Raw genomic sequence first — 139,045 nt, 5'->3', positions numbered from 1 at the left:
CAATGGTCAAATAATCACATTCAGAGGGATAGTAACAAGTTTGTATATCCCAGGGAGGTGATGTTGTTTAGTACAATCTAATTAATTATACTGATACTATGGGGGACATTTAGTAGGATGAGAGATCGGAAAAATGTGAGAGATTTGGTAAGAAAACTCCAGTTATTTTAAAGCGGCAATCATTTACACTGCAAAACCAGTTTGATTTTGCAGTGTAAATGATTGCCACTTTAAAAAAAAACTATTGATTTCTTACCATATCTCTCACTTTCTAAATCTCTCATCCTATTACATTTCACCCCTATGTATCACTTAGGGCAGTATTCAATGAGGCTGATTCGCCATGTTCTATGGCGATTTTGTGCTATTTTCGTGCTGTAAGGCGATTTTTTGACTAAAACGGTGAATCACCCTAATCAATGACCAGATGGCGAATACATTTCAAGGTTATTATCGCCATGCTTCACCGAGTAGCAATCACTATCTTTTTATGGTGAAGTGGAATGTGAACTTTTAAAATAAAGTGTTTTGTTTTTTACATTTGGTGTCAAAAAATCAGAAATTTTATTCTGAGAAGGGGCATGCTATTTGTATTCATGTGCTTACAGTACATGAATATATTGGGAATATATTGTCAGGTAACGCAAGAGTTATAATGGCGTCAGTGTCCGTCTTATTACCTGACAGCAGCTTTTATATAACCAAACGAAGTAATAGCAAAGCGCTGGAAATTGTTTGTCCCTGCTGCTGTCTAGAGGGGATACTCAACCCCTCTTTAGAAGTAAATACAAGGTAGACGACGCGAAGGGACACTGGATACTTGGTTTGATAAAAATCAATATAATTTTGATTACTAATACAAAAAAAATTTTAAACACTTTTAAAAAGTGAGAACACCGGCCGGTGAAATTTACATAAAACAAAATAAATCACATAAAAAAAGCATTTGTATTCAACATACTATTCACTATTCTTAGTGTGCTTTTGGTGTTTTCAGCACAAGCAGGTATTTTTCAGGTGGTTCATATCCACACTCCATCTATCTTTTACATTCAGAATGCAGATAGAAAGCAAAGACAAATATATTGCAGGCTTTTGGCTTGGTTAGGCATGCATGGGGTTAACTTCTGCAAAGCAGGGATTAACGGCAGTCTGGTACTTATGTAATATCACGGCTCCCGTTTTTCTTATGAGACCGCTGCGCTCGCCATGCTTCGGGCACGGTGGCTCGCTGCGCTCTCCACACTGTATAAACTCAACTCCATGCGTAGTTGGATAGTAGGGGTATGAAAAAATGGGGTGCATTTAACATGGGAGCCCAGATAATACATAAGTACCGGCAGTCTTTTGTGAGACAATATTAGTCTGTATTTATAAATGTTAGATCTCTCCAAAATCACACTCCAATGCACTAGTTTCCAGCCAGATGTTAATGCTTAGTCACTTAGCCATAAAAATAGGCTTTTAGTTGTTAGTGAACTTTAGAAATATAAATGTGAAGAAAGTAAGAGTTATACTTATGCTCCGTGGCTATTCATTTTGTAATCCACTTTAGGGGAGTTTTTGATCAATTGCCCACGCCGTGAGCGGGGTTCCCCGCTGCTCCGTTTGTCTTATCAGTCTTGATTCTGAGATAGGACGGTTGTCTGAAAGTGCGCTTAAGCAGAACTTGATCGCCTAAAGTTGGACACTTCCTGGGGAGGACTGACAGACTGCCGTCATATACTGAGGGATGCTTCGAAATATATGGGAGAACATTGGAGACCACTGTACCCGTAGTGGTGATATGCCATTTTTATATGTTTTTATGTGAGTGCAATTTTATAATAAATATAATTGTTGCGAATATGGAGTTGTCCTGCGTATATTTGCTTTGTTTCCCACAGGGTGCAAGAAATAAACATGAGGGATGAGCCAGAGCTTTGTAATTGGTCCTATATACGACCTCAAAGCTGTTTGCTTTGAACAGAATGTGAGTGCAGCTAGAGGAATTAAAGACCTTTCAAAATCTTATTGTGCAGAGAAAAAGCACAGTACACCACCTTTCAAGTATTGTTACAAGGAAAGTACTATTATTGTATAAAGAGGTGGTGGGATAACTATCAGCAGCGCCACTGTGACGCACAACTGTTTGTTTGCGGTCTTCATATCTAAAAGCAAAAACAGAATATCCTCTATCTGTGATAACTTGATCTGTTCTTAATCTATTTTTGAGTTTTACATCAAGTTTTACATCAAGAAAACTTAAAATCAATTTAAGACCCAACATATCCTTTTATATCATTACTGATTGGCATTATGGTTGTGTAAATATGTCTATAACTGTTATAATTTAAAACACTTATTTTCCTGCTGATATGTAGAACAAGTCTTTCTGCTGAAACTCTGCCCAAACAATAAATAAAAAAGGTCCAATTAATCTAATTAGAATACAAGGTGTTAACCTGCCAGCGTGTAATTAGCATTTCCTATTGTAGTAAGTGACTTTAGGAATATATACACCTCATTTACAAGACAAGGAGCTGGGCAGGAGGAGCTGCTGTGGTGAATGACTGTATACTAATGTTATGTGACCCTAATTTACATGTCACCTCTCAGTGTGAGAATTCCTGCAGGGCATCCAGGGAACTACTGGGGAGAGATGGGGAGGAGTGACTATAAATAGGCTGTATCAGGCCACTGGGAGCTGAAGGAGGAGCTGCTGGATCAGTTACTGGTTGGAGAGCTGGGAGGACGGAGGAGTAAGAGAGAGACAGAGGAAGGATCCCCAGAGTAAGGTAATTATATTATACATGATAATATACTGATAAATATACAATCATTTTTAGATATTATTTTAGAGATATCATCTTATCAGTAAGTCAAGATTTATTTGACAAATATATAAATTGTTATTATTACTATATGATAGAATTTTATTTAAAAGGTGCATTACTGTGAACGTTGGACCTAATTCAACATGGGTCACTATTTATTGAAATTGCAATCCTACCGATTATTGAATAACTGCAATTTGTGAATAAATATCCATATACATAGGCATCACAGATTGATTGAAAGGAAGGCAATGTTTAGGAGTGGAAACATGGGGTTCTCTAGTTGTGCTTGTGAATATGCTGGGGTGCCAATGTGATTCCGGGGAGGGTCTCTGATGTTAGCGATGACCACTTCCAGCCTGGCTCTTTATCAGATTATTGGAAGCTTTGGGCAACCCATACAATAGGGCAATATCACATACAATCCTTTGATTTTGATCGCATCTGTGCGATAAATCGAAGGACAGTATGCAAAATTATGAGTCCCCTGATGCGATGCGTTGGCCCGCCTATTGTATGTAGCATCGAAACATATTATGTCCTGCACATAATATTTCTCGAAATGCATGAACGATGGCATGTGGTTTTTAACAAACATAGCCTTACCTCTGGCCCAGAGGAGATACCGGAGGCCAGGGCTAGTTGTCCTGTGTGGTCAGGTTTTGTGTCCCTCTTCTTTTCTTCTCATGTATTAGTCCCAGAGGAGATACCGGAGGCCAGGGCTAGTTGTCCTGTGTGGTCAGGTTTTGTGTCCCTCTTCTTTTCTTCTCATGTATTAGTTCATAATATTTTTCAGGATAGCGATACTGTTATTATCACAGCAAAGGTTCTTGGAGGTTTTGTCAATAAGTTAAGTCATTCCCCATTAATGACAAACTGCATGCTTTTTATTTGGTAAATAGGTGGAATGACATTACTGACTCTTATATTGCACTGTTACTTGACTACTGTATTTGCTATGATATACCATTAAGATATTTACCTATTGTCCTGCATATATTTCCCTCTTGCATGTATAGAATAATGTACCATTACAATGGAGTTTAATTTAAAAAAGTATTAAATCTACCCTAGTAATCTTTATAATTAATAAGTTGACTTTTTCTTGTTACAGGACAATTAAAATACAGGATATTAGAATACATTGTTGAATGGACAATCTCTGATAAATCCAACCACAGACGTAATTTCTACTTACACCGCTGGAGGATTCACTAAAGTTACTCTCATATTCTGCCTATTTGTATCTCATATAATACATGATGAGTCTGACAGAAGAGAGACCACATCTGTGCTCGGAGTGTGACAAACGCTTTACATATAAATCACAGCTTCTCATCCACCAGAGGAGTCACACAGGAGAGAGACCACATCTGTGCTCGGAGTGTGACAAATGCTTTACATGTAAATCACAGCTTCTCAGACATCAGAGAAGTCACACAATAGAGAGACAACATCTGTGCTCTGAGTGTGACAAATGCTTTACACAAAAATCATATCTTCTCATCTATCAGAGGAGTCACACAGGAGAGAAACCGTATCTGTGCTCTGAGTGTGACAAACGCTTTACATGTAAATCAGATCTTCACAGACATCAGAGGAGTCACACAGGAGAGAGACCACATCTGTGCTCTGAGTGTGGCAAACGCTTTACACGTAAATCATATCTTCTCATCCATCAGATGAGTCATACAGGAGAGAGACCACATCTGTGCTCTGAGTGTGGCAAACGCTTTACACGTAAATCATATCTTCTCATCCATCAGATGAGTCATACAGGAGTGCAACCATTTACATGTTCTGAGTGTAGCAAATGTTTTTCTCAGAAGTCACATCTTGTCACACATCAGAGGACTCACACAGGGGAGAAACCATTTACATGCTCTGAATGTAGCAAATGTTTTACTTCCAAGCGAGATCTTGTTCGACATCACGGGACTCACACAGGAGAGAAACCATTTACATGCTCTGAATGTAGCAAATGTTTTACCTCCAGTCAAGATCTTGTTCGACATCAGAGGATTCACACAGGAGAGAAACCATTTACATGCTCTGAATGTAGCAAGTGTTTTTCCCAGATGTCATATCTTGTTATACATCAGATGAGTCACACAGGAGAGAAACCATTTACATGTTCTGATTGTAACAAGTGTTTTATCACCAAACTAGAACTTGTTCGACACCAGATGAGTCACACAGGAGAGAGACCACATATGTGCTGAGTGTGAAAAAAGCTTTACATGTAAATCTAATCTTCTCAGACATCAGATGAGTCACGCAGGAGAGAAAACATTCATATGTTCTGATTGTAACAAGTGTTTTATCACCAAACCAGAACTTGTTCGACCTCAGAGGAAGTAAGACAAGACATTTTCATGGTCTCCCAAAAACTAATTTCTTCCGCTACCTCCAACTGAGATCTGCATTAGGGACGCTTTTTAGAGATATTACTCCGCAATTCAACGAGTCGGAGATTAAAAAATTAATTAAATCCCCCAATAATAAAATAGTATCCAAGGGATATGGAATATTAATGAAGAACAAAAATAGGGAGGGTTTAATAAAGTTAAAAGAAAAATGGGAGAATAATGTCGGAGAGTTAAGTAACTTGGAGTGGTCTAGTGCTAAGAAGGAGGTGATAAATGCAACTAACTCAATTCGAGTGCAGCAAACCCAATTATTCATCCTACACAGGTCTTATATGTCGGCAAGCAGATTGGAAAAATTCGGGGGAAGAGCATCAGCAAATTGTCCAAAATGTGGCAGTTTACCAGGGACATTCATACACTTAATATGGGAATGTGAAGTAGTAGCAGAATTTTGGGAAAATGTTAAGTTAAATATAATAAATACAGGGATACCTCCTGAAACCCTGACCCCGAAAGGTTGTTTATTGGGTATAATATCAGAAGATACAGATAGGAATATTAAGAAGTATGTGATTAATCTTGTAGCAATTGCTAAAATCTTGGTGGGAAGTAAGTGGATGTCTAACACTGCACCGAATATAGAAGCTTGGAAAGCACGAGTTAATTTCATTGTAGAACAAGAGAGAAATCTAGCACGAGCACGAAATTCAAAAAAAACTTTTTATTCAATATGGAATTATTGGATCCAGTCATCCCTATATAGAAAAAGTACACAGGTTTAAACCTTAAAATCATTCACTGTTGGTACTAGGCACTTTATTAATATGGTGGTTTAAGTCTATGTAAATGGCAGAAATTCTGTGTAAAAACAGTCGTAACAATATAATAATTTAGTATTAGTTTAGAATACACTACCCCCCCCCCCCCCTCTCTCTTCATCTTTTTTTTTTTTTGGAAGTATTGGATCTTGTCATCCCTATATAGGAAAAGTACACAGGTTTAAACCTTAAAATCACTCACTGTTGGTATTAGACACTTTATTAATATGATGGTTTAAGTCTACGTAAATGGTAGAAATTCTGAGGAAAAATAGTCGTAACATACATAATAATTTAGTATTAGCTTAAGAATACACTCCCCCCCCCTTTTTTTTTTTTTTTTTTTCCTTCCCTCCACTTACTTAGACCTCACCAAGAGAACAAAGCAAATCCAGGGGCAGAGTAACTGCATAAAAAAGTTACATGATAGAAACCTCTAAGAGGAGACAGCACTATCTGAACTTAAAGTATTAAGCCATGAATTGACACCGATGTAACCATATCTCTTCTCTCGAGAAAAATTTTAAATGTATATGTATATGATACCTAAATGTTGAATGTATGTTTGTAATATGTAATAATGTTTGTAAATGTCTCAAGGATGTAACGTCCTTCTTTTTTAAAATGATAATAAAGAATATAAAAAAAAAAAAACAGAACTTGGAAGTAAGACAAGACATTTTTTCCTCCAGCACACAGAGTGGTATTAGTAACCAATCTTGAACACTACATGATAATAAAATTCAGAGATATTGGTTACATATATACCTGCGCAGGTGTATGATATGCCCCCAAGCCACATCAAGGCTTCTCTGTATATTGGGGGTCATAAGCTAGGAAGCCCAGTGCAGCACGCCAGTAAGATACTATAGTGTTAATAAATATTAGTGATAGGAAGCCAAAGCTATATATAGAGAGAGATAAAATAAAAAAAATGAAATGTAATTAAAATAGAAGAGAGATAGTGTTAGTGAGTGAAAAGACCCCACAATCTGGTAGAGATGGGACCCGACCGCCTGATCCTATATACCACTGCAACCACCCGCCGATGGTGGGCATAGGGTGGAACATATGATCTCTTATACACTGGGATGTAATATGTGTAAATAAGCGAGCGCTTTATATATAAAGATCTGCTGAGCAGCACACACCTGGCGATTTCCGCCTGCTGCCCTGAATCCAACCTCACCACTGTGCTGGTCCAGTAATAGGATTGATACGCTACACAGTGAATACCACTAGTATTGCCGCATATCAGAGATTGTTATAAACACACCCCAGTAACTCTGTGACAACTAGTTCACTCGCTACTTATATAATTGAAAATTTAAATTGATACAGCTTTCTTCTGGATGTGAGCCAATTTGATACTCAAGCAAGACACTGACAGGCAGCCACTGTTTGGTATATGAATATAACGTCCCCCGAGTGTGATATAGGCAATACAGCCAACACGCAGGGAAGAGACTCTTTAATAATAAAAGTTCAATAAAGAATAAAAGTGCTAAGGGATGCAGCATGAGCCCAAGTATTTAAATTGCACTTATCCTTATTTTTTAAACATTTGACCCAATAAAAGGTATATTTTAAGACTTGTAATTTACCTAAGGTGCACCACTACTGAGACAAACTTTGCTTCCTCTCCATTTCTTGCCCTCTCAATTATTAGGTGGGAGCAACTTGTCTGAATATTTAGCAGTTCTGACAGTGTGTTATGAAGAAAATGGTTAAGTGAGGGTCCCTCTAGAGACTCAGGTAGACCTGTTAGCCTTAGGTTATTCCTTCTGGACCAGTTATCTATGGTTATGGTATAAAACATCTACAGTGTCTAGGTCTACTAATGGTCGACAGTCACAAGGTCGTCAAGGTCAAAAGGTGGACAGGGTCTAAAGGTCGATATTGAAAAGGTCGACAGGGTCAAAAGATCGACAGTCAAAAGGTTGACAGGGTCCAAAGGTCAGCAGGGAAAAGGTCAACAGAGTTAAAAGGTCAACATCAAAAAGGTTGACATGAGCAGGGCTAGGGAATCTAGCAAGGCAAGATGACACCCAAATGGAATACTTGTGGGTTCGGAGCAGGGGGGAAGGTGAGGAGCAGAGGGAGACCCGGCCAAGCAGCGGGAATGGTAGTGCAGCGGTGTCCGGCACCCACATGGTCCATCGCCACATACAGCAGCCTCGGGGGGTCCAGTGTTCTCTGGTAAAGGAAGAGGGTGAGGTAGGTGTGCTCACCCCCTGTGAGGGATGTGAAGTCTTGCTGGATGGATGCCGTTAAGGGACTGGATATGAAGATCCAAGAACAATCCTATTCCATACGGCACCTGTAATATGGCGCTGGTTTTCGCGCCATGCTCTGGTGGTCATGCAGGCCGTCTATACTGAGGGCCAGACTCCAGTGGTAATCCCGTTTTTCGGCTCCAAAATGACCCTCCCGCAATCCCCAGGTCCTGATGCACCGGGGTAGGTGGGGTAGGTGCGGGGATAAAGCGTTTGGGAGGCAATATCTGTAGGTTTCCCCAGGGTCGATGAGAAGCTCCTCTAAAATGCGGCCGCTCTAGGCGCCCCGCCCACCGGAAGTTGCGCATTGCATATTTAATTAGTAGGACTGCTCATTAGATATGCGCATATGTAATGAGCATATGCACATATGTAATGAGCGATCCCGCTAATTAAATATGCACTGTGCTGGTTCCAATAGTGCTCACTGCTGCCTGGGTACCGTTTTGGACCCATTCAGACAGCAAAAAAAATGGATCCGAAATAGGTAGGACCCTGCTTTTTTACCATTTTAAAATACCAGTTATTTTAAAACGGTAAATTCACTCTGGACCTTTCAGACCGCACATATCACCGTTTTGAAATGGTAAAAAAATGAAAAAATAGTGGGTAATAAGTGTGGTCTGAAGGGGGTATAAGAGTGCTGTATCTGTTTTAAGAAAAATGTAGTCAGGCGCTCACCTAATGTGTGTACGTGAATTTACATATTGGATGCGGATGCAGTTTGTAATGCAAATAATATTTATTGTGACAATTCAAGTGGATCAAGGTAAAAACAATAAAGGTGTCAATGCTCTGGGCAAATGTCCGTGACCTGGAAACGACTGTAGGTCGAAGTGGTTAAGTCAATTGCAATGAGCCCTGGTGGGGAATGGGGGTGTCAGCAGAACCTTTTCTACCATAAACCTCCTGCAGTTTATGTCTCAAAGTGGGTGCAAGGGTGGAGTGTGGTTTGCATGAGCCCTTGTGGGGAATGAGGGTGTCAGCAGAACCCTTTGTGACCATAAACCTCCTTTGCTTTATGTCTCATGCACTAGTCCTTATGGGTGTGTGGCCTTGGGGGGGCCTGATGAGTCACAAGTTAGTGCTGTATCTGAGTGCAGCGTCTTTGAGCACTGTCTTTCAGATTGCTGTCTATGTGAGTGCTGTCTCTGTGAGTGCTGCTCTCCTGAGCATTACCTCTGTGAAGTCTTCCTTTGAGAGCACTGTCTCTGTGAGTGCTTTCTCTTTGAGTACTTTTCCTTACTACTATCTCTCTGAGTACAGTTCCTGATAGAAACAGAATTACACAAAATATATAAACCATTTGGCCCATCTTCTCTGCCCCTTTTTTAACCATATTGTTACCTCACACCCTATTCAATGTTTGTTTCTTCTATGATCCACACGGCAGCCATCACTCTGGTATTTCCTCTTTTATCCAGAGCTTAGACAGGACGTTTTCATAGGGACCATCCACCTTAGATTTGTCACCCTGTTCCTCCCCTTCCTGTATGTCTTTTTCCCTATCTCCTTAGCTAGAGGTAGGACATTATTTTATTTTCTCTTGGGCATACCTCAAATCAGCAGGAGCTGATAGGGGTGGTTCCCCAGGAGGGAGAGGAGTATAGAGGAGTGTGACTTACATAGAATTCTACCTCTTATACTGAAGGTTTATTTACCTAGCAAGGGATTGTGGTCCCTTTGGGAGTCCTCTCTGCATGTCCCTAACCTTCTCACCTGGTTCAGTGACTCCTGCCAAACCCAGACACTTGTGGTGCTGTGGTCCTCAGAGTCTCAGAGTGGTTCAGAGTCTCCAGCAGGCTGACTCATAGGCCATGACTGAATATAGAGGTGGTGTTTTCTTGGTTGGATAGTGTAGGACACCACATGGCAGGAGCTCTCTGGCTTCGTCAGTCTGAATTGCTGCAACTGGAAGTGTGGCGATCACTAGTGTCTTTAGTGACGCAAGTTCGGGTGGAAGTGGTGTCCTCCAGAACATCCACCCTTCGTGGACTCTAGTGCAGCCTGAAATAGCATTCTGGGTGACGCATGTTTGAAAAGAACGGGGGTATCAGAACCTCTGCCTAATATGATTGCCTCCGGGCCTGGGCCCAATTACTGTTAACTTATAATGGCTTGCCTTCCAGAAGGGGTGTGGCACTAGTAGACTATTTGAGCTGGAAGACTATTTGAGCTGGAAGACTGTTTAACTATGCATTCTGCTCAGAAGATGTCATGGAAAATAATTTGCCCCGCCAGCAGGAAAAGACCCTAATGATGTAAGCTCTTTTTTTAGGACATCAGCTTTTTATTTTTGAGTCAGTATAGTGATTGGCTGTATTTCTTTATAGTGTGCCTACTTCTTCACCTCCTAAGAAGAGAAAAATTGAAAAAGAAAACTTCAACGAGGAGTCATGGGAGATAAAGAAGACAGTAGAATATTCAATTTGGAGCTAGTGGAGAGTTTGCTAAAGAATATATCTAAACTATTAAATATAAAGAGTTAGCAGATCCTTCTGGGGACAAGGATCTCCTATTAGAAGATTGCTCCAAGAAAGCAAGGTGTTTTCCTATTCAAAGAGTTATAAAAGATTTAATTTCTAAAGAATGCTATCTCTGGATTGTCTAGGGAAGTTGTCTAGATTGGAGAAGATGGATGAGAAAACAAAAATAGAGGGGTATGGTGGAGCACTATATAATACAAATTGTATTAATTAGGTATAATAATAACAATTAATTCATTCATAAAAATATATTTTTAAAATTTTTGCACTTTGAATATGTATCAAAAATATTACACTTAAAGGAATTCTATACTTAATATGAGTCGTGCTTGTTTTCTACATTGCTCAGTCCTTAGATGCCGAATGATACCCACTCAGGTCCACCATGGGAGTCCATGTATCTTACTTGGTTTGGATTAATGCTGGAGGATGTTATGCTCCAGGGATTTGGAAGCGACCTCTTGATGTTGCGGATGGAGTGATTCAAAGATGTAGCACTTACACCAAACCAACTCCAGTACATGGACTACCATGTTATTTGATTCCATTCACAGTGGACCCAAGTTGGGATCATTCTGCACAATGTTGGAGGTTGCTACTGGTGATAGCATTGAATTTCCACTGCCGTACATTCTGCTGGTGGGGGACTAGGTCCTAGGTGCAAAATGGTCCTCTGCTGTATCTTCCACATGTGTGGACCAGAGCAAATGGGTGAATACCTGCTGCAGGGTTGACAGTGACCTTGTTTTTTTTATTTGCTGCAGTTAGCCATCTCATCGGTGGCCATCAGAGCTCACCCCTCTCAGCCGTGCAACCAAGACTGGAAACCCGGTGGTTGCTGAAATTCTTACCAGGGCTGCGGGAACTGTCCACCAACGCCATTGGCGTTAATCCTGTAGCAGTGAAAAGGGGTGCTGTGGCTGGGTGTTTAGGTGGGGAGGCCGCCCTGTGGTCATGCCGTTAGCCACAGATGGTGAGTGCTTGGAGCCATTTCCTCCTTTCTTTCTATTGTTTACTCCACTCTCCCTCCACTCTCCTCCTAAACATCTTACATTCCTCATCTTTAAATAAAATATTTCAATATTTGTCATACACTTTTTAAACTTAAGCTTTGTTCATTCATTTTCTTATTGATCTTATAGTAATCCCTTATACTGTAGGTATTGAATAGGACAGTCACCTTTAATTTTTACATTTCACACTATAGTTGGGCATTAATACATCTATCACTCTGATTCCATGCTGTTCTATTTTAAATTATTTTTCTTACTTTGCAGTCATTTTCAGAGAGCACTTCTCTATTTTATATGCGTTTTCTCCAGTTCTTGAAAATTTGTGAGGTGGGAGGTTTAACTCTCGCCCTGCAATTTCAGAATCAGATTTATTGGCCAGGTATACTTTCGGATACTAGGAATTAGTTTTGGGTTACACAGGTAGGTTACAGGTAAACAGTGACAGTACAGATATATAACACACGTACAGATATACATTAGATGAACACTGGAGAGGGAGATGGACAAGGACAGGAGAGAGATGAGGGGGACATATTTTGGCTGAGCTGCTCAGCACCCAGACAGCCATCAGCTACGCCACTTGGTCATTGCAACAGGCCAGTAGATAACAGTAAACTGAGACAGTACAGATATATAACACATTTGGCAAAGCTGCACAGTTCCTAGGCAGCCATCAGCGGCACCATCTTGGTTGTTGCTACTTCCAGGGCTGCAGCAGGGCCCCCCAGTCTCCCTGCTGGTGGCTGGGAGTTTTATTGACTAAGGGTGGTAATAAGATTAGTTAGCAGTGCATCAGTAATTCAGGATTTTAGTTACTTTGATTACTACATTGTGGCATACAGTGGACAAGGCATTACTATTGACATTGAGAAATGGAAGCCCTCTTTTAAGGCTTTGTTATCTTGGGGAACTCCAGTTACACATAGGGGGAAATTTACTAAGATGTGTATTGTACTTCACATGTGATGTTGCTATGGGCCACCAATCAGATCCTGTCTATTATCTTCTAGAGGGTGCTAAATAAATAAGAAGTAGATTCTGATTGGTGGCCCATAGCAACATCACATGTACAGAAACATTAAAAAAGAGGTAATCCTGTAGTCAAGTGTACCTCTTTTTTAATGTTTCTGTATTTGTACTGTTTACAATTTATTTTCGTTTAATGTTCATTGTATGTGGACGTTTTATGATAAATAAAGATTCTATTCTATTCTATTCTATGTGAAGTAGAATACACATCTTAGTAAATTTCCCCCATAATATGAACTGAAAAACAACAGGAAAGATATAAAGCAGCGCTATATATTTAAAAAAATATATATAACAAGTGAATCAATAAGTAAACATTTTAATGGCACAATGAAATTGATAAAATTATAATTAAGAATCGCAAATTCAAGGACCAAGTGCAATCACAATAGTGGTTAGGACTGTATGGATAAATGAAGCCTGCACTGAAACGGGCTTGAAGTCCCTTTGGAGAAGTCCTGTAATGGATTTATAATCCTGGGTATCGCTGGAGGAAAAAAGTCCTTTGGATTTGGATGTGATAATTACCAGGTCTAGACAGCCTCAACCAGAATGTGGTTTGTATCCAGGTGTAAAAAGCAAGGTACTCCTCAGTAATGGGACATCCATTCAGATGAATCAGCAGGTGAATCAGCAGATCGGGGTGAAAGGTAAGTTCTTGGGGCACCAGCTCCTGAATAACACCAACGCGTTTCACTGAACACAGTCAGCTTTTGGTGTTGTGCCTGTCCTCATATTTATACCTAGACTTCCTGTTAATGTCTCATCCGGCCTATGAGCGTTTATTGGCGACATCCAGCAGTTGCTGGAGTGCTTACTGTCAACATCCAGCCTGATGTACAGCATCTCACGTACTTCCTATGAATGGAACGTGGATGTGTCACTGCTGTGGCTCTCCTTCCGCGTCCTAGCTATGGGGATTTGAATGGTGGAACTTTAATCCTCTATGTATTGATACAATGGTCTTTTTGCTCAAAGTACATCATACAATTCAATTTCCCCATGATTCTAAAACACATATAATAAACATTAATAAGCATTAATTATTTTTTTTTTTAAAGGAATCTTTTATAAGCATAAAACATTTCATAAGGGTTGTCCAGATGGTCACTCAGGTATTATTTTTTGCCCTCATTTAAAGGAACATTATATACCATCATACCGTCATACCATCATACCCCATGTGGCAGGTATGGAGGCTACACGTCAGCAGTTTGTTAAGCATCATCAAACGAGAACACCGACCGATTTCCTGATGTCATTAATTGAGTTGGTCTTGACATGGAATTTTTTCATGTACGGACCTGACTATTATTCTCAGGTCAACGGCACGGCAATGGGGTCGAACTTGGCCCCATGCTATGCCAAATTATACATGGATTGGTATGAACAAAAATATATATTGCCCAGGTTTCACAGTTTCACAGTTGATTTGTTACCTGCAATATATCGACGATGTCTTTCAGATTTGGTCCGGAGCACAGGACGTATTTTTATCAATGGTCAGTTGGCTCAATTCAGTGTCTGAGCCAATCCAGTTCCACCCACAGTCAACAATCGGTCGATTTCCTTGACGTTACTATTTTTTGTGTGGCTAACAAGTTGGGGTTTACACTCTTTAGGAAGAAAACAGACCGCAATACACAACTCGAAGCTACGAGTCAACATCCGATTCGGCTAAAAGAGAGCCTTCCTATTTCTAAGTTTTTGCGGGTCCTACATACCAATTCCTCCGGTTAAGCAGCTGAATCACAGATCGAAGAGATGAGTGACCGGTTTCAGGCCCGTGGCTATTCACAATCTACTATTAAGCAGTGTCTTGGCAAGGCTAGAAAAAGACATGCCACTCCAAAAGTTGAACAAGAGATAAGAACCAACATGTCGGCTCAGCTGGTGCGTGTGGGCAATTAGGATCACACTGCTTATATGACACAAGATCTATACAAAAAACATTGGCCACTTTTGGCTAGCGACCCTGCCCTGAAACTCCAAAAATCTAAACCGCAGATGAACTCTTACCGGCGTGGTCGAAACCTACAACAGATGTTAATGAGACCTACACTGTACACTGTAGGGAGTAACCAATCCACCAGGAGAATGAGAGGGAGTTGCTTCCGCTGTGCCAGATGCATAACCTGTAATGCCATGAACAGTGGCACAATGATCAGACATCCACACAATGGCAATAAGATTAATATCAAGCACAGGTTGACTTGCACTAGTACCTATGTGATTTATGTGCTCATCTGCCCGTGCACATTATATTATGTCGGCATGACAACGAGGTCCTTTCGCGAGCGCATGGCGAACCATCGCTATTCAATCAGGACAGCTTTGTCCTCTGGTGTCTCCGACAAACCAGTAGCTAAGCATTACCTGGCCATGGGGCATCAGACTTTGACTTTAAAGTGCATCCTGGTTGATGTACCTAAGCCCACCAGAGGGGGGGACAGAAATTTATTACTACGTCTACTTGAAACACGGTGGATACACCAACTTGACACTGTTGCCCCTCATGGACTCAATGAACACAATCCGCTTAATTGCTTTCTGTCATCATAACAAGCTTCTAACCGATTGTTTGCCGTGGGTTCACAAGCCTCCGATCAATTGTTTGCTGTGGGTAGTGCTGACCGAGAGATACTGACTGATGGCCCACCAGTATTTACCTTTTGAATATTTTGACTGACAATTGTACCTTTTTTCTATTTTTTCCTAAGTTTATATGTTTGTTTTGTATATTTGCTGTACTACATGTATGTAATTTGTGTGATATTGATATATCTGTCATCAATGTGTAGTGTTGATTAATGGTGTTTTTGGCATTTTGGTGTAGCCTGTCAGCGGCCCTATATTGGCCTTGGGTATGCACTCTTTGGTTCTGCCCTGATCTATTTACGTATTTATATATATCTTTATTGAGTCTGCTCATTTGGAACTTTCGCCTGATTAGCCATTTTTATGTTGTGACTATCTACTAGCCCCTGTGTTCCATTCTGTCAATATGGAACGCATTACATTATTCTTTAGTGATTATCTGTGAACCCAATGCGGAAGTGACTATCCGGTGGAACGCAATGCCATCACTTCCGGTTTTTGGAGATGATTTTGTGATTACCATATTATTGATTAGGCTGGGACATTGTACTTTATGGCGTCTAGATGCAATATATGGATATTCCATATATATTTTCAACCTACAGCGCCAGCATCGCCATCTGGCGGCTGCTGGAACGCATATTGCGGAAGTGACTGTTCGGTAGAACGCACCAACGTCACTTCTGGGACCCTGACCCTGTGTTACCCGGTGAGCTGTACAGCATGATATACACGCCGTCTTTATAGCAGAATGTGGCGATTCAGGTATGTGGAAGATTGAGACTCATAGGCTCTGATTACTTAATTGATTAACGCTAACACAGGTAATTAAGATTCTCTATATTAGTGACCTTTATAAGGGGCGCCCCAGGCTCAGTACATCACACTGCCCCCTGCACTGCTGCTAAGCTATCACCTTTGATGCTGCCTTGAAAAAGGACCTGATGGGGTCCGAAACATCGACCAAGTTCACACCAAAGTGGTGATGTATCAATACATCACTGCTGACTATTGGAGTGTGCTCTTTTGGCTGATTTATTGTCATCAGCCTCTAGAATATATATATATATATATATATATATATATATATATATATATATATATATATATATATATATATATATGCAAATTATTCAGGTGGCACTCACAGATTCCATAAACAACAAATTGATTTTAATCCAAGTCCAACATGTTTCGGGACCATCCTCAGGGAACAATTCACACTGTGCACATAACCAATTTTTATAAGAAAGCCCGCCCCCACACAGTCAATCAATTGCAAGCAACCGCTCACCTGAGCCGTCGGCCGTCTCCAGCATCCACCACCTGCGCGCCGCTCTGCACCTGACGTCATCCACACAGCCCTGCATTACTAAGAACACCCGGCCAGTGCCTGCTACGTCACCTGCTTCCGCTCTGCGCCACAGTGACATCGTTCTGGATGTCACTGTATAGCGGTTGCCATAGCAACATAAGGGAATCTGAAAATACAAAACAAAACGTGATTAAGAGGTTTTAAAATGTCATAAAACCATATAAGATACAACTTACCATCATGTGTAAAACTACAATTTAAAAAAGATTAAAAAAAAAGAACTTTAGCACTGCAGCAATTACCGTACGCTGGGGTGTATATATGATCATTTATACATCAATAAATATTATTTATTACATACCCCGACCCTGCTGGCATAAAGGGTTAAATAGAGATTATGGTATCTGCTTATTCTTAATCAATAAGTCACCATCCTCTGTATATCTATAGAAAATAATACAGACCATGTTGCTCATTTAACCCCTTCGGGGAAAGTGTATCCAGTTCGTGTATCCATCTGCACTCTGCCTGTAGGAGTTTTCTTTTTCTATTTCCTCCTCTACTGGAAATGGGAACATGGTCAATTATTTTAGATCTGAGGCTGGCCAAATTATGTTTTTTTTCTACGCAGTGGCGAGCCACTGGTTGTATCACTTTGGCCAGTGCTCAAGGCCTGTCGGATAGCCATTCATCTCTTGGAGTGTCAAGCACTCTCTGTCTGATCTGCAACAGGTCCTTTCTCTTATATCCCCTCTGTTCAAAACGATTCTGCATGAAGTCTAAATCTTTGACTACCGTTTCTTCATTACTTCTAATGCGCCTTACTCTCAACATCTGAGAGTAAGGCAATCTCTGTCACAGTGGAATGGGGTGACAGCTCTCATAGCGCTACAAGGTATTGCGGTCTGTTTCCTTAACAAAAATAGATGTCTCGATCTTATTGTTATTCAAGCAAATCTTCACATCCAAAAATTTCACCGCCTCACTGCTCATAGTGTAGGTGAACTTCTCTGTACTAGAGCTAGAATTGTATATGTCAAAAACATTACTTAAATCATCAGCTTTACCCCTCCAGAAGATGAGTATATTGTCTATAAAGCGTAAATAAAGCAATATTTTCCCTGCGTAGGGAGCTGGAATAAACAGTACATCATTCACATCATTCATAAAGGAATTGGCATAGGATGGGGCCACATTGGACCCCATTGCCATGCCCAGCAGCCGATGGCGATACATGGTCCCATTGAACAGAAAATAGTTCTTATTCAATACCATAGATAGTAAATCCATATACAATAAGACAGGTGGACCCCCATATACTGGACAAGAACAGAATAAGTAGATTGCTGCAGGTCCAATCCTTAAGATGTATAATAGGATGGCCAGCTAGAGATTTGAGTCTCATGTCCAGTAAATAATGGAGTCCGTTATCCTCAGGAGTATAGTGGTGTCAGGGTGTATCAGGTATTTAGGAAGCTCTACGCGTTTCTCTGTGATCTAATTAGGGATAGATCACAGCTGCTCCCAGCAGCACTCAGACTCTGAGCTGGGAGCAGCTGTGACCTATCCCTAATTAAGGTACTAGGGTATTTAAATGGACACTCTGAGAGACTTTTCATTCTGCTCCTGTGGAAGCTGGGAGACCTTTCCAAGAGAAACGCATAGAGCTTCCTAAATACCTGATACACCGTGACACCACTATACTCCTGAGGATAACAGACTCTTCCATTATTTACTGGACACGGGACTCAAATCTCTACCTGGCCATCCTAATATACATCTTAAGGATTGGACCTGCAGCGATCATCTTATTCATACCCAGGTTTACCGGATATCTACCAGAAAACAACTGTTATACAAAACTACTCATCTGGAATCGGCCACCTGGTAATATATTGCTGCTCCAAAATAGAGACTAACCCCATCCAGTTATTCAATATCCTAGATATAATAGTATCATCAGTGTCCATAAGGGTTTTTTATATATCCATTCATCAGTGTCTATGTATTAATAATTTTATTTATTTTATGTATGATACATATATTAAAATAATTTTTAACTTGTAAAAAAACGTTATATCTCAAGCCCGCGCTGGTATCTTTTTTTGTCTATTCTACATATTTTCAGGGACTGACAATCCCTTTACCAGCCGCAGTTAGCAGCGCACCTTATTACCAGTGATATTTTTACAACACAGACACCTTGAAAAAGCTGACTGTGTTCAGTGAAACGTGTTGGTGTTATTCTGGAGCTGGTGCCCCAAGAACTTACCTTTCACTCCGATCTGCTGATTCACCTGCTGATTAATCTGAATGGAAGTCTCATTACTGAGGAGTAGCTTGCTTTTAACACCTGGATACAAACCGCATTCTGGTTGAGGCTGTGTAGACGGGTGTGGTACATGGGTCAGACAGTCGGGATCCCAACAGTCATTAGCCCGATGTCGGGATCCCGACTGGCCAGACCCAGACATCATTATGAGCACAACTAAGCCCCTTGCGGGCTCCCTGTGCTCGCCATGCTGCGGGCACAGTGGCTCGCTATGCGAGCCACCTATTCTATTCTCACTCTATGGAGGTCGTGGACCCCCACGAGGGAGAATAGCAAGTGGCCATCAGGAACCCAGCTATCTGTGTTTTGATAGTCGGAATCCAGACATTGGGTAAATGCCTGTCAGGATCCCACCTGTCGGAACCCCGTCCGGCACCCGTCTAGACCTGGTAATTATCACACCCAAATCCACAGGACATTTCCTGCAGCGGTACCCCGGACTTTAAATCCATTACAGGACTTTTCCAAAGGGACTTCAAGCCCATTTCAGTGCAGGTTTTATTTATCCATATAGTTCTAACCACTATTGTGATTGCACTTGGTCCTTGATTTTGCGATTTTTCAATGTTCTTAATTATAATTTTATCAATTTCATTGTGCCATTAAAATGTTTACTTATTGATTCACTTGTTATATAATTTTTTAATGATATTTAGCGCTGCTTTATATCTTTCCTGTTGTTTTTTATTCATTTAGAGAGCCGACTACTCCCTCAAAGCAGCAGCTCTTGATTTAGTACACTCATATCAAGCACTCCATAACTGACTTTTTCTCAGTTTTTTTTTTTTCACTTTTGTGCATAATATGAACTGATTGGCCAAAAAATAGGGCATTTTGTGTGTGGCACTACTTACTGGCATTGTACGAAATAGGGAATTACTATATACTGCAACTATGGTCAAATCAAAGTGGCTGTCTGTAAACTGAGCCCTACAATGCCTACTGAGAACAAAATAAACCACAATGTATTAGAATGAACTGGAATGTACTACCTGGTGGCACACCGACAACGCACATATAGAACTGGGATGTACTACTTGGTGGGATAGAGAACTGTGATGCACTACCTGGTGACATACAAAGGAATGGTATGTTCTACTTTTTGGCATACTGGGATGTACTAGTTGGTGGTATAGAGAGAGAACTGGAATGCATCTGGTGGCATACAGAGAACTGAGATGTTCTACTTGTTTGTATACAGAGAACTGGTTGCACTACCTGGTGATATGCAAAGAACTTGGATGCACTACTTGGTGGAATACTGTAGATAGAATTGGGATGCACTATATGGTGGCATACAGGGAACGTAGATGCCCTATGATTTGACACAACATGACATTGTTCCCTTGGCCACTATACTTTGGCGTACTGTGCTCTGGCACCACTATAGTATGATACAATTACATAGCTCTATAATAATTATAAAAATAATCCCAATGCTATATTTTCTGATTTCATATATTGCAGATTATTTATCAATTGAGTTATCATCCTTGAAAACCCAATAAACGATAAACCACTTGGAATGCAGGATAACAGCTACTCTCTCTCCTGCTTGTTGTGTACTATTATACAGTATTAGGTTTCAGTAGTAGCACCCTCTTATGCCAGGGGAATGTGACAAATTATATTTACAAACAAAAAATGATTTCAGGCAATTTTGGGGGTTTCACCCAATACATTGTTTATTACATTACATTGGTTTATCCTCCACTTGTTAACACAATTGATTGATAGAAAATACAAGTTACATTCAGAAAATAAACATTTCTTCACTTTCAAACATATCAAAGTGATACAAGTTCAAGTGGCACATTCTTCGATCAGATCCCTGGAGTGACTCCTCATGTGACTTAGCAGTGTTATATTTGTAATAAAACACTTGCTGCATTCAGAACATGTAAACGGTTTCTCTCCTGTGTGATTCCTCTGATGTACAACAAGATTTGACTTTTGGATAAAACACTTGCTGCACTCAGAGCATTTATATGGTTTCTCTCCTGTGTGAATCCTCTGGTGTTTAATGAGTTGGTGCTTATCTGGAAAACACTTGCTACATTCTGGGCACTTAAATGGTCTCTCTCCTGTGTGACTCCTCTGATGTTTAACAAGATGATGCTTTTTGTTAAAACACTTGCTACAGTCAGAGCATATAAATGGTTTCTCCCCTGTGTGAATCATCTGATGACAGACAAGCTGTGATATTCGTGTAAAACACTTGCTGCATTCAGAACACTTATATGGTTTCTCTCCTGTGTGAATTCTCTGATGATTAACAAGTTGTTGCTTAGTTTTAAAACACTTGCTACATTCACAACATGTAAATGGCTTTTCTCCTGTGTGATTCCTCAAATGACTCGCAAGGTGGTGCTTGTTGGTAAAACACTTGTTGCATTCATAACATGTAAATGGTTTCTCTCCTGTGTGAATCCTCTGATGTACAACAAGATTCATCTTCTCTGTAAAACACTTGCTACATTCAGAGCATTTAAATGGCTTCTCTCCTGTGTGACTCATCTGATGTCTGACAAGTTGCTGCTTGTTAAAAAAACACATGCTGCATTCAGAACATGTAAATGGTTTCTCTCCTGTGTGAGTTCTCTGATGACTCAGAAATTGTTTCTTGTCTCTATAACATTTGCTACACTCGGAACATGTAAATGGTCTTTCTCCTGTGTGACTCCTCTGATGTCTGAGAAGATGCCGCTTCCCAATAAAACACTTGCTACATTCAGAACATGTAAATGGCTTCTCTCCTGTGTGAATCCTCTGATGGATGAGAAGCTCTGATTTACGTGTAAAGCATTTGTCACACTCAGAGCACAGATGTGGTCTCTCTCCTGTGTGACTCCTCTGATGGATTTGAAGCTCTGATTTACATGTAAAGCGTTTGTCACACTCAGAGCACGGATGTGGTCTCTCTCCTGTGTGACTCCTCTGATGGATGAGAAGATGTGATTTACGTATAAAGCGTTTGTCACACTCAGAGCACAGATGTGGTCTCTCTCCTGTCAGACTCATCATGTATTAGCTGAGATACAAATTAGTTGTAGAAGGTTTCTCATATGCAGAAAATAACAGCTTTTATGAATCCACCAGATGTGTCAGAAGAAATGACATCTGTACTTGACTTTATCAGAAATCAATGTCCATTTCCACAATGTCTTCTAATATGTCCTGTATGACAGAAAAAGATTATATTAAAAAATATAAAAGTTATGGAAGTACATAAACTTTGACAGTTATAGTGCTACTTTATAAACAGAACATAATAAATGTATGTATATTGTGGTAAGATGGGTCAATTCTCACTTGAATTTCCCACATTCCCATGGGATCATCTCCATCAAAGGGAGACTAAAGCAACATCCTGTGCATTTTTCTGGACCAGTGGAGGTTTGAAATGCCAGGTATTCCTAGTTGCACTGGACCAGCTGCTAATAACCACTGAATGTGAGGGTTTACAACTCTTATCCTTCTGTTGCTCTTGGCACTGATAACAAAAAGTGACCAGTGTGTAGGCTGGAACCATATGTAGGCTGAAACCATATTAGTGCCAGAGACAAGTGAATTAGCTGTACAATGAAGCATAGAGGATTGTGGCTGTGTTATACTGCAGCAGACTGAACAATAGCACTTGGTGCTGGAACATATCCTTAAACCTACATGTCTCATTATTATACCTGTTTGTCTAGGATTCTTTGCATGTGTGTGTTAAACAAAGTGTCGAAAAGCATTAAAAGACACTTTTTTCCATAGGAACATACCGAATGTGTGCACTAATTCCTATGACCCTGTTACTCTGGGTGTGGGGGTGTGCCACCAGTCAATAGTACTTACAAACCTGAAATTGCTGCCATAATCTCTTCTTTGACTCTGAACTATCCTGTGTTCCCCACATTCAATCTATTTCAAAATTATTTTACATGAATCTAAAAAAATATATCTGAAGTATGATAAGATCCTACATAAGACACTGCTATACAGTAATCCATTATTTATAAGCTTGTCTGTTATTAGCCAGCTCTAGTATGGTTGTTTGTAATGGAATATACAGTGTAAGATACTTTTTATAATAAATACATTATAATTACTCTGTGCAGCAGGTAAGTATATATAAAGGGGTATCTAGGTGTCAGCTCCATCATAGTATCTTACATATTACTCTGTGTATCAGGTTAGTATATATAAAGGGGTATCTAGTTGACAGCTCCATCATAGTATCTTACATATTACTCTGTGTATCAGGTTAGTATATATAAAGAGGTATCTAGGTGTCAGCTCCATCATAGTATCTTACATATTACTCTGTGTATCAGGTTAGTATATATAAAGGGGTATCTAGGTGGCAGCTGCATCATAGTATCTTACATATTACTCTGTACATCAGGTTAGTATATATAAAGGGGTATCTAGGTGGCAGCTCCATCATAGTATATTACATATTACTCTGTGCATCAGGTTAGTATATATATAAAGGGGTATCTAGGTGGCAGCTCCATCATAGGGTCTTACATATTACTCCGTGTATCAGGTTAGTATATATAAAGGGGTATCTAGGTGACAGCTCCATCATAGTATATTACATATTACTCTGTGTATCAGGTTAGTATATATATATAAAGGGGTATCTAGGTGGCAGCTCCATTATAGTATATTACATATTACTCTGTGTATCAGGTTAGTATATATAAAGGGGTATCTAGGTGACAGCTCCATCATAGTATCTTACATATTACTCTGTGCATCAGGTTAGTATATATAAAGGGGAACAAATGTGGAATATCTTTAATTCTATTTTGTTGTTTTGCAATACAATAACTATATAATACCAAACATAGAAAATAAAGTTTACAGTATCTCATACTATTATATATAGTTATATTGTTAGACAAACAAATTAACTAATGTTGGTGTAAATCTGTTTAAATATGAACAACAAGACAATTGCTCCAAAATTTTATCTATACCGATATCTTCATATATCAGTATAATCTTATGTATAATATAATTACCTTACTCTGGGGATCCTTCCTCTGTCTCTCTTTCTCCTCCGTCCTCCCAGCTCTCCAACCAGTAACTGATCCAGCAGCTCCTCCATCAGCTCCCAGTGGCCTGATACAGCCTATTTATAGTCACTCCTCCCCATCTCTCCCCAGTAGTTCCCAGGATGCCCTGCAGGAATTCTTACACTGAGAGGTGACATGTAAATTAGGGTCACATGACATTAGTATACAGTCATTCACCACAGCAGCTCCTCCTGCCCAGCTCCTTGTCTTGCAAATGAGGTGTAAATATTCCTACGGTCACTTACTACAATGGGAAATGCTAATTACACCCTGGCAGGGTAACACCTTGTATTGTAATTAGATCACAGCAGCCTCTGGCCTCCTGTTATGTCACCACAGGGACCTTTTGTTTAGGAGTCACCTATTGTCCAGGCAGAGAGTCAGCAGAAATTCCTGATCTACATATCAACAGGCGCATATCATTTATTCACTGCTAAGCTATAACATGATTATACAGATATAATTACTGTAACACTAGTGAAATGTTTGTACAAACCTGAATGACACGATGTTTCTCATGACCGTAGCATTTATAAAATGTAATCCTTTAGTCCAATAAAATGCAGAATTACAAATGTGAATTTTTTCCCCATTCCCCTACAGCAGTGGTAGCCAACCCTAGCCCTCGAGAGCTACCAACTGTTCACATTTTCCAGACAACCTAGCTGCTGCACAGCTGCACTCATTAATCACTGACACATTTTAAAAGCTACACAGATGGAGCTAATTAGCTCACATGTGATTCTGTGAGGAGACCTGCAAAACATGCACTGTTGGTAGCTCTCGAGGACCAGGGTTGGCTACTCCAGCCCTACAGTAATGCATATTCCAGGTATGGATCATGGGATTGACAAGCACTAGGTCTACAAGCATTAGATCGACATGCATGAAGGTTGACATGACTGAAGGTTGAGGTGCATTAAGGACGACATGATTGTCGGTAGACATGGGTTAGGTCAACAGGGACATCAGGATGACACAAGCATTAGGTCGACATAGTGAAGGTCCACATGGTGTTTTTCACTTTGTTGTCCTGAATGTCAGCACAGTCGCTCGCCAGGCTTCAGGACACTATTTTATTCTCCCACCATAACCTAGTGGATGGTAGGGCATGAACTACCACCTGTAGGCTTGACAAAAATGAAAATACCCATGTCGATCTTATGACTGTGGACCTACCCCATGTCGACCTAATGCTTGTGTCGACCTAATGATCCTGTTGACCTAACCTGCATCTACCATCAGTCATGGCAACGTTCATGCATGTCGACCTTTAGTCATGTCAACATTCTGTCATGTCGACATTCAGTGGTCGACTTAATGCTTGTTGACCTTCCCCTTGTCGACCTAGTGACTGTCTCCCCATATCCCAGTGCAAATTTTGTTCCCAATGTGGTGCCATTGATTGCAAAAATGTTTTTTTTTTTTTAAATAAAATATTATTATGAATTAGGTGACACAAGATTGTTTTATTAGAAATGTATTTTCTTGGAGGAACTGTGGGTGTGTTGGGACTATTTTGCATATTTTCTGGGACTGCCCAGTCCTGCGGCTGCTATGTAGTGAGGTATTCTCTCTCATTGGGATATCAATTCCTAGTGATCCTGTGGTGGCTCTGCTTCACCAAACCCCACTCCCTCTGCTTAGTTGTGATAAATACCTGCTGGGACATATCTTAATCTCCGCTAAGGCAGACATATGACAATTATGGAAATCCCACTCTGTACCTAATATAAAAACCATTATCAATAACATTCACAAACACTTCGTCTTTGAGACGGTCGGATGTAAATATTCCTCTTCGCCTTCCTCAATACATATAAAATGGTTCAAGTGGAGTAAATATCGGGAGAGGCAGGTACAATTTATTATTTACAGTGACCCAGTCGATATTTCAGTCCTTCACTCGCCTGAGTTTGGCGATTCACCTTAATTGGTTTAATTGTTAGTCTGTGGTGTGTGTTTCTATGCATCCCATGTCTTGTCTCCTTTCCTCCTGTGTCTGTTCGTCTTCATTATTTTATTTTTTATTTTTTTTCTCTCTCTTCTTTTTTTTTTCTTTTTCTTATATTACTGCTTTTTTCTTTTTTTTTGTCCTGGGACAGTTTCCTTTTTTTGTTTATAGCAAGCTATAATTCCGGTATCACCTTATGATTGGGTATCAGATACTTAGCTTCTGTATATGACTCCTGTCTCGGTACTTGTTTCCTAGCACGGCCACAATCGCGGGCATCGCGGGTCATTTTTAATGGTATGCGATGCGACCGACGCGATGCCCGTTATTTCCCGTTGAAATGCATTCAAAAGCTGAAAATCGCGTCGGTCGCATCGCATGCTGCCAAAAAAAGCATGCGATGCTACCGACGCGATGACCGCGATTTTACATAGGGAACAATGTAAAATTCCTCAATTGACCCAAATAAACATAGGGAACAATGTTAAATGGCCCACAGACCCCAAAAAAAAAAAAACCCCTGAAGTGTGAAATGGCCCCCCAAAAAATTGATAACGCCACTCCACGATCAACGTCAACCCGAAGCGTAGAGAGCGCGAGGGGCGGCGGTACGCGTCCTCCGACCTTTTCAAACCCCTAATATCCACGTCGGCATGGAGTTGAGAATAGAAAGTGTGGCGAGCGCAGGGAGCCACCGAGCCTGAAGCGTAGAGAGCGCGAGGGGCGGCGGTACGCGTCCTCCGACCTTTTCATACCCCTAATATCCACGTCGGCATGGAGTTGAGAATAGAAAGTGTGGCGAGCGCAGGGAGCCACCGAGCCCGAAGCGTGGCGAGCGCAGCGAGCCCCGCGAGGGAACGCGGATACCTGTGAAGTCAGCGAGGGAACGCGGATACCTGTGAAGGTATCCGCGTCCCCTCGCGGGGATCGCCACGCTTCGTGCTCGGTGGCTCGCTACGCTCGCCACACTTTCTATTCTCAACTCCACGCCGACGTGGATAGTGGGGGTATGAAAAGGTCGGAGGACGCGTACCGCTGCGCTCGCCACGCTTCGGGTTGACGTTGATCGTGGGGTGGCGTTAACAATTTTTTGGGGGCCCATTTCACACTTCAGGGTTTTTTGGGGGGGTCTGTGGGCCATTTAACATTGTTCCCTATGTTTATTTGGGTCAATTGAGTCATTTTACATTGTTCCCTATGTAAAATCGCGGGCATCGCGTCGGTCGCATCGCATGCGATTTTTGGCACGCATGCGATGCGACCGACGCAATTTTTTTACCTGCGATGCCCGAGATCCTAATCGTTGTGGCCGTGCTAGGAAACAAGTACCCCTGTCTCTGATTGTCTTAAATGTATATGCACACTTAAATTTGTCCTGCCAATAAAAATTTTAATATTTAAAAGAAATGTATTTTTGTGGCATCTTTTGCATGTGGTATAGCTGTATGTATCTTCTACTCAAGAGATAATAAAAGTTTAATAGAACCTGTAAATTTATAATTTGAAAGAAATACCATACTGTATTTTTTAATTAAATCAATTAAATGGGAAATGTGTACAAAGAAGTTACTCCAGCAAAAACATTTTTATGTATTTTTGAAACATAATACATCATTTGTATTACTGAGAATTTAGTGCAAAAACACAGATACAAAAAATTATACTGTATAATATATTTACTAATGATATAACCTTTTAGTTAGTTTTATATGTTTTGGATTACTTTGAAGTTTATTAGCTTTCAATGCAAAATCAGACCTATCTTGATTGATGCATCCTTGTCCACAACATTATCAGCCAGGTAGCAATCAACAGCTAATGCTTTAAAATCAGGTTTAAGTATGCTTTAACTTAATAATACAATATTTAAAATGTAACTGCTCTCTTATTGCTCTCTGTGATAGATATTTCTTATTTTTTAGAAAATGCTTTTGTTTGGTTCAAATTTTAAATATAGTTGTTGAAATCTATATAATAATCACATTGAACAAAGTTATTTTATATGTAATGAGTTCTTTTGATAAAAGTTTAAATAATCTTAATGGTTTCTGAACAGTGTTGGTCTGTGAGATAATATAGTGTTAATAAAAATTAGTGCTAGGTAGCCGAAGCTATATATAGAGAGAGAGAGATAAAAAAATTTAATTAAAATGAGAGAGATAGTGTTAGTGAGGGAAAAGTGTTAATAGAATGTAAGGGCGTGCAGCACTGAAGCCACCCAGCCCAATTAGTCCAGGGGCACCGCACCCCACACCACCGTTACCCTAAATTGGGTCTACGATTATTTGATATATCTGAACTAAGAGCTACCTACCTTGGAGCAACCCCAGACTACTCCACGTGGCATATCAGGACCTGCATCTCCTCCTAATACAAACTCCTCACTGCCTCTCACAACATACATACAGATAGTGGTAGATGTTCAAATTAGTTCAGTAATACCATTCAGGTGCATGCAAGGAAGGGGTTAATACTGAGTAAGTAAAGCAATACATTGGTTCCCCCAGCACACTGAATAGTATTAGTAACCAATCTTGAACACTACATGATAATAGAATTCAGAGATATTGGTTACATTTACCTACGCAGGTGTATGACATGCCCCCAAGCCGCGTCAAGGCTTCTCTGTATATTGGGGGTCCCTGGCGCTATATCTAGGTGCAGGGTGCGGCACCCCAAAAACTTTCATAAGCTAGGAAGCCCAGTGCAGCACGCCAGTGAGATAATATAGTGTTAATAAAAATTTGTGATAGGAAGCCGAAGCTATATATAGAGAGAGAGAAATAAAAAAATGAAATGTAATTAAAATGAGAGAGTTAGTGTTAGTGACAGAAAAGTGTTAATAGAATATAAGGGCGTGCCGCACTAAAGCCACCCAGCCCAACCAGTCCAGGGGCACTGCACCCCACACCACCGTTACCCTAAATTGGGTCTACGATTAACCAGCAAGTAGCCACATGATAATGGCTCCTTACTTGATATATCTGAACTAAGAGCTACCTACCTTGGAGCAACCCCAGACTACTCCATGTGGCATATCAGGACCTGCATCTCCTCCTAATACAAGCTCCTCACTGCCTCTAACAATGGCCCTTATTCAGAAATTTCGCAGTACAAATTTGTTCTCAAAATGGGCAAAACCATGTGCACTGCAGGTGGGGCAGATGCAACATATGCAGAGAGAGTTAGATTTATGTGAGTTATTTTGTTTCTGTGCAGGGTAAATACTGGCTGCATTATTTTTACACTGCAATTTAGATTTCAGTTTCAACACACCCCACTGGGAGGTGACATGTAAATTATGGTAACATAACATTAGTATTCAGTCATTCACCACAGCAGCTTCTCTTGCCCAGCTCCTTGTCTTGCAAATAAGGTGTAAATATTCCTAAAGTCACTTACTACAATGGGAAATGCTAATTACACACTGGCAGGGTAACACCTTGCATTGTAATTAGATCACAGCAGCCTCTGGCCTCCTGTTATGGGACCTTTTGTTTAGGAGTCACCTATTGTCCAGGCAGAGAGTCAGCAGAAAGTCCTGATCTACAGGCGCATATCATTTATTCACTGCTAAGCTATAACATAATTAGACATATATAATTACCGTAACAAAAGTGAAATTAGTATATATAAAGGGGTATCTAGGTGGCAGCTCCATCATAGTATCTTACATATTACTCTGTGTATCAGGTTAGTATATATAACGGGGTATCTAGGTGACAGTCCCATCATAGTATATTCCATATTACTCTATACATCAGGTTAGTGTATATATAAAGGGGTATCTAGGTGGCAGCTCCATCATAGTATATTACATATTACTCTGTGCATCAGATTAGTGTATATATAAAGGGGTATCTAGGTGGCAGCTCCATCATAGTATCTTACATATTACTCTGTGTATCAGGTTAGTATATATAAAGGGGTATCTAGGTGGCAGCTCCATCATAGTATATTACATATTACTCTGTGTATCAGGTTAGTATATATAAAGGGGTATCTAGGCGGCAGCTCCATCATAGTATTGTACATATTACTCTGTGTATCAGGTTAGTATATATACAGGGTATCTAGGTGGCAGCTCCATAGTATTACTAAGAATGCCCGGCCAGTGGCCGCTACATCAAGTTTTCTTTTTCTATTTCCTCCTCTACTGGTTGATCACTTTGGCCAGTGGTCAAGGCCTGTCGGATAGCCATTCCATGATTGGCCATATGTTCCTTGAATTGAGATTCTGTCTTGCCCACATAGTACAACCCACATGGGCAAGACAGAATGTATACCACGTATTTGGTGGAGCATGTCACTGAATGCCTAATTTTGATCTTATGACCCGTCTGCGGGTGACTGATCGTGTCTCCTGTGAGCATAGAGCTGCAGGTCGTACACCCTGTGCATTTAAAGCAGCCCTTAGGTCTTGACAAAAAGTCTGGTTTGTCTTTTCTCATGAGCTTAGTTACATCTACTTTTACAAGCAAATCAGTCAAATTTCATCCCCTTTTATAGGCAGACATAATTTTGGTGTTATGGAGACTTTTTAGATCTTTATCAGTGGCCACAATTGGCCACAAGGCTTTGACCCGTTTAGTTACCTCACTACTCCCATCCACATATTGTGTTACCCAGGGTATTCTATCTCCCAAAGAATTTTCTTTTTGTGCGCCCCTTAGGGCTTCATCTCTTGGAGTGTCAAGCACTCTCTGTCTGATCTGCAACAGGTCCTTTCTCTTATACCCCCTCTGTTCAAAACGATTCTGCATGAAGTCTAAATCTTTGACTACCGTTTCTTCTTTACTTCTAATGTGCCTTACTCTCAACATCTGAGAGTAAGGCAATCCCTGTAGCAGGGGAATGGGGTGACAGCTCTCATAACGCAACAAGGTATTGCGGTCTGTTTCCTTAACAAAAATAGATGTCTCGATCTTATTGTTATTCAAGCAAATCTTCACATCCAAAAATTTCACCGCCTCACTGCTCATAGAGTAGGTGAACTTCTCTGGACTAGAGCTAGAATTGTATATGTCAAAAACATTACTTAAATCATCAGCTTTACCCCTCCAGAAGATGAGCATATTCTCTATAAAGCGTAAATAAAGCAATATTTTCCCTGCGTAGGGAGCTGGAATAAACAGTACATCATTCACATCATTCATAAAGGAATTGGCATAGGATGGGGCCACATTGGACCCCATTGCCATGCCCAGCAGCCGATGGTGATACATGGTCCCATTGAACAGAAAATAGTTCTTATTCAATACCATAGATAGTAAATCCATATACAGTGAGACAGGTGGACCCCCATATACTGGACAAGAACAGAATAAGTAGATTGCTGCAGGTCCAATCCTTAAGATGTATAATAGGATGGCCAGCTAGAGATTTGAGTCTCATGTCCAGTAAATAATGGAGTCTGTTATCCTCAGGAGTATAGTGGTGTCAGGGTGTATCAGGTATTGAGGAATCTCTACACGTTTCTCTGTGATCTAATTAGGGATAGATCACAGCTGCTCCCAGCAGCACTCACACTCTGAGCTGGGAGCAGCTGTGACCTATCCCTAATTAAGGTACTAGGGTATTTATATGGACACTCTGAGAGACTTTTCATTCTGCTCCTGTGGAAGCTGGGAGACCTTTCCAAGAGAAACGCATAGAGCTTCCTAAATACCTGATACACCCTGACACCACTATACTCCTGAGGATAACAGACTCTTCCATTATTTACTGGACACGGGACTCAAATCTCTACCTGGCCATCCTAATATACATCTTAAGGATTGGACCTGCAGCGATCATCTTATTCATACCCAGGTTTACCAGATATCTACCAGAAAACAACTGTTATACAAAACTACTCAAATGGAATCGGCCACCTGGTAATATATATATATATATTGCTGCTCCAAAATAGAGAATAACCCCATCCAGTTATTCAATATCCTAGATATAGGAGTATCATCAGTGTCCATAAGGGTTTTTTATATATCCATTCATCAGTGTCTATTTATTAATAATTTTATTTATTTTGTGTATGATACATATATTAAAATAATTTTTAACTTGTAAGAAACCGTTATATCTCAAGCCCGCACTGGTATCTTTTTTTGTTTATTCTACATATTTTCAGGGAAGGCAATCCCTTTACCAGCCGCAGTTAGCAGCGCACCTTATTACCAGTTATATTTTTACAACACAGACACCTTGAAAAAGCTGACTGTGTTCAGTGAAACGTGTTGGTGTTATTCAGGAGCTGGTGCCCCAAGAACTTACCTTTCACCCCGATCTGCTGATTCACCTGCTGATTCATCTGAATGGAAGTCTCATTACTGAGGAGTAGCTTGCTTTTAACACCTGGATACAAACCGCATTCTGGTTGAGGCTGTGTAGACGGGTGTGGTACATGGGTCAGACAGTCGGGATCCCAACAGTCATTAGCCCGACGTCGGGATCCCGACTGGCCGGACCCAGACAGCATTATGAGCACAACTAAGCCCCTTGCGGGCTCGCTGCGCTCGCCATGCTGCGGGCACAGTGGCTCGCTATGCGAGCCACCTATTCTATTCTCCCTCTATGGAGGTCGTGGACCCCCACGAGGGAGAATAGCAGGTGGCCATCAGGAACCCAGCTGTCTGTGTTTTGACAGTCGGAATCCAGACATTGGGTAAATGCCTGTCGGGATCCCACCTGTCGGAACCCCGTCCAGCACCCATCTAGACCTGGTAATTATCACATCCAAATCCACAGGACATGTCCTGCAGCGGTACCCAGGACTTTAAATCCATTACAGGGCTTCTCCAAAGGGATTTCAAGCCCATTTCAGTGCAGGTTTCATTTATCCATATAGTTCTAACCACTATTGTGATTGCACTTGGTCCTTGAATTTGCGATTTTTCAATGTTCTTAATTATAATTTTATCAATTTCATTGTGCCATTAAAATGTTAACTTATTGATTCACCTGTTATATAATTTTTTTAAAGATATTTAGCGCTGCTTTATATCTTTCCTGTTGTTTTTTATTCATTTAGAGAGCCGACTACTCCCTCAAAGCAGCAGCTCGTGATTTAGTACACTTATATCAAGCGCTCCATAACTGACTTTTTTATCCGTTTTTTTTTTTTTCACTTTTGTGCATAACATGAACTGATTGGCCAAAAAATAGGGCATTTTGTGTGTGGCGATACTTACTGGCATTGAACAAAATAGGGAATTACTATATACTGCAACTATGGTCAAATCAAAGTGGCTGTCTGTGAACTGAGCCCTACAATGCATACTGAGAAATAAATAAACCACAATGTATTAGAATGAACTGGAATGTACTACCTGGTGGCACAACGACAATGCACATATAGAACTGGGATGTACTACTTGGTGGATAGAGAACTGTGATGCACTACCTGGTGACATACAAAGGACAGGTATGTTCTACTTTTTGGCATACTGGGATGTACTAGTTGGTGGTATAGAGAGAGAGAACTGGAATGGTTTTCTGCTCAGAATTGTGCAGAAGGTGGGAGTGGTTTTCTGCTCAGAATTGTGCAGAAGGTGGGAGTGGTTTTCTGCTCAGAATTGTGCAGAAGGTGGGAGTGGTTTTCTGCTCAGAATTGTGCAGAAGGTGGGAGTGGTTTTCTGCTCAGAATTGTGCAGAAGGTGGGAGTGGTTTTCTGCTCAGAATTGTGCAGAAGGTGGGAGTGGTTTTCTGCTCAGGTGGGTAGCTGATTAGTAGAGGAGTATAAGAACAGCAGGGGGTAAGTGAATGTAATGAACTTGTGAATTTTGAACTGCCATTTTAGCCTAAGTGCCATTTTTAATAAGTGCAGCGTTATATCCAAGAAGGGGTACAACCAGGTTGCAATAGGCTTCTGTCCCTTCTGTTTTTTTTTTTTTTCTTCTTCTTGCTTGAAGCCCAGGTGCCTGACCTGTTAAAGGGTCCACAAAGTGCAGATAGTGTGCTGCATGATCTGAGAGTGGGCCACTGAGGAAAACGTGCAACTGGAAGAAATTACAGAGGAAGCGGACAGATACAGAGTGGTGTGTCAGCAGACTGCAAGACAGCCAGTATCAGCAGGAGACCAGAGGACAAGATTAGAGCCCTACTGTCGCTGCTGCAGACACATCAGGTGTGAGGACACCAGGAGTGTGACACAGCTGCAGGAACAGATAAGTATCAACTTTCTTAAATTTTGATAGAAATTAACTTGTAGTGTGTAATTGCATTGTAATTTAACTCTCTATTGTATACTCGGGGGTTAGTCGCAGGGAGGTAGATAAAATGGGTGGGGCCCTGATTGAGAATCTCACTCAGTGCATGTTGTGCAAGATGTATGCGCACCTGGAGCAAGAGTCCCAGTGCGAATACATCTGCACAAGATGTGAGCGAACGTCCGCCCTGGAAGCCCAGGTCACTGATCTAGAGCGGACTGTTCAGCGACTGAGAGACATTTCCAATCTTGAGCAAAGCCTAAATAGAACGGTGGAGGAGTTGCAGATGGGGTCACTGGTAGAGGAGGAGGATCAGGCAGCCAGCTGGGTCACGGTTAGAAGAGGAAACAAGAGGGACAGGAGGAACAGGAACGACATCTCGGATCTATCACACCCAAACAAATTTGCCCGGTTGGACGAAGTTTCGGGGGAGGATAGAGACGAAATGACGGAGCTGGAGGATACGGCTCCCTCTAGCAACCGGAGGAGCGGTCCCTCTAGCTCAAACGGGATGACAGTTAGTGAGGTACCAAGGCAGATAGTGGTGGTAGGGGATTCCATCATTAGGAGAACAGACAGGGCAATCTGCTATCGGGACCGCGATCGCCGCATGGTCTGTTGCCTCCCGGGTGCTCGGGTACGGCACATCGCGGACCGAGTCGACAGATTGTTGGGAGGGGCTGGGAGCAACCCGGCGGTCTTGGTGCACATCGGCACCAACGACAAAGTCAATGGTAGGTGGGATGTCCTCAAGAAAGAGTATAGGGAATTAGGTAAGAAATTAAAGGCGAGGACATCTAGGGTAATTTTCTCGGAAATATTACCAGTGCCACGCGCTAGCTCAGGGAGGCAGAGGGAGATCAGGGAGGTAAATGTGTGGCTTAAGGATTGGTGTAGGAAAGAGGGATTCGTGTTCATGGAACACTGGGCGGACTTCTCGGTCAGGCGCCATCTTTTTTGCCGTGATGGATTGCACCTGAACGAGGAGGGGGCTGCGGTGCTGGGGGGAAGGATGGTTAGAGGGTTGGAGGAGATTTTAAACTAGGCGACGGGGGGTGGGGGCAGCAAGACATTATGGGACCATCAGGGAGAGAAGCCGGACTGGGATCAGGAATCATATGGGGGAAGGAGATGATGGGGGGGACGGAGACATAGACAATGTCCTGGGACATAACAAGGGTATAATCGGGGGTAACTCTCAGGGTGCATCAGGAATGTCATGTAATAAAATGTTATGTTGTAACAGTCACGTTACCCCACTACAGTTCTTAGGTACAGATGATCTTAGTATACGGGAAGGAGGGAAGGACAGAGGAAGAATTCCCAGAACTATAAAGAGGGCAGGCAGTGTGCATGGTGGGGAGGCCTGTAGAGAGTCTATTGAAGGGGAGAGGGGAAAGAGGAAGCTAGTAAAGAATTCAAATGGGTCCTGGGGTGAAACTAATCACAATTTTAGAGCCATATCTAAAAATAAACATAAATTAAAATGCTTACTCGCTAATGCAAGAAGCTTAGTGAGTAAAATCGGGGAGCTAGAAACGGTGATCAGTAGGGACGACTACGACATCATTGGTATTACAGAAACATGGTGTAATGAGTCGCATGACTGGGCATTAAACATGGAGGGATATACACTCTACAGGAAAGACAGGGAAAATAGAAGGGGCGGGGGTGTGTGCCTATATGTAAATAATAACTTAACATCATGTGAGAAAAATATGAGCACAGACCTGGAAGACGACAACTCGGAGACAGTGTGGGCAGAGATAACCGACAATAATAAAAAAACAAAAAACAAATTTATAATAGGGGTATGCTATAGACCACCAAATATAAACGAAAGGGAAGAGTCTCTTCTTTTAAACCAAATCAAACAAGCATCAAATCAGGGTCAGGTATTAATTATGGGGGATTTTAATTTACTCGACATTGATTGGGAAAACGAAACAGGTAAATCCGCAAAAAGCAATGGGTTCTTAAGCTTACTTAAAGACCAGTTTATTACACAAACGGTGGAAACTCCAACTCGTGATGAGGCACTCTTGGACTTAGTTTTAACAAATAACACAGACTTAGTTTCAAACACAAAAGTAATTGAACAATTAGGGAACAGTGATCACAATATGGTTTCACTGGAAATCAACTTCAGTAAATTACATCAAAAAGGATCTGCAAAAATACTAAACTTCAGAAAAGCGAACTTTGAATTATTCAGGGAAGCCCTAACAGGAATTGGGTGGAAAACGGTTATGGAGGGAAAAAATGCAGAGGAAATGTGGGATACTCTAAAAAAGGTGCTTGACTCACTAACTATTGAATACATTCCTAAAGTAACTAAAGGTAAATTCAACAAAAAAAAGCCACCATGGTTGGACAAAGAAGTAAGGTCAGCTATCAACAATAAAACCAGAGCCTTTAAATTCTATAAAAATAACTTGAATGAGGAGGCGTTCGCAAAATACAAAGAATCAAACAAAACTTGTAAAGGGGTAATCAAAGCAGCTAAAATATTATATGAAGAGTGCATAGCCACTGAAAGCAAAACCAACCCAAAGAAGTTTTTTAAATACATAAATAGTAAACGTTTAATTAAGGAAAACATAGGCCCACTAACTGATACTAGTGGAAAAAGTGTTACTGAGGACAAGGGAAAAGCAAAACTGTTAAATGAGTTCTTCTCATCAGTATTTACTAAGGGAGAGCAGACTGTGGAACGAACATTTACCACAAACGGGACAAATAAGCCAGATCTCATTGTGGATTTCACGCCGAAGGAAATAATACTGAGGCTAAGCAAACTCAAAACAAATAAATCACCAGGGCCAGATGGGATTCATCCAAGGGTATTAATGGAATTAAGGGATGAACTAGCTACCCCCCTACATTATATCTTTAGCAAGTCACTATCGTCAGGTATAGTACCAAAAGATTGGAGAATAGCAGAGGTAGTGCCAATATTCAAAAAAGGAAAAAAGGAAGATCCCGCTAATTACAGACCCGTTAGTTTAACATCAATTGTGGGTAAACTATTTGAAGGATTTTTAAGGGATGGTATCCAGAAATATTTAGATCATCACAGTCTACTCAGTGCTAACCAACATGGGTTCGTGAAAAATCGTTCATGCCAAACTAATCTACTAGGGTTCTATGAAGAGGTTAGTAAAAACCTCGATAATGGAAATGCTGTAGATGTGATTTTCCTAGATTTCGCTAAAGCATTTGATACTGTCCCACACAAGAGATTGATTAATAAAATGGAGAACTTAGGATTGGGTGAAAATATCTGCAGATGGGTAGGGAATTGGCTATGTAATAGAGAACAAAGAGTGGTTGTGAATGGTGCCGTATCAGATATGATACCGGTACTAAGTGGAGTGCCCCAGGGTTCGGTTTTAGGGCCCATTTTGTTTAACATTTTTATTAACGATATTGGGATAGGGTTACTCAGCAATGTATCCATCTTTGCGGACGATACAAAACTTAGCAAAGTCATCAAATCATCAGAAGATGTCACCATGCTTCAAAATGATCTTGCAATTCTAGATGAGTGGGCAAAAAAATGGAAGATGAGGTTCAATGTAGATAAATGTAAGGTTATGCACCTTGGGAGACACAACCAGTGTGCAAGTTACAACCTTAGCGGAGAGGAACTGGGTAATTCCATACTTGAAAAGGATCTAGGAGTCCAAATAGACAGCAAACTAGGATGTAGTGCCCATTGTAATGTAGCTACAAAAAAGGCCAACAAAATTCTGGCATGTATTAAGAGGGGAATGGAAACTAGGGACTTGAGGGTAATTATGCCACTATATAAAGCATTGGTGAGACCTCACCTAGAGTACGGAGTACAGTTCTGGGCCCCACACTATAAAAAGGACATCATAGAATTAGAAAAAGTCCAAAGGCGAGCAACAAAGCTTATTAGGGGAATGGAGAATTTAAGCTACGGGGAGAGATTAAGCAATTTGGGACTATTTACATTAGAAAAGAGACGTTTAAGGGGGGACATGCTCAACATGTACAAGTATATCAAGGGCCAATATAAGGAACTGTCACGTACCCTCTTTTCTACTAGAAAGGAATCTAGGACGCGAGGGCATGAGTATAGATTAGAAGAAAAAAGATTTCATTCAGCTAGTAGAAAGAATTTCTTTACGGTCAGAACAGTCAAACTCTGGAACTCTCTTCCCAGAGAGGTGGTAACGGCTGGCTCATTAAATGCATTCAAGGCAAAGTTGGACAAACATTTACTGGAGAAAAACATCCATGGGTACAAATAAGAAATATAATTTGTCTGTAAAATACCAGAACCTACCAAATCAGCAATGGATATCTATACCAGGTTGAACTAGATGGACGCAAGTCTTTTTTCAGCCTTACCTACTATGTAACTATGTAACTATGTAACATAGAAACATAGAATTTGACGGCAGATAAGAACCACTTGGCCCATCTAGTCTGCCCCTTTTTTAAACATGTTACCTCAAACCATATTTGATCCTTATTTTTTTGTAAGGATATCAATATGCCTATCCCAAGCATGTTTAAATTGTACTACTGTATTTGCCTCTACCACCTCTGATGGCAGGCTATTCCACTTATCTACTACTGTTTCTGTGAAGTAATTCTTCCTCAAATTTCCCCTGAATCTTCCTCCCTCTAGTTTCAGTGCATGTCCTCGTGTTCTGCTGCTCCTCTTCCTGTGAAGAATGTCTCCCACCTGTACCTTGTTAAAACCCTTGATATATTTGAAAGTTTCTATCATGTCCCCCCTTTCCCTTCTCTGCTCTAAAGTATACATATTAAGATCTTTTAGTTTTTCCTTGTACGTTTTGTGATGTAGGCCATGCACCATTTTAGTTACCCTTCTTTGTACAGTCTCTAATGTATTTATATCCTTCTGATGCTATGGCCTCCAGAACTGAACACAATACTCTAGATGAGGTCGTACCAATGACCTATACAGTGGCATTATTACTTCTTTCTTTCTACTGCTGATACCTCTCCCTATGCAACCAAGCATCTGACTTGCCTTCTTCATTGCTTTGTTACATTGCCTACCTGCCTTTAAGTCCCCTGAAATAGTGACACCTAGATCCCTCTCTTCCTCAGTAGTTTCCATTATAGTGCCATTTATACTATAATTAGTCTTTGGATTTTTGCAACCCAAGTGCATGATTTTGCATTTTTTGGCATTAAACTGTAGTTGCCATATACTTCGGCTTACTGTGCTCTGGCACCACTATAGTATGATACAATTACATAGCTCTATAATAATTATAAAAATAATCCCAATGCTATATTTTCTGATTTCATATATTGCAGATTATTTATCAATTGAGTTATCATCCTTGAAAACCCAATAAACGATATACCACTTGGAATGCAAGATAACAGCTACTCTCTCTCCTGCTTGTTGTGTACTATTATACAGTATTAGGTTTCAGTAGTAGCACCCTCTTATGCCAGGGGAATGTGACAAATTATATTTACAAACAAAAAATTATTTCAGGCAATTTTGGGGGGTTTCACCCTATACATTGTTTATTACATTACATTGGTTTATCCTCCACTTGTTAACACAATTGATTTATAGAAAATACAAGTTACATTCAGAAAATAAACATTTCTTCACTAAACATATCAACGTGATACAAGTTCAAGTGGCACATTCTTCGATCAGATCCCTGGAGTGACTCCTCATGTGATTTAGCAGTGTTATATTTGTAATAAAACACTTGCTGCATTCAGAACATGTAAATGGTTTCTCTCCTGTGTGATTCCTCTGATGTACAACAAGATTTGACTTTTGGATAAAACACTTGCTGCACTCAGAGCATTTATATGGTTTCTCTCCTGTGTGAATCCTCTGATGTACAACAAGATTTGACTTTTGGATAAAACACTTGCTGCACTCAGAGCATTTATATGGTTTCTCTCCTGTGTGAATCCTCTGATGTTTAATGAGTTGGTGCTTATCTGCAAAACACTTGCTACATTCTGGGCACTTAAATGGTCTCTCTCCTGTGTGACTCCTCTGATGTTTAACAAGATGATGCTTTTTGTTAAAACACTTGCTACAGTCAGAGCATATAAATGGTTTCTCCCCTGTGTGAATCATCTGATGACAGACAAGCTGTGATATTCGTGTAAAACACTTGCTGCATTCAGAACACTTATATGGTTTCTCTCCTGTGTGAATTCTCTGATGATTAACAAGTTGTTGCTTAGTTTTAAAACACTTGCTACATTCAGAGCATTTAAATGGCTTCTCTCCTGTGTGACTCACCTGATGTCTGACAAGTTGCTGCTTGTTAAAAAAACACATGCTGCATTCAGAACATGTAAATGGTTTCTCTCCTGTGTGAGTTCTCTGATGACTCAGAAATTGTTTCTTGTCTCTATAACATTTGCTACACTCGGAACATGTAAATGGTCTTTCTCCTGTGTGACTCCTCTGATGTCTGAGAAGATGCCGCTTCCCAATAAAACACTTGCTACATTCAGAACATAATACACTGGGGTTTTGGTCAGGAAAAGGCTGACAAAGACAGAAAAAACGCTTTTTGGGCGCACTCCTTTTTAAATTTGACTGGATTAAGTGATTGTTTTAAAACATAGCTTTTATTAGAGACTTTTATAAAATATATGGCACATTAAGAAAAATTAATTGTTTTGGATTTGTTTAGTATGTAGTGTGATCCTTAAACTATAATTGTTTAAGGGATAAAAATTATTATATCACACGTTAGTTTATCATTTATGCACTGTGTTCTCAAAGGTACGATTACCAGTGATCATAGGCAGAAAAATGATTCAGTTCCCCTTAGGAAATGACAACAATTTTGTGCTGGTATTGCACAATAGGTATACCAAAATGGTTACCATACAAAAAGGGCCTCAGACATAAATAGTACTCAATCTGGCAGTCATATATACAGCAGTTGGATTGAAGTGGCGATACAGCAACCACGCCCAACGCGTTTCGACTATGGTCTTCGTCAGGGTGTGACGAAGACCGTAGTCGAAACGCGTTGGGCGTGGTTGCTGTATCCTGAAGCTGTAGACGTCCTGGCTTTGGTCCGCTGTATCCTGTGGAAGTCGTGGCTGGTATTCGCTGTCCGGTGCTCCGTCTGCAACTGATCACTGCTGTCGGTTTTCCATCGACACCTGGTATTGCTGTACCGCCCTTCCATTTTGGTAAGTTTTTATTCCTTTATGTTACACCTTTGTTTGTCAGCTGTATATCAGTAAAATTGTACCTACCTGTTGCTGACTGGTGCGCTTCATTTTCTTCTCTTTTTGCAAGCATACTCCGTGGGAACCGTGGTTGGATCCCTATTTTGAAGCTGCACACATATGGGAAGATATTGGACTTAGCCTGACAATTTGGACACTTTGGGACTTATTTGCGCTGGGTATCGTTCTCCTATGTATAATATATTTACTAACGATATAACCTTTTAGTGTGTTTTATAAGTTTTGGATCACTTTGAAGTTTATTAGCTTTCAATGCAAAATCAGACCTATCTTGATTAATGCATCCTTGTCCACAACATTATCAGCCAGGTAGCAATCAACAGCTAATGCTTTGAAATCAGGTTTAAGTATGCTTTAACTTAATAATACAATATTTAAAATGTAACTGCTCTCTTATTACTCTCTGTGATAGATATTTTTTTTTTTTAGAAAATGCTTTTGTTTGGTTCAAATTTTAAATATAGCTGTTGAAATCTATATAATAATCACATTAAACAAAGTTATTTTATATGTAGTGAGTTCTTTTGATAAAAGTTTAAATATTCTTAATGGTTTCTGAACAGTGTTGGTCTGTGAGAAAATATAGTGTTAATAAAAATTAGGGCTAGGTAGCCGAAGCTATATATATATATATATAAAGAGAGATAAAAAAATGTAATTAAAATGAGAGAGATAATGTTAAGGTGCGTACACACAGGGGCGATTTTGTGCAGAATCGCAGCAAATATGGTCGCTGAGCGACCATATTGCCCGCAATGGGAGTGTGCACCGGCGATATATCGCCGGGTGCGCGCTCCCGTTTTTGCCCCTGTGGTGATCGCTGGTCGCAGGAACATGCTCCATCTCTGGTCGCTGATGTAAAGTAGAAACTGAGCAATATATTGCTCAGCAATATATGGCTGAGCAATATATCTCCCCCGTGTGTACACAGCATTAGTGAGGGAAAAGTGTTAATAGAATGTAAGGGCGTGCAGCACTGAAGCCACCCAGCCCAATTAGTCCAGGGGCACCGCACCCCACACCACCGTTACCCAAAATTGGGTCTACGATTATTTGATATATCTGAACTAAGAGCTACCTACCTTGGAGCAACCCCAGACTATTCCACGTGGCATATCAGGACCTGCATCTCCTCCTAATACAAACTCCTCTCTGCCTCTCACAACATACATACAGATAGTGGTAGATGTTCAAATTAGTTCAGTAATACCATTCAGGTGCATGCAAGGAAGGGGTTAATACTGAGTAAGTAAAGCAAGACATTGGTTCCCCCAGCACACTGAATAGTAATCTCTGAAAGCGCTTAATTAGAATGAAATATATTTTTAAGTTGTATCAAGCATGTAAATTGGACACACTGCTTCTTTATATCAAGTTATAATATTGTGTGATTATACAAATGTTTATATTTCCCTTAAATGTACTAGTATGTGTATATACTGCTTAATGAACTGGGCTAATGTAACGGAAAATACCAGCGAAACCCAGCAGGCATGGATGGAGGCCCAAGCTGCTTGGCTAGATATAGTAAAAGAGGAAAATCTAAAAATGATGGCCCATAAATCCCAGAACAACTACCAAAATGCCGATCGAGCGGGGAAATACCTAGCCTACATAGCACAAGCTGAACATCCCCCTAATAATATCAGCACCATTAGGAGTAGTGCGGGTAACTTAATCACCTCTTCCCCACAGATAGGAGAGGAATTTAAAAATAATTTTAGCCAAATATATGTCAGTAGGCTAGAACGGAACGCTCGACAAATAAAGAACTATTTGGATCAAATCGATCTCCCAACCCTAAGCGCATCAGACTGCTTGGCAATGGACGCCCCCATTGGTATTGAAGAGGTGAGAAACGCAATAAGAGTTCTCCCAGGGGGTAAAGTCCCCGGGATGGATGGAATACCATCCGAGGTCTATAAAAAATTTGAGGAAGTACTGGCCCCTACATTGCATGAGACTCTGAGACAATGCTTTGAGGGGAACAGTATCCCCAATTCGATGCTCGAGGCGAAAATTGTGGTCTTATTGAAGCAAGGTAAAGTAGCGGAAGAGCTAGACTCTTACCGACCCATTTCCCTACTCGCTACCGAAGCCAAAGTACTGGCCAAAATATTAGCTAATAGGTTGAATACGAACATCCTTAAAATCATACATCCAGATCAAATGGGCTTCATGCCCGGGAAAGCTACCTCTATAAACTTGCGCAGACTGTTTAGCCGCTTGCAGATGATCGACGCCGGTGATAAAGAACTAGTGGTAATATCACTAGATGCGATTAAGGCTTTCGATGCCGTAGAATGGCCCTTCTTATGGGCGGCACTTGAAGCCTTCGGGATAGGGCCGAATTTTATAAAATGGATAAAACTATTATATTCTAAACCGGTGGCGCGCGTATCTGTGAACGGATGGACCTCAGCACCTTTCGAACTTGCCAGGGGGACACGACAGGGCTGTCCCCTGTCCTGTTCGCCCTGGCAATCGAACCCCTAGCATGTCTTCTTAGACAGAATCCTAATATTATGGGGCTGGGGAGGAGAGATCGGGGGGACATCGTATCACTATACGCCGATGACGTGTTAATATATCTGGCTGATTACACCCAATCTCTACCATTAGTTATGGAGATTATTGAAGAATATGGGGACTATTCATGATTTAGAATTAATAAGGCGAAATCTTCCATCTTTTACGCCTCAGGGTTAGCTAACTGCTCTCCCCTCCCTTCCTTAACATTAAAATGGTCTGAATCCTTTAAATACCTGGGGATCTGGGTAAGTAGAGACCCTAAGGAGTATATTCAATTGAATATACAACCTGCGGTTAAATGGATGGAAGGTAAATTTAAATCCTGGGGTAGACTGCCAGTAACTGTTTCCGGCAGGGTAGAGCTGATAAAAATGATTGTCCTTCCAAAATTATTATATATAATACATCAATCTCCGATCTTCCTTCCCAGGGCTCTTTTCAGGAAATTGAACAGTATGATATCCTCTTTTGTCTGGCACAATGCCCGCCCGAAGATACAATTGAACAACTTAATGCAAGAAAAAGGAGAAGGGGGCTTAGGCTTGCCGGACCTCAGGGGATATTATATTGCTACGCAATTGGCTCAATTAAGACCATGGCTCATGGAGGAATGTGGTAGTGACCTAGCTAGAGCACTGGTGACTCATAGGACCATAGAAGGTTGCCCCTGGGGTAGAATACTGCAAGGTAATACCCGGGCGGCAGATCCACCCCTGGTTACTCAAGCCATCAAGGTGTGGCAAGAAGCACATAAAAGCATGGAAATAAGGTTTATTGATCTGGAGCATCCAATAGATGACTTTGTTACATTTAGCGAACTATCAGAGCTCCAGATTAAAGAAATCTGGGTACCCTACTCCGTCACGACCTTGAAACAATTATATGACAGCGATGGGTTAAAACCCTTCCAACAATTAGTGGAGGAGTTTGCAATCCCGTGGACATACTTTTACCGCTACCTACAAATTAGACAAGCCCTCGCGTTACAATTCCCAAATGCCCCCCCCCCCAGTATTTGGTGAGTCACCAATTAAAAAAATAATAAAAAAGGGCGATAAAAGCAAGCTAGTCTCCAGAATATATAAAAGTTTAGGGAAGATGAAACACCAGGACCAGTTGGAAGGGTTAAAGGGGAAGTGGGAGGTAGAGCTGGGCAATATCAGCGAGGAAGACTGGCGAGAAGCCATGTTAGCAATTCCCAGGGCCACCAACGGGATTCGTATACAACAAATCCAATTATTTATCTTTCATAGGTCCTACATGACCCTGACGAGGATGGTTAAATTCAAGGCCAGAACATCGGTTATCTGCCCGAAGTGCAGGCTAGACCCTGGGACATTTCTGCACCTCATATGGGAGTGCAAATTGGTAAATACCTTCTGGCAAAAAGTTATAGATACAATCGCAAATACGGGCTTTCCGAGAGAAATCTTCAAGTCAAAGGGTGTATCTTGAATATACTGGAAGACAATGGCGGGTACTTGTGAGTTATCCGGGCGCCCGATTTTTGGTCGTATGCGCATCGCGTCGCATCGCATGGCATCGTATGTTAACCAAATGGCATGCGATGCGACGCGACGAGATGACCACCCGAACCCGATTTTACATCGGGTACTATGTAAAGTGTCGCATCGCATGGCATGTTAACCACATGGCATGCGATGCGATGCGATGCGATACCACCCGATTTTTGCAGTGTAAAACCCCCAATAAAGTGTCCCAAAAAGTGACACAATGTCAGTCCCATCCCCATTGTTAACACCACTCCACTATCAACGTGAACCCGAAGCGTGGCGAGCGCAGCGGTACGCGTCCTACGACCTTTTCATGCCCTACTATCCACTAGGGCGTGGAGTGAGAATATAATAGTGTGGCGAGCGCAGCGAGCCACCGAGCCCGAAGCGTGGCGAGCGGACACGGATACCTTCACAGGTAAGCGCGTCCCTTCACGGGCTTCACAGGTGTCCACGGCGACGTGGACACCTGTGAAGCCCACGAAGGGACGCACTTACCTGTGAAGGTATCCGTGTCCCCTCGCGGGGCTCGCTGCGCTCGCCACGCTTCGGGCTCGGTGGCTCGCTGCGCTCGCCACACTATTATATTCTCACTCCACGCCCTAGTGGATAGTAGGGCATGAAAAGGTCGTAGGACGCGTACCGCCGCCCCTCGCGGGCTCGCTGCGCTCGCCACGCTTCGGGTTGGCTGTGAGCATCCAATATCATTCATCCATATCATGCATATCTGACACATTAACGACAACTAAATTAAAGGTAATAACTGTGTAATTAACATAAGAATGAAATAAATTAGCATAACAAATAATCATAAAGCACACAATAATCTTAATCAACATCATGATTTATCAACATCATGATTTATCAACTAATGTGAGCGCATGCAGAATACGCTCAAATACATTGTCTCTCGCCAGGCATTTTCTCCACACGAATTCCTGCATATAGGAATCTAGATGATGGCGTGCTGTTCCCCGCTGGCGTTTGTTGCGCCATTTTGCACACCCCCAAAGTCGCTCAATATTCTGCGTGTGTGCACCAGTCTCTGGGTCGACGAAGTTGAAGCGGTGATTTACCCGCAAGTGGCTGTAACCAGCCCGCTCCAGTTCACTGGTTTGATAGGCACGCCAGCAATCACTTACAATGGTGCTGCCAGGTGCCACATGCTGCACAATTGCACCAATGAGAGTGGGTGCATCTCTTTTTGGAACTGCAACCATAAAACAGTCCCCTGTCTCCCGGCACACTCCTCCGAACACCCACTGCTGTGGGAGTACTCTGCCAACATTGGCCTTGCGTTTGACAAAGAGGCTTTCATCGACCTCCACCATTTTCCCTGGGCCTCCAATCTGTTGCTGTGGCTGTGCCATTAAATCACACTGGCATGCCTCCCGCATCAGGGCATTGTAGAAAATGGTGCTTTTATTGCAGAGTTTTAGATTTTTGGTACAGAATTCAATGGATGTGAGTTCATCGCACCAGCACCAGATAAACCGCAGGATCGTCATGAAGGGGAGCCTGCACCCAGGATAGAACAGGGAGGCCCGCAGACTCTGCTTTTTGCTGCAGATTTTAATATAGCAGCGCCATTTGCGTTCTTTCAGGGACAGGCGCATAGGGTGGCCATTTGGGCATGTGGCAGTCAATGGGAGCAGCCCTTTCTCCTGCAGGAATGTGACTGTCTCTTCCTCTGTTTTTGGGAGGCTGAAGATGCCATCAACCACAGCCATTTTGCCAATAATAGTGTAAGGGGTGAAATGGGGCAGGTGTAAAGGGCCAAATGGGGCAATATTGGGGTAAATGTCCAATAATTCACCTCAGTAATATGCAACAATGCTGAAAATCAATTTCTCTCACTCAAACACTTGCTCTCTCCTCTGGAAACTACCTCACACTGATTTTCTGCCAGATGTGCCAGAGGGCGGGTTTAAAAATGGGCGGGAAGTGTAAACATCGCGTCGCGTCGCATCGTATCCCATTGTATACCATACAATAAGCATACGATGCGACGATATACGACGCGATGGAAAATCGCGTCGCATCGCGTCGTATCGTATGCTTATTATAATGGCATGCGATGACCAGATCGGGCGCCCGGATAACTCACAAGTACCCAATGGCGTTTCTAGGCACAATAGATTGTACATCAATATCATGTGCTCATTAGCTAACGTAATAGTGGCCAGACAATGGCTGGCCAACAAGGCCCCGGATTATAATAGTTGGTTGGCCTTAGTTAATTATACAGCATCGCAGGAAAAACACTTGCATATAAGTCGAAATAACAGGACCAAATTCATACATGTATGGAACCCCTGGCTGATATCCCCCTACTATAGTGACACTAGTGAACACTGATCTTCACAAACTAGTAAATCGGGCACTAAACACAGACTGTAGGTTTTGAAAATAAAATATATAGACTCGTTGTAAGACAACTGATCATTATAATTAGCACTGTATAGTCACATAAGTATAAATAGTGCACTATGTATAACAGAAAATACAGGGCGGAATATTAAGCTATAATTATAAACACAAAAAAAAAAATGAAAAAAAAAAGAGAGGGGACGTAACACTAGGAGGGTATGATAAAGCTTATACTGAAGTATCTTTTCACGTTTGTTCTTAGCCGTGTATCTTCCTCTTTTTGCGACTGGATTGAACATTCACTTATGAAACACAAATGAACACCTAATTATATAATTAATCACTTAAAAATACAAGATAGCGATAGTCGATAGACAGCAGGGGCAGTATATATATGTATTATAGAGCTGTATGTCAAAACTGAGGTAATAAAGTGGGGTAAAGAGTCGCCGGGAGAGTGGTTCGGCCTGTGCAGATGTGGCATTAAAGAAAGATGTAAAGAATAGGATAGTGGCGGAATTATACGCATAGTACAATGTATGGGGAATGTATGTATGGTGCAGTGGGCAAAGTGTCTATATTGCCGAAGTTAAACCTATTGGAATTAATGAGACACAGAATGTAACCCACGCAATTGATGTTTTAGTGTTTTTGTTTTATATGTTGTTTTGCAAAAGTAAATAAAGAATAATTAAAAAAAAAAATGAACTGGGCTAATGAAATAATTGGCATAATAAAACACATTCCAACCTATAAATAAGATTCTGACCATTAGTCAGGATCTGTCTTGAAAAAGTCTCCACGTAACCTAGGAGACGAAATGCGTTGACGTCATCACCCTAGGACGTGTTGGGCTGTCCGCCGCTGCTGCTTACAAGCGTGCTGTATCCGTGCTGTATTCACAGCCTTTTGGTGCTCTATCAGGGCTCACTGCCGTCTGTTTAATTGGGACGCTCCTGCCGCACGAGAGGAAGATATCGGCTGCCGGCACCCAGGAGAGGTGACCCACAGAGGACAACTACTGGCCGCCCCTTCTCCTCCTCAAACGGAGCAAACCAGCAGACCAAGCAACACCACAGATTGCTGCTACAAATGGTGAGACAATCCTAGAGCCCCGTTTTTCAACACTGCATATTACCTGCTAATTGTCTGTAGTCCGGCCACATCCATTTTCAAATGCGTGTTTTCCCACATGCTAATTGACTGCCGGCCCAATATTACAATGTTGCATACTTACTAAACAATAACTGCTTTCTGGATCCTCCAAATTATTAACAAAATACTAACAATATCCGGATATCAACATCTGCTTTGTGCCTTTCTACTAATGGCTTTAATCATTTATGTTGCTTACTAACAGCAGAGCTCCCCAAGCACACGTCCAGCCCTAGTTCTATTTTAGAACCAATTTCTATTAAGATCTATATCTACAGTATATACCTCCCACCCCCCCATTTTTTCTTTACTAATATATATACTATTATATATATATATATATTTATATATATATATATATTTTTTTTTCTTATTGCAATTTGTATCTGTATTTTTTATTATGTACCGAATTTTGTGTATTATTTGATGCATTTTTAATATAAAATTTATACTGTTTAAGCAGTGTGTCCGACTCATTCATCTTTCTGCACAGTGGTCTTTCATCTGGAGTATTTCTTTAAATTTAAAACATATATTCAGCAGAGCAATTTACACCACTTCCCTTTTCCTTGTCTTGTAAATTCTTTGTGGGTAGAGGCAAGCCCACAGGTGCTATCTGCAGCAGCTGATATATATCAAACTGACCATATTCTGTGTCTTAGATTCATTTGATTAAAAACCTCAAGCGCTGGGGATCATGCTAGCTGTAAGCTGGCCTAGCGCCATTTTTCAGCCTGCAAGGATTTTTTTCTGCTCAAATCTCTACCTATATACTCCTGAGGATAACAGACTCTTCCATTATTTACTGGACACGGGACTCAAGTCTCTACCTGGCCATCCTAATATACATCTTAAGGATTGGACCTGCAGCGTTAACTTATTCATTGCCAGGTTTACTGGATATCTACCAGAAAACAACGGTTATACAAAACTACTCGTCTGGAATCGGCCACCTGGTAATATATTGCAGCTCCAAAATATAGACTAACCCCATCCAGTTATTCAATATCCTAGATATAGGAGTATCATCAGTGTCCATAAGGGTTTTTTATATATCCATTCATCAGTGTCTATGTATTAATAATTTTATTTATTTTGTGTATGATACATATATTAAAATCATTTTGGTACTTGTGTAGTTTCACGGCGCCACTAGATCGTATACGATATCGTATACAAATTTACTATCCAATTCATTACCCCACTATCCACTTGGGCGTGGAGTCGATTTTATATAGTGTGGCGAGCGCAGCGAGCCACCGAGCCCGAAGCGCGGCGAGCCCCGCGAGGGGACACGGAATGTATTTGATGGAATTGCATTCAAATGGCATGCGATATCGGTCAGTTGCTTTGAAACAACATCCGTGTCCGCTCGCCACGCTTCAGGCTCGGTGCGCTCGCCACACTATATAAAATCAACTCCACGCCCTAGTGGATAGTGGGGTAATGAATTGGATAGTAAATCATATACGATATCGTATGCGATCTAGTGGCGCCATGAAACTACACAAGTACCATCATTTTTTACTTGTAAGAAACCGTCATATCTCAATTATTTGAGAAACAAAGCCCACGCTGGTATCTTTTTTTGTTTATTCTACATATTTTCAGGGACTGACAATCCCTTTACCAGCCGCAGTTAGCAGCGCACCTTATTACCAGTTATATTTTTACAACACAAAGACACCTTGAAAAAGCTGACTGTGTTCAGTGAAACGTGTTGGTGTTATTCAGGACCTGGTGTCCCAAGAACTTAGCTTTTACCCGGATTTGCTGATTCACCTGCTGATTCATCTGAATGGAAGTCCCATTACTGAGGAGTAGCTTGCTTTTTACACCTGGATACAAACCGCATTCTGGTTGAGGCTGTCTAGACGGGTGTGGTACAGGGGTCCGACAGTTGGGATCCCGACAGTCATTAGCCTGATGGCGGAATCCCAACTGGCCGGACCGAGACAGCATGGTGAGTGCAACTAAGCCCCTTGCGGGCACAGTGGCTCGCTATGCGAGCCACCTATTCTATTCTCCCTCTATGGGGGTCCTGGACCCCCACGAGGGAAAATAGCAGGTGGCCATCAGGAACCCAGCTGTCTGTGTTTTGACAGTTGGAATCCCGACGTTGGGTAAATGCCTGTCGGGATCCCAACTGTCGGGACCCCGTCCGGCACCCGTCTAGACCTGGTAATTATCACATCCAAATCCACAGGACATTTCCTGCAGCGGTACCCAGGACTTTAAATCCATTACAGGACTTCTCCAAAGGGACTTCAAGCCCATTTCAGTGCAGGTTTCATTTATCCATATAGTTCTAACCACTATTGTGATTGCACATGGTCCTTGAATTTGCAATATTTCAATGTTCTTAATTACAATTTTATCAATTTCATTGTGTCATTAAAATGTTTACTTATTGATTCACTTGTTATATATTTTTTTTACAAATATTTAGCGCTGCTTTATATCTTTCCTGTTGTTTTTTATGCACTTAGGGAGCCGACTACTCCCTCAAAGCAGCAGCTCTTGATTTAGTACACTCATATTAAGCGCTCCATAACTGACTTTTTTGTCAGTTTTTTTCTCTTTTGTGCATAATATGAACTGGTTTGACAAAAATAGGGCATTTTGTGTGTGGCGCTACTTACTGGCATTGTTTGAATTAGGGAATTACTATATACTGCAACTATGGTCTAATCAAAGTGGCTGTCTGTGAACTGGGCCCTACAATGCATACTGAGAACAAAATAAACCACAATGTATTAGAATGAACTGGAATGTACTACCTGGTGGCACACAGAAAACGCACACATTTGTGGGATAGAGAACTGGGATGCACTACCTGGTGACATACAGAGGAATGGTATGTTCTACTTGTTGGCATACAGGGATGTACTAGTTGGTGGTATAGAGAGAGAGAACTGGGATGCACTACCTGGTGACATACAGAGGAATGGTATGTTCTACTTGTTGGCATACTGGGATGTACTAGTTTGTGGTATAGAGAGAGAGAACTGGAATACACTATCTGGTGGCATACAGAGAACTGAGATGTTCTACTTGTTTGTATAAAAAGAACTGGGATGCACTACCTGGTGATATGCATAGAACTTGGATGCACTACCTGGTGATATGCAGAGAATTTGGATGCACTACTTGGTGGAATAGATATAATTGGGATGCACTATATGGTGGCATACAGGGAACGTAGATGCCCTATGATTTGACACAACATGACATTGTTCCTTTGGCCACTATACTTTGGCGTACTGTGCTCTGGCACCACTATAGTATGATACAATTACATAGATCTATAATAATTGTGAAAATAATCCCAATGCTATATTTTCTGCTTTAATATATTGCGGATTTTTTATCAATTGGGTTATCCTGCATTTATGAAAACCCAATAAACGATAAACCACTTGGAATAAAACAAGATAACTGCTACTCTCTCTGCTGCTTGTTGTGTACTATTATATTAGGTGTCAGTAGTAGCACCCTCTTATGCCAGGGGAATGTGACCAATTATATTTACAAACAAAAAATTATTTCTGGCAATTTTGGGGGGTTTCACCCAATACATTGTTTATTACATTACATTGGTTTATCCTCCACTTGTTAACACAATTGATTGATAGAAAATACAAGTTACATTCAGAAAATAAACATTTCTTCACTTTCAAACATATCAAAGTGATACAAGTTCAAGTGGCACATTTTTCGATCAGATCCCTGGAGTGACTCCTCATGTGATTTAGCAGTGTTATATTTGTAATAAAACACTTGCTGCATTCAGAACATGTAAATGGTTTCTCTCCTGTGTGATTCCTCTGATGTACAACAAGATTTGACTTTTGGATAAAACACTTGCTGCACTCAGAGCATTTATATGGTTTCTCTCCTGTGTGAATCCTCTGGTGTTTAATGAGTTGGTGCTTATCTGGAAAACACTTGCTACATTCTGGGCACTTAAATGGTCTCTCTCCTGTGTGACTCCTCTGATGTTTAACAAGATGATGCTTTTTGTTAAAACACTTGCTACAGTCAGAGCATATAAATGGTTTCTCCCCTGTGTGAATCCTCTGATGACAGACAAGCTGTGATATTCGTGTAAAACACTTGCTGCATTCAGAACACTTATATGGTTTCTCTCCTGTGTGAATTCTCTGATGATTAACAAGTTGTTGCTTAGTTTTAAAACACTTGCTACATTCACAACATGTAAATGGCTTTTCTCCTGTGTGATTCCTCAGATGACTCGCAAGGTGGTGCTTGTTGGTAAAACACTTGTTGCATTCATAACATGTAAATGGTTTCTCTCCTGTGTGAATCCTCTGATGTACAACAAGATTCATCTTCTCTGTAAAACACTTGCTACATTCAGAGCATTTAAATGGCTTCTCTCCTGTGTGACTCATCTGATGTCTGACAAGTTGCTGCTTGTTAAAAAAACACATGCTGCATTCAGAACATGTAAATGGTTTCTCTCCTGTGTGAGTTCTCTGATGACTCAGAAATTGTTTCTTGTCTCTATAACATTTGCTACACTCGGAACATGTAAATGGTCTTTCTCCTGTGTGACTCCTCTGATGTCTGAGAAGATGCCGCTTCCCAATAAAACACTTGCTACATTCAGAACATGTAAATGGCTTCTCTCCTGTGTGAATCCTCTGATGGATGAGAAGCTCTGATTTACGTGTAAAGTGTTTGTCACACTCAGAGCACAGATGTAGTCTCTCTCCTCTGTGACTCCTCTGATGGATTTGAAGCTCTGATTTACATGTAAAGCGTTTGTCACACTCAGAGCACGGATGTGGTCTCTCTCCTGTGTGACTCCTCTGATGGATGAGAAGATGTGATTTACGTATAAAGCGTTTGTCACACTCAGAGCACAGATGTGGTCTCTCTCCTGTCAGACTCATCATGTATTAGCTGAGATACAAATTTGTTGTAGAAGGTTTCTCATATGCAGAAAATAACAGCTTTTATGAATCCACCAGATGTGTCAGAAGAAATGACATCTGTACTTGACTTTATCAGAAATCAATGTCCATTTCCACAATGTCTTCTAATATGTCCTGTATGACAGAAAAAGATTATATTAAAAAATATAAAAGTTATGGAAGTACATAAACTTTGACAGTTATAGTGCTACTTTATAAACAGAACATAATAAATGTATGTATATTGTGGTAAGATGGGTCAATTCTCACTTGAATTTCCCACATTCCCATGGGATCATCTCCATCAAAGGGAGACTAAAGCAACATCCTGTGCATTTTTCTGGACCAGTGGAGGTTTGAAATGCCAGGTATTCCTAGTTGCACTGCACCAGCTGCTAATAACCACTGAATGTGAGGGTTTAAAACTCTTATCCTTCTGTTGCTCTTGGCACTGATAACAAAAAGTGACCAGTGTGTAGGCTGGAGCCATATTAGTGCCAAAGACAAGTGAATTAGCTGTACAATGAAGCATAGAGGATTGTGGCTGTGTTATACTGCAGCAGACTGAACATTAGCACTTGATGCTGGAACATATCCTTAAACCTACATGTCTCATTATTATACCTGTTTGTCTAGGATTCTTTGCATGTGTGTGTTAAACAAAGTGTCGAAAAGCATTAAAAGACACTTTTTCCATAGGAACATACCGAATGTGTGCCCTAATTCCTATGACCCTGTTACTCTGGGTGTGGGGGTGTGCCACCAGTCAATAGTACTTACAAACCTGAAATCGCTGCCATAATCTCTTCTTTGACTCTGAACTATCCTGTGTTCCCCACATTCAATCTGTTTCAAAATTATTTTACATGAATCTAAAAAAATATATCTGAAGTATAAGATCCTACATAAGACACTGCTATACAGTAATCCATTGTTTATAAGCTTGTCTGTTATTAGCCAGCTCCAGTATGGTTGTTTGTAATGGAATATACAGTGTAAGATACTTTTTATAATAAATACATTATAATTACTCTGTGCAGCAGGTTAGTATATATATAAAGGGGTATCTAGGTTGCAGCTCCATCATAGTATCTTACATATTACTCTGTGCATCAGGTTAGTATATATAAAGGGGTATCTAGGTGACAGCTCCATCATAGTATCTTACATATTACTCTGTGTATCAGGTTAGTATATATAAAGGGTTATCTAGGTGGCAGCTCCATCATAGTATCTTACATATTACTCTGTGCATCAGGTTAGTATATATAAAGGGGTATCTAGGTGGCAGCTCCATCACAGTATCTTACATATTACTCTGTGCATCAGGTAAGTATATATAAAGGGGGGTACTTGTTTCCTAGCACGGCCACAATCTGGAGTAATCGTGTACCTTAAGTTAAGGTACACGATTAACCCGATGGACCCGATTTCCTTTGAAATCAGGTCCATTTGGCCGGCTAGGATAAAATATCGGGGGCATCGCGTCGGTCGGGACCATTAACAATGGTCCCGACGCGACCGACGCGATGCCCGCGATTTCCCCATAGGCTTCAATGTTAAAAAATATTTTAACATTGAAATCTTGTCGGGAAAGGTAAAATATCGGGGGCATCGCGTCGGTCGTGACCATTAACAATGGTCACGACGCGATGCCCCCGATTTTTCCATCGGGTTCAATGTAAAAATATTTTTTTACATTGAAATAGTGAAAAAATGTGAAAAATGTGAAATGGGCCAATATGACCCATTTCACATTATAGATGTCCCCGTCGTCACCCCACGTCCTCCGACCTTTTCATTCCCCTACTATCCACGTCGGCGTGGAGTTGAGAATAGAATAGTGTGGCGAGCGCAGCGAGCCACCGAGCCCGAAGCGTGGCGAGCGCAGCGAGCCCCGCGAGGGGACGCGGATACCTTCACAGTTATACGCGTCCCTTCGCGGGCTTCACAGGTGTCCGTGGCGACGCGGACACCTGTGAAGTCCGCAAAGGGACGCGTTTACCTGTGAAGGTATCCGCGTCCCCTCGCCACGCTTCGGGCTCGGTGGCTCGCTGCGCTCGCCACACTATTCTATTCTCAACTCCACGCCGACGTGGATAGTAGCCGAATGAAAAGGTCGGAGGACGCGCACCGCCGCCCCTCGCGGGCTCGCTGCGCTCGCCACGCTTCGGGTTGGCGTCTATCGTGGGGTGGGGTGTACGCCGTTAAATTTGGGGGGGTTGGGAATATTTTTACACTGAATCCAATGTAAAGTCGGGTCCCAGGGACCCGATTTACATTTCATAAAAAAAAAAAAATCGGGTCAAAAATCGGTCGGTCGCGTCGATCGCATCGCATGCGACCAAATCGCATGCGATGCGATCGACCCGATTTTTCCGACACGACCACCCCGATGTAAATCGGTGTGGCCGTGCTAGGAAACAAGTACCTAAAGGGGTATCTAGGTGGCAGCTCCATCATAGTATCTTACATATTACTCTGTGTATCAGGTTAGTATATATAATGGGGTATCTAGGTGGCAGCTCCATCATAGTATCTTACATATTACTCTGTACATCAGGTTAGTATATATAAAGGGGTATCTAGGTGGCAGCTCCATCATAGTATCTTACATATTACTCTGTGCATCAGGTTAGTATATATAAAGGGGTATCTAGGTGGCAGCTCCATCATAGTATCTTGCATATTACTCTGTGCATCAGGTTAGTATATATAAAGGGGTATCTAGGTGGCAGCTACATTATAGTATATTACATATTACTCTGTGCATCAGGTTAGTATATATAAAGGGGTATCTAGGTGACATCTCCATCATAGTATCTTACACATTACTCTGTGTATCAGGTTAGTATATATAAAGGGGTATCTAGGTAGCAGCTCCATCAAAGTATCTTACATATGACTCGGTGTATCAGGTTAGTATATATAAAGGGGTATCTAGGTAGCAGCTCCATCAAAGTATCTTACATATTACTCTGTGCATCAGGTTAGTATATATATACAAAGGGGTATCTAGGTGACAGCTCCATCATAGTATCTTACATATTACTCTGTGCATCAGGTTAGTATATATAAAGGGGTATCTAGGTGGCAGCTCCATCATAGTATATTACATATTACTCTGTGCAGCAGGTTAGTATATATAAAGGGTTATCTAGGTGGCAGCTCCATCATAGTATCTTACATATTACTCTGTGCATCAGGTTAGTATATATAAAGGGGTATCTAGGTGGCAGCTCCATCATAGTATCTTGCATATTACTCTGTGCAGCAGGTTAGTATATATAAAGGGGTATCTAGGTGGCAGCTCCATCATAGTATCTTACATATTACTCTGTGCATCAGGTTAGTATATATAAAGGGGAATCTAGGTGGCAGCTCCATCATAGTATCTTACATATTACTCTGTGTATCAGGTTAGTATATATAAAGGGGTATCTAGGTAGCAGCTCCATCAAAGTATCTTACTTATGACTCTGTGTATCAGGTTAGTATATATAAAGGGGTACAAATGTGGAATATCTTTAATTCTATTTTGTTGTTTTGAAATACAATAACTATATAATAACAAACATAGAAAATAAAGTTTACAGTATATCATACTATTATATATAGTTATATTGTTAGACAAACTATTTAACTAATGTTGGTGTAAATCTGTTTAAGTATGAACAACAAGACAATTGCTCCAAAATTTTATCTATACCGATATCTTCATATATCAGTATAATCTTATGTATAATATAATTACCTTACTCTGGGGATCCTTCCTCTGTCTCTCTCTTACTCCTCCGTCCTCCCAGCTCTCCAACCAGTAACTGATCCAGCAGCTCCTCCATCAGCTGCAGGTGGCCTGATACAGCCTATTTATAGTCACTCCTCCCCAGCTCTCCCCAGTAGTTCCCAGGATGCCCTGCAGGAATTCTTACACTGAGAGGTGACATGTAAATTAGGGTCACATAACATTAGTATAGACATTCACCACAGCAGCTCCTCCTGCCCAGCTCCTTGTCTTGTAAATGAGGTGTAAATATTCCTAAAGTCACCTACTACAATGGGAAATGCTAATTACACCCTGGCAGGGTAACACCTTGTATTGTAATTAGATCACAGCAGCCTCTGGCCTCCTGTTATGTCACCACAGGGACCTTTTGTTTAGGAGTCACCTATTGTCCAGGGAGAGAGTCAGCAGAAAGTCCTGATCTACATATCAACAGGCACATATCATTTATTGACTGCTAAGCTATAACATGATTATACAGATATAATTACTGTAACACTAGTGAAATGTTTGTACAAACCTGAATGACACGATGTTTCTCATGACCGTAGCATTTATAAAATGTAATCCTGGAGTCCAATAAAATGCAGAATTATATGTGAATTATTTCCCCCCATTCCCCTACAGTAAGGCATATTCCAGGTATGGATCATGGGATTGACAAGCACTAGGTCTACAAGCATTAGGTCTACAAGCATTAGGTCGACATGCATGAAGGTTGACATGACTGAAGGTTGACGTGCATTAAGGACGACATGATTGTCGGTAGACATGGGTTATGTCGACAGGGACATCAGGATGACACAAGCATTAGGTTGACATAGTGAAGGTCCACATGGTGTTTTTCACTTTGTTGTCCTGAATGTCAGCACAGTCGCTCGCCAGGCTTCGGGAACACTATTTTATTCTCCCACCATAACCTAGTGGATGGTAGGGCATGAACTACCACCTGTAGGCTTGACAAAAATGAAAATACCCATGTCGATCTTATTACTGTGGACCTACCCCATGTCGACCTAATGCTTGTGTCGACCTAATGATCCTGTTGACCTAACCTGCATCTACCATCAGTTATGGCAACGTTCATGCATGTCGACCTTTAGTCATGTCAACATTCAGTGGTTGACTTAATGTTTGTTGACCTTCCCCTTGTCTACCTAGTGACTGTCTCCCCATATCCCAGTGCAAATTTTGGTCCCAATGTGGTGCCATTGATTGCAAAAATGTTTTTTTTTTTTTTTAAATAAAATATTATTATGAATTAGGTTACACAAGATTGTTTTATTAGAAATGTATTTTCTTGGAGGAACTGTGGGTGTGTTGGGACTATTTTGCATATTTTCTGGGACTGCCCAGTCCTGCGGCCGCTATGTAGTGAAGTATTCTCTCTCATTGGGATATCAATTCCTAGTGATCCTGTGGTGGCTCTGCTTCACCAAACCCCACTCCCTCTGCTTAGTTGTGATAAATACCTGCTGGGACATATCTTAATCTCCGCTAAGGCAGACATATGACAATTATGGAAATCCCACTCTGTACCTAATATAAAAACCATTATCAATAACATTCACAAACACTTCGTCTTTGAGACGGACGGATGTAAATATTCCTCTTCGCCTTCCTCAATACATATAAAATGGTTCAAGTGGAGTAAATATCGGGAGAGGCAGGTACAATTTATTATTTACAGTGACCCAGTCGATATTTCAGTCCTTCACTCGCCTGAGTTTGGTGATTCACCTTAATTGGTTTAATTGTTAGTCTGTGGTGTGTGTTTCTATGCATCCCATGTCTTGTCTCCTTTCCTCCTGTGTCTGTTCGTCTTCATTATTATTTTTTATTTTTTTTTTTCTCTTCTTTTTTTTTTTTTTTTTTTTTTTTAATATTACTGCTTTTTCTCTTTTTTTTTTTTGTCTTGGGACAGTTTCCTTTTTTTGTTTATAGCAAGCTATAATTCCGGTGTCACCTTATGATTGGGTATCAGATACTTAGCTTCTGTATATGACTCCTGTCTCTGATTGTCTTAAATGTATATGCACACTTAACTTTGTCCTGCCAAAAAAAATTTTAATATTAAAAAGAAATGTATTTTTTTGGCATCTTTGCATGTGGTATAGCTGTAAGTATCTTGTACTCAAGAGATATTATAAGTTTAATAGAACCTGTAAATTTATAATTTGAAAGAAATGCCATACTGTATTTTTTAATTAAATCAATTAAATGTGAAATGTGTACAAAGAAGTTACTCCAGCAAAAACATTTTTTATGTATTTTTGAAACATAATACATCATTTTTATTACTGGGAATTTAATGCAAAAACACAGATACAAAAAATTATACTGTATAATATATTTACTAACGATATAACCTTTTAGTTTGTTTTATACGTTTTGGATTACTTTGAAGTTTATTAGCTTCCAATGCAAAATCAGACCTATCTTGATTGATGCATCCTTGTCCACAACATTATCAGCCAGGTAGCAATCAACAGCTAATGCTTTGAAATCAGGTTTAAGTATGCTTTAACCTAATAATACAATATTTAAAATGTAACTGCTCTCTTATTGCTCTCTGTGATAGATATTTCTTATTTTTTTTAGAAAATGCTTTTGTATGGTTCAAATTTTAAATATAGTTGTTGAAATCTATATAATAATCACATTAAACAAAGTTATTTTATATGTAGTGAGTTCTTTTGATAAAAGTTTAAATATTCTTAATGGTTTCTGAACAGTGTTGGTCTGTGAGATAATATAGTGTTAATAAAAATTATTGCTAGGTAGCCGAAGCTATATAGAGAGAGAGAGATAAAAAAAATGTAATTAAAATGAGAGATAGTGTTAGTGAGGGAAAAGTGTTAATAGAATGTAAGGGCATGCAACACTGAAGCCACCCAGCCCAATTAGTCCAGGGGTACCGCACCCCACACCACCGTTACCCTAAATTGGGTCTGCGATTATTTGATATATCTGAACTAAGAGCTACCTACCTTGGAGCAACCCCAGACTACTCCATGTTGCATATCAGGACCTGCATCTCCTCCTAATACAAACTCCTCACTGCCTCTCACAACATACATACAGATAGTGGTAGATGTTCAAATTAGTTCAGTAATACATTCAGGTGCATGCAAGGGAGGGGTTAATACCGAGTAAGTAAATCAAGACATTGGTTCCCCCAGCACACTGAATAGTATTAGTAACCAATCTTGAATTCAGAGATATTGGTTACATATACCTGCACAGGTGTAGGCCACGTCAAGGCTTCTCTGTATATTGGGGGTCCCTAGCACTATATCTAGGTGTAGGGTGCGGCACCCCAAAATCTTTCATAAGCTAGGAAGCCCAGTGCGGCGCGCCAGTGAGATATTATAGTGTTAATACAAATTAGTGATAGGAAGCCGAAGCTATATATATATATATATATATATTTATATATATATATATATATATATACACAAGACAGAAACAGAGTGCGCTTAAGGGTGCAAGTACACAACTTTTTCCACAATATAAAAAATTTAATAAAAACCAACAACACGGCTCAAAAAAAGATACAGTGATAATATGGTCATGTATTGGAATCAATTTAGACAGAATATTTGGCAATTCAGTACAACGGCAGGCCCAACGCGTTTCGTCACCCACGTGACTTCCTCAGGGGCATTAGATGACTTGATTATCAAGGCTGTAATTGCTCTTATTGCCGTGTCTCTAATTGACTGAACACAGATAATTAAAGTGGATAATGATAATACACCAAATGACAGCGCTCTTGTCAATGTTTGTGGTACACTTTTCGAATATCTCACTCAATTAAAGATGTCAGCAGCACAGTTCATTCAAAAATCCAATATGACAGGGTAACCGGAAGCATGCTACACTGTATCCAAACTGCCGAATCCAGCCGAATACAGTGTAGCATGCTTCCGGTTACCCTGTCATATTGGATTTTTGAATGAACTGTGCTGCTGACATCTTTAATTGAGTGAGATATTCGAAAAGTGTACCACAAACATTGACAAGAGCGCTGTCATTTGGTGTATTATCATTATCCACTTTAATTATCTGTGTTCAGTCAATTTGAGACACGGCAATAAGAGCAATTACAGCCTTGATAATCAAGTCATCTAATGCCCCTGAGGAAGTCACGTGGGTGACGAAACGAGGTGGGGCCTGCCGTTGTACTGAATTGCCACATATTCTGTCTAAATTGATTCCAATACATGACCATATTATCACTGTATCTTTTTTTGAGCCGTGTTGTTGGTTTTTATTAATTTTTTTATATTGTGGAAAAAGTTGTGTACTTGCACCCTTAAGCGCACTCTGTTTCTGTCTTGTATTTCTATCTGTTTTGGGTCTCAGCTAACGGGGGACTCTCAGAGTTGCTGCTACTCTCTATTGGGCGCGGATCTTTGGGTACCTCTGTCTTGTGTATATATATATATATATATAGAGTGAGAGAGAGAGAGAGATAAAAAAATGAAATGTAATTAAAATGAGAGAGATAGTGTTAGTGAGTTAAAACCAGCAAGTAGCCACATGATAATGGCTCCTTACTTGATATATCTGAACTAAGAGCTACCTACCTTGGAGAAACCCCAGACTACTCCATGTGGCATATCAGGACCTGCATCTCCGCCTAATACAAGCTCCTCACTGCCTCTAACAATATACATACAGATAGATGTAGATGCTCAAATTAGTTCAGTAATACCATTCAGGTGCATGCAAGGGAGTAAGTAAAGCAAAAAATTGGTTCCCTCAGCACACTGAATGGTATTAGTAACCAATCTTGAACACTACATGATAATAGAATTCAGAGATATTGGTTACATATATACCTGCACAGGTGTATGATATGTCCCCAAGCCTCGTCAAGGCTCCTCTGTATATTGGGGGTCCCTAGCGCTATATCTAGGTGCAGGGTGCGGCACCCCAAAAACCAGCACAAGCCAGAAAGCCCAGAGCAGGGAACTCAGTAGGTTATGTATTCTTGTGGGAAAGGGGATTTGGGATGGTGAGAGTGGAACTGCACTTATAGGTGGTGAGTGACCACTGTTGAAATTATGAGATTGGTACTGTATGATAGATTGGTCTGTGAAAACTGACACTAACCTTATATTAAGGTATATGGGTCCTGTGCACTGTCAAGAAAAATTGCCTCTGAGTGCCTGAGTGGACTGTCAGTGGTGCATCCCAGAGTATAAATATAGTATTTATGATTTTCCAAGAGAGGAGAGAGAAATAACTCTGGGTGGGGGCACCCTTAAATCAAGGACCAATATTTGCTAGATCTGCAGTATTAAAATTACAATTTTTATTAGTATACTCTAAAAATAATTGTGTGTCTGGTCCTTTAAATAAAAATGTGTAAGCGCTTTAGAAATATAATAGTATTGGTAGGCTGGTATTGCCTTATATATGCAGGCAAGGAAAGACAGCTTGTCAGAGTGTTATCCTCATACAACCCAATTTATACCAGTGTCACGGTAGAAATAACAGTGGGAAATAATCATGGGTCACGTATTTAGTATAAAATCTGATGCAGACAAGTGTATTTGAGATGATTTATAGACAGGAGCGCGCTTGATCTTAATAGCAGGTAAATTTGTATTATTGAAGCCAAAACAGATTTGGAAAAAATCAGAAATTACAAGAATACATAAACTGTAACACCAAAAGCGTTATATACTGTCTAACCTGTCCATGTGATCAAAAATATGTGGGCATGATGACAAGGCCCCTTAAACAACGCATTCTGGAGCATATAGGAACAATCCGAAATGCAACCACGGACCTTACAAGAATGAAAAAACTCACGTCGGTAGCCCGACACTTCCACAAAAAACACAAAGACAACTGGAAAGACCTCAAAGTACTTGGAATAGAAAAAATAAGTCTGAGGATACACGGTGGAGACCTTACAAACTCCCTGCAAGAAAAGAAAGTGAATGGATATTCAAACTAAATTCCCCTCAGTCCAATGGGAGTGAACAAAAATATAAATTATGGTGCATTTCTATAAATCCTTAAACTCCCATAATTGACCCAGCGAAGTACCAAACACCCTCTGCTCACTATCCCAACAGCTATACAAATCACTTTTATTTTTCACGTATTGCTTTTTCACTTCAGTGATGCCCTTTTTTGGAGACATCACCTTCTTTATTCACTTGTGCCGTATGTCCTTGTATATCTGAAGGAAAACTACAAAAGATACGATCAGACCTATGCTGGATCGCCCAAACTCCGCCGAACTTGGAAGCTAAGCAGCATTGGGGCCTGGCAAGTACTAGGATGGGAGACCTCCTAGGAACACCCGGTATCGTATCTCATTATTGTTAAATAGATTACAAGGTCTTAAGTAATCCTAAATAAAATATACTTTTCTCTCACTATAATTGTAGTAGTATCATTACTATCATTAATCACGTCACGATTTCATGATTAGATCTCACCACACCAGATACAGTATATCTATGAATAGACTTGTTTTCTACTAGGCACGCCTTCTAAGTCCTATGCAATCACTCTCACCATGATCACTCTGAGCACCATTAGGGTCATAGATAAATGTATATCACCCTCAGCCATTGCACACAAGCAATAAACCAACTATGAATAGTATTCACTCTTCCCACCAATGATAACTATCCGTGTCAAATGACTACAAAACTACTAAAATGACTAACAACAATGACTAAGTAACAACAACTTAACCAGGATCTGTAGCACAATTGTTTAATATGAACGAAGGGATTTATAACATGCTAAAAATCCCCAAAAATCCCAAGCAATCCCTGTATCCTTTACCTAAAGCTGTAAATATTACATCCACCCTATGCAACTCGTATTAAATCCTTAAAACAAAAACTTTTATTACAATCTTGTTTTTAACTTTATCTCTCTCTACCCTAACATCAGGGCCAAATCATAGTATTCTAAAGAGATCATGATGCCACATACAAATCATTATTGGTGCATCTGAACAAGCTGCTAATTACACTGATTAATTATGCCTGATACTAATCTAACATTACTTCTGGTAGGGTATTACATAAACCACACAGAGCCAACAAGCTGCTAATTACCTGGATTAATTATGCCTGATACTAATTGGCAACACTACAATGACTATGTAATCCCCAAACAGCACAGGAGGGCAAAAGAAAACGCTGCATTGTATATAAGTAACAAGACCCCAGCGTTCAGAAAGTTCAGTGAAACGCGTTGGTGTTATTCAGGAGCTGGTGACCCAAGAACTTACCTTTCACCCCGATCTGCTGATTCACCTGCTGATTCATCTGAATGGATGTCCCATTACTGAGGAGTACCTTGCTTTTTATACCTGGATACAAACCACATTCTGGTTGAGGCTGTCTAGACCTGGTAATTATCACATCCAAATCCACAGGACATTTCCTGCAGCGGTACCCAGGATTTGAAATCCATTACAGGACTTCTCCAAAGGGACTTCAAGCCCATTTCAGTGCAGGTTTCATTTATCCATACAGTTCTAACCACTATTGTGATTGCACTTGGTCCTTGAATTTGCGATATTTCAATGTTCTTAATTACAATTTTATCAATTTCATTGTGCCATTAAAATGTTTACTTATTGATTCACTTGTTATATATTTTTTTACATATATTTAGCGCTGCTTTATATCTTTCCTGTTGTTTTTTATTCATTTAGGGAGCCAACTACTCCCTCAAAGCAGCAGCTCTTGATTAAGTACACTCATATTAAGCGCTCCATAACTGACTTTTTTGTCAGTTTTTTTCTCTTTTGTGCATAATATGAACGGGTTTGACAAAAATAGGGCATTTTGTGTGTGGCGCTACTTACTGGCATTGTTTGAATTAGGGAATTACTATATACTGCAACTATGGTCTAATCAAAGTGGCTGTCTGAACTGGGCCGTACAATGCATACTGAGAACAAAATAAACCACAATGTATTAGAATTAACTGGAATGTACTACCTGGTGGCACACAGACAACGCACACATAGAACTGGGATGTACTACCTGGTGGCACACAGACAACGCACACATAGAACTGGGATGTACTACTTGGTGGGATAGAGAACTGGGATGCACTACCTGGTGACATACAGAGGAATGGTATGTTCTACTTGTTGGCATACAGGGATGTACTAGTTGGTGGTATAGAGAGAGAGAACTGGAATGCACTATCTGGTGGCATACAGAGAACTTAGATGTTCTACTTGTTTGTATAAAAAGAACTGGGATGCACTACCTGGTGATATGCAGAGAACTTGGATGCACTACCTGGTGATATGCAGAGAACTTGGATGCACTACCTGGTGATATGCAGAGAACTTGGATGCACTACTTGGTGGAATAGATATAATTGGGATGCACTATATGGTGGCATACAGGGAACGTAGATGCCCTATGATTTGACACAACATGACATTGTTCCTTTGGCCACTATACTTTGGCGTACTGTGCTCTGGCACCACTATAGTATGATACAATTACATAGATCTATAATAATTGTGAAAATAATCCCAATGCTATATTTTCTGCTTTAATATATTGCAGATTTTTTATCAATTGGGTTATCCTGCATTTATGAAAACCCAATAAATGATAAACCACTTGGAATACAACAAGATAACTGCTACTCTCTCTGCTGCTTGTTGTGTACTATTATATTAGGTGTCAGTAGTAGCACCCTCTTATGCCAGGGGAATGTGACAAATTATATTTACAAACAAATAAGCATGTCAGGCAATTTTGGGGGGTTTCACCCTATACATTGTTTATTACATTACATTGGTTTATCCTCCAGTTGTTAACACAATTGATTGATAGAAAATACAAGTTTCATTCAGAAAATAAACATTTCTTCATTTTTGAACATATCAACGTGATACAAGTTCAAGTGGCACATTTTTCGATCAGATCCCTGGAGTGACTCCTCATGTGATTTAGCAGTGTTATATTTGTAAAAAAAACACTTGCTGCATTCAGAACATGTAAATGGTTTCTCTCCTGTGTGATTCCTCTGATGTACAACAAGATTTGACTTTTGGATAAAACACTTGCTGCACTCAGAGCATTTATATGGTTTCTCTCCTGTGTGAATCCTCTGATGTACAACAAGTTCTGATTTTTGGATAAAACACTTGTTACACTCAGAGCATTTATATGGTTTCTCTCCTGTGTGAATCCTCTGATGTACAACAAGTTCTGATTTTTGGATAAAACACTTGTTACACTCAGAGCATTTATATGGTTTCTCTCCTGTGTGAATCTTCTGATGTCTGACAAGATGATGCTTTTTGTTAAAACACTTGCTACAGTCAGAGCATATAAATGGTTTCTCCCCTGTGTGAATCATCTGATGACAGACAAGCTGTGATATTCGTGCAAAACACTTGCTGCATTCAGAACACTTATATGGTTTCTCTCCTGTGTGAATTCTCTGATGATTAACAAGTTGTTGCTTAGTTTTAAAACACTTGCTACATTCACAACATGTAAATGGCTTTTCTCCTGTGTGATTCCTCAGATGACTCGCAAGGTGGTGCTTGTTGGTAAAACACTTGCTGCATTCATAACATGTAAATGGTTTCTCTCCTGTGTGAATCCTCTGATGTACAACAAGTTTTATCTTCTCTGTAAAACACTTGCTACATTCAGAGCATTTAAATGGCTTCTCTCCTGTGTGACTCATCTGATGTCTGACAAGTTGCTGCTTGTTAAAAAAACACATGCTGCATTCAGAACATGTAAATGGTTTCTCTCCTGTGTGAGTTCTCTGATGACTCAGAAATTGTTTCTTTTCTCTATAACATTTGCTACACTCGGAACATGTAAATGGTCTTTCTCCTGTGTGACTCCTCTGATGTCTGAGAAGATGCCGCTTCCCAATAAAACACTTGCTACACTCAGAACATGTAAATGGCTTCTCTCCTGTGTGAATCCTCTGATGTATGACAAGCCAAGATTTACATGTAAAGCATTTGTCACACTCAGAGCACAGATGTGGTCTCTCTCCTGTCAGACTCATCATGTATGAGATGAGAAACAATTTAGCTGTAGAAGGTTTCTCCTATCCACGAAATAACAGTTTTATTAAACTACCAGAGGTGTCAGGAGAAATGACGTCTGTAGTTGATTTGATCAGAAATCAATGTCCATTTCCACAATGTCTTCTAAAATGTCCTGTATGACAGATAAAGATTATATTAAAAAATATAAAAGTTACTGAAGTACATCAACTTTTACAGTTACAGTGCTACTGTATAGAAAGAACATGATACAGGTTGAGCATCCCGTATCCAAATATCCGTTATCCAAATTATTTCGAAAACCATACATTCCAGAAAGTGAACAAAAATTTTTTTTTATAAAAACTTAGTGGGGACATCTGTAACTGAGGGAATGATATGTAACTGCCACTATATATGTGCAAGACAATGATTGCTTGGCATTTAAATTCAGTGGCTGAGATTGTACACAAACTTTGTTTCATGTTTTGAAACCTTGTTTTATGCACAAATAAAATATATTTGTGTTTATTTCAAGTGTTTGATGTATATGTACAACATAAATGCAAGATACCTCATCATTGAAATATTAAAATATTCCGAAATATGGAATAATCCATTATCCAAAATTCTCCTGGTCCCAAGCAATTTGTATAAGGTATACTCAACCTGTATTACATATATAGTTACATAGTAGATAAGGCTGAATAAAGACTTGCGTCCATCAAGTTCAACCTAGGTTTTCATAGTTTATCCCTTGTTATATAGTATATACTGATATTTTTAAAGACATATTATGATTCTTATTTGTACCCCTGGATGTTTTAACCAATAAATGGTTGTCCAACCTTATTTTAAATGTATTTATTGTGTCAGCTGACACCACCTCACCAGGAAGAGAGTTCCATAGTTTGGCTGCCCTGACAGTAAAGAAATTACTTCTTCTTAGGGAACAAAATCTTCTTTCTTCTAATCTAAACTTGTGTCCACGATTCCTAGAGTCCTTCCTTGCAGTAAAAAGGGTGTTTGACAGTTCCTTATATTGGCCTTTTATATATTTGTACATGTTGAGCATGTCCCCCCTTAAATGTCTCTTCTCTAGTGTAAACAGTCCTAATTTGCTCAATCTATCCTTATAGCTTCAATTCTCCATTCCCTTTATTAGCTTTGTTGCTCTTCCTTGGGTTTTTTCATTGTATGGTGTATTTTTTATAGTGTGGGGCCCAGAATTGTACTCCGTATTCAAGGTGTGGTCTAACCAATGCTTTGTACAGTGGCATAATTACTTTTGAGTCCCTAATTTCCATACCCCTATTTATACATGCTAGAATTCTGTTTGCTTTGTTTGTTGCTATATGACATTGAGAACTACACCCGTTTGTTGTCTATTTGGACTCCTAGATCCTTTTCATGTACTGAATTTCCCAATGCCTCCCCGCTTATGTTATAACTAGCACACTGGATTTGTCTCCCAAGGTGCATAACCTTGCATTTATCCACATTCAACCTCATCTTCCACTTTTTTGCCCACTCATCTAGTTTATTAAGATCATTTTGAAGTGCAGAGACATCCGCAGGTGTATATGTATATATATATATATATATATATATATATATATATATATATATATATATATATATATATATATATATATATTGTGGTAAGATGGGTCACCTCTCACTTGAATTTCCCTCATTCCCATGGGATCCTCTCCATCAAAGGGACACTAGAGCAAAATCCTGTGCAGGAGGTTTGAAATGCCAAGTATTCGTGGTTGCAATGATCTAATGACCACTGAATGTGAGGGTTTAAAACTCATCCTTCTTTTGCTCATGGCACTGATAACAAAAAGTGACCAATGTCTAGGCTGGAGCCATATTAGTGCCAGAGGCAAGTGAATTAGCTGTACAATGAAGCATATTGGATTGTGGCTGTGTTATACTGCAGCAGACTGAACATTAGCACTTGGTGCTGGAACATATCCTTAAACCTGGATACAAACCGCATTCTGGTTGAGGCTGTCTAGACGGGTGTGGTACAGGGGTCCGACAGTTGGGATCCCGACAGTCATTAGCCTGATGGCGGAATCCCAACTGGCCGGACCGAGACAGCATGGTGAGTGCAACTAAGCCCCTTGCGGGCACAGTGGCTCGCTATGCGAGCCACCTATTCTATTCTCCCTCTATGGGGGTCCTGGACCCCCACGAGGGAAAATAGCAGGTGGCCATCAGGAACCCAGCTGTCGGTGTTTTGGCAGTTGGAATCCGGACGTTGGGTAAATGCCTGTCGGGATCCCAACTGTCGGGACCCCGTCCGGCACCCGTCTAGACCTGGTAATTATAGGCCCCCATACACTAGCCGATTTTGGTCAGATTTCAGCCAGATCAGTTGGATCTGGCCGAAATCGGACCAAAATCTGCTAGTTTTGATGTCCCCTCAGATCCGATGCGCGGTCCCATGCGCATCGGATCTGCGTCGGGTGGTCGGACCTGCTGCACGTCCGACCACCCGACTTGGGACCTAGTGGGGCGGCGCGGCGGTGGAGGGAGCAGGGGGGGCTGGGGACGCTGCGGGGGACACAGGCGGCATAGAGCCGGGCAGGGGGAGCCGGCCGGGAGCTGTCAGTAATGAATAAAAAAAAAAAGCCCATACAATGAATGGGCGGCCTGTGATTGGCTGAGCGCTCTCTCAGCCAGTCAGCAATTGGCTGAGAGAGCACTCAGCAGCCAATCACAGGCTGCCCATTCATTGTATGGGCTTTTTTTTTATTCATTACTGACAGCTCCCGGCCGGCTCCCCCTGCCCGGCTCTATGCCGCCTGTGTCCCCCGCAGCGTCTCCAGCCCCCCCTGCTCCCTCTACCGCCTCAACGCTGTCCCCCGCAGCGTCCCCAGTAGCGGGGGACACAGACGTGTCCCCCGCAGCGTCCCCAGCCCCCCTGCTCCCACCTCTGTAGCCCCCCCCCCCCCTGCTCCCCGGGTTTTTTACATGTGATAAATCGAGACGATTTATCACATGTAAAAAATGGCACATTAAGTGCCAATCTAATCAAGCTCCCCCGGGGAGCAGCCGGGGAAGCTCAGGGGGAAGTCGGGGGCGACTTGTCCTAAGGACAAGTCGCCCTAGTGTATGGGGGCCTTATCACATCCAAATCCACAGGACATTTCCTGCAGCGGTACCCAGGACTTTAAATCCATTACAGGACTTCTCCATAGGGACTTCAAGCCCATTTCAGTGCAGGTTTCATTTATCCATATAGTTCTAACCACTATTGTGATTGCACTTGGTCCTTGAATTTGCGATATTTCAATGTTCTTAATTACAATTTTAATAATTTCATTGTGTCATTAAAATGTTTACTTATTGATTCACTTGTTATATATTTTTTTTACAAATATTTAGCGCTGCTTTATATCTTTCCTGTTGTTTTTTATGCACTTAGGGAGCCGACTACTCCCTCAAAGCAGCAGCTCTTGATTTAGTACACTCATATTAAGCACTCCATAACTGACTTTTTTGTCAGTTTTTTTCTCTTTTGTGCATAATATGAACTGGTTTGACAAAAATAGGGCATTTTGTGTGTGGCGCTACTTACTGGCATTGTTTGAATTAGGGAATTACTATATACTGCAACTATGGTCTAATCAAAGTGGCTGTCTGTGAACTGGGCCCTACAATGCATACTGAGAACAAAATAAACCACAATGTATTAGAATGAACTGGAATGTACTACCTGGTGGCACACAGAAAACGCACACATAGAACTGGGATGTAATACCTAGTGGGATAGAGAACTGGGATGCACTACCTGGTGACATACAGAGGAATGGTATGTTCTACTTTTTGGCATACTGGGATGTACTAGTTGGTGGTATAGAGAGAGAGAACTGGAATACACTATCTGGTGGCATACAGAGAACTGAGATGTTCTACTTGTTTGTATAAAAAGAACTGTGATGCACTTCCTGGTGATATGCAGAGAACTTGGATGCACTACCTGGTGATATGCAGAGAACTTGGATGCACTACTTGGTGGAATAGATATAATTGGGATGCACTATATGGTGGCATACAGGGAACGTAGATGCCCTATGATTTGACACAACATGACATTGTTCCTTTGGCCACTATACTTTGGCGTACTGTGCTCTGGCACCACTATAGTATGATACAATTACATAGATCTATAATAATTGTGAAAATAATCCCAATGCTATATTTTCTGCTTTAATATATTGCAGATTTTTTATCAATTGAGTTATCCTGCATTTATGAAAACCCAATAAACGATAAACCACTTGGAATAAAACAAGATAACTGCTACTCTCTCTGCTGCTTGTTGTGTACTATTATATTAGGTGTCAGTAGTAGCACACTCTTATGCCAGGGGAATGTGACAAATTATATTTACAAACAAATAAGCATTTCAGGCAATTTTGGGGGGTTTCACCCTATACATTGTTTAATACATTACATTGGTTTATCCTCCAGTTGTTAACACAATTGATTGATAGAAAATACAAGTTTCATTCAGAAAATAAACATTTCTTCACTTTTAAACATATCAACGTGATACAAGTTCAAGTGGCACATTCTTCGATCAGATCCCTGGAGTGACTCCTCATGTGATTTAGCAGTGTTATATTTGTAACAAAACACTTGCTGCATTCAGAACATGTAAATGGTTTCTCTCCTGTGTGATTCCTCTGATGTACAACAAGATTTGATTTTTGGATAAAACACTTGCTGCACTCAGAGCATTTATATGGTTTCTCTCCTGTGTGAATCCTCTGATGTACAACAAGTTCTGATTTTTGGATAAAACACTTGTTACACTCAGAGCATTTATATGGTTTCTCTCCTGTGTGAATCCTCTGATGTACAACAAGTTCTGATTTTTGGATAAAACACTTGTTACACTCAGAGCATTTATATGGTTTCTCTCCTGTGTGAATCTTCTGATGTCTGACAAGATGATGCTTTTTGTTAAAACACTTGCTACAGTCAGAGCATATAAATGGTTTCTCCCCTGTGTGAATCATCTGATGACAGACAAGCTGTGATATTCGTGCAAAACACTTGCTGCATTCAGAACACTTATATGGTTTCTCTCCTGTGTGAATTCTCTGATGATTAACAAGTTGTTGCTTAGTTTTAAAACACTTGCTACATTCACAACATGTAAATGGCTTTTCTCCTGTGTGATTCCTCAGATGACTCGCAAGGTGGTGCTTGTTGGTAAAACACTTGCTGCATTCATAACATGTAAATGGTTTCTCTCCTGTGTGAATCCTCTGATGTACAACAAGTTTTATCTTCTCTGTAAAACACTTGCTACATTCAGAGCATTTAAATGGCTTCTCTCCTGTGTGACTCATCTGATGTCTGACAAGTTGCTGCTTGTTAAAAAAACACATGCTGCATTCAGAACATGTAAATGGTTTCTCTCCTGTGTGAGTTCTCTGATGACTCAGAAATTGTTTCTTTTCTCTATAACATTTGCTACACTCGGAACATGTAAATGGTCTTTCTCCTGTGTGACTCCTCTGATGTCTGAGAAGATGCCGCTTCCCAATAAAACACTTGCTACACTCAGAACATGTAAATGGCTTCTCTCCTGTGTGAATCCTCTGATGTATGACAAGCCAAGATTTACATGTAAAGCATTTGTCACACTCAGAGCACAGATGTGGTCTCTCTCCTGTCAGACTCATCATGTATGAGATGAGAAACAATTTAGCTGTAGAAGGTTTCTCCTATCCACGAAATAACAGTTTTATTAAACTACCAGAGGTGTCAGGAGAAATGACGTCTGTAGTTGATTTGATCAGAAATCAATGTCCATTTCCACAATGTCTTCTAAAATGTCCTGTATGACAGATAAAGATTATATTAAAAAATATAAAAGTTACTGAAGTACATCAACTTTTACAGTTACAGTGCTACTGTATAGAAAGAACATGATACAGGTTGAGCATCCCGTATCCAAATATCCGTTATCCAAATTATTTCGAAAACCATACATTCCAGAAAGTGAACAAAATTTTTTTTTTATAAAAACTTAGTGGGGACATCTGTAACTGAGGGAATGATATGTAACTGCCACTATATATGTGCAAGACAATGATTGCTTGGCATTTAAATTCAGTGGCTGAGATTGTACACAAACTTTGTTTCATGTTTTGAAACCTTGTTTTATGCACAAATAAAATATATTTGTGTTTATTTCAAGTGTTTGATGTATATGTACAACATAAATGCAAGATACCTCATCATTGAAATATTAAAATATTCCGAAATATGGAATAATCCATTATCCAAAATTCTCCTGGTCCCAAGCAATTTGTATAAGGTATACTCAACCTGTATTACATATATAGTTACATAGTAGATAAGGCTGAATAAAGACTTGCGTCCATCAAGTTCAACCTAGGTTTTCATAGTTTATCCCTTGTTATATAGTATATACTGATATTTTTAAAGACATATTATGATTCTTATTTGTACCCCTGGATGTTTTAACCAATAAATGTTTGTCCAACCTTATTTTAAATGTATTTATTGTGTCAGCTGACACCACCTCACCAGGAAGAGAGTTCCATAGTTTGGCTGCCCTGACAGTAAAGAAATTACTTCTTCTTAGGGAACAAAATCTTCTTTCTTCTAATCTAAACTTGTGTCCACGATTCCTAGAGTCCTTCCTTGCAGTAAAAAGGGTGTTTGACAGTTCCTTATATTGGCCTTTTATATATTTGTACATGTTGAGCATGTCCCCCCTTAAATGTCTCTTCTCTAGTGTAAACAGTCCTAATTTGCTCAATCTATCCTTATAGCTTCAATTCTCCATTCCCTTTATTAGCTTTGTTGCTCTTCCTTGGGTTTTTTCATTGTATGGTGTATTTTTTATAGTGTGGGGCCCAGAATTGTACTCCGTATTCAAGGTGTGGTCTAACCAATGCTTTGTACAGTGGCATAATTACTTTTGAGTCCCTAATTTCCATACCCCTATTTATACATGCTAGAATTCTGTTTGCTTTGTTTGTTGCTATATGACATTGAGAACTACACCCGTTTGTTGTCTATTTGGACTCCTAGATCCTTTTCATGTACTGAATTTCCCAATGCCTCCCCGCTTATGTTATAACTAGCACACTGGATTTGTCTCCCAAGGTGCATAACCTTGCATTTATCCACATTCAACCTCATCTTCCACTTTTTTTTTTGCCCACTCATCTAGTTTATTAAGATCATTTTGAAGTGCAGAGACATCCGCAGGTGTATATGTATATATATATATATATATATATATATATATATATATATATATATATATATATATATATATATATATATTGTGGTAAGATGGGTCACCTCTCACTTGAATTTCCCTCATTCCCATGGGATCCTCTCCATCAAAGGGACACTAGAGCAAAATCCTGTGCAGGAGGTTTGAAATGCCAAGTATTCGTGGTTGCAATGATCTAATGACCACTGAATGTGAGGGTTTAAAACTCATCCTTCTTTTGCTCATGGCACTGATAACAAAAAGTGACCAATGTCTAGGCTGGAGCCATATTAGTGCCAGAGGCAAGTGAATTAGCTGTACAATGAAGCATATTGGATTGTGGCTGTGTTATACTGCAGCAGACTGAACATTAGCACTTGGTGCTGGAACATATCCTTAAACCTAAATGTCTCATTATTATACCTGTTTGTCTAGGCTTCTTTGCATGCGTGTGTTAAACAACGTGTCTAAAAGCATTAAAATACACTTTTTCCATAGGAACATACCGAATGTGTGCCCTAATTTCTATGACCCTGTTACTCTGGGTGTGGGGGTGTACCACCAGACAATAGTACTTACAAACCTGAAATCCCTGCCATAATCTCTTCTTTGACTCTGAACTATCCTGTGTTCCCCACATTCAATCTGTTTCAAAATTATTTTACATGAATCTAAAAAAATATATCTGAAGTATGATAAGATCCTACATAAGACACTGCTATACAGTAATCCATTATTTATAAGCTTGTCTGTTATTAGCCAGCTCTAGTATGGTTGATTGTAATGGAATATACAGTGTAAGATACTTTGTATAATAAATACATTATAATTACTCTGTGTATCAGGTTAGTATATATATAGGGGTATCTAGGTGGCAGCTCCATCATAGTATATTACATATTACTCTGTGCATCAGGTTAGTATATATAAAGGGGTATCTAGGTGGCAGCTCCATCATAGTATCTTACATATTACTCTGTGCAGCAGGTTAGTGTATATATAAAGGGGTATCTAGGTGGCAGCTCCATCATAGTATCTTACATATTACTCTGTATATCAGGTTAGTATATATAAAAGGGTATCTAGGTGGCAGCTCCATCATAGTATCTTACATATTACTCTATGTATCAGGTTAGTATATATAAAGGGGTATATAGGTAGCAGCTACATCAAAGTATCTTACATATTACTCTGTGTATCAGGTTAGTATATATATGAAGGGGTATCTAGGTGGCAGCTCCATCATAGTATATTACATATTACTCTGTGCATCAGGTTAGTATATATAAAGGGGTATCTAGGTGGCAGCTCCATCATATAATATTACACATTACTCTGTACATCAGGTTAGTATATATATAAAGGGGTATCTAGGTAGCAGCTCCATCAAAGTATCTTACATATTACTCTGTGTACCAGGTTAGTATATATAAAGGGGTATCTAGGTGGCAGCTCCATCATAGTATCTTACATATATTACTCTGTGCATCAGGTTAGTATATATAAAGGTGTATCTAGGTGGCAGCTCCATCATAGTATCTTACATATTACTCTATGTATCAGGTTAGTATATATAAAGGGGTATCTAGGTAGCAGCTCCATCAAAGTATCTTATATATTACTCTGTGTATCAGGTTAGTATATATAAAGGGGCACCTTATTATCAGTTATATTTTTACAACACAAAGACACCTTGAAAAAGCTGACTGTGTTCAGTGAAACGCGTTGGTGTTATTCAGGACCTGGTGTCCCAAGAACTTAGCTTTTACCTGGATTTGCTGATTCACCTGCTGATTCATCTGAATGGAAGTCCCATTACTGAGGAGTAGCTTGCTTTTTACACCTGGATACAAACCGCATTCTGGTTGAGGCTGTCTAGACGGGTGTGGTACAGGGGTCCGACAGTTGGGATCCCGACAGTCATTAGCCTGATGGCGGAATCCCAACTGGCCGGACCGAGACAGCATGGTGAGTGCAACTAAGCCCCTTGCGGGCACAGTGGCTCGCTATGCGAGCCACCTATTCTATTCTCCCTCTATGGGGGTCCTGGACCCCCACGATGGAAAATAGCAGGTGGCCATCAGGAACCCAGCTGTCGGTGTTTTGGCAGTTGGAATCCGGACATTGGGTAAATGCCTGTCGGGATCCCAACTGTCGGGACCCCGTCCGGCACCCGTCTAGACCTGGTAATTATAGGCCCCCATACACTAGCCGATTTTGGTCAGATTTCAGCCAGATCAGTTGGATCTGGCCGAAATCGGACCAAAATCTGCTAGTTTTGATGTCCCCTCAGATCCGATGCGCGGTCCCGTGCGCATCGGATCTGCGTCGGGTGGTCGGACCTGCTGCACGTCCGACCACCCGACTTGGGACCTAGTGGGGCGGCGCGGCGGTGGAGGGAGCAGGGGGGGCTGGGGACGCTGCGGGGGACACAGGCGGCATAGAGCCGGGCAGGGGGAGCCGGCCGGGAGCTGTCAGTAATGAATAAAAAAAAAAAGCCCATACAATGAATGGGCGGCCTGTGATTGGCTGAGCGCTCTCTCAGCCAGTCAGCAATTGGCTGAGAGAGCGCTCAGCAGCCAATCACAGGCTGCCCATTCATTGTATGGGCTTTTTTTTTTATTCATTACTGACAGCTCCCGGCCGGCTCCCCCTGCCCGGCTCTATGCCGCCTGTGTCCCCCGCAGCGTCTCCAGCCCCCCCTGCTCCCTCTACCGCCTCAACGCTGTCCCCCGCAGCGTCCCTAGCAGCGGGGGACACAGACGTGTCCCCAGCAGCGGGGGACACAGACGTGTCACCAGCAGCGTCCCCAGCCCCCCCTGATCCCTCTACCGCCTCGCACAGACGCTGTCCCCCGCAGCGTCCCCAGTAGCGGGGGACACAGACGTGTCCCCCGCAGCGTCCCCAGCCCCCCTGCTCCCACCTCTGTAGCCCCCCCCCCCCCCTGCTCCCCGGGTTTTTTACATGTGATAAATCGAGACGATTTATCACATGTAAAAAATGGCACATTAAGTGCCAATCTAATCAAGCTCCCCCGGGGAGCAGCCGGGGAAGCTCAGGGGGAAGTCAGGGGCGACTTGTCCTAAGGACAAGTCGCCCTAGTGTATGGGGGCCTTATCACATCCAAATCCACAGGACATTTCCTGCAGCGGTACCCAGGACTTTAAATCCATTACAGGACTTCTCCATAGGGACTTCAAGCCCATTTCAGTGCAGGTTTCATTTATCCATATAGTTCTAACCACTATTGTGATTGCACTTGGTCCTTGAATTTGCGATATTTCAATGTTCTTAATTACAATTTTAATAATTTCATTGTGTCATTAAAATGTTTACTTATTGATTCACTTGTTATATATTTTTTTTACAAATATTTAGCGCTGCTTTATATCTTTCCTGTTGTTTTTTATGCACTTAGGGAGCCGACTACTCCCTCAAAGCAGCAGCTCTTGATTTAGTACACTCATATTAAGCACTCCATAACTGACTTTTTTGTCAGTTTTTTTCTCTTTTGTGCATAATATGAACTGGTTTGACAAAAATAGGGCATTTTGTGTGTGGCGCTACTTACTGGCATTGTTTGAATTAGGGAATTACTATATACTGCAACTATGGTCTAATCAAAGTGGCTGTCTGTGAACTGGGCCCTACAATGCATACTGAGAACAAAATAAACCACAATGTATTAGAATGAACTGGAATGTACTACCTGGTGGCACACAGAAAACGCACACATAGAACTGGGATGTAATACCTAGTGGGATAGAGAACTGGGATGCACTACCTGGTGACATACAGAGGAATGGTATGTTCTACTTTTTGGCATACTGGGATGTACTAGTTGGTGGTATAGAGAGAGAGAACTGGAATACACTATCTGGTGGCATACAGAGAACTGAGATGTTCTACTTGTTTGTATAAAAAGAACTGGGATGCACTACCTGGTGATATGCAGAGAACTTGGATGCACTACCTGGTGATATGCAGAGAACTTGGATGCACTACTTGGTGGAATAGATATAATTGGGATGCACTATATGGTGGCATACAGGGAACGTAGATGCCCTATGATTTGACACAACATGACATTGTTCCTTTGGCCACTATACTTTGGCGTACTGTGCTCTGGCACCACTATAGTATGATACAATTACATAGATCTATAATAGTTGTGAAAATAATCCCAATGCTATATTTTCTGCTTTAATATATTGCAGATTTTTTATCAATTGAGTTATCCTGCATTTATGAAAACCCAATAAACGATAAACCACTTGGAATAAAACAAGATAACTGCTACTCTCTCTGCTGCTTGTTGTGTACTATTATATTAGGTGTCAGTAGTAGCACACTCTTATGCCAGGGGAATGTGACAAATTATATTTACAAACAAATAAGCATTTCAGGCAATTTTGGGGGGTTTCACCCTATACATTGTTTAATACATTACATTGGTTTATCCTCCAGTTGTTAACACAATTGATTGATAGAAAATACAAGTTTCATTCAGAAAATAAACATTTCTTCACTTTTAAACATATCAACGTGATACAAGTTCAAGTGGCACATTCTTCGATCAGATCCCTGGAGTGACTCCTCATGTGATTTAGCAGTGTTATATTTGTAACAAAACACTTGCTGCATTCAGAACATGTAAATGGTTTCTCTCCTGTGTGATTCCTCTGATGTACAACAAGATTTGATTTTTGGATAAAACACTTGCTGCACTCAGAGCATTTATATGGTTTCTCTCCTGTGTGAATCCTCTGATGTACAACAAGTTCTGATTTTTGGATAAAACACTTGTTACACTCAGAGCATTTATATGGTTTCTCTCCTGTGTGAATCCTCTGATGTACAACAAGTTCTGATTTTTGGATAAAACACTTGTTACACTCAGAGCATTTATATGGTTTCTCTCCTGTGTGAATCTTCTGATGTCTGACAAGATGATGCTTTTTGTTAAAACACTTGCTACAGTCAGAGCATATAAATGGTTTCTCCCCTGTGTGAATCATCTGATGACAGACAAGCTGTGATATTCGTGCAAAACACTTGCTGCATTCAGAACACTTATATGGTTTCTCTCCTGTGTGAATTCTCTGATGATTAACAAGTTGTTGCTTAGTTTTAAAACACTTGCTACATTCACAACATGTAAATGGCTTTTCTCCTGTGTGATTCCTCAGATGACTCGCAAGGTGGTGCTTGTTGGTAAAACACTTGCTGCATTCATAACATGTAAATGGTTTCTCTCCTGTGTGAATCCTCTGATGTACAACAAGTTTTATCTTCTCTGTAAAACACTTGCTACATTCAGAGCATTTAAATGGCTTCTCTCCTGTGTGACTCATCTGATGTCTGACAAGTTGCTGCTTGTTAAAAAAACACATGCTGCATTCAGAACATGTAAATGGTTTCTCTCCTGTGTGAGTTCTCTGATGACTCAGAAATTGTTTCTTTTCTCTATAACATTTGCTACACTCGGAACATGTAAATGGTCTTTCTCCTGTGTGACTCCTCTGATGTCTGAGAAGATGCCGCTTCCCAATAAAACACTTGCTACACTCAGAACATGTAAATGGCTTCTCTCCTGTGTGAATCCTCTGATGTATGACAAGCCAAGATTTACATGTAAAGCATTTGTCACACTCAGAGCACAGATGTGGTCTCTCTCCTGTCAGACTCATCATGTATGAGATGAGAAACAATTTAGCTGTAGAAGGTTTCTCCTATCCACGAAATAACAGTTTTATTAAACTACCAGAGGTGTCAGGAGAAATGACGTCTGTAGTTGATTTGATCAGAAATCAATGTCCATTTCCACAATGTCTTCTAAAATGTCCTGTATGACAGATAAAGATTATATTAAAAAATATAAAAGTTACTGAAGTACATCAACTTTTACAGTTACAGTGCTACTGTATAGAAAGAACATGATACAGGTTGAGCATCCCGTATCCAAATATCCGTTATCCAAATTATTTCGAAAACCATACATTCCAGAAAGTGAACAAAATTTTTTTTTTTATAAAAACTTAGTGGGGACATCTGTAACTGAGGGAATGATATGTAACTGCCACTATATATGTGCAAGACAATGATTGCTTGGCATTTAAATTCAGTGGCTGAGATTGTACACAAACTTTGTTTCATGTTTTGAAACCTTGTTTTATGCACAAATAAAATATATTTGTGTTTATTTCAAGTGTTTGATGTATATGTACAACATAAATGCAAGATACCTCATCATTGAAATATTAAAATATTCCGAAATATGGAATAATCCATTATCCAAAATTCTCCTGGTCCCAAGCAATTTGTATAAGGTATACTCAACCTGTATTACATATATAGTTACATAGTAGATAAGGCTGAATAAAGACTTGCGTCCATCAAGTTCAACCTAGGTTTTCATAGTTTATCCCTTGTTATATAGTATATACTGATATTTTTAAAGACATATTATGATTCTTATTTGTACCCCTGGATGTTTTAACCAATAAATGTTTGTCCAACCTTATTTTAAATGTATTTATTGTGTCAGCTGACACCACCTCACCAGGAAGAGAGTTCCATAGTTTGGCTGCCCTGACAGTAAAGAAATTACTTCTTCTTAGGGAACAAAATCTTCTTTCTTCTAATCTAAACTTGTGTCCACGATTCCTAGAGTCCTTCCTTGCAGTAAAAAGGGTGTTTGACAGTTCCTTATATTGGCCTTTTATATATTTGTACATGTTGAGCATGTTCCCCCTTAAATGTCTCTTCTCTAGTGTAAACAGTCCTAATTTGCTCAATCTATCCTTATAGCTTCAATTCTCCATTCCCTTTATTAGCTTTGTTGCTCTTCCTTGGGTTTTTTCATTGTATGGTGTATTTTTTATAGTGTGGGGCCCAGAATTGTACTCTGTATTCAAGGTGTGGTCTAACCAATGCTTTGTACAGTGGCATAATTACTTTTGAGTCCCTAATTTCCATACCCCTATTTATACATGCTAGAATTCTGTTTGCTTTGTTTGTTGCTATATGACATTGAGAACTACACCCGTTTGTTGTCTATTTGGACTCCTAGATCCTTTTCATGTACTGAATTTCCCAATGCCTCCCCGCTTATGTTATAACTAGCACACTGGATTTGTCTCCCAAGGTGCATAACCTTGCATTTATCCACATTCAACCTCATCTTCCACTTTTTTGCCCACTCATCTAGTTTATTAAGATCATTTTGAAGTGCAGAGACATCCGCAGGTGTATATGTATATGTATATATATATATATATATATATATATATATATATATATATATATATATTGTGGTAAGATGGGTCACCTCTCACTTGAATTTCCCTCATTCCCATGGGATCCTCTCCATCAAAGGGACACTAGAGCAAAATCCTGTGCAGGAGGTTTGAAATGCCAAGTATTCGTGGTTGCAATGATCTAATGACCACTGAATGTGAGGGTTTAAAACTCATCCTTCTTTTGCTCATGGCACTGATAACAAAAAGTGACCAATGTCTAGGCTGGAGCCATATTAGTGCCAGAGGCAAGTGAATTAGCTGTACAATGAAGCATATTGGATTGTGGCTGTGTTATACTGCAGCAGACTGAACATTAGCACTTGGTGCTGGAACATATCCTTAAACCTAAATGTCTCATTATTATACCTGTTTGTCTAGGCTTCTTTGCATGCGTGTGTTAAACAACGTGTCTAAAAGCATTAAAATACACTTTTTCCATAGGAACATACCGAATGTGTGCCCTAATTTCTATGACCCTGTTACTCTGGGTGTGGGGGTGTACCACCAGACAATAGTACTTACAAACCTGAAATCCCTGCCATAATCTCTTCTTTGACTCTGAACTATCCTGTGTTCCCCACATTCAATCTGTTTCAAAATTATTTTACATGAATCTAAAAAAATATATCTGAAGTATGATAAGATCCTACATAAGACACTGCTATACAGTAATCCATTATTTATAAGCTTGTCTGTTATTAGCCAGCTCTAGTATGGTTGATTGTAATGGAATATACAGTGTAAGATACTTTGTATAATAAATACATTATAATTACTCTGTGTATCAGGTTAGTATATATATAGGGGTATCTAGGTGGCAGCTCCATCATAGTATATTACATATTACTCTGTGCATCAGGTTAGTATATATAAAGGGGTATCTAGGTGGCAGCTCCATCATAGTATCTTACATATTACTCTGTGCAGCAGGTTAGTGTATATATAAAGGGGTATCTAGGTGGCAGCTCCATCATAGTATCTTACATATTACTCTGTATATCAGGTTAGTATATATAAAAGGGTATCTAGGTGGCAGCTCCATCATAGTATCTTACATATTACTCTATGTATCAGGTTAGTATATATAAAGGGGTATATAGGTAGCAGCTCCATCAAAGTATCTTACATATTACTCTGTGTATCAGGTTAGTATATATATGAAGGGGTATCTAGGTGGCAGCTCCATCATAGTATATTACATATTACTCTGTGCATCAGGTTAGTATATATAAAGGGGTATCTAGGTGGCAGCTCCATCATAGAATATTACACATTACTCTGTACATCAGGTTAGTATATATATAAAGGGGTATCTAGGTAGCAGCTCCATCAAAGAATCTTACATATTACTCTGTGTACCAGGTTAGTATATATAAAGGGGTATCTGGGTGGCAGCTCCATCATAGTATCTTACATATATTACTCTGTGCATCAGGTTAGTATATATAAAGGTGTATCTAGGTGGCAGCTCCATCATAGTATCTTACATATTACTCTATGTATCAGGTTAGTATATATAAAGGGGTATCTAGTGATAATACAGAAAATCAACTAATCAATAAATCTATGCTTTTATTATATTCTGTTTTCCTGACTGCCGCTATTATTGCTGCAGATGACTTTAGCTTTTTGCACACTGTACTATTCACTGCGTATGAGGCCTTCCCTTTGCGCTAAACAGTTATAATATGTTAGAAGCAGCAGCCATTTTGTTAGGCATGACTTGCATAATAATATTATTAAAATGGCTGATCATTCAGAACAGAGCTGTAAAAGTGATTTCTTATAGAATATTGTTTTTGGTTTTAGAAGCTTAAGAATGTGATGTTGACAGTATAATGTAGCAAGGACAGGAAGCTAGTCTCCACAAACTGAATAAGATGGGAACAAGGCCACACATGCGTAGACCCACAAGGCCACTGAAGTTGGGTGTTGGGTTAATTATGACATCATGATTGAAAGCAGAGCTTTCCAATAAGACTCAATGCTTATGAGTAATTAATTAATTAATGTGATAAAGGTTTAAATATCAGAGTGATAGAGGGAGGAAAAAGGCATTTTGAGGAAGAACACGCAAGCACGGGGGGCTGGAGGTAATTATGAAGGTTTAATCATGGCTGATCACTGTCCTTGAAAGGTGTCCATTTTGATTTGATTTAGAATTACTGTTTAAGTATTAGCTAATCAATTTTATGTTTCTTGTGTTAGTCTGCATTTGCAAATATCTGTAATGAAGCTATTCTTTAAGTAAAGCATTGTCATACCTTTTATAACAAGGTTGTGTGGGTGTGCAATCATTTCAGCGTTGCCGTTATATTTAAAGGTAATAAAGTAAATATATTTGGTTTGGGTTATTAATCATATCTAAGCTTATCAGATAAATATCTGGTTTATCAGTTGGAGGCCCCAGCGAGATTCAATGATGTTGGTTTTCACATTTTATCAGTTGAGAAAATCAAAGTTTGAAAGGAAAAAAAAAATTAGCTATTTAAAAAAATAAATAAATAAAAAAAAAAATGTGTAGAAAAAATTGTAAAGTCGGTGCATTTTTGTACCCTTATCTTTCTCAACATCTGTTAATGTGTGGTAATCCATATTACTTGAAACAAATCTCTGCGTTATCAGTTATTCGCTCTTTAATTATAAAACAAATAGATCGTAATTTAAGGCATGGAAAGACAACGCTGCATTTTGCAGACTGTCAGCTTGCTAAACCCCCCCGCATCGCCCATTTCTTCTCTGTGTCATAGAATAGATAAGGAGAGCAGCGAGAAACTTGGCAAGAAGTTGTAAACAACATTGCTTGGGTCAGGAAGAGTATTTCTTTAGTTTATTTGCAAAGCATGCAGACTATAGCAAGCATATTGGTATAAAGGTTATGCTGGCAATAAATTTTCTACTTTAAAAAAAAAAAAAAAATAATAATATTCTTTAAATGACAGTATTTTTTTTTGTTTGTTTTTATTTTTTGACCGCGGTTGGATTGTTTGGTGTATATTGTCTGCTGAGGATATTGCTGAAGTAACTAATCTGTAGCGGTTGTTTTGATAATTAGAGTTCTTTGTTTGTCCAATCTATAAATTTTAAAGAAGTTGCATATATTTGTTGTAGGTTTTCCCGTGCTTATAATTTGGTGATTAGAGATAGGTAGAGGAGATTGTGCATTTACGTTTCTTTCTGGTTGTCTGGCCAGCAACATGTGGAAGAGATGGAATGCATGATTTATCCATAATCTGTATTGTTTGGAAACCCCCGGATTGTCTACTGTATGTGGTTTATATAAGAAAATGTTAATAAATAATTAAGTATACGTTGCATTGTTAGAGCTAGCAAGCAGTCGGATTACAATAACAATTTGAGATAGTTTCTTTTATCCATAGACAAAGGTCCGTTAAAATACAGAGTTTAAAGGAGTAGACGCTAATATTGTAAGCCAAGTAACAGTTCATTTTTACCACCAGAATAAATAAAGTTAATTGGAAAATTGTTTATAACAAAGAAAGATCGAGTTTATCTCAATGTAAAGTTTTTTTCATCTCTTGTCTTGCGGAGATGAAGTCCGTAATGTAGGACTGATGTTTTTCTGCTATGGGTTTTTGATTTAATTTTTTTGGTTTATTAAACAAAGCAGCTGTGAGTTGGAAACTCTAAAGTGATGGATTCAGTTGATGTAATGCGAGATAAGGAGTTGTCCATGTTAGGTGAAGAAACAGGAAATGATCATGTGAATTCAATGTTTTTTTCATTTAATGAGTAATACATTTTGGATAAGAAGAGTGATATATATCGATGAGATATAAGTCCAATATAACATCTATTCTTAAAGGTTCATATTGATATATTAGACCATGTTTTCTGTTGGCAATTTCTGTTGCCTATTTGCTTAATCTGGATACATATATTGAATCAGATATACCTTGAGTAATGCGCAGATAAGTCCTGGGTTTATTTTTATTCTTATGAATGGAAGGTAATCAGTGATAACTGACTCAAGGCTGTGGGGTTTTCTTTAAGCCAATTTTTTGTTTTGTTTTTGATTTGTGTTAATTTAATTTTGTTTGTTTTGAAAGGGGGAGGGTACTAAATTGATAGAGTATCTTAAGGGGTTAATACTGTGGCCACAGTTAGCTAGATAACCAGGGGAGATAGTGATCTAAGCGTGTAATGATCGCTTAGACAATGTGCAGATATGGTAACAAAGAATGACATATTGCATATAATTTTTTATGATTTGACAAGTTGATTTTTTTCCTGTGAACAGTGCTGACCGGTAGCGAGATTCACAGGGGGTATCTGCCACCTACGTGCAAGGTAGAACAAGAGAAGACAGGGTGGGGGTGGGACACGTGACTACTGGTAACAAAGAATGACAGTAGATGAAACACCAGGCTGATAACAGAGATGGACAGTAGGTGGCCCACTATACTGGTAACAGAGGACAGTATGTGGAAGGCGTAGGTGTGATAACAGTGACAGACACATAACGCAAGGTTAGGTTTTTTGGGGGACATTTTTCATTTATTTTATTTACATTTTTGTCTTTGAAAGAGGTAACACCTTTTTAAGCATTTGTATGGGATCACAGAAAGTACTCTGAGTATGTGACTAGTGTGAGCAAGTGAGAAGGTATAGAAAATACTATGCTGGTCATAGTTAGTTGGAATTGGCGATGATGATGCACCTGTGAGGTAATGATTATTTGATGAGAGTGAACGCGCAATGGTCTGGTGACAGGTGGTGAAAGCTTCAAGAATTGAGATAGTATATCCCACTAACCCACATATGTTTGGAAAGATTGTACTGTCCCACTGAGGGGTTAATTCTGTTCAGTGAGAAGTGAGGAGAGGTGATATGTTTTTTAGAGCCTTAGGGAGAAAAGAAAAAATGGGGAAAAAAAAGAATAATTTTGAAATTTTTGTTTATTTTTGAAAAAGCAGGAGGGAAGAAGTTTTATTCAGTGATGAGATGAGAGTAATATCAGAAATAACTCTGTAGGAGATTAAAGGCAGGAAATGGTTAATGAGATTGATAAGAGAGTAAAGTTTTATTCCTAAATGATGTGAAATATCCAAGGAGTGTTACAGAACTGTTTTCCATAACAAGGACATGAAAGATTTTAGAATTAAAGATATTGTTTACCCTTTTGAAAAGGCACAACGAATAGATTAAAGTTATTGCAATGTTTGAATGGGACAGTGATCAGCCATACCCAAGGATGACCTCCAGCCCCCTCCCCTCTGCTTCCCTCAAATGATAATGTTGTTTTGTCAACATCTGTTTAAAAAACTGCCATTTTTTTTTTCTCCAAATAACAAATGCTAATATGATGTCTGAGCTTAATAATGCTATTGCTTTTGCTTGTTTTATTTAAATTAAATCCCAGCCAATAGAGGTGTGACCATTCCAGAAAAAAAGATTAATTTACAAATTGATGCATTTCATTTTGCACAGAAAAAGCAAGTGTTTAAAAAATAAATAAATAATAATATTATTTTTATTATTATTATTATTATTATTATTATTACTGAGCCACTAGAAATTATTTAGAAAAAATATTGAGTCTGCAGGTACCTCTGCAGAATCCTTATCAAAGCCCTTATTGAAAAATACAGATTTTATAGTGATTATTATAAGATGCATATTGAGTTGCATTTTTATGCTTACTGATTTATCTGATTGCATGTTGCCACTTTACTAGATCCATTGGTCATGCATATGAGCCCACAAATAAGGAATGGAGGTCACAATTAGGTGCAGCACAACTGGGTACTGCTATTAGAAATCGCATTTGCTGCACAACTAATTATGATATTCTCTCAAATATTTGTAATGATTTATTGATTGTTTTTTCTCAGAGTGGTTTGGAAGAAATTGTGTATTATTAACAGGAATCCATGAGAGACTGCTGTCAGAAGGCACTAACCGATATGAGGACCCTCACGGGGTTAGATGATTTTGATGAGTTTTTCATTACTAATCATGTCACAAGTTTCTAAACATCTATGGACCACAAGAAATAGTTTTCTTCCAGATTTTACAACAACGCATACTATTTAATACCCATAGTATTTGCAACACTCTGTTATTGCAGGTTATCTACCCAATGCGATTATTCTTATTATTTTTTTAGTGTAAATCAATTAATTTTACAGTTATGGAAGTATTACAGTCATCTAGTCATTGGTTTATGATCTGCATATCTCTTACTATCAAATAGCAGATAGTCAGTACTTACTACATTTATTTACAGCACAGTCCAATATACGTGGACTCAATTAAGACAAGGTTTTAGGGACAGCCCCACTATGTCCCACAATGAGTTGCATGATTGCTACCACAATGCTGATTCAATATGTTTATGATCTAATGATGTGTTTAAATTCTTTACAGGATTCTCTTACTGACACCTTTTCTATTACTACTACTAAATCTAACTGACAGAGCTGACAAAGTACAAAATACTGACATCATTGTTCATTTGAGGCTCTGATACACGCACTGACAGAAACCACAGCACTGGATATATCAGATTTATCATATGTCTTTACTGTAATGAACAACAAGCAGAGGCCTTGGGAGTTTGAACACATATACATGGGGATTCACATAGACCGATTGGGTATTACAGCTGCGCACTTGACCAAGTGGCAGCTGCATTACCGACATGCTTAAGAGCTGTGGCGGCTGCCGCGGCCTTAGTGCAGAAAGTAGAGGACATTGTACTACAACACCCACTGACATTATGTGTTCCTCATGCGGTTGCTTCCCTACTGAATTCCTCACGGACAAGACACATTTCCAGTGCATGGTTCTCTCGTTGGGAACTTTTGCTCCCAGCGCCACATGATCTGACCATTGTCAGGTGTGGTACGCTAAATCCTGCTACTCTGCTACCTGGTGGGACCCGGGAGTCCCAGAGGATGGATGAGAGGCAGGATTTAGAACATGATTGTGAGGAATATTTAAAGCAAAATTCCTCCAATTAGACCTGATATCTCTGACACGCCACTACCATCTACAAAGATTGTAGTCGTCACCAACAAGGAGACTCAGGATGGCCATATACGGGATATGCGGTTGTATTGGATTTAGAGATCCTCATTTTCCATCGTGATTTTGCTATGATATAATACGCTAATATCACAGCAAGTAAAGGAGCTCATTGAGGCTGTGCAACTCCCTGCAAAGGCAGTAGTTGTTAAGTGTCAAGCTCACATGTTATAAAGTGATCTTGTTGCACTTGGTAAAAATAAGATGGCCACTGTTGTGAATCACACCACTATACAATTTAATGTTTTTACAATTGACCAGCAGAATCTCATAAAACATCAAGAGTTGTGTATTTAAAAAGAATGTGCCAATGGATGATAAATGGATGCAGTCAAAAGGCTAATGGCCTATGTAAAGATGGTGGGGGCAGATCAGTAGCTCCCCAAACCCCTCCTCCTGGCATATGCGGAAGCTGCCCATGGGATGACCCATGTAAGGAGAGAGAGGGCATGTATGTTGATTTCATCTTATGCAGAGGCCCAAACGCATCTGCAGGAGAATGAACTCAGGAAAATTATTCCTATAGAACCATCTAACATTTCTCCTACCACTGGTCCATTCCTAAGGTTAAAAATCAATGTATTGAATTTACATGCATACAAAATTGTCATTATATTTAAATGGTATCTGATGTTATCTTGATTACAAGGAACATCCCAGCTGTCCCATGTACAGCATCCTTTACAGCAAAGAAATTTATTGAGAAATTTGTGTTCAAATATGTTATCCCATAAGGTATATGGTATTAAAAAAAAAAAAAAAATTATTGAGGTATTTGACAGGAAAGGTATTCTAAGGAATAAATCAATGTATGGTTAATGAAGGTTGGTTGCACTCACCATTCACTAAAAGGTTTTAGTCAAAATTGAACGTTAACAAAAGCACATTGAGAACACATAATTTAGGGTGGGTGTAGAAATTACCATGAGTTGACTTGAAGTTTTGTCTTCGGTTTTGTATAACATTCACACTACTCCTCAGCAGCCACTGAACCTGTCCCCTTATAAGATCATTATTTTAATTGATATATACATTTTTTTGGGAGACCATCAAACCCTATTCAACATCCAGCAGCAGACTTGTCACTCTAATTCTCACCTCATCTAAATACTTTGCCAGAAAAGCAAACAAGCTTATGAAGGGATGTTGTTATAAGGTCCAGCCTGGAGACTATGCAATGGTGAGAAAATTCTTACAATTAAATGTCTCGTAGATCAAAGGCAAGACCCATCCCTGTGAAACAAACCGATTGAATTAATGCGTCTCACTGCAAGAAGGTTTCCGACCTGGTGGTGATATCAGTTGAAATAAAAATAAACTGATGACATTAAAAGGAAAGTTGAATTAAATTATTTGGGTTGAAAAAATTAGTTTATTGAACAGGTGTGAGTGATGTGATTCCCTACAGTTGGTTTATTTGGTTGAACCCCAATAACTGGTTCGCATAAGTCAATGTTATATATGCTTTAAGAAGTTTGATGTTTTTGCCAAGATAATATTATTGATTTTTCTGTATACTAGTGAAATGCTTCAAGAAGGTTTTCCGATGTATTAAGAGAGAAACAAATGATGCACAGTACGAGAGATATGAACTTTTTTTCGGAGATATGAAAAAAGTTGAGGATGGACTGATAATACAGAAAATCAACTAATCAATAAATCTATGCTTTTATTATATTCTGTTTTCCTGACTGCCGCTATTATTGCTGCAGATGACTTTAGCTTTTTGCACACTGTACTATTCACTGCGTATGAGGCCTTCCCTTTGCGCTAAACAGTTATAATATGTTAGAAGCAGCAGCCATTTTGTTAGGCATGACTTGCATAATAATATTATTAAAATGGCTGATCATTCAGAACAGAGCTGTAAAAGTGATTTCTTATAGAATATTGTTTTTGGTTTTAGAAGCTTAAGAATGTGATGTTGACAGTATAATGTAGCAAGGACAGGAAGCTAGTCTCCACAAACTGAATAAGATGGGAACAAGGCCACACATGCGTAGACCCACAAGGCCACTGAAGTTGGGTGTTGGGTTAATTATGACATCATGATTGAAAGCAGAGCTTTCCAATAAGACTCAATGCTTATGAGTAATTAATTAATTAATGTGATAAAGGTTTAAATATCAGAGTGATAGAGGGAGGAAAAAAGGCATTTTGAGGAAGAACACGCAAGCACGGGGGGCTGGAGGTAATTATGAAGGAGGTTTAATCATGGCTGATCACTGTCCTTGAAAGGTGTCCATTTTGATTTGATTTAGAATTACTGTTTAAGTATTAGCTAATCAATTTTATGTTTCTTGTGTTAGTCTGCATTTGCAAATATCTGTAATGAAGCTATTCTTTAAGTAAAGCATTGTCATACCTTTTATAACAAGGTTGTGTGGGTGTGCAATCATTTCAGCGTTGCCGTTATATTTAAAGGTAATAAAGTAAATATATTTGGTTTGGGTTATTAATCATATCTAAGCTTATCAGATAAATATCTGGTTTATCAGTAGGTAGCAGCTCCATCAAAGTATCTTACATATTACTCTGTGTATCAGGTTAGTATATATAAAGGGGTATCTAGGTGGCAGATCCATCATAGTATCTTACACATTACACTGTGCATCAGGTTAGTGTATATATAAAGGGGTATCTAGGTAGCAGCTCCATCAAAGTATCTTACATATTACTCTGTGTATCAGGTTAGTATATATAAAGGGGTATCTAGGTGGCAGATCCATCATAGTATCTTACACATTACTCTGTGCATCAGGTTAGTATAAATATATGGGTATCTAGGTAGCAGCTCCATCAAAGTATCTTACATATTCTCTGTGTATCAGGTTAGTATATATAACGGGGTATCTAGGTGGCAGCTCCATCATAGTATCTTACATATTACTCCGTGTATCAGGTTAGTATATAGAAAGGGGTATCTAGGTGGCAGCTCCATCATAGTATATTACATATTACTCTGTGTATCAGGTTAGTATATATAACGGGGTATCTAGGTGGCAGCTCCATCATAGTATCTTACATATTACTCCGTGTATCAGGTTAGTATATAGAAAGGGGTATCTAGGTGGCAGCTCCATCATAGTATCTTACATATTACTCTGTGTATCAGGTTAGTGTATATAAAGAGGTATCTAGGTGCCATCTCCAACATAGTGTCCTGCACATACTGTGTATCAGGTTAGTATATATAAAGGGGAACAAATGTGGAATATCTTTAATTCTATTTTGTTGTTTTACAATACAATAACTATATAATGCCAAACATAGAAAATACAGTTTACAGTAGCTCATACTATTATATATAGTTATATTGTTAGACAAACTATTTAGCTAATGTTGATGTAAATATGTTTACAATTGCTAAAAAAATATTATCTACAAATGTATATCTAAAATGTATTGCACATTTATCAGTATAATCCTATGTATAATATAATTACCTTACTCTGGGGATCCTTCCTCTGTCTCTCTCTTACTCCTCCGTCCTCCCAGCTCTCCAACCAGTAACTGATCCAGCAGCTCCTCCCTCAGCTCCCAGTGGCCTGATACAGCCTATTTATAGTCACTCCTCCCCATTTCTCCCCAGTAGTTCCCAGGGTGCCCTGCAGGAATTCTCACACTGAGAGGTGACATGTAAATTAGGGGCACATAACATTAGTATACAGTCATTCCCCACAGCAGCTCCTCCTGCCCAGCTCCTTGTCTTGTAAATGAGGTGTAAATATTCCTAAAGTCACTTACTACAATGGGAAATGCTAATTACACCCTGGCAGGGTAACACCTTGTATAGTAATTAGATCACAGCAGCCTCTGGCCTCCTGTTATGTCAACAAAGGGACCTTTTGTTTAGGAGTCACCTATTGTCTGGACAGAAAGTCAGCAGAAAGTCCTGATCTACATATCAACAGGCACATATCAGTTATTGACTGCTAAGCTATAACATGATTATACAGATATAATTACTGTAACACTAGTGAAATGTTTGTACAAACCTGAATGACACAATGTTTCTCATGACTGTAGCATTTATAAAATGTAATCCTGGAGTCCAATAAAATGCAGAATTACAAATGTGAATTTTTCCCTATTCCCCTACAGCAGTGGTAGCCAACCCTAGCCCTCGAGAGCTACCAACTGTTCACATTTTCCAGACAACCTAGCTGCTGCACAGCTGCACTAATTAATCACTGACACATTTTAAAAGCTACACAGATGGAGCTAATTAGCTCACATGTGATTCTGTGAGGATACCTGCAAAACATGCACTGTTGGTAGCTCTCGAGGACCAGGGTTGGCTACTCCAGCCCTACAGTAATGCATATTCCAGGTATGGATCATGGGATTGACAAGCACTAGGTCTACAAGCATTAGGTCTACAAGCATTAGGTCGACATGCATGAATGTTGACATGACTGAAGGTTGAGGTGCATTAAGGACGACATGATTGTCGGTAGACATGGGTTATGTCGACAGGGACATCAGAATGACACAAGCATTAGGTCGACATAGTGAAGGTCCACATGGTGTTTTTCACTTTGTTGTCCTGAATGTCAGCACATTCGCTCGCCAGGCTTTGGGACACTATTTTATTCTCCCACTATAACCTAGTGGATGGTAGGGCATGAACTACCACCTGTCAGCTTGACAAAAATGAAAATACCCATGTCGATCTTATGACTGTGGACCTACCCCATGTCGGTCTAATGCTTGTGTCGACCTAATGATCCTGTTGACCTAACCCGTGTCTACCATCAGTCATGTCAACGTTCATAACAGAAAAAAGGACAGGGAAGAATGTCTTTTTTGTTGGCGCACAAAAGTAGTTTTGAAAAGAGTGTATGAGTTAAAATCGTTTTTAATCTTTATTAGAATATGTTTTAAAATAAAACTGTCCAGTCTGTGAAATATTCCATATATATATATATATATATATATATATATATATATATATATATATATATATATATATATATATATATATATATATATATATATATATATATATATATATGAGACACTTACCCCCTCAGAGAAAGGATGGATCCGGCACACGGTAGTATAGGTGAAGAAAAAGAGGTTTATTAAGAGTGCAACATTGCACTAAGTGACAGCTGCTGACCTGACAGCCGTTTCAACTGCTGGGTGCAGTTTTCATCAGAGGTGAAAACTGCACCCAGCAGTTGAAACGGCTGTCAGGTCAGCAGCTGTCACTTAGTGCAATGTTGCACTCTTAATAAACCTCTTTTTCTTCACCTATACTACCGTGTGCCGGATCCATCCTTTCTCTGAGGGGGTAAGTGTCTCTTATTGCTCTATTATGTTCCTGGCACCGGATTTTTATTGAAGCCACGAGTGCCAACCCGATACACCTACTTACCTATATATATATATATTCCATTGACAAAAAACCTTACGGTTTCACATGTCCCATTAAGGCTTTTTAAACATGATCTGGCATTTCTGAAACCTGTTGTAACTCTTCCACTCAAACTTCAAAAAGCAATGAAATTCCGATCATTAAGGCTGGCGCCTTAATGGACGTGTTCCTTGCGCAGTACAGATATGGTACGCCATCACAGCCTGTGGGTAAGTGCAGATTCAGCACTCTCACAGAGTGAGATTGCTGTCACTCACACAATGGTGGAGCTGCTAATTCACAGATTTGTGTGCTCATTGGAATACACACATGCAGTCTATGCAACTGAAGGTCTGAGCAGTTATGTGGCGCACTCATCCTAATAAGTACCTGCAATCATCTAAAACGGTCTAGCCCACTGAGTTACTATAGTGTTCATTCTAGCACCCGCCATCTTTGAAAACCCATGCAGTTCCGCTTCCCTGCCTGGGGGTTATCTATCTGCTGTAGTGCTTCTAGCACACTGTGATCTGTATATCAGCACTGCAAACCAGACCTGTGCTAGAAACACTACAGCAGACAGCAACACCCCAGACAGGGTAGAGGAACTGCATGGGTTTTCAAAGATGGCGGGTGCTAGAATAAACACTATTACTAGAACTATCCCACTGAGAGTCCAACATCTTTCACACTCACTACATACTGTATATCCATTTCATTTAGTATTCACATACAGTTACCAGAAACATCTTTCATAATTGCAAAAACTATAATACTCCCAACTACTATGCATCTACACTTTCTTCTCCCACCTTCATGATGCTCTGTCTTCCTCGATACCTACTGCTGTGTGTATTCCCTCATCTGCACCAATGTGTCTTTCCCCATCTGCGCTGCCCTGTCTTTTCACACAGGTGCCACGGTTTCCTTCTATCTGTGCCACTGGCTACCCCTCTATTAGTGGTACTCTGTCTCCCCCTCCATCCATGCTGCTCTGCCTGCCTCATCCATGACAGTTTCCTTCCATCTGTACTGCTGTCTCCCCTCTCCATCTGTACTGCTCTGTTTTCCCTTTATCCCCTTTGCTCCGAACCCCCTCCTCATCAGTGCTGTCTTTCCTCCAACTGCTTCTCTGTTTCCTACCCAATCGCATTACCTTCCCCAATCTGTGCCACTGTTTTCCAACCATCTGCTTCGTTAGTCCCCCATCAGTGCTGCTTAGCCTTCCTACCATCTACGCATTTCTATTCCCCATCCGCACCACACTGCCTCCTACCCCAATCAACACCACTTTTACCCCATCCTCTCAGCTCTGTTTACTGCTCAGACCTTCAGTTGCATAGACTGCATGTGTGTATTCCAATGAGCACACAAATCTGTGAATTAGCAGCTCCACCATTGTGTGAGTGACAGCAATCTCACTCTGTGAGAGTGCTGAATCTGCACTTACCCACAGGCTGTGATGGCGTACCATATCTGTACTGCGCAAGGAACACGTCCATTAAGGCGCCAGCCTTAATGATCGGAATTTCATTGCTTTTTGAAGTTTGAGTGGAAGAGTTACAACAGGTTTCAGAAATGCCAGATCATGTTTAAAAAGCCTTAATGGGACATGTGAAACCGTAAGGTTTTTTTGTCAATGGAATTTCATAGCTTTTTTTCAATTTTTTTTTTTTATTCAGAAATGTAAAATTTCACTGTAAGAATAAACATTGGATTTTTAAAAATGTTTAACAATAACACACCCTTGGCAACAAGCATTACCACTGGCTACACGCATTACAAACCCCTGGCAAGGAGTATGACACCCGTCCCAGAGCATGAAAGCACTGGCAATGAGCATGACACCCAGTGTGTAGAAGCTATACTTTAGGACATAATGTATTACGGGCATTGCAGTGTGGGGCATATGGTGCAGGGGACATTACTGTATGGGGATTAATATGGTGAAAAAATGTTTTTCCTGTGGTGGCAAAGGTCTGTTTGTGAAGAGCCTCACCGGAGTAGTCTTCTCCGGTGAGGCCATGTCCATTTTAATCAGACCACGCCCCTTGCCTGGGGCAGAGATCAAATTACAAATGATATATACATGACACGCTGACCCTACCAGGTCATGGATCAGCTGCGGGTGTGTGAGTATGTATGGATAGGCTACATAGATGTGTGTGTGTGCGCGTATGTATGAATGTATGGATAGGCTATGGGTATGTGTGTGTGTCAATGATGCCTACCTATAAATGACATGCTGACCCTACCAGGTCATGGAACTTTACCAGGCTGGGGGTTCCTCCCGGAGATGGGGACCAGTCTGCTCCTTCTGTCTGACTTGATGGTTTCCCCTCCAGCAGTGAGTTCCAGGCAGCCGCTCCCCTCTTCCCCGGTGTTCGCAGATGCTGAGCAGGGAACACAGAGCCAGGCCTCCCCCTTCTGGCATGGCAGTGGTGCTGTCTCCAGAATGGATCGCCGGAGTTAAGGTGAGTGTCGATGGGGTGACCAGGGCGGCAGGCTCCCTGCGGAGGGCTGCTGCGCATGTGCCTCCTCCCATGGTCCTCCCTGCAAAGGACCAGGGCAGGAGCAATACACGACTCGTGTATACTCAGCAGCCCTCCCGGGGCCATTTTGGTTTTGTGCAATGATCAAGTTTGTTTTTTGGGTACGATCAAATTCTGCTAAGAGAAATGTGACCTATTTTAGTCTAAAAAAAAGGGAGGGAGGTAATGAGTCACACCATACCTCTGGTGCTATATTGAATAAAAATAATAATAGCCAAGGAAAGCCGCATATGACAGCAAGCAAACCAGCTTGTAAGAAATAAAAGATAATTGGAAAGCACACACAGCATTAGCAATTATACCTTTGATTAAAGTTGAAAACTAAATGTAATATAGGTCCCCCTTTTCAATAATGGCACAAGACTCAGTTCAATTGAAATAACAAAAATATTTTATAAACACATAATAAAGTCATATACAAAAATATTCATAAATCACATGTAATTATTGGTAAAACAATGTAACCTAAGGTGCTGGTGTCCCAATTAATTAAAAGTAATGAACGTATCAGCAGCAGACCTCACTTGAAGCTGAGGCAGGATGGTGATGGAGCCGGTGGAAAAGAGCTGGGTCATGGTCAGAGCCCACAGCGGGCAGAGGAATCCGCACTGGTGCAGGCAGGTGCAGTGCCGGGGGTGCGGGAGTAGAAGGGGGGTTAGTTGAGGTCTGATAGAGCAGGCAGTAGTAGGAAGGAAGCCGCAGTGAGAGCCTAGCCGGTTTGTGCAGGACGGGGAGGGGCGGTCAGCGGTTGAGAAGCCCCCGAGCAGATGAAAGCTACCGGTCACTGGTCGGCCTCGTGAGAGGTGCGGGCAGGAGGTGTGGGGGGAGAAGGCCGCAAGGGCCAGTGAGAAGGGGACAGTGTACACATGGGGTCACTGAAGGGAGAGGGGGGACAGTATACATGGGGGCACTGAGGGGGTTATAGGCTGTGGGGTGTGTATGGTTAGGGTAATAGGCTGTGGGGGGAGGGGGTATGGTTAGGGTTATAGGCTGCAGGGGGGGAGTGTATGGTTAGGGTCAGGGGCTGGCTTGCAACTTTTAGCCTAGGGGGCAAGTCCAGAGCACTGGCCCATAATCAGCCAAGTCACCGTTGGAAGGAATGTTTTTGCGCGCCGTAGGCGCGCCGAAAAATTAGGGGCGTGGCCTATCATAAGGGGCGTTGCCTGTACCATGATTGTATTGTGTACCTGCAGATTGCACATTTTAGCGAACCTTGTAATACCCATTACACATAAAGCCACATGCCGTAATGCCAATTACACATTATGCTGAACACCATGATGCCAGTTACACATTACGCCCAACACTGCGATGCTAATTACTCAATACACCGCACACTGTGATGCTAATTACACATTATGCTGCACACCTTGATGCCCATTACACCCCATACTGTGATGGCAATTACCCAATGCTCCCCACACCGTAATGTCCATTACGCCCCATACCATGATGCCCATTACACCGCACAATGTGATGTCCACAGTGCCAGATATGCCCCCACAGTGCAAGATATTCCGCCACAGTACCAAATACACATATTCCTCCACAGTGCCAGATATGCCCCCAGAGTGCCAGAGACACATATGCCCCCACAGTGCCAGAGACACATATGCCCCCACAGTGCCAGAGACACATATTCCCCCACAGTGCCAAAGACACATATGCCCCCACAGTGCCAGATATGCCCCCACAGTGCCAGAGACACATATGCCCCCACAGTGCCAGAGACACATATGCCCCCTCAGTGCCAGAGACACATATTCCCCCACAGTGCCAAAGACACATATGCCCCCACAGTGCCAGATATGCCCCCACAGTGCCAGAGACACATATGCCCCCACAGTGCCAGAGACACATATGCCCCCACAGTGCCAAATACACATATGCCCCCACAGTGCCAGACACATATGCCCCCACAGTGCCAGATACACATATGTCCCCACAGTGCCAGATACACATATGCCCCCACAGTGCCAGATACACATATGCCCCCACAGTGCCAGATATGCCCCCACAGTGCCAAATACACATATGCCCCACAGTGCCAGATACACATATGCCCCCACAGTGCCAAATACACATATGCCCCCACAGTGCCAGATACACATATGCCCCCACAGTGCCAAATACACATATGCCCCACTGTGCCAGATACACATATGCCCCCACAGTGCCAAATACATATATGCCCCCACAGTGCCAGATATGCCCCCCACAGTGCCAGATACACATATGCCCCCACACAGTGCCAGATATGCCCCCACACAGTGCCAGATATGCCCCCACACAGTGCCAGATATGTCCCCACACAGTGCCAGATATGCCCCCACAGTGACAGAAACACATATGCTGGGGTGAGGGAGGTGGGGGGGGGAGAGCGCTTACCCACTCGCTAGCTGCGGGCCGTGCTGCGGCTGGATCAGCTTCTCCAGCCCTCCTGCGCTGGCCGCGGCTTCCAGAACACGGCCGCGGCTACAGGAAAATGGCCGCCGGCCTCCTGCACTGAGAACATGTCCTCAGTGCAGGGGGCCGGCGGCCATTTTCCTGTAGCCGCGGCCGTGTTCTGTAAGCCGCGGCCAGTGCAGGAGAGCTGGAGAAGCTGATCCAGCCGCAGCACGGCCCGCAGCCAGTGGGTGGGTAAGCGGCCCGGGGGGCATATGGCACTCTGCCCCCCGGCCCAGCCCGCCCCTGGTTAGGGTTATAGGCTGCGGGGGGGGTGTATGGGTAGGGTTATAGGCTGCGGGGGGTGTGTATGGTTAGGGTTATAGGCTGCAGGGTGTGTGTATGGTTAGGGGTATAGGCTGCGGGGTGTGTGTGTGTGTATGGTTAGGGTTATAGGCTGCGGGGTGTGTGTGTATGGGTAGGGTTATAGGCTGAGGGGTGTGTATGGTTAGGGTAATAGGCTGCGGGAATGTGTGTGTGTATGGTTAGGGTTATAGGCTGCGGGGGGTGTATGGGTAGGGTTTTAGGCTGCGGGGGTGGGGTGTATGGTTAGGGTTATAAGCTGGGGGCTGTATAGTTAGGGTTATAGGCTGCGGGGTGTGAGTATGGTTAGGGTTATAGGCTGCGGGATGTGTGTATATGGTTAGGTTTATAGGCTGTGGGGTGTGTATGGTTAGTGTAATAGGCTGCAGGGGGAGGTGTATGTTTCGGGTTATAGGCTGAAGGGTGTGTGTTTGATTAGGGTTATAGGCTGCAGGGGCTGTGTATGGTTAGGGTTATAGGCTGCAGTGTGTGTGTGTGTGTGTGTGTGTGTGTTATGGTTAGGTTTATAGGCTGCAGGGTGTGTGTGTTTATGGTTAGGGTTATAGGCTGCAGGGTGTGTGTATGGTTAGTGTTATAGGCTGCGAGGTGTGTGTTTGTGTATGGTTAGGGTTATAGGCTGCAGGGTGTGTGTATGGTTAGTGTTATAGGCTGCGAGGTGTGTGTGTGTGTGTATGGTTAGGGTTATAGGCTGCAGGGTGTGTGTATAGTTAGTGTTATAGGCTGTGGGGGGTGTGTGTATGGTCAGGATAATAGGCTGCGGGGGGGGGGTATGGTTAGTGTTATTGGGGGAGGTGTATGGTTAGGGTTACAGGCTGTGGTGTGTGTGTATGTGTGGTTAGGGTTATAGGCTGCGGGGGGTGTGTGTGTGTGTGTGTTTTGGGTTATAGGCTGCGGGGAGTGTGTATGGTTAGGGTTATAGGCTGCGGTGTGTGTATATGGTTAGGTTTATAGGCTGCAGGGTGTGTATGGTTAGAGTTATAGGCTGTGGGGTGTGTGTATGGTTAGGGTTATACAGTAGGCTGCGGGGCATGTATGGTTAGGGTTATAGGCTGTGGGGGGTGTGCATGGTTAGGGTTATAGATTGTTGGGGGTGTGCATGGTTAGGGTTATAGGCTGTGGGGGGTGTGTATGGTTAGGTTTAAAGGCTGCCGGGGGGTGTATGGTTAGGGTTATAGGCTGGGGGGGTAAGGTGTATTGTCAGGGTTATAGGCTGCAGGGTGTGTATGGTTAGGGTTATAGGCTGTGGGGAGTATGCATGATTAGGGTTATAGGCTGGGGGGGGTATGCATGATTAGGGTTTATAGACTGTGGGGGGGGGTATGCATGATTAGGGTTTATAGGCTGTGGGGGGAGGTGTATGGTTAGGCTTATATGCTGGGGGTGTGTGTATAGTTAGGGTTATAGGCTGTGGGGTGTGTATGGTTAGAGCTATACGCTGCGGTGGGGGGGTGTATGGTTTGGATTATAGGCTGCGCGTGGGGGGTAGGTGTATGGTTAGTGTTATAGGCTGCGGGGTGTGTGTATGGTTAGTGTTATAGGCTGCGGGGTGTGTGTCTATGGTTAGTGTTATAGGCTGCGGGGTGTTTATTGTTAGTGTTATAGGCTGCAGGGTTTATATGGTTAGTGTTATAGGCTGCGGGGTGTGTGTATGGTTAGGGTTATTGGCTGTGGGGTGTGTGTGTGGTTAGGGTTATAGGCTGCGGTGGGTATGCATGGTTAGGGTTATTGGCTGCGGGGGGTGTGCATGGTTAGGGTTATAGGCTGCGGGGGGGGGGGTGTATTGTTAGGATTATAGACTGCAGGGTGTGAATGGTTAGGGTTATAGGCTGTGGGAGGGGGTGTATTGTTAGGGTTATAGGCTCCAGGGTGTGTATGGTTAGGGTTATAAGCTGTGGGAGGGGGTGTATTGTTAGGGTTATAGGCTCCAGGGTGTGTATGGTTAGGGTTATAAGCTGCGGGGGGGGGGGGGGAGTGTATTGTTAGGGTTATAGGCTGCAGGGTGGGTATGGTTAGGGTTGTAGGCTGCGGGGGAGGTGTATTGTTAGGGTTATAGGCTGCAGGGTGTGTATGGTTAGGGTTATAGGCTGCGGTGGGGGGGTTCATGGTTAGTGTTATAGGCTGCAGGGTGTGTGCATGGTGTGTCGTAGGCTGCAGGGTGTTTATGGTTAAGTTAATAGGCTGCGGGGTGGGTGTGTATGGTTAGGGTTACAGGCTGCGGGGTGTGTGTATGGTTATGGTTATAGGCTGCACGGTGTGTATGGTTAGGGTTATAGGCTGCGGGGGTGTGTGTGTGTGTGGGTAGGGTTATAGGCTGTGGAATGTGTATGTAGTAGCTACTAACCTGGCCCACTGTGCTTCAAAGGAGGCTGCTTCTGGGGGACACTCTGGATGATTCACCTCTCTGCAACTCTTCATTCATCCTGTCCGGTCCTCTGGTTCCAGGTTCCCTGCAGCCTTCTTCCCCCTCCGCTCTTCAGTGCACTCTCCTGAGCTTTCTTACCTTCTGCTGCTGGCACCGCGTGGTTCTCCTCTTCTGCTCCCCTCCAGCAGCCAGGACTGGAACGGCACAGAGCAGGGTGAAACGTGTCCTGTGCAGGAGTAGAGACATTGAAGAAATCATGATGACTTGCGCCGTGAAAGCAAATTCTGGGAATCCCGAGGCTGGCTTGCAGGGGGGGGGGTGTCCGCGTACTTCCCCACTGAGGGGCACAGCGTACACATGTGGGGGGCAAGTTGGGCACAGCATACACACAGGGGCACTGGGAGGGGGACAGCGCGAAAACGGGGGGGCAGCATACACACGAGGGGCACAGCGTACACACGGGGGGCACTGGGGAGGGTCAACGTACACACGGGGGGCACAGCGTACGCACGGGGGCATAGGGTACATACAGGGACAGTGGGGGGACAGGGTACACATGAATTCTATCATGATCTCCATATCTAAATTAAGTCTGCAATATATAAAAAATGGACATAAATATGATTAGTTGGTAATTATACAGATGAGAATCAAAGGGTGAGAAATAAACGGCGTGGGGTTTCCCCTCATGAGCATAACCAGCCCCGGGCTCATTGAGCCTGACATGGTTCCAAAAATACAGGGGACAAAAAGTTTAGGGTTCCCCCGTATTTCTGAAACCAGCCCCGGACTCTTGGGCCGGTTCTGGTTCCAAAAATACGGGGGACTAAAAAACTGGGGGTCCCCCATATTTTGGAACCAGCACCAGGCTCCAACAGCCTGTGGTGTCATGCCACAGCTGGGGGACACTTTTTACGTAAGGTCCCCCGGCCGTATCATGCTCATTGTGGCTGGTCAGCCCTGGATGGGGTCACTGGGGGAGATGGGACCCCCCCAATAAAGGAGTCACCCCCCCCCCCAATAATAGACTTCACCCTTCCAGGGCTGAAGCCCGGGGCTATCCCTGGCGTCCCTGGGCGGTGGACGCCGGGCTGATATGGTACATTCACGCAAACAAAACATTGCTTTTTGCAGGTGAACTACAAGTCCCAGCCGGCATCCCCCCGCATGCTTGGACCTGGCGAACCACAAATCCCAGCATGCGGCGGGCCATTAATGGGAACTCTTGGACTTGTAGTCCACCTGTAAAAAGAATGTTGAAATAAAACACAGACACAGTGAAAAGTAAAAGTTTATTGTACACACACTAATTTTACACCTCTACTTATAAATTCCAGGTTCCAGCGTTGCCTCATGTCCTGCAGCAGCTCACCCCACACTGACTGGGGGGGGGGGGGTGTGCTTTAGAAGCATTCAGCCCTGATTGGCTTTTGGCGTCTCCATGGAGATGCCAACAACCAATCTGGCTCAAGGGCCGGTCCTTGTTACCAAAATACGGGGTCCCCCGTATTTCAAGAACCAGCACGGGTCCAGCCAGAAAGCAGGGTAATGCCATAGCCGGGGGAAACTTTTTATACAAGTCCCCCTGCCAAAGCATTTTCCCCCTGACCGGTCAGCATGGGCAGGAATCCTGGGAAAGTGGGAACTCCCTCTCTAGAACTTACCTGCCCATGCTGAAGCCCAGGGCTGTACCCGATGGCTGTGGGCTGTGGCCATCGGGCTGATGTAAAAAAAGAACAAACTTTGTGTATTGCTGTAGAACTATAAGACCCAGCAAGCCTGCACCGCATGGTGGGACTTGGAGAACCACAAGTCCCACCATGCAGGGCAATAAAGGGCCTGCTGGGACTTGTAGTCCCACATCAGTACAAATAGTTAAATAAAAACACACACACACACACCTGAAAAATAAAACTTTAATGCATACAGAGCCCATTCATATAGAAATACCTCCCAACAGTCCCGATTTTAGCGGGACAGTCCTGATTATTAGGGCCTGTCCCGCTGTCCCACCCGCGGGCGGCAGTGTCCCGCGTTGAGGGGGGGCTGTTGGGAGTCCCCCGTCGACTGCTAAGCAGCGGGGAATAAACGCTGTGCACATGCCAGGGGACTGGGGGCATGGCTAGAGGCTCACAGAGCCTCTGGGTCATGCCCCCATAGTCCCGGGTCCGGCGCACAGAAAGTTGGGAGGTATGATTTAGATGCTTACCTATGTTGCTAGTAGTTTGGTCCCCTTGTCCAGTAGTATCCAGGTGATGTTCCTTTTGAAAGAAATCCTACTCACCAGCCATCTTCCTTAAATAACAAGTGTGTAACTGGAGATGGGGGTGGTGCAGGGTTAGAGAATATGCAGGGTGAGAGTAGGACGTGGGGTGGCAGAGGGTGCAGGGAGGGGGACGCAGAGTGGTGTAGGATGCGTGATGGCGGAGGATGCAGGGAGGGGGAATACAGAGTGGCGTAGGATGCAGAGAGGTGTAGGATGTGAGGTGGTGGAGGATGCAGGGAGGGGGAATACAGAGTGGCGTAGGATGCAGAGAGGTGTAGGATGTGAGGTGGTGGAGGATGCAGGGAGGGGGGATGCAGAGTGGCATAGGATGCGGGGTGGTGGAGGATGCAGGGAGGGAGAATACAGAGTGGCGTAGAATGCAGGGAGGGGGGACACAGGGTGGTGTAGGATGCGGGGTGGTGGAGGATTCAGGGAGGGGGAATACAGAGTGGCGTAGGATGCAGTGAGGGGATGCAGGGTGGTGAAGGATGCAGGGTGGCGGAGGATGCAGGGAGGGGGGACGAAGAGTGCTGTAGGATGCTGGGTGGCGTAGGATGCAGGGAGGGGGATTCAGAGTGGCGTAGGATGCAGAGAGGGGGGACGCAGGGTGGTGTAGGATGCGGGGTGGTGGAGGATGCAGGGAGGGGGAATACAGAGTGACCTAGAATGCAGGGAGGGGGGACGCAGGGTGGTGTAGGATGCGGGGTGGTGGAGGATGCAGGGAGGGGGGATGCAGAGTGGTGTAGGATGCAGGGAGGGGGGATGAAGAGTGCCGTAGGATGCTGGGTGGCGTAGGATGCAGGGAGGGCGATACAGAGTGGCGTAGGATGCAGAGAGGGGGGACGCAGGATGGTGTAGGATGCGGGGTGGTGGAGGATGCAGGGAGGGGGGATGCAGAGTGGCGTAGGATGCAGGGAGGGGGGACGAAGAGTGCCGTAGGATGCTGGGTAGCGTAGGATGCAGAGAGGGGGATACAGAGTGGCGTAGGATGCAGGGAGGGTGGACGCAGGGTGGTGTAGGATGAGGGATGTAGGATGCAGGGAGGGGGATGCAGAGTGGCGTAGGATGCATGCAGGGAGAGGGGATGCAGGGTGGTGTAGGATGAGGGATGGCAGAGGATGCAGGGAGGGGGAATACAGAGTGGCGTAGGATGCAGAGATGGGGGATGCAGGGTGGTGTAGGATGCGGGGTGGTGGAGGATGCGGGGTGGTGGAGAATGCGGATAGGGGGAATACAGAGTGGCGTAGGATGCAGTGAGGGGATGCAGGGTGATGTAGGATGCGGGGTGGTGGAGGATGCAGGGAGGGGGGATGCATAGTGGCATAGGATGAGGGATGGCAGAGGATGCAGGGAGGGGGAATACAGAGTGGCGTAGGATGCAGTAAGGGGATGCAGGGTGGTGTAGGATGCGGGTTGGTGGAGGATGCAGAGTGGCGTAGGATGCAGGGAGGGGCTACGAAGAGTGCCGTAGGATGCTGGGTGGCGGAGGATGCAGGGAGGGGGATACAGAGTGGCGTAGGATGCAGGGAGAGGGGACGCAGGGTGGTGTAGGATGAGGGATGGCAGAGGATGCAGGGAGGGGGAATACAGAGTGGCATAGGATGCAGAGATGGGGGACGCAGGGTGGTGTAGGATGCGGAGTGGTGGCGGATGCAGGGAGGGGGAATACAGAGTGGTGTAGGATGCAGAGAGGATGGACGCAGGGTGGTGTAGGATGCGGGGTGGTGGAGGATGCAGGGAGGGGGAATACAGAGTGGCGTAGAATGCAGAGAGGGGGGACACAGGGTGGTGTAAGATGCGGGGTGGTGGAGGATTCAGGGAGTGGGAATACACAGTGGCGTAGGATGCAGTGAGGGGATGCAGGGTGGTGTAGGATGCGGGGTGGTGGAGGATGCAGAGTGGCGTAGGATGCAGGGAGGGGCGACGAAGAGTGCCGTAGGATGCTGGGTGGCGTAGGATGCAGGGAGGGGGATACAGAGTGGCGTAGGATGCAGAGAGGGGGGACGCAGGGTGGTGTAGGATGCTGGGTGGCGGAGGATGCAGGGAGGGGGATACAGAGTGGCGTAGGATGCAGGGAGAGGGGACGCAGGGTGGTGTAGGATGAGGGATGGCAGAGGATGCAGGGAGGGGGAATACAGAGTGGCGTAGGATGTAGAGATGGGGGACGCAGGGTGGTGTAGTATGCGGAGTGGTGGAGGATGCAGGGAGGGGGAATACAAAGTGGTGTAGGATGCAGAGAGGATGGACGCAGGGTGGTGTAGGATGTGGGGTGGTGGAGGATGCAGAGAGGCGGAATACAGAGTGGCGTAGGATGCAGGGAGGTGGGACGCAGGGTGGTGTAGGATGCGGGGTGGTGGAGGATGCAGGCAGGGGAGATACAGAGTGGCGTAGGATGCAGGGAGGGGGGACGCAGAGTGGCGTAGGATGCTGGGTGGCGTAGGATGCAGGGAAGGGGAATACAGAGTGGCGTAGGATGTAGGGAGGGTGGACGCAGGGTGGTGTAGGATGAGGGATGGCAGAGGATGCAGGGAGGGGGAATACAGAGTGGCGTAGGATGCAGAGAGGGGGAATACAGAGTGGCGTAGAATGCAGGGAGGGGGGACGCAGGGTGGTGTAGGATGCGGGGTGGTGGAGGATTCAGGGAGGGCGAATACAGAGTGGAGTAGGATGCAGTGAGGGGATGCAGGGTGGTGTAGGATGCGTGGTGGTGGAGGATGCAGGGAGGGGGGATGCAGAGTGGCGTAGGATGCATGCAGGGAGAGGGGATGCAGGGTGGTGTAGGATGAGGGATGGCAGAGGATGCAGGGAGGGGGAATACAGAGTGGCGTAGGATGCAGAGATGGGGGACGCAGGGTGGTGTAGGATGCGGGGTGGTGGAGGATGCAGGGAGGGGGAATACAGAGTGGTGTAGGATGCAGAGAGGATGGACGCAGGGTGGTGTAGGATGCGGGGTGGTGGAGGATGCAGGGAGGGGGAATACAGAGTGGCGTATTATGCAGTGAGGGGATGCAGGGTGGTGGAGGATGCAGGGAGGGGGGATGCAGAGTGGCGTAGGATGCAGGGAGGGGGGATGCAGAGAGGGGGGACGAAGAGTGCCATAGGATGCTGGGTGGCGTAGGATGCAGGGAGGGGGATACAGAGAGGAGGGATGCAGGGTGGTGTAGGATGCGGGGTGGTGGAAGATGCAGGGAGGGAGAGGGGACGCAGGGTGGTGTAGGATGAGGGATTGCAGAGGATGCAGGGAGGGGGAATACCGAGTGGCGTAGGATTCAGAGAGGATGGATGCAGGGTGGTGTAGGATGCGGGGTGGTGGAGGATGCAGGGAGGGGGAATACAGAGTGGCGTAGGATGCAGGGAGGGGGAACGCAGGGTGGTTTAGGATGAGGGATGGCAGAGGATGCAGGGTGGGGGAATACAGAGTGGCGTAGGATGCAAGGAGGGGGGACACAGGGTTATGTAGGATGCGGGGTGGTGGAGGATGCAGGGAGGGGGATGCAGAGTGGCGTAGGATGCAGGGAGGGGGGACGCAGGGTGGTGTAGGATGCGGGGTGGTGGAGGATTCAGGGAGGGGGAATACAGAGTGGCGTAGAATGCAGAGGGGGGACACAGGGTGGTGTAGGATGAGGGATGGCAGAGGATGCAGGGAGGGGGAATACAGAGTGGCGTAGGATGCAGAGATGGGGGACGCAGGGTGGTGTAGGATGCGGGGTGGTGGAGGATGCTGGGAGGGGGAATACAGAGTGGTGTAGGATGCAGAGAGGATGGATGCAGGGTGGTGTAGGATGCGGGGTGATGGAGGATGCAGGGAGGGGGAATACAGAGTGGCATAGGATGCAGTGAGGGGATGCAGGGTGGTGGAGGATGCAGGGAGGGGGGATGCAGAGTGGCATAGGATGAGGGATATCAGAGGATGCAGGGAGGGGGAATACAGAGTGGCGTAGGATGCAGGGAGGGGGGACGCAGGGTGGTGTAGGATGAGGGATGGCAGAGGATGCAGGGTGGGGGAATACAGTGGCGCGTAGGATGCAGGGAGGGGGGACACAGGGTTATGTAGGATGCGGGGTGGTGGAGGATGCAGGGAGGGGGGATGCAGAGTGGCGTAGGATGCAGGGAGGGGGGACGCAGAGTGGCGTAGGATGCAGGGAGGGGGAATACAGAGTGGCGTAGAATGCAGAGGGGGGACGCAGGGTGGTGTAGGATGCGGGGTGGTGGAGGATGCAGGGAGGGGGAATACAGAGTGGCGTAGGATGCAGGGAGGGTGGACGCAGGGTGGTGTAGGATGAGGGATGGCAGAGGATGCAGGGAGGGGGAATACAGAGTGGTGTAGGATGCAGAGATGGGGGACGAAGGGTGGTGTAGGATGCGGGGTGGTGGAGGATGCTGGGAGGGGGAATACAGAGTGGTGTAGGATGCAGAGAGGATGGACGCAGGGTGGTGTAGGAGGCGGGGTGGTGGAGGATGCAGGGAGGGGGGATGCAGAGTGGCATAGGATGAGGGATGGCAGAGGATGCAGGGAGGGGGAATACAGAGTGGCGTAGGATGCAGAGAGGGGGGACGCAGGGTGGTGTAGGATGAGGGATGTAGGATGCAGGGAGGGGGATGCAGAGTGGCGTAGGATGCATGCAGGGAGAGGGGACGCAGGGTGGTGTAGGATGAGGGATGGCAGAGGATGCAGGGAGGGGGAATACCGAGTGGCGTAGGATTCAGAGAGGATGGACGCAGGGTGGTGTAGGATGCGGGGTGGTGGAGGATGCAGGGAGGGGGAATACAGAGTGGCGTAGGATGCAGGGAGGGGGGACACAGGGTTATGTAGGATGCGGGGTGGTGGAGGATGCAGGGAGGGGGGATACAGAGTGGCGTAGGATGCAGGGAGGGGGAACGCAGAGTGGCGTAGAATGCAGGGAGGGGGAATACAGAGTGGCGTAGAATGCAGAGGGGGGATGCAGGGTGGTGTAGGATGAGGGATGGCAGAGGATGCACGGAGCGCACACACTGGTGGGGAGCACAGCGCACACACTGGGGGGAGCACAGCGCACACACTGGGGGGAGCACAGCGCACACACTGGGGGGAGCACAGCGCACACACTGGGGGGGGAGCACAGCGCACACACTGGGGGGGAAGCACAGCGCACACACTGGGGGGAAAGCACAGCGCACACTGGACAGTGAGGGGCACACGCACACACGGGGACAGTGAGGGGCACGCGCACACACGGGGACAGTGAGGGGCACGCGCACACGGGGACAGTGAGGGGCATGTGCACACACGGGGACAGTGAGGGGCACGCGCACACACGGGGACAGTGAGGGGCACGCGCACACACGGGGACAGTGAGGGGCACGCACACACACGGGGACAGTAAGGGGCTTGCACACACACGGGGACAGTGAGGGGCACGCACACACACGGGGACAGTGAGGGGCGCGCACACACACACGGGGACATGGCTGAGTGTACCTCTCAGGTCCCGCGGGCACCGCGGGACAGGGCTCCCTTTCACAGCCACCTGCGTTCTTTCCTTCTCACCACGCCTCCTTCTCTCCAGTGCAGTGTTTCACTATCCTCTCCCCAGCGCGGTGTCAATTGTTCGTCCCACTCACAGCTTCTTCCTCGCCATGCAGCAGTCCTGGTGTCACTTGCCACGCCGGGTCTTCCTCTCTCCGATGCAAACGTCCTGCTTCGTCTGGCTCACAGTTTCTCCCACACCACGCCGCAGTCTCATGCTGTCAATCACCGCGCCGGGGAGAGAAAGACCCGGCGTGGTGATTGACAGCATAAGACTTTCCTGCTCCAGCCTTACTCTCCAAGAGTAACTCCTCTCTATATAGTGCAGTGTCCTGGTGCCGCTCACCGCACAAGAGTGTTGCTTGCTTTCGCCGCAGTGTCTCCTCCGCTGCTCCCTGGGGCTGCAGGCATGTTAAATGCGCAGCTGGGGGAGAAATAATCAAAAGGGTCAGGGGATTGCCGTGGGGCCCCCCAAGCCACCGGGCCCAATAGCAAGTGCACCCCCTGACACCCTCCATCGTTACGCCACTGCGCTCAGCGTCCAGACGCTGGATGACAGGAACCAGAATATGCCGGGTAGTGGGGCTGCGGAGGAAGATATTTGCTTAAAGGTGACACAGGAACCTTTCTTCCAAATTATTTCTGCACCGACAGCACGCTGCACACCTCTCCCTCACTTCCCTCACTTCTTCCACACTTCTCCGTCGGCCATCTTTGTAGACTCATTTGAAGCCTCTCTATGTACTCCCCCTGCTGGCGGCTATGTACTGCGCATGCGCAACAAGTTGGAGCTCCTATCTCTATAATGGGGCATGTTTCACTAAATTATAAAAAAACTGTACCTATCTGAAAATCCTCAACCCCAAAAGGCACTCCACTGGGACAATATCTACCTAATAAAACAAACCCCAAGTCTCAATTGTTCCTCTACCCTAAGTTATGCCATCCCAAAAAAAAACTCATAGACTAACATGGGTGACAAGTTGTCATTTCTGGAGTGTCAGAAAAAAACTGACAGTTGGAAGTTTAGATCGCTCCCAATTGGTCATTTTTTTATATTTCGCCCTAAAATTTGGCACGCAGCACCGGTTGACGATTCTACGCGTACGTGCCAAATTTCAGCTCAGTACGTCCAGTCACTTTTGAGGTGCAGTCCCTCAAACACCATGCCCCCATCCGAAAAGTTCCCTATGGGAAAAATCCGTTCGTTGGATTCACTACCGTGCCCTTATAATATATATATATATATATATATATATATATATATATATATATATATATATATATATATATATATATATATATATATATATGTGTGAAAACCTTTTCAATTTTGTTGGTTTTTAATAATAAATTACACTTTAATTGTGATCTGTGTCCTTTTATGTGTTATATCGGGTCCTTATATACTAGGGAGTTTTTTTGGTATTCTGTAGAGAAATTATACTATTACTTCTTAAATGTGTTTATTCAAAATTGTCACGTTATCTATTCTTTACAGTTTTGCTCCCTTTGTGATGCTATTCTAGTTTCCTCTGTTTTACTTGTTTTGCAAGTTCAGTGCTCATCAGTGAATCGATTGATCCCTTAATACCATATACCATTGATTCCTGGCTTAATTGCACAATGCGATCTGTCGGATCTCAGGAAATCTCAAGAAATGTCCTCACTTCTTCTATCTGTCTATCAATCAAAAATATTGTTTCACGTGCAAGCGGGCCTCTGTACGTCATCACATGTGTTACCAATATTGTATTGTTCGCTTCTTAGCGTTTTTAAGGTATCACTTTGCGTATTTGCGGGCCCCAAATGTTAGGCAGAGAGTGGTATAGGGTAATTCAATATAAGTCCTAAATTATTAGGAAATTATGAGTGATCGTATAGATCAATCTGATCCCAGATGGTGTCTATTGGTGTGTGCTACACGATGCACAATATCTGCCAGTATGTATGGCCTTATGCGTTATCATGAGACAAATTTGTGAGTTTTGCACAATATCTGCTGGTGTGTGTCACTTTATACGCAATTTTTGGTTGGGTGTATATTTGCTGTAGTTAGTAAGCGGATTTTAAGCCGGTGATAATGGTATCTTTCTCCAGATATTATATAGCTCACTTATCACTGTGTGTGCATACTGTTGCCAATTTTAAAGTTGGTATACTTTGTTGATTTTTCAACATAGGAAATTATGCTGAGATTGTGCTTGAAATAAAGATACAAGATGATACTGTGGACCCTATTATTGCTGCCCCAGTTCCATCTGTCAATGGATTGGACTGTCTGTGCAACAATGGCTTCTATAGATTGTTTAATATGTCTACCGTCTATCCACACTTGCAGAATAAGCAGTAATTTTATTTATACGCTTCAGATTATCCAGCTGGTATTGCCGACTGTTAGAATTGTTGCATACTGTCTTGCGGAGACTGGTAATTTTTTAATTTAACATATTGCCAGCATATAGTAGTGATTGTTTTGCTGGTTATACAATCTATATAGAAAAAATATATAAGGTACCACAGTTATCAAAGTTCAGTTATTGACAACCAGTTTCACAAGGTTTGTTTTTTGTGCGGGTTCAGCTATTGTTTTACATGCTGCCGCAATCTCAATTTATTGCTACTGGTTGAACAACATATATATTAATTGAAAGCAACCGATACTTCTTAAATCGCCTATTGGGTTGAGGCAGACTTCAGCAAAGTAGCTTTGTACAGACACTGCACCTTTTATCAAAAAGATTGATTAGGCTATTGCGGCCGTTACCCCTGCTTTACAGCCGGTTTACTGATGTGTTTTATATACCATACAATCTGTAAATTGGGTAACTTTCTTAGGATCGTATCTTATATTAATACTGTGTCTTTTTTATTAAGTTCCCTTTTTTGATGAATTCACCCATCACGCCATTACTAGCTCGCACTTATTGTTATATATATATAACTCCCTGCGCCTCTTCATGTATTGCAGCAGTGCGCTCTTCTCTACTTTGACCCAGTGCACTATCTGTCTCCACGCCGGGACAGACGCCAGCACCGTTGCCCGGACAACTGACTGATGTCAGAAGTCATGTGACAGTACACGCTGCCGGAAGTCTGCTCCCTCGCCCAGCGCTACCCTGGTATCACGTAAGTGTGATTTACTATTTAAATGTGATTGTTACAGCAATACTGTTTATTTTATGCACTTCACCTTTGTTTGGTTATGTTGAGTTGTCAGTTGTCCTGAGGAAGGGGCGTCAGCTCCGAAACTGTAGACAATGAATTCTGACGTTTTTTGCACGATAATGATTTAATACAGTTATTCACCGCTTTTTTTGAGTGCCGCCTCCTGTCTTCATTCATTTGATAACTGCAGTTAGATAGATAGATAGATAATGGGCACTCTCTGCATAATCAGGTTATGTTCCCGGTGCCTTCCGCGGTTAATACTACCAGAGCGGGCAGTATACCATACAAACATGCATACTCCGACGGCACTCAGGGCAGTATTCAATGAGAAAAATTCGCTGTGATTTCTGGAGAGTTTGTGCTTTTCACGCGGTGGAGAGAGGTTTTTTTTCTCCAAAGGCGAGCCACCCTATTCAATGTGAAATATTCTCCGTCTTTCTAAGTGATTCTCGCCGTCTCTCTCCGTGTAGAAATTCTCCATCTTTTGATGGAGAGCAGGAATGTGAACTTTTAAACTAAAAGGGTGTTTTTTTTAATTTTGGTGTCAAAAAATCAGGTTTTTTTTTCTGTGAAGGGCCATGTTATTTTTATTCATGTGCCTATAGCACATGAATATATATTTAATTTTAAAAAAAAATATTTTTTTACATTTTTTTTTTTTTTTACACAGTGCAGCCAGCAGGGGGCCGGAGCGCTCGAGCCGCTCATTAGATATTCATATATTCACTGCACCCGATGCACGTTCGGGTACAGTGAATACTGGGTCCCCCGCTGGCTATAGGGGGGGCAGCCTGTGCTGCCTGGGTCCAGGGGAGCCCTGCTCCCCACCCCATATCCCCTGCAGCAGCCAAGAGAGACTTTAATCTCTCTTGGCTGCTACGTCCCCCGGCTCCCTGACAGCTCCCTGCCGCGGACGCTCGTCCGCTGCAGGGGTTAAGACTCGCCGCGAGTGGCGGCGAGTCTTTAACACGTTGAATAGGGGGAGCAGGAGGCTCCGGAACACGGAGAGTGCATGGCGAGAGAAAAAATCTCTCGCCATGCACGGAGAATAATTGACATTGAATACTGCCCTCAGACATAAATGAAACACAAGGAGATGCCATATGACGCCTATATATATATATATATATATATATATATATATATATATATATACATATATATATATATATATATATATATATATATATACATACATACATACACCACCTGGAAAGTCTGTTTTCATCCCTCTGTACCTTGCCCTGTACGAGACCTCACAGGCCCAGCACTGCCTCTGATTAAAAACTCTCCCATAACGAGATCAGTGCTCAGCAGAAGCCTCTCAGCCTCTGACCTCTTGAGCAAAGTCTCATGGGATTTAGTAATCTCCCAGTAATGCACTGCACACTTCTGCAGTCAGTGTGTCTCAGATTCCGCTGCTGAGCACCATTAAGCATCAGCAGATAGGTGAAGATGCAGCACTACCCCACTAAACAAAACCTTTAGCTAAAAAGAAATTAAAAAAATAAAAATACATGCCAGCCAAAGGGGGGCCCAAGAAAGATACTGACCTCCCTGGCCATGGATCAGACTATGGAACAGGAACAAACATGTACAATCAATAGCAGCAGTAGCGCTTATTCCAATTCTACTATTCAAAAAATATTTGAGAAAGTGTAAAAAAGGACAATACAAGATCAGTATTTGATAATCTCATAGAAGCCCTAAAGGCCCCCATACACTGGGCCAATTTGTCCAAAGGACGAGTCAGACCAGTTTGTCCTTGACACCCCCGGCAGCCCCCCAGGAGGCTCACATGCTCACTTGTGCCATTTTTACATGCAATAAGTGCAATTTAATGCATGCAATACTCACTACCCCACAGGGAGGGAGGTCGGGTGGTCGGATGGGCAGCAGGTCCGACCACCAGCTTACGTCAGTTGCACATGGGACTGCGTATCGTACCTGAGGGGACATCAAACTGAGCTGATTTGGGCCGAATTCATGGCCCGATTCATCATAATCAGCTCAGTGTATGGGCACCTTTAGCTCTACACATACATAGACAGTTGATGGTGAGATGTGTCTGCTAATTAAACTCATTGGAGAATTTATTTGGTCTCTAATATGAGTTGTTATTACTTGTTAATTTCTGTGGTGAAACCCCATGGGAGCCGGTGACATCATAGCCCTGTAGGGTGACTGCTGCACTTGCTGAAACCTTCAGAATTGTTGCAATTTCCTGGATGATCTTAATTTCTTAAAGTAAAGACGGACTATCCTCTATATGTGATAACTTGATCTGGTCTTAATCTATTTGCAGTTATTCATCGAAGAAAGATATCTTATCAATTTAAGACCCATCAATTTAAGACCCAACCCGGAAATAACCCGGAAGTAATTGGTTACATAATGATATATTTAAGTTTTTTAGTCCATTCTTTATGTATATTATGAATTTGATCTTGTTTTTAGTACATATTATTTATTATGGTTCTGTCTCCGAGTTTGTATCTATAATATTAGTGATATTATACAAGTGAATCAATTATGCAAATGACCTAACAGGAAGTCTAGGTATAAATATGAGTACAGGCACAACACCAAGACACCTTGAAAAAGCTGACTGTGTTCAGTGAAACGCGTTGGTGTTATTCAGCCCGATCTGCTGATTCGCCTGCTGATTCATCTGAATGGATGTCCCATTACTGAGGAGTACCTTGCTTTTTACACCTGGATACAAACCACATTCTGGTTGAGGCTGTCTAGACCTGGTAATTATCACATCCAAAACCACAGGACATTTCCTGCAGCGGTACCCAGGATTTGAAATCCATTACAGGACTTCTCCAAAGGGACTTCAAGCCCATTTCAGTGCAGGTTTCATTTATCCATACAGTTCTAACCACTATTGTGATTGCACTTGGTCCTTATCCATACAGTTCTAACCACTATTGTGATTGCACTTGGTCCTTGAATTTGCAATATTTCAATGTTCTTAATTACAATTTTATCAATTTCATTGTGCCATTAAAATGTTTACTTATTTATTCACTTGTTATATATTTTTTTTTACAAATATTTAGCGCTGCTTTATATCTTTCCTGTTGTTTTTTATTCATTTAGGGAGCCGACTACTCCCTCAAAGCAGCAGCTCTTGATTAAGTACACTCATATTAAGCGCTCCATAACTGACTTTTTTGTCAGTTTTTTTTCTCTTTTGTGCATAATATGAACTGGTTTGACAAAAATAGGGCATTTTGTGTGTGGCGCTACTTACTGGCATTGTACGAAATAGGGAATTACTATATACTGCAACTATGGTCAAATCAAAGTGGCTGTCTGTGAACTGGGCCCTACAACGCATACCGAGAACAAAATAAACCACAATGTATTAGAATTAACTGGAATGTACTACCTGGTGGCACACAGAAAACGCACACATAGAACTGGGATGTAATACCTAGTGGGATAGAGAACTGGGATGCACTACCTGGTGACATACAGAGGAATGGTATGTTCTACTTGTTGGCATACAGGGATGTACTAGTTGGTGGTATAGAGAGAGAGAACTGGAATGCATTATCTGGTGGCATACAGAGAACTGAGATGTTCTACTTGTTTGTATAAAAAGAACTGGGATGCACTACCTGGTGATATGCAGAGAACTTGGATGCACTACCTGGTGATATGCAGAGAACTTGGATGCACTACTTGGTGGAATAGATATAATTGGGATGCACTATATGGTGGCATACAGGGAACGTAGATGCCCTATGATTTGACACAACATGACATTGTTCCTTTGGCCACTATACTTTGGCGTACTGTGCTCTGGCACCACTATAGTATGATACAATTACATAGATCTATAATAATTGTGAAAATAATCCCAATGCTATATTTTCTGCTTTAATATATTGCGGATTTTTTATCAATTGGGTTATCCTGCATTTATGAAAACCCAATAAACGATAAACCACTTGGAATACAACAAGATAACTGCTACTCTCTCTCCTGCTTGTTGTGTACTATTATATTAGGTGTCAGTAGTAGCACCCTCTTATGCCAGGGGAATGTGACCAATAATATTTACAAACAAATAAGCATTTCAGGCAATTTTGGGGGGGGGTTTCACCCTATACATTGTTTATTACATTACATTGGTTTATTCTCCAGTTGTTAACACAATTGATTGTTAGAAAATACAAGTTACATTCAGAAAATAAACATTTCTTCACTTTTAAACATATCAACGTGATACAAGTTCAAGTGGCACATTTTTCGATCAGATCCCTGGAGTGACTCCTCATGTGATTTAGCAGTGTTATATTTGTAATAAAACACTTGCTGCATTCAGAACATGTAAATGGTTTCTCTCCTGTGTGATTCCTCTGATGTAGAACAAAATTTGACTTTTGGATAAAACACTTGCTGCACTCAGAACATTTATATGGTTTCTCTCCTGTGTGAATCCTCTGATGTACAACAAGTTCTGATTTTTGGATAAAACACTTGTTACACTCAGAGCATTTATATGGTTTCTCTCCTGTGTGAATCTTCTGATGTCTGACAAGATTATGCTTTTTGTTAAAACACTTGCTACAGTCAGAGCATATAAATGGTTTCTCCCCTGTGTGAATCCTCTGATGACAGACAAGATGTGATGTCTGTGCAAAACACTTGCTGCATTCAGAACACTTATATGTTTTCTCTCCTGTGTGAATTCTCTGATGATTAACAAGTTGTTGCTTAGTTTTAAAACACTTGCTACATTCACAACATTTAAATGGCTTTTCTCCTGTGTGATTCCTCAGATGACTCGCAAGGTGGTGCTTGTTGGTAAAACACTTGCTGCATTCATAACATTTAAATGGTTTCTCTCCTGTGTGAATCCTCTGATGTACAACAAGTTTCTTCTTCTCTGTAAAACACTTGCCACATTCAGAGCATTTAAATGGCTTCTCTCCTGTGTGACTCATCTGATGTCTGATAAGTTGCTGCTTGTTAAAAAAACACATGCTGCATTCAGAACATGTAAATGGTTTATCTCCTGTGTGAGTTCTCTGATGATCTAGAAATTGTGCCTTGTCTCTATAACACTTGCTACACTCAGAACATGTAAATAGTCTTTCTCCTGTGTGACTCCTCTGATGTCTGAGAAGATGCTGCTTCCCAATAAAACACTTGCTACACTCAGAACATGTAAATGGCTTCTCTCCTGTGTGAATCCTCTGATGTATGACAAGCCGAGATTTACATGTAAAGCATTTGTCACACTCAGAGCACAGATGTGGTCTCTCTCCTGTCAGACTCATCATGTATTAGATGAGAAACAAATTAGCTGTAGAAGGTTTCTCCTATCCACAAAATAACAGTTTTATTAAACTACCAGAGGTGTCAGGAGAAATGACGTCTGTAGTTGATTTGATCAGAAATCAATGTCCATTTCCACAATGTCTTCTAAAATGTCCTGTATGACAGATAAAGATTATATTAAAAAATATAAAAGTTACTGAAGTACATCAACTTTTACAGTTACAGTGCTACTGTATAGAAAGAACATGATACAGGTTGAGCATCCCGTATCCAAATTATTCCGAAAACCATACATTCCAGAAAGTGAAAAAAAAAATTTTTTTATAAAAACTTACTGGGGACATCTAACAGCACTACTGAGGGAATGATATGTAACTGCCACTATATATGTGCAAGACAATGATTGCTTGGCATTTAAATTCAGTGGCTGAGATTGTACACAAACTTTGTTTCATGTTTTGAAACCTTGTTTTATGCACAAATAAAATATATTTGTGTTTATTTCAAGTGTTTGATGTATATGTACAACATAAATGCAAGATACCTCATCATTGAAATATTAAAATATTCCGAAATATGGAATAATCCATTATCCAAAATTCTCCTGGTCCCAAGCAATTTGTATAAGGTATACTCAACCTGTATTACATATATAGTTACATAGTAGATAAGGCTGAATAAAGACTTGCGTCCATCAAGTTCAACCTAGGTTTTCATAGTTTATCCCTTGTTATATAGTATATACTGATATTTTTAACCCCTTCCCGACATTGCCTTTTTTGTTAATTTTTTTTTTTTTTCCTCCTTGCGTTCAAATAAGCGTAACTTTTTTAATTTTCCGGCTATATAGACACATGAGGGCTTTTTTTTGCGGGACAAGTTGTACTTTGTAATGGTACCATTTACTATACCGTATAATATTCTGGGGAATCAGGAAATAATTCAATGTGGGGTAAAAAAAAAAAAAACGCCATTCCACAATTTTGCGCTGGTTACGCTTTTTTTGGAGTTCATAGTTCGTTTAAAATGATGGGTTATCTTTATTCTATGGGTCGTTACGATTCTGGTGATACCAAACTTATATAGTTTTCGTTATGTTTTACCACTAAAAAAAAAATAGCAACTTTTACGGTTTTTCGAATTTGCGTCGCATCGCCATGTTCTGCGGCTTATAACTTTTTTATTTTTCCACCTACGGACCTGGGTGAGGGCTCATTTTTTGCGGGCTGAAGTGTACTTTTTAATCAATACCATTATGGGATATGGGCGACTTTCTGATCTCTTTTAGTTATTTTTATTTGGGTAGGCGATGCGACCAAAAAACGTAGTTTTGGCGTTGGGAATTATTTTCCGTTTACGCCTTTAACCGTGCGGGATAACTAATGTTATATTTTAATAGATCGGACTTTTAGGAACGCGGCGATACCAAATATGTTTTTTTTTTTTTTTTTTTATTTGTGAAATGGGGAAAGGGGGGTGATTTGAACTTTTAATATTTTTTTTATTTTTTTTATTTTTAAACTTTTTTTTTTTTTTTTTTACTTTTACTACAAGGCCCCCTAGTGTACTTGACCACTAGGGGGCGCGATCGCCTGTACTAGGTTCAGCCATAGAGCTCTATGGCTGAACATAGTGATTTTCAGCACTTTCTATTACATCCTGCCTCAGGCAGGATGTAATAGGAATGCTGACACGGCCAGCACAGGGGTCTACATTAGACCCCTGGCTACCATGGCAACCGATCGGCACCCTCCGATCTCGCCGCGGGGGGCCGCGATCGGCGCCGGAGGGGGGCACCCCCCTCCGATCAGCTATTTAAGCACTGCGGGCGCTTTGCCCGCGGTGCTTAAAGGGTTAAACGGCCACGATCGGCGAACTCGCCGCTCGTGGCCGTGAGAGCAGGTGCCTGGCTGTAATATACAGCCATTACCTGCTCTCTTTCAAGCCAGCTCACTCCGTGAGCTGGCTTGATTCCCCCGCAACCGACATATGAGGTAAATGTACGTCATATGTCGGGAAGGGGTTAAAGACATATTATGATTCTTATTTGTACCCCTGGATGTTTTAACCAATAAATGTTTGTCCAACCTTATTTTAAATGTATTTATTGTGTCAGCCGACACCACCTCACCAGGAAGAGAGTTCCATAGTTTGGCTGCCCTGACAGTAAAGAAATTACTTCTTCTTAGGGAACAAAATCTTCTTTCTTCTAATCTAAACTTGTGTCCACGAGTCCTAGAGTCCTTCCTTGTAGTAAAAAGGGTGTTTGACAGTTCCTTATATTGGCCTTTTATATATTTGTACATGTCCCCCCTTAAATGTCTCTTCTCTAGTGTAAACAGTCCTAATTTGCTCAATCTATCCTTATAGCTTCAATTCTCCATTCCCTTTATTAGCTTTGTTGCTCTTCCTTGGGTTTTTTCATTGTAGGGTGTATTTTTTATAGTGTGGGGCCCAGAATTGTACTCCGTATTCAAGGTGTGGTCTAACCAATGCTTTGTACAGTGGCATAATTACTTTTGAGTCCCTAGTTTCCATACCCCTATTTATACATGCTAGAATTCTGTTTGCTTTGTTTGTTGCTATATGACATTGAGAACTTCACACCTTTGTTGTCTATTTGGACTCCTAGATCCTTTTCATGTACTGAATTTCCCAATGCCTCCCCACTTATGTTATATCTAGCACACTGGTTTTGTCTCCAAAGGTGCATAACCTTGCATTTATCCACATTCAACCTCATCTTACACTTTTTTGCCACTCATCTAGTTTATTAAGATCATTTTGAAGTGTAGAGGCATCCGCAGGTTTATATATGTATGTATATTGTGGTAAGATGGGTCACCTCTCACTTGAATTTCCCACATTCCCATGGGATCCTCTCCATCAAAGGGACACTAGAGCAAAATCCTGTGCAGGAGGTTTGAAATGCCAGGTATTCCTGGTTGCACTGATCTAATGACCACTGAATGTGAGGGTTTAAAACTCATCCTTCTTTTGCTCATGGCACTGATAACAAAAAGTGACCAGTGTGTAGGCTGGAGCCATATTAGTGCCAAAGTCAGCTCCATCATAGTATCTTACATATTACTCTGAGTATCAGGTTAGTATATATAAAGGGGTATCCAGGTGGCAGCTCCATCATAGTATCTTACATATTACTCTGTACATCAGGTTATTATATATAAAGAGGTATCTAGGTGACAGATCCATCATAGTATATTACATATTACTCTGTGTATCAGGTTAGTATATATAAAGAGGTATCTAGGTGACAGCTCCATCATAGTATCTTACATATTACTCTGTGCATCAGGTTAGTATATATAAAGGGACATGCTGAATTCCTTGCAAGGAGCATCCCTCCAGCAATTGGTGAGGGAGCCCTCTCGTAAGGACGCAATATTAGACTTAATACTTACAAATGGTGACAGAATATCTGACATAAATGTGGGTGAAAACCTGGGATCCAGTGACCATCAAGCAGTATGGTTCAAAATAAAGACAGAGACTGACTCATCGCACACAAAAACAAAGGTGTTAGATTTTAGGAAGGCTGAATTTGTAGAGATGGGAAACTCTGTAAGGGATTCTTTGGCAGAGTGGAAGAACTTGGAAGGAGTGCAGGATAAGTGGGAAAAATTAAAAAGTGCAATTCTAAAAGCAACAGAACTTTGTGTCAAAAGAGTTAGGAAAAACACAAGAAAAAGAAAGCCATTGTGGTTTGCAAAAGAAGTAGCAAGTATTGTGAAAGCAAAAAAGTTGGCCTTTAAGAAATTTAAGCAGACGCAGAAGAATGAGGACAAAGAGGTGTATCTTGTTAGACAGAAGGAGGCTAAGAAGGTAATCAGATGTGCAAAAGCACAGGCTGAAGAGAAAATGGCCCAGTCAGTGGGTAAAGGGGGGAAAACTTTTTTTAGGTATATAAGTTAAAGGAGAAAAACAAAAAGTGGAATAATTAGACTGAAGACAGAGAGTGGAAGTTTTCTTGAGGGGGACAATGTAATAGCAGATCATATAAATAATTATTTCTGCTCAGTATTCACTGCTGAAACGTACCAGGAAAGACTAAAATATCTTAATATGTATACTTTAGAGCAGAGAAGGGAAAGGGGGGACATGATAGAAACTTTCAAATATATATTAGGGGCTTTAACAAGGTACAGGTGGGAGACATTCTTCACAGGAAGAGGAGCAACAGAACACGAGGACATGCACTGAAACTAGAGGGAGGAAGATTCAGGGGAATTGTGCGGAAGAATTTTTTCACAGAAAGAGTAGTGGATAAGTGGAATAGCCTCCCAACAGAGGTGGTAGACGCAAATACAGTAGTACAAATTAAACATTCTTGGGATAAGCATATTGATATCCTTACAAAAAAATAAGGATCAAATATGGTTTGAGGTAACATGTTTAAAAAAGGGGCAGACTAGATGGGTCAAGTGGTTCTTGTCTGCCGTCAAATTCTATGTTTCTATGTTTAAAGGGGTATCTAGGTGACAGCTCCATCATAGTATCTTACATATTACTCTGTGTATCAGGTTAGTGTATATAAAGTGGTATCTAGGTGGCAGCTCCATCATAGTATCTTACATATTACTCTGTGCATCAGGTTAGTATATATAAAGGGGTATCTAGGTGGCAGCTCTATCATAGTATCTTACATATTACTCTGTGTATCAGGTTAGTGTATATAAAGAGGTATCTAGGTGGCATCTCCAACATAGTGTCCTTCATATACTGTGTGTCAGGTTAGTATATATGAAGGGGAACAAATGTGGAATATCTTTAATTCTATTTTGTTGTTTTACAATACAATAACTATATAATACCAAACATAGAAAATACAGTTTACAGTAGCTCATACTATTATATATAGTTATATTGTTAGACAAACCAATAAACTAATGTTGGTGTAAATCTGTTTAAGTATGAACAAGACAATTGCTCCAAAATTTTATCTATACCGATATCTTCATATATCAGTATAATCTTATGTATAATATAATTACCTTACTCTGGGGATCCTTCCTCTGTCTCTCTCTTACTCCTCCGTCCTCCCAGCTTTCCAACCAGTAACTGATCCAGCAGCTCCTCCATCAGCCTATTTATAGTCACTCCTCCCCATCTCTCCCCAGTAGTTCCCAGGATGCTCTGCAGGAATTCTTACACTGAGAGGTGACATGTAAATTAGGGTAACATAACATTTGTATTCAGTCATTCACCACAGTCAGATTCTCCTGCCCAGCTCCTTGTCTTGCAAATAAGGAGTAAATATTCCTACGGTCACTTACTACAATGGGAAATGCTAATTACACCCTGGCAGGGTAACACCTTGTATTGTAATTAGATCACAGCAGCCTCTGGCCTCCTGTTATGTCACCAATGGGACCTTTTGTTTAGGAGTCACCTATTGTCCAGGCAGAGAGTCAGCAGAAAGTCCTGTCCTGCATATCAGCAGGCGCATATCATTTATTCACTGCTAAGCTATAACATAATTAGACATATATAATTACGGGATGCAGTTAAAATCCCGGCGGTCGGGATCCCGGCGGTCGGGATCCCGGCGTTCAGAATCCCGACGCCGGAATCCTGACCGCCGAAATGCCGACACATTCTCCCTCCTGGGGTGTCCACGACACCCCTGGAGGGAGAATAAAATTAGTGTGCCGAGCGCAGCAAGCCCGCAAGGGGGGGCGATCCACATCCCCCCCTTGTCGGCATTTCGGCTGTCGGGATTCCGGCGTCGGGATTCTGAACGCCGGGATCCCGACCGCCGGGATTCAATACTGAATCCATAATTACTGTAGTAGTGAAATTTTTGTACAAACCTGAATGACACGATGTTTCTCATGACCGTAGCATTTATAAAATGTAATCCTGGAGTCCAATAAAATGCAGAATTACAAATGTGAATTTTTTCCCCCATTCCCCTACAGCAGTGGTAGCCAACCCTAGCCCTCGAGAGCTACCAACTGTTCCAGACAACCTAGCTGCTCCACAGCTGCACTCATTAATCACTGACACATTTTAAAAGATACACAGATGGAGCTAATTAGCTCACTTGTGATTCTGGCCCTTATTCTGGTTGGTGCGGTAATATCCGCATGCGTTAGTCCCGCCGATGTTTTGTGTCTGCGCATGTGCAGAGGCGTCTCTGCACATGTGCGCGCGGGGCGTACGGCCAAATCCCGCATGAAATGTGAACACTCCGAACAGGGGGTGGAGAGGGGCGTGAAGGGCTATTTGGGCTCATTACCATATGCATACGCCCCGCATTTCATGGGCGTTCCCATGCAAACGCTGGGCGTACGTATGGTAATGTGGCCGTGACGCACGTGTAGGGGGTGGACATATGACATCGCCGGATGTCAGCTGCCCGCCCAGATCCCTGCTTTTGCACGGAGAAATGTCCGTGTGGTCTGAGGTTGCGGGAGCTGGTGGAGCACTCGGTCCTGCATTCGATGGTCTGCGACCATCGAATGTTGGGGAAGGTTCCCTGAGATGGAGGAGGCGTATTCCGTGAAAAATACACGTGCGGTCTGTTCGGCCAGCTTCTTACCGCGTACGGACAGAGTTGGCGATCCGTATTGTTAAAACTGAAATAACGCATCAATAATGATATACTTTTGTTATACTCTGTTTTCTCAAATATTGTTATTATTGCTGCAGATGACTTTAGCTTGTTGCACAATGTACTATTCACTGCGTATGAGGCCTTCCCTTTGCGCTAAACAGTTATAATATGTTAGAAGCAGCAGCCATTTTGTTAGGCATGACTTGCATATCTCGTTACAAGATGGCGTGTGGAGTCAGAATACTGCTGAAATAAGTAATTTCTTATGGAGATATTGTTTTGGATTTCTGGGTTTAAGAATGCCTTATTGATGTAACAGAGGACAAGGGCAGACAGCCAGTCTGCACAGTTTTGTCTAGAAATGAGAACTAACCAGATAACGGGGTACGCATGCGTAGACCCCAAGGCCTCCAGGTCAACGAGACCTCGAAATTTCTCTTCCTAGTTACCAGTCTGAAATGACGTGACTGATTATAATATCATTAATTCAATACTGACTGATCCAATCACATTTTAGGCCATATGAATAATGAAATAACTGAGCTGAATAAAGTATAAATATTGGGCATAAAGAGGGAGTGGTTAAGGCAGTTGAGAAAGAACAAGGAAGCACAGGGGGCTGGAGGTAATTATGAAGGAGGTTTAATCATGGCTGATCACTGTCCTTGAAAGGTGTCCATTTTGATTTGATTTAGAATTACTGTTTAAGTATTAGCTAATCAATTTTATGTTTCTTGTGTTAGTCTGCATTTGCAAATACCTGTAATTAAGCTATTCTTTAAGTAAAGCATTGTCATACCTTTTATAACAAGGTTGTGTGGGTGTGCAATCATTTCAGCGTTGCCGTTATATTTAAAGGTAAATATATACAAGTTTGGGTTATCAATCATATCTAAGCTTATCAGATAAATATCTGCTTTATCAGTTGGAGGCCCCAGCGAGATTCAATGATGTTGGTTTTCACATTTTATCAGTTGAGAAAATCAAAGTTTGAAAGAAAAAAATAAGCTATTTAAAAAAAAAAAAAAAAAAATGTGTAGAAAAAATTGTAAAGTCGGTGCATTTTTTTGTACCCTTATCTTTCTCAACATCTGTTAAAGTGTGCTAATCCAAAATCACTTGAAGCAATTTTTAATTATAAAACAAATAGATCGTAATTTAAGGCATGGAAAGACAACGCTGCATTTTGCAGACTGTCAGCTTGCTAAACCCCCCCCCCCCCCCCGCATCGCCCATTTCTTCTCTGTGTCAGAGAATAGATAAGGAGAGCAGCGAGAAACTTGGCAAGAAGTTGTAAACAACATTGCTTGGGTCAGGAAGAGTATTTCTTTAGTTTATTTGCAAAGCATGCAGACTATTGCAAGCATATTGGTATAAAGGTTATGCTGGCAATAAATTTTCTACTTTTTAAAAAAAAAATATTCTTTAAATGACAGTATTTTTTTGTTTGTTTTTATTTTTTAACCGCGGTTGGATTGTTTGGTGTATATTGTCTGCTGAGGATATTGCTGAAGTAACTAATCTGTAGCGGTTGTTTTGATAATTAGAGTTTCTTTGTTTGTCCAATCTATAAATTTTATAGAAGTTGCATATATTTGTTGTAGGTTTTCCCGTGCTTATAATTTATTGATTAGAGAATAGGAGGTTGTGTATTAACATTTCTTTCTGGTTGACTGGCCAGCAACATGTGGAAGAAATGGAATGCATGATTTATCCATAATCTGTATTGTTTGGAAACCTCCGGATTGTCTACTGTATATGGTTTATATAAGAAAATGTTAATAAATAATTAAGTATACGTTGCATTGTTAGAGCTAGCAAGCAGTCGGATTACAATAACAGTTTGAGCTAATTTCTTTATATCCATAGACAGAGGTCCGTTAAAATACAGAGTTTAAAGGAGTATACGCTAATATTGTAAGCCAAGTAACAGTTCATTTTTACCACCAGAATAAATAAAGTTAATTGGAATATTGTTTATAACAAAGAAAGTAAGATCGAGTTTATCTCACTGTAAAGTTTTTTTGGTCTCCTGTCTTGCGGAGATGAAGTCCGTAATGTAGGACTGATGTTTTTCTGCTATGGGTTTTTGATTTAATTTTTTTGGTTTATTAAACAAAGCAGCTGTGAGTTGGAAACTCTAAAGTGATGGATTCAGTTGATGTAATGCGAGATAAGGAGTTGTCCATGTTAGGTGAAGAAACAGGAAATGATGATGTGAATCCAATGTTTTTTTTTTCATTTAATGAGTAATACATTTTGGATAAGAAAAGTGATATATATATCGATGAGATATAAGTCCAATATAACATCTATTCTTAAAGGTTCATATTGATATATTAGACCGTGTTTTCTGTTGGCAATTTCTGTTGCCTATTTGCTTGATCTGGATACATATATTGAATCAGATATACCTTGAGTAATGCGCAGATAAATCCTGGGTTTATTTTTATTCTTATGAATGGAAGGTAATCAGTGACAACTGACTCAAGGCTGTGGGGTTTTCTTTAAGCCAATTTTTGTTTTGTTTTTGATTTGTGTTAATTTAATTTTGTTTGTTTTGAAAGGGGAGGGTACTAAATTTATAGAGTATCTTAAGGGGTTAATACTGTGGCCACAGTTAGCTAGATAACCAGGGGAGATAGTGATCTAAACGTGTAATGATCGCTTAGACAATGTGCAGATATGGTAACAAAGAATGACATATTGCATATAATTTTTTATGATTTGACGAGTTGATTTTTTCCTGTGAGAGTGCTGACCGGTAGCGAGATTCACAGGGGGTATCTGCCACCTACGTGCAAGGTAGAATATACTGAGAAAAAAGGGTGGGGGTGGGACACGTGACTACTGATAACAGAGGACAGTAGATGAAACACCATACTGATAACAGAGATGGACAGTAGGTGGCCCACTATACTGATAACAGAGGACAGTATGTGGAAGGCGTAGGTGTGATAACAGTGACAGACACATAACGCATGGTTAGGTTTTTTTGGGAAATTTTTCATTTATTTTATTTAATTTTTTGTCTTTGAAAGAGGTAACACCTTTTTAAGCATTTGTATGGGATCACAGAAAGTTCTGAGTATGTGACTAGTGTGAGCAAGTGAGAAGGAATAGAAAATACTATGCTGGTCATAGTTAGTTGGAATTGGCGATGATAATGCACCTGTGAGGTAATGATTATTTGATGAGAGTGGACGCGCAATGGTCTGGTGACAGGTGGTGAAAGCTTCAAGAATTGAGATAGTATATCCCACTAACCCACATATGTTTGGAAAGATTGTACTGTCTCACTGAGGGGTTAATTCTGTTCAGTGAGAAGTGATGAGAGGTGATATGTCTTTTAGAGCCTTAGGGAGAAAAAGAAAAAAATGGGGAAAAAAAAGAATAATTTTGAAATTTTTTGTTTATTTTTGAAAAAGCAGAAGGGAAGAAGTTTTTTTTTTCAGTGATGAGGTGAGAGTAACATCAGAAATAACTCTGTAGGAGATTAAAGGCAGGAAATGGTTAATGAGATTGATAAGAGAGTAAAGTTTTATTCCTAAATGATGTGAAATATCCAAGGAGTGTTACAGAACTGTTTTCCATAATAAGGACATGAAAGATTTTAGAATTGAAGATATTGTTTACCCTTTTGAAAAAGCACAATAAATATATTAAAGTTATTGCAATGTTTGTATGGGACAGTGATCAGCCATACCCAGGGATGACCTCCAGCCCCCTCCCCTCTGCTTCCCTCATGTGATAATGTTGTTTTGTCAACATCTGTTTAAAAAATTCCCTTTTTATTTTCCAAATGACAAATGCTAATATGATGTCTGAGCTTAATAATGCTATTGCTTTTGCTTGTTTTATTTAAATTAAATCCCAGCCAATAGAGGTGTGACCATTCCAGAGAAGATATTAATTTACAAATTGATGCATTTCATTTTGCACAGAAAAAGCAAGTGTTTAAAAAAATATTATTATTATTATTATTATTATTATTATTATTACTGAGCCACTAGAAATTATTTAGAAAAAATATTGAGTCTGCAGGTATTGCTGCAGAATCCTTATCAAAGCCCTTATTGAAAAATGCAGATTTTATAGTGATTATTATAAGATGCATATTGAGTTGCATTTTTATGCTTACTGATTTATCTGATTGCATGTTGCCACTTTACTAGATCCATTGGTCATGCATATGAGCCCACAAATAAGGAATGGAGGTCACAATTAGGCGCAGCACTACTGGGTACTGCTACTAGTAATCGCATTTGCTGTACAACTAATCATGATATTCTCTCAAATATTTGTAATGATTTAATGATTATTTTTTTCTCAGAGTGGTTTGGAAGAAATTGTGTATTATTAACAGGAATCCATGAGAGACTGCTGTCAGAAGGCACTAACCGATATGAGGACCCTCACGGGGTTAGAGGATTTTGATGAGTTTTTCATTACTAATCATGTCACAAGTTTCTAAACATCTATGGACCACAAGAAATAGTTTTTTTCAAATTTTACAACAACGCATACTATTTAATACCCATAGTAGTGGCAACACTCCGTTATTGCAGGTTATCTACCCAATGCGATTATTCTGATTATTTTTTTAGTGTAAATCAATTCACTTTACAGTTATGGAAGTATTACCGTCATCTAATCATTGATTTATGATCTGCATATCTCTTACTATCAAATAGCAGATAGTCAGGACTTAATACATTTATTTACAGCACAGTCCAATATACGTGGACTTAATTAAGCCAAAGTTTTATGGACAGCCCCACTATGTCCCACAATGAGTTGCATGATTGCTACCACAATGCTGAGTCAATATGTTTATGATCTAATGATGTGTTTAAATTCTTTACAGGATTCTCTTACTGACACCTTTTCTATTACTACTACTAAATCTAACTGACACAGAGCTGACAAAGTACAATATACTGACATAATTGCTTCATTTGAGGCTCTGATACACGCACTGACAGAAGCCACAGCACTGGATATATCAGATTTATCATATACCTGTCTTTACTGTAATGAACAACAAGCAGAGGCCTTGGGAGTTTGAACACATATACATGGGGATTCACATAGACCGATTGGGTATTACAGCTGCGCACTTGACCAAGTGGCAGCTGCATTACCAACATGCTTAAGAGCTGTGGCGGCTGCCGCGGCCTTAGTGCAGAAAGTAGAGGACATTGTACTACAACACCCACTGACATTATGTGTTCCTCATGCGGTTGCTTTCTTACTGAACTCTTCACGGACAAGACACATTTCCAGTGCATGGTTCTCTCGTTGGGAACTTTTGCTCCCAGCGCCACATGACCTGACTATTGTCAGGTGTGGTACGCTAAATCCTGCTACTCTGCTACCTGGTGGGACCCGGGAGTCCCAGAGGATGGATGAGATGCAGGATTTAGAACATGATTGTGAGGAATATTTAAAGAAAAATTTCTCCAATTAGACCTGATATCTCTGACACGCCACTACCATCTACAAAGATTGTAGTTGTCACCAACAAGGAGACTCAGGATGGCCATATACGGGATATGCGGTAGTATTGGATTTAGAGATCCTCATTTTCCATCGTGATTTTGCTGTGATATAATACGCTAATATCACAGCAAGTAAAGGAGCTCATTGAGGCTGTGCAACTCCCTGCAAAGGCAGTAGTTGTTAAGTGTCAAGCTCACATGTTATAAAGTGATCTTGTTGCACTTGGTAACAAAAATAAGATTGCCACTGTTGTGAATCACATCACTATACAATTTAATGTTTTTTTAGCAGAAGATCATAAAGCATCAAGAGTTGGGTATTTAACAGGAATGTGCCAATGGATGATGAATGGATGCAGTCAAAAGGCTAATGGCCTATGTAAAGATGGTGGGGGCAGACCAGTAGCTCCCCAAACCCCTCCTCCTGGCATATACAGAAGCTGCCCATGGGATGACCCATGTAAGGAGAGAGAGGACATGTATGTTGATTTCATCTTATGCAGAAAAGGAGTCCCAAACGCATCTGCAGAAGAATGAACTCAGGAAAATTATTCCTATAGAACCATCTAACATTTCTCCTACCACTGGTCCATTCCTAAGGTTAAAAATAAATTTCATTTGGAATTTACATGCATACAAAATTGTCATTATATTTAAATGGTATCTGATATGTTATCTTGATTATAAGGAACATCCCAGCTGTCCCATGTACAGCATCCTTTACAGCAAAGAAATTTATTGAGACATTTGTGTTCAGATATGTTATCCCATAAGGTATATGGTATTAAAAAAAAAAAAAAAATCATAGAGGTACATATTTGACAGGAAAGGTATTCTAAGGAATAAGTCAATATATGGGTATTAAAAGTTGGTTGCACTCACCACACACTAAAAGGTTTTAGTCAAAATTGAACATGTTAACAAATGCACATTGAGAACACATTATTTAGGGTGGGTGTGGAAATTACCATGAGTTGACTTGAAGTTTTGTCTTCGGTTTTGTATAACATTCACACTACTCCTCAGCAGCCACTGAACCTGTCCCCTTATAAGATCATTATTTTAATTTATATATACATTTTTTTTATTTTTTGGGAGACCATCAAACCCTATTCAACATCCAGCAGCAGACTTGTCACTCTAATTCTCACATCATCTAAATACTTTTACCAGAAAAGCAAACAAGCTTATGAAGGGATGTTGTTATAAGGTCCAGCCTGGAGACTATGCAATGGTGAGAAAATTCTTACAATTAAATGTCTCATAGATCAAAGGCAAGACCCGTCCCTGTGAAACAAACCAATTGAATTAATGCGTCTCACTGCAAGAAGGTTTCCGACCTGGTGGTGATATCAGTTGAAAGAAAAAGAAACTGATGCAGATAAATATTGTGACTTTGATTTTAACTTAATAAACTTATTTGATGATGGGCCTGTCCAGGGCCCCCACACAGACCAAGACAAGGTCCACGGAATCGGGGGGCATCCTTAGTGGTGTCCCTGCGGGTTGTGGGCAAGAAGAGGTCCACGGAATCGGGGGATACCCTTAGTGGTGTCCCTGCGGGTTGTGGACAAGGTGTAAAACAATGATACCCATGAGTGACTAAGTTTCCCATACACTCGCTAACTGAAGAAGTCATTTTTGTTTTTTTAAGTTTTCATATTTTTATAGTGAATGAGGGTTACCAGGGATTGGTTGCTGGCAAGGACAGTGTGTATAGTTATCAAAGAGGTATTACTAGAGTCATGGTGGTGTATTCTACTTCTGCTTTTAATTTAATCCCACAAGTATAATCATAACAGACACACATATACATCATACTACTGATGTTCCCAGGTTTCAGTATGCATCAGAGGATGGTAATAAAATACTGATAGCCAATATGTTAAACTAATTAGAAGGTTTAAAATAAATATATGATTAATAACATAAAAGTAACTGAGAACGCCCACACCAGAACGATTGATAGAATACATCTAGTTGAGGTATCAGTAAAGAAGAGGCATTCTAGATAAGGATGGTAATAATGGTGCAAACATAATATCTATATGCAAACTGACATTTCTTTTTTAAGACGCTCATCATGAGCTGACAAAAAGAACAATAAGATAAACTGATTGTTGGTTATATTGTCATCTACGGTATCACTCCGGTAATGTTGGGTTAATGGCTACTTATATTTGCAGTCAAATCAAACAACACTTAATTTTCTATGTAGGATTTACACAAGTGAATCTTATAAGGTTACTGACTCTCCCTAGGTTTAAAATTGGTAAAGAGTGTAATAACAGGAGATATTTTTGAAGTACAACAAAACATGTAGTTATCATGTGACAGAGTTGGGTGTGCTAGTATAACATCTAGATAAAAAAAGGGTACTCATTGAATTGTTTCTTATGATGTTTTCTCAAACATACTGTCTCATAAGCCATGGACATTACCACAAGGATTATATTATATTTACAAACTTAAGGTTTCTAAATGGTTACAAACAAGATCTATTGTAATAAAAATTACTTTTACTAATTAATACAGTGGTGATTCAACATGAAGATTTGAAAGTAACACTTGGTATATTAAAGAAGTCTCCGAGTTTGTATCTATAATATTAGTGATATTATACAAGTGAATCAATTATGCAAATGACCTAACAGGAAGTCTAGGTATAAATATGAGTACAGGCACAACACCAAGACACCTTGAAAAAGCTGACTGTGTTCAGTGAAACGCGTTGGTGTTATTCAGCCCGATCTGCTGATTCGCCTGCTGATTCATCTGAATGGATGTCCCATTACTGAGGAGTACCTTGCTTTTTACACCTGGATACAAACCACATTCTGGTTGAGGCTGTCTAGACCTGGTAATTATCACATCCAAAACCACAGGACATTTCCTGCAGCGGTACCCAGGATTTGAAATCCATTACAGGACTTCTCCAAAGGGACTTCAAGCCCATTTCAGTGCAGGTTTCATTTATCCATACAGTTCTAACCACTATTGTGATTGCACTTGGTCCTTATCCATACAGTTCTAACCACTATTGTGATTGCACTTGGTCCTTGAATTTGCAATATTTCAATGTTCTTAATTACAATTTTATCAATTTCATTGTGCCATTAAAATGTTTACTTATTTATTCACTTGTTATATATTTTTTTTACAAATATTTAGCGCTGCTTTATATCTTTCCTGTTGTTTTTTATTCATTTAGGGAGCCGACTACTCCCTCAAAGCAGCAGCTCTTGATTAAGTACACTCATATTAAGCGCTCCATAACTGACTTTTTTGTCAGTTTTTTTTCTCTTTTGTGCATAATATGAACTGGTTTGACAAAAATAGGGCATTTTGTGTGTGGCGCTACTTACTGGCATTGTACGAAATAGGGAATTACTATATACTGCAACTATGGTCAAATCAAAGTGGCTGTCTGTGAACTGGGCCCTACAACGCATACCGAGAACAAAATAAACCACAATGTATTAGAATTAACTGGAATGTACTACCTGGTGGCACACAGAAAACGCACACATAGAACTGGGATGTAATACCTAGTGGGATAGAGAACTGGGATGCACTACCTGGTGACATACAGAGGAATGGTATGTTCTACTTGTTGGCATACAGGGATGTACTAGTTGGTGGTATAGAGAGAGAGAACTGGAATGCATTATCTGGTGGCATACAGAGAACTGAGATGTTCTACTTGTTTGTATAAAAAGAACTGGGATGCACTACCTGGTGATATGCAGAGAACTTGGATGCACTACCTGGTGATATGCAGAGAACTTGGATGCACTACTTGGTGGAATAGATATAATTGGGATGCACTATATGGTGGCATACAGGGAACGTAGATGCCCTATGATTTGACACAACATGACATTGTTCCTTTGGCCACTATACTTTGGCGTACTGTGCTCTGGCACCACTATAGTATGATACAATTACATAGATCTATAATAATTGTGAAAATAATCCCAATGCTATATTTTCTGCTTTAATATATTGCGGATTTTTTATCAATTGGGTTATCCTGCATTTATGAAAACCCAATAAACGATAAACCACTTGGAATACAACAAGATAACTGCTACTCTCTCTCCTGCTTGTTGTGTACTATTATATTAGGTGTCAGTAGTAGCACCCTCTTATGCCAGGGGAATGTGACCAATAATATTTACAAACAAATAAGCATTTCAGGCAATTTTGGGGGGGGTTTCACCCTATACATTGTTTATTACATTACATTGGTTTATTCTCCAGTTGTTAACACAATTGATTGTTAGAAAATACAAGTTACATTCAGAAAATAAACATTTCTTCACTTTTAAACATATCAACGTGATACAAGTTCAAGTGGCACATTTTTCGATCAGATCCCTGGAGTGACTCCTCATGTGATTTAGCAGTGTTATATTTGTAATAAAACACTTGCTGCATTCAGAACATGTAAATGGTTTCTCTCCTGTGTGATTCCTCTGATGTAGAACAAGATTTGACTTTTGGATAAAACACTTGCTGCACTCAGAACATTTATATGGTTTCTCTCCTGTGTGAATCCTCTGATGTACAACAAGTTCTGATTTTTGGATAAAACACTTGTTACACTCAGAGCATTTATATGGTTTCTCTCCTGTGTGAATCTTCTGATGTCTGACAAGATTATGCTTTTTGTTAAAACACTTGCTACAGTCAGAGCATATAAATGGTTTCTCCCCTGTGTGAATCCTCTGATGACAGACAAGATGTGATGTCTGTGCAAAACACTTGCTGCATTCAGAACACTTATATGTTTTCTCTCCTGTGTGAATTCTCTGATGATTAACAAGTTGTTGCTTAGTTTTAAAACACTTGCTACATTCACAACATTTAAATGGCTTTTCTCCTGTGTGATTCCTCAGATGACTCGCAAGGTGGTGCTTGTTGGTAAAACACTTGCTGCATTCATAACATTTAAATGGTTTCTCTCCTGTGTGAATCCTCTGATGTACAACAAGTTTCTTCTTCTCTGTAAAACACTTGCCACATTCAGAGCATTTAAATGGCTTCTCTCCTGTGTGACTCATCTGATGTCTGATAAGTTGCTGCTTGTTAAAAAAACACATGCTGCATTCAGAACATGTAAATGGTTTATCTCCTGTGTGAGTTCTCTGATGATCTAGAAATTGTGCCTTGTCTCTATAACACTTGCTACACTCAGAACATGTAAATAGTCTTTCTCCTGTGTGACTCCTCTGATGTCTGAGAAGATGCTGCTTCCCAATAAAACACTTGCTACACTCAGAACATGTAAATGGCTTCTCTCCTGTGTGAATCCTCTGATGTATGACAAGCCGAGATTTACATGTAAAGCATTTGTCACACTCAGAGCACAGATGTGGTCTCTCTCCTGTCAGACTCATCATGTATTAGATGAGAAACAAATTAGCTGTAGAAGGTTTCTCCTATCCACAAAATAACAGTTTTATTAAACTACCAGAGGTGTCAGGAGAAATGACGTCTGTAGTTGATTTGATCAGAAATCAATGTCCATTTCCACAATGTCTTCTAAAATGTCCTGTATGACAGATAAAGATTATATTAAAAAATATAAAAGTTACTGAAGTACATCAACTTTTACAGTTACAGTGCTACTGTATAGAAAGAACATGATACAGGTTGAGCATCCCGTATCCAAATTATTCCGAAAACCATACATTCCAGAAAGTGAAAAAATTTTTTTTTTTATAAAAACTTACTGGGGACATCTAACAGCACTACTGAGGGAATGATATGTAACTGCCACTATATATGTGCAAGACAATGATTGCTTGGCATTTAAATTCAGTGGCTGAGATTGTACACAAACTTTGTTTCATGTTTTGAAACCTTGTTTTATGCACAAATAAAATATATTTGTGTTTATTTCAAGTGTTTGATGTATATGTACAACATAAATGCAAGATACCTCATCATTGAAATATTAAAATATTCCGAAATATGGAATAATCCATTATCCAAAATTCTCCTGGTCCCAAGCAATTTGTATAAGGTATACTCAACCTGTATTACATATATAGTTACATAGTAGATAAGGCTGAATAAAGACTTGCGTCCATCAAGTTCAACCTAGGTTTTCATAGTTTATCCCTTGTTATATAGTATATACTGATATTTTTAACCCCTTCCCGACATTGCCTTTTTTGTTAATTTTTTTTTTTTTTCCTCCTTGCGTTCAAATAAGCGTAACTTTTTTAATTTTCTGGCTATATAGACACATGAGGGCTTTTTTTTGCGGGACAAGTTGTACTTTGTAATGGTACCATTTACTATACCGTATAATATTCTGGGGAATCAGGAAATAATTCAATGTGGGGTAAAAAAAAAAAAAACGCCATTCCACAATTTTGCGCTGGTTACGCTTTTTTTGGAGTTCATAGTTCGTTTAAAATGATGGGTTATCTTTATTCTATGGGTCGTTACGATTCTGGTGATACCAAACTTATATAGTTTTCGTTATGTTTTACCACTAAAAAAAAAATAGCAACTTTTACGGTTTTTCGAATTTGCGTCGCATCGCCATGTTCTGCGGCTTATAACTTTTTTATTTTTCCACCTACGGACCTGGGTGAGGGCTCATTTTTTGCGGGCTGAAGTGTACTTTTTAATCAATACCATTATGGGATATGGGCGACTTTCTGATCTCTTTTAGTTATTTTTATTTGGGTAGGCGATGCGACCAAAAAACGTAGTTTTGGCGTTGGGAATTATTTTCCGTTTACGCCTTTAACCGTGCGGGATAACTAATGTTATATTTTAATAGATCGGACTTTTAGGAACGCGGCGATACCAAATATGTTTTTTTTTTTTTTTTTTTTTTTGTGAAATGGGGAAAGGGGGGTGATTTGAACTTTTAATATTTTTTTTATTTTTTTTATTTTTAAACTTTTTTTTTTTTTTTTTTTACTTTTACTACAAGGCCCCCTAGTGTACTTGACCACTAGGGGGCGCGATCGCCTGTACTAGGTTCAGCCATAGAGCTCTATGGCTGAACATAGTGATTTTCAGCACTTTCTATTACATCCTGCCTCAGGCAGGATGTAATAGGAATGCTGACACGGCCAGCACAGGGGTCTACATTAGACCCCTGGCTACCATGGCAACCGATCGGCACCCTCCGATCTCGCCGCGGGGGGCCGCGATCGGCGCCGGAGGGGGGCACCCCCCTCCGATCAGCTATTTAAGCACTGCGGGCGCTTTGCCCGCGGTGCTTAAAGGGTTAAACGGCCACGATCGGCGAACTCGCCGCTCGTGGCCGTGAGAGCAGGTGCCTGGCTGTAATATACAGCCATTACCTGCTCTCTTTCAAGCCAGCTCACTCCGTGAGCTGGCTTGATTCCCCCGCAACCGACATATGAGGTAAATGTACGTCATATGTCGGGAAGGGGTTAAAGACATATTATGATTCTTATTTGTACCCCTGGATGTTTTAACCAATAAATGTTTGTCCAACCTTATTTTAAATGTATTTATTGTGTCAGCCGACACCACCTCACCAGGAAGAGAGTTCCATAGTTTGGCTGCCCTGACAGTAAAGAAATTACTTCTTCTTAGGGAACAAAATCTTCTTTCTTCTAATCTAAACTTGTGTCCACGAGTCCTAGAGTCCTTCCTTGTAGTAAAAAGGGTGTTTGACAGTTCCTTATATTGGCCTTTTATATATTTGTACATGTCCCCCCTTAAATGTCTCTTCTCTAGTGTAAACAGTCCTAATTTGCTCAATCTATCCTTATAGCTTCAATTCTCCATTCCCTTTATTAGCTTTGTTGCTCTTCCTTGGGTTTTTTCATTGTAGGGTGTATTTTTTATAGTGTGGGGCCCAGAATTGTACTCCGTATTCAAGGTGTGGTCTAACCAATGCTTTGTACAGTGGCATAATTACTTTTGAGTCCCTAGTTTCCATACCCCTATTTATACATGCTAGAATTCTGTTTGCTTTGTTTGTTGCTATATGACATTGAGAACTACACACCTTTGTTGTCTATTTGGACTCCTAGATCCTTTTCATGTACTGAATTTCCCAATGCCTCCCCACTTATGTTATATCTAGCACACTGGTTTTGTCTCCAAAGGTGCATAACCTTGCATTTATCCACATTCAACCTCATCTTACACTTTTTTGCCACTCATCTAGTTTAT

At 41.4% G+C, this 139,045-nt stretch overlaps 7 protein-coding genes and 1 pseudogene across 7 annotated transcripts in view; 2 read left to right on the top strand and 6 right to left on the bottom strand.

The window, feature by feature from the left end:
- Positions 1-1,793, bottom strand: part of LOC146073291 (uncharacterized) — a 10,044-nt gene extending 8,251 nt beyond the window's left edge. Inside the window, exon 1 of the mRNA XM_083180469.1 lies at positions 1,774-1,793. Within this exon, the coding sequence (XP_083036595.1) occupies positions 1,774-1,793 (20 nt within the window). The remainder of the gene's footprint in view (positions 1-1,773) is intronic.
- A 116-nt stretch (positions 1,794-1,909) lies between these two features.
- LOC146073290 (uncharacterized) lies at positions 1,910-5,038 on the top strand. The gene is made up of 2 exons (XM_083180468.1): positions 1,910-1,972; positions 4,148-5,038. Exons 1-2 carry the CDS (start codon positions 1,910-1,912, stop codon positions 5,036-5,038), a joined length of 954 nt encoding a protein of 317 aa, XP_083036594.1.
- Positions 5,039-20,766: 15,728 nt separating this feature from the next.
- Positions 20,767-22,225, bottom strand: LOC146072820 (uncharacterized). Its single transcript, XM_083180016.1, has one exon. It carries the CDS (start codon positions 22,074-22,076, stop codon positions 20,856-20,858), a length of 1,221 nt encoding a protein of 406 aa, XP_083036142.1. The 5' UTR covers positions 22,077-22,225; the 3' UTR covers positions 20,767-20,855.
- Positions 22,226-39,938: 17,713 nt separating this feature from the next.
- Positions 39,939-40,607, bottom strand: LOC146073289 (uncharacterized). Its single transcript, XM_083180467.1, has one exon. The coding sequence runs from the start codon at positions 40,605-40,607 to the stop codon at positions 39,939-39,941; it is 669 nt and encodes a 222-aa protein (XP_083036593.1).
- A 12,117-nt stretch (positions 40,608-52,724) lies between these two features.
- LOC146073287 (uncharacterized) lies at positions 52,725-54,029 on the bottom strand. Its single transcript, XM_083180466.1, has one exon. It carries the CDS (start codon positions 54,027-54,029, stop codon positions 52,812-52,814), a length of 1,218 nt encoding a protein of 405 aa, XP_083036592.1. The 3' UTR covers positions 52,725-52,811.
- Positions 54,030-64,054: 10,025 nt separating this feature from the next.
- On the top strand, positions 64,055-64,174 carry LOC146077291 (5S ribosomal RNA; annotated as a pseudogene).
- A 2,525-nt stretch (positions 64,175-66,699) lies between these two features.
- On the bottom strand, positions 66,700-68,002 carry LOC146073286 (uncharacterized). Its single transcript, XM_083180465.1, has one exon. The coding sequence runs from the start codon at positions 67,885-67,887 to the stop codon at positions 66,700-66,702; it is 1,188 nt and encodes a 395-aa protein (XP_083036591.1). The 5' UTR covers positions 67,888-68,002.
- Positions 68,003-72,323: 4,321 nt separating this feature from the next.
- On the bottom strand, positions 72,324-136,401 carry LOC146073285 (uncharacterized). Its single transcript, XM_083180464.1, has 7 exons — positions 135,229-136,401; positions 121,635-121,686; positions 117,911-118,775; positions 116,751-116,826; positions 79,717-80,881; positions 76,919-76,992; positions 72,324-73,620 (listed from the first exon to the last, which is right to left on the bottom strand). The coding sequence occupies exons 1-7, from the start codon at positions 136,270-136,272 to the stop codon at positions 72,445-72,447; spliced, it is 4,452 nt and encodes a 1,483-aa protein (XP_083036590.1). The 5' UTR covers positions 136,273-136,401; the 3' UTR covers positions 72,324-72,444.
- Between the last annotated feature and the right edge of the window lie 2,644 nt (positions 136,402-139,045).

This window comes from Crinia signifera, chromosome 4 (assembly GCF_055691185.1).
Source record: "Crinia signifera chromosome 4, ASM5569118v1, whole genome shotgun sequence".
Classification (NCBI taxonomy): Eukaryota; Metazoa; Chordata; class Amphibia; order Anura; family Myobatrachidae; genus Crinia; species Crinia signifera.
This window is presented reverse-complemented; position numbering and strand designations above follow the sequence as displayed.

Bases quoted from the DNA above. Each gene is read 5' to 3' on its own strand.
- LOC146073290 (XM_083180468.1), top strand. From the start codon at position 1,910: ATGAGCCAGAGCTTTGTAATTGGTCCTATATACGACCTCAAAGCTGTT. The intron at 1,973-4,147 runs GTGAGTGCAGCT...TATAAATCACAG, and splicing joins CTGTTTGCTTTGAACAGAAT to CTTCTCATCCACCAGAGGAG.
- LOC146072820 (XM_083180016.1), bottom strand. From the start codon at position 22,076: ATGATGAGTCTGACAGGAGAGAGACCACATCTGTGCTCTGAGTGTGAC.
- LOC146073289 (XM_083180467.1), bottom strand. From the start codon at position 40,607: ATGTGTTTTTTTAACAAGCAGCAACTTGTCAGACATCAGGTGAGTCAC.
- LOC146073287 (XM_083180466.1), bottom strand. From the start codon at position 54,029: ATGAGTCTGACAGGAGAGAGACCACATCTGTGCTCTGAGTGTGACAAA.
- LOC146073286 (XM_083180465.1), bottom strand. From the start codon at position 67,887: ATGATGAGTCTGACAGGAGAGAGACCACATCTGTGCTCTGAGTGTGAC.
- LOC146073285 (XM_083180464.1), bottom strand. From the start codon at position 136,272: ATGATGAGTCTGACAGGAGAGAGACCACATCTGTGCTCTGAGTGTGAC. The intron at 121,687-135,228 runs GCCACTTGAACT...ATTTTGCTCTAG, and splicing joins GGGATCTGATCGAAAAATGT to TGTCCCTTTGATGGAGAGGA. The intron at 73,621-76,918 runs GTAAAAGCTAAG...TTTCGTGGATAG, and splicing joins AGGTGAATCAGCAAATCCAG to GAGAAACCTTCTACAGCTAA.